The 144,179-nt window shown below is 40.5% G+C and overlaps 4 protein-coding genes, 1 non-coding gene and 1 pseudogene across 15 annotated transcripts; 3 read left to right on the plus strand and 3 right to left on the minus strand.

Annotated features, from left to right (window-relative positions):
• Positions 1 to 999: 999 nt before the first annotated feature.
• SLC25A28 (solute carrier family 25 member 28) lies at positions 1,000 to 11,677 on the minus strand. Of its 2 annotated transcripts, none has more exons than NM_001205552.1 (4): positions 11,290 to 11,677; positions 4,188 to 4,416; positions 3,016 to 3,072; positions 1,000 to 1,844 (listed from the first exon to the last, which is right to left on the minus strand). In NM_001205552.1, exons 1-4 carry the CDS (start codon positions 11,578 to 11,580, stop codon positions 1,327 to 1,329), a joined length of 1,095 nt encoding a protein of 364 aa, NP_001192481.1. In that variant the 5' UTR covers positions 11,581 to 11,677; the 3' UTR covers positions 1,000 to 1,326. The 2 variants fall into 2 exon arrangements, with proteins under 2 accessions (NP_001192481.1, XP_059737905.1); XM_059881922.1 differs by lacking the exon at positions 11,290 to 11,677 and adding an exon at positions 10,979 to 11,280.
• A 16,184-nt stretch (positions 11,678 to 27,861) lies between these two features.
• ENTPD7 (ectonucleoside triphosphate diphosphohydrolase 7) lies at positions 27,862 to 67,007 on the plus strand. 4 transcript variants are annotated; one of them, XR_009492980.1, is made up of 13 exons: positions 27,862 to 27,953; positions 29,285 to 29,467; positions 41,719 to 41,924; positions 42,163 to 42,313; positions 46,723 to 46,826; positions 48,682 to 48,738; positions 48,949 to 49,082; positions 50,600 to 50,766; positions 54,461 to 54,785; positions 56,478 to 56,563; positions 57,377 to 57,538; positions 59,320 to 61,109; positions 62,618 to 67,007. XR_009492980.1 is itself a non-coding variant. In XM_024985883.2 (12 exons), the coding sequence occupies exons 1-12, from the start codon at positions 27,946 to 27,948 to the stop codon at positions 59,549 to 59,551; spliced, it is 1,815 nt and encodes a 604-aa protein (XP_024841651.1). In that variant the 5' UTR covers positions 27,862 to 27,945; the 3' UTR covers positions 59,552 to 67,007. The 4 variants fall into 4 exon arrangements, 2 of the variants coding, with proteins under 2 accessions (XP_024841651.1, XP_024841652.1); XR_009492981.1 differs by having other exon boundaries at positions 59,320 to 60,185; XM_024985883.2 differs by having other exon boundaries at positions 59,320 to 67,007.
• On the plus strand, positions 35,855 to 35,925 carry TRNAS-GCU (transfer RNA serine (anticodon GCU)). Its single transcript has one exon. It is a non-coding gene; the product is annotated as a tRNA-Ser (tRNA).
• Positions 50,762 to 54,463, minus strand: LOC112444464 (receptor-binding cancer antigen expressed on SiSo cells-like; annotated as a pseudogene).
• Positions 56,774 to 86,102, minus strand: COX15 (cytochrome c oxidase assembly homolog COX15). 3 transcript variants are annotated; one of them, XM_024985622.2, is made up of 9 exons: positions 85,929 to 86,102; positions 84,614 to 84,804; positions 82,072 to 82,194; positions 81,603 to 81,789; positions 76,409 to 76,576; positions 74,102 to 74,183; positions 72,237 to 72,391; positions 70,494 to 70,607; positions 56,774 to 57,253 (listed from the first exon to the last, which is right to left on the minus strand). In XM_024985622.2, the coding sequence occupies exons 1-9, from the start codon at positions 86,016 to 86,018 to the stop codon at positions 57,083 to 57,085; spliced, it is 1,281 nt and encodes a 426-aa protein (XP_024841390.1). In that variant the 5' UTR covers positions 86,019 to 86,102; the 3' UTR covers positions 56,774 to 57,082. The 3 variants fall into 3 exon arrangements, with proteins under 3 accessions (XP_024841390.1, XP_024841391.1, NP_001070329.1); XM_024985623.2 differs by lacking the exon at positions 56,774 to 57,253 and adding an exon at positions 60,539 to 68,595; NM_001076861.1 differs by lacking the exon at positions 56,774 to 57,253 and adding an exon at positions 69,044 to 69,442 and having other exon boundaries at positions 85,929 to 86,096.
• An 82-nt stretch (positions 86,103 to 86,184) lies between these two features.
• Positions 86,185 to 119,312, plus strand: CUTC (cutC copper transporter). Of its 5 annotated transcripts, none has more exons than NM_001206896.1 (9): positions 86,185 to 86,381; positions 90,078 to 90,149; positions 96,517 to 96,576; positions 100,207 to 100,416; positions 101,072 to 101,107; positions 103,988 to 104,121; positions 113,993 to 114,020; positions 117,456 to 117,561; positions 118,792 to 119,312. In NM_001206896.1, the coding sequence occupies exons 1-9, from the start codon at positions 86,321 to 86,323 to the stop codon at positions 118,904 to 118,906; spliced, it is 822 nt and encodes a 273-aa protein (NP_001193825.1). In that variant the 5' UTR covers positions 86,185 to 86,320; the 3' UTR covers positions 118,907 to 119,312. The 5 variants fall into 5 exon arrangements, with proteins under 5 accessions (NP_001193825.1, XP_005225635.1, XP_024841490.1 ...); XM_005225578.5 differs by having other exon boundaries at positions 86,198 to 86,381; positions 100,207 to 100,272; positions 118,792 to 119,290; XM_059881914.1 differs by lacking the exon at positions 86,185 to 86,381 and adding an exon at positions 86,460 to 86,616 and having other exon boundaries at positions 118,792 to 119,290.
• The last annotated feature ends 24,867 nt before the right edge of the window (positions 119,313 to 144,179 follow it).

A 144,179-nucleotide genomic window follows, 5' to 3' on the forward strand; every position in this document is an offset into this window, starting at 1 on the left:
GGGATAATTTTTTAATCTTTTTGGGGGGGGTGGGAGGGGTAGTTTTATTTATCATGTCCCCAACACCAGTGCCCAACACAGATGCTCAATAGTTAATGAATGAATGACAGATGACACAGCAAAGATGACAGATGGAAGTTTTAGGGGGTTAAATTTCCACTTTGTGTACTGAACAACTTGCTAACAACTGGTTCAGGTTCCAAAAAAAAAAAAAAAAAGGTACAGACTGGCCCACCAAACCCACCAGTGAAAACCCTGTCCCTCAAGTCTCCCAGAGCCCAAGTGGTCCTGGGCAGGGAGCTCCTTCAGATGGCAGGTGGAAGACATACCCTCTGCTCTTTCCCTATCTGTAGGAGGGCACAATTAGATTCACTTCTAGGAATAAATGATCTGAGTTGGGATCCCAGTTCTGCAGTTAATGTGAGACCTTGAGCAAGTCACCCCCTCTCTGAGCTTTCCTTACCTGTAAAACATTGATGATACCTGCACTGCCTACGTCAGATTTTAGGAGAACCAAATGAGATCACCTATGTTAAAGTACTTTGTAAAAGCCTTAACATCAAATGAAAAGTATTATTATTTATCATGTAATCTTCAGGACTTGAAGCTGCACCGACTAATTTTAGCTTTGCAACTACATAAGAAAGCCAGTGCCACGTGGAAAGGCGTCCACTGCAGGCGGAGCTGAGAATCAGAGCAGAGAGATCTCCCTGCCTGAGCCACGCCACTGCCCTAGGGGAAAGGCAACAGTGGGGATCAAGAGCACCTTCTAAGTTAGGGTCTGTCAAAGACCCATTGTTCCTGCCATCGGAGACATTCCTTGGAGCCTATTACTAACCAAGGCGGAGTATGACCCCAGTCTTAAATCACCACGAAAACAGCAGAAACAAAAACTAAACGCAGTGGACCTTCCCTAGGGGCCCCTTGATTTACGCTTCAAGTCAAGAACCGTTGACAGCATTTCACTTCCCCTTTGGCAATACAAACCCCATGAAACCATTTCATTTAAAGGCTTTTTATTAGGAACCAGGGGAATGAGCTGCTTATCCCTCTGTAACAGTCTAGAGCAGGTCATCAGGCCCAGGAAGGAGAGTGTCAGAGATGCTATGGTGTGACTCGCTGCACTTGCTTAGGGCCCGGAAGGAAAGGCGGTGGCGGCAGAGGGCGGCAGGAACTGGTGTCAGCCAGACACCCAGAGCCTGGGGAGAGCAAGCCCTCTGCCTTCCTTCCTCCACCCGAGGCTGGGGTGCGTCCCAAGACGGAGAACATGGCTGGAGCGGGCAGGGCATCAGTGCTGGCTGAACGCTGGTTCCATTTGGTGCTGCTTCACTTGCCTGCCCTCCACTCTTCTTGCCTTTTAGTGATCAGGTATTTGAAGAACTCATACACAGACCAAGCGATGGCTGTGGAGGGGATCTGGTAAATGACTCTAGCCTGCACCCCTCGGAAGTAGGCAGTCACCCCGCCTACTTGATACACCGTCCTGAAGGCACTAGCCATGCCTGTGATATGTCCTGTAAGGTTTGAGTTCAAAGCCAGGGATTCCTGGGTGTTGAGCAGTGTTTTGCAAACGTCCAGTGGGGTTGTGGCAGCGGCAGCTACAGCTCCTGCACAGGCTCCGGAGAGGACGTGGGAGCTGGGGTTGTACCGTCTCTGGGGGTTAAAGTGCTCCTGCAGGAATTCGTAGGTCATGAAGTGAATGGCTTGGAAGGGAACGTTCATGGTGAGCTGGGTGGTGTAGCTGCGGTAAAAGGCCCCAGCCCCTTCGTTCTGCCACACTGCCCGGACACAGTCTGTCACCCGGTGGTACGGTGAGTTGTACATCTGCATCCTCTGCTTGACCACTGGCGGCGCCATCAGTGAGAAGGGAATGGTGACAGCATTCAGCCGGTGAGCAGCAATGTCCAGGAGCAGAGTCCCAAGTCAGTAGATCAGCCAATGGATTGGAGAGAGAAAAAAGTATGTGAGTTGTCAGTTGGCCTGCTAAGTGAAAGTTTCCCCTTTCTGAGAGGAGGGGATAGCAGAGGGTTGATAAAGGACTAAAAAATAATGGAACTACTACCAGTACGATTTCTTTAAGACCAACCAATTAATATACAAGATATATCTACCGTTGAGACTCCATAGGGTCTCCTTGAAATAAGTACCTATTATTACAACCATCTTACTCTTTCATTAAGTCCCAAGACAAGAAAGGATTCAGTGGCAGTGAACATAATAACAAACACGCAGCCCTAGCAATCCCAATGTTGGTACACAGAATGCCAACGCTTACAATATGAGGACGCCATCCTTCCGCAGGAGGAAGAGCTGGAGAAGGGCTACCAAAAACAAAAGTCTTAGCCAAGAAGAGTGTGGCTTTAGTTTCCAAACATCTCCCACCCCCTCAAGTAGATTCATGGTATGAGTTCGAGATCTTCAGCTTAGCTTTGGCCCTTTCCTTGCCATGGTCTTGCCCAGACAGGTAAACAACTGTAACTTTAAGGAACACGGCAACTGTGCTATCCTTTCATATTTGTTTGGGGACCTCATTCTCCAACTGAAAAGCCAAGATCCAAGCAGCACTGCGGGGACTAAGCTCTGCTAACGTTACCCTTTCATTTCTATCTCAACCATTATTCATTCCAACAAGAAAGGCAGTATTTTCAAATGTCAAAATCATTTTCATCTCTTTGAAGAGAAGTGAAATAATCTGCTAAATTTTTTAGATCAAATCCACTACAAACTGGACTTTCAGGAAGGCCCAGGAACAGGCCACAGACAGTCTCATGTGTTTCTAGGGAACCCTCAGATGAATTAAATCTCAGTGAATATGCTTCCTGCCTAAGGGAATCTTCCTAAGCACTGACAGCATGGAGGGAGCGCCCTCTACTGGTAAGACAATGTAACACAGTAGGGTTTCCCACCAAAATTGACGGGGTGCTCCCTGGCTTTCTTCTGCAAACCCAAAATAAAGGAAGAGCCTAGAGATGTAGATGAAGCTGCCCACAGAGGGAAAGGGTGAGGAATCATTACCTTCCACTGGATTCATGGCAGCATCATGAAGTAATGTTGCCACACACCCAGCCGCACCTGCAAAGGAAAAAACAACTGCCACATGTAAGGCCAGGAGGGGGTGAATGACTCAGGGAGACCCCAGAGTGAAGGGGAGTGGCTGTGATAAACCACAGCAGGGAGGGGGATACTAGTAGCCAGTTTAAAAGACGGGAACCCACTGCTTCTAGATGCCTGTTGAGAGAAACCAGGCTATTTGCTCCCCCTAACTTACTAGGGCCATCAGTCTACCTTCCACAGCTACCATATGAAGGCCAGGAAGAGTCTGAGAGAACAGCCCAGATTTCATCAACCAAGATGGCTCTGAGGACAGATGCAGCTCATGCCCCAGATAGGAAGCTGGTCCACTGTGGCCAGGGGATGCCAGCACACCAGCCCACTAGGGGGAGCACATGAGGGGCAGGCGACTAGGTCTCCACCACAGAGCCTCAACCTTCTGCCCTGCTGCCCCGTGCTGCCCAGCCTGTCTCCAGAGCCTAACAGCTGTCCACCTAGACTTTTCTCTCAGGGCCTGAACTACCCTATCCCTCACCCTCTCCTCTGCCCTTTCACTTTGGTTCTCTCCAGGCTGCTATCCCTTCCCTCACTCCCACACAACCTTCAACCTCTGGTTTCTTTGGACAAAAGACCCAGGCCCCACCCCCATTCACGTGTTAAGCTCCTGTTTTGTCCTCTGTGACACAAACTGCCTCCAGGCAATTGGGATCCTGAAAATCTGAGGTGCAGAATTGAGGCTCCATTAATGTCTTCCATGGGTAACTGGATTACCTCCGATCCTACCCAGAGGAGCAGGATTAACACCTGACTACCAAGAAATACACAGAGTGGGCAGCTCAGTGTGTGTCTCTACATTGTCAGGGTATTAGAAGTTGATGCCAGGGAGAAGATAAAGCGAGTCAAGCAGGTACATAAGGAAGGATAGTGTAACCATTTGTTGAGGTGCCCAGAAGAAGGCGTGGGGTGGAAGCAGCTCATTGTCTTAGAACATCAGGTTTGGAAGTCCCTCCTCTATAATCTGGCCTACCCCAGCCCAAAGCTGCAGCTTCAAACCATGCTGAGACTGGAAAGCACTGACACCAGCAAAGCCCAAAGAGTTGGGAAAGTGGGAGAACCAGCACAGGAAGGCTCAATACCATTGGCAATATGGCTATTGCCCCCAGGGTGGATTACATCACTCAATGTCTTTTTTAACTTTTCATAGCAGGCAAAATAGAGGGCGTGGGCAGGCCCTGCGCCTGTTGCTGTGACGTTCAGGCCTCGCATGGGCCTCCACAGGCCCTCCGTTCTTATAATCCTCCAGAGGGCCTCCAACACATTGCGATAGCGGGCGGCTGGATCCGGCTGTAGGCTCTGCATCCGGGTCTGAAAGTACAGAAGGGAGAAGTGCAGTGTCAGCGATCTGACGGTTCACCCAGTCTCAGCACTCAGGCCTGAGCTGTGGGCAGACCTTCTATGTGAAATGGCGTCAATATGTAGAAGTGGTATCTGGCATCCAGTTTTACTGCCTTCCAAATCTATATCCAATCTTTCCAAGCCTTGGATGTTTTTTTTTTTCTGGTCATCTATGACTCTACAGGCTCCCTTGGTGGCTCAGCAGTAAAGAACCCACCTGCCAATGCAAGAGAGGTGGGTTCAATCCTTAGGTTGGAAAAGATCCCCTGGAGAAGGAAATGGCAACCCACTCCAGTATTTTTGCCTGGGAAATCCCATGGACAGAAGGAACCTTCCAGGCAACAGTCCACAAGGTCTCAAAAGAGCTGAACACAACTTAATGACTAAACAATAACACATGACTCTATGAGTAGAACACCATTATTTTCCCTCAAAAAATTACTCCTTGGTAAGTGTTCTTGAACTCCAAAGTGATTCATAGCCTCAGCAACAAATATTAAGCTTGTGTTTCAGGAGAAGTTGCTTTTGTAGCTTAATAAACTCAGGCTAAGAGCTCTTTACAAGTGGATTCTAAAGTTAGCTATTTACAATATACTTTATTACTACTGAAAACTGATCCTGGGCCTGCTTCCTGATCACATCCTAATGAGATGAGGACTCAACCTCTGGCATAAGCTTGATGATAATCTGACTTCTTCAGAATGTCTGGCATTGGCAGCTGGGCCTGTACATTACAGTTTTGGCAGAAATAACATTCCTAACAGATGCTGCTCTAGTTGCCTGGGAAAGAAAGTTTGCCCTCAAGCTATGAAGGTGGAAACCCATCTAGTCTCTAAAACTGAGGGAGATTCCAGATTTCTAATCTAAACTGACTAAATCCCAAAACTGGCATCAAGGAATAAAGATCAGTCTCAGTGAAACATAACCCTTGGAATCTCCAGAGGATTCAATGACTGGAATGAATGTATACAGTAGATATTCTGTATGGCATTCCTGGACAAAGTTTTATTGAAATTTGGGAAATTAATCTTATAGTTCACAAATCACCGACCTCTGAAAGATGAGTCTACAGGGCAGATCTCTTGTTTACTGACCCATTTCAAGGCTAAGGTGGCTTGGAGACTATCAGATAGTATAAAATCAATATCCAGTGCCTGCAATACAGTAGGCACTCGAGATTTGTTTGTTGAATAAATGAATGGCAGAATGAAGAATCTTAGTTTTGTCTACACCAGTTCAAAAACACCATTACTGAACCAATAGGGGCAACTAATGCCCAAGTACAGTTTAAATTCCTACTTCATTCCTGTCACTGATTCAATCTGGACTGAATAGCTGGAACCTTCCTGTTGTCCATTTGGAATCCAAGACTAATGTCTCTTCTCAAAAGTATGGGAGAAAACAATCTAACCATATTAACAAGTCCTAGTTAGCTGCAAGCAATCCACATTCCTCTAGAGTTATTTTCTCCTTCCTGCTACCAACAAAGAACTAGATAAAAGGTTAATTATTTGAAGTTCAATCAGAAATACACAGGATCACTATCACAATGGGATACATTCTTTTTTACTTCTCAATAAAAAACACAAAACAAAACAACCAAAAAACATCAATTTCCAACAAAGAATGTGTTTACTGATCTTTCACATCACCTGGGAGGATAAAATTCACCAGAGGAGTTATTCAAGGAGACTACAGCCCTTTGCTGGGGAGGGACACTAATAGATAAACTGGCAGCTTAACAACTGTGTGTTTCCATAGGTTTGTTCAAAAACTAATCTTGTATTGAGGGAATGTTTAGAAATCACAGTGTTCTGCGGGAGTCAGTGTCGTATCTGGGTAACCAGACTTGAAGGTCTGGCCTCAGAGGCCTGGAACCGTTTACCCACAAGAGAAACCTGGATGGTGGTAAGTTACACTGAACAGTTTACACACATGTCTAAATCTAACTCACAATTCTAACTCAATGAAGATACGCCCTCATGGAGAGGACCCAGGCCTAAGCCACACCAAATATAAAAACAAATATGGCTTCCCAAATTTGTGAGTCAACAAATCTTTCAGAGAAAAGATGAAATCTCTAAGTAAGAATGAATAGTCTTCGATATTAAAAAAAACACTGCCTAGCTTTGAAGAAAAGTCAGACTAATAGGGAAGGAAGCAGTGTGGTAAAACAAGCCACACTTCAGTATGAAAGCCTGAGTAGGAGCCCCAGCTTTGCTGGCTGTGTATCTCGGGTGTCACTTGCCCTCTGAGCTTCAGGCCATCATCTGTAACATGGGACCAAGGATTGCTAGTGCACGGGGCTATTGTGGGGACTCAGAGTTAAAGCATGTAAAAGCCACTGCTGATTTATGAGGTGTCAGAGATACAAGGCTTTCTTATTGTATTCAATATGGTTCTCAGAAATATTAGTTCATACCTTAGAGTTTACAGATCCTGGCAGCATTGTCTCATGTTACCAGTTTTTGAAGATATGGATAGGCAACTAACTGCTCTTAAACCGCTAATAGATCAGGCTTGATTTTTTATGTTTTCACTCTAAAGTTCCTCTGTGGCTGCAGTGATCGATATGTCCAGCTGTTCATCTGCAGGTCATGTTTAGGAAGAAGCACTATTGTGAAATTCTGTGCCTTGCTTGGTTCTGGAAATCTGCTTTTGGGAGGCTGTATGGAAGGCTGGGGAGTCAGACTCGGTTTAAACCATGGCTCTGCCACTAACTGTGTGACCGTGGAAAGTTACTTAACTTGCCTCTTTTTCTTCATCTATAAAATAATGAAAATGGTGTTTACTTCATGAAGCTGTTCCAAGGATTAAATCAATAACTGCAAGGCACATCAAACAGGGCATGACAAACACGAGCAACTGCCATTTACTGAATACTTATTATTAGATACAAGAAAATCAAAGAAGCCAATGTTTCCATCTCCTAATCTTCCATTGGTTTGAAAAAGACCTATTTCCCTTTGTTCTTTTTCTTAACTTATAGATTTATTTGCTTCACCATTGCAAAGCCAAAAAGCAGCACCTTGGTTGCAGGTGCTTAACAAGATATTGAGACGAGTCCTGACTGCTTTAGGCTGCAGAACCTATCCTTTTAGATAAAGGCTGGTGCTTGCCTCTGAAGCACAGAAAAGGAAAACTGGAATTCACTTGCACTCCCAAACCTCCCTATTATGACCATGGAAATAGCTGGTTGAATAACTGTGGCCTAGCCAGGCTATGCTGACTTCCCATGGTCCTTCCCAAGGATATTTAACTCGACCAACTAAGATCATGGCATCCGGTCCCATCACTTCATGGGGAAACAGTGGAAACAGTGGTTGACTTTATTTTTCTGGGCTCCAAAATCACTGCAGATGGTGATTGCAGCCATGAAATTAAAAGACGCTTACTCCTTGGAAGGAAAGTTATGACCAACCTAGACAGCATATTAAAAAGCAAAAAAAAAAAAAAAAAAAGGCAGAGACATTACTTTGCCAATAAAGGTCTGTCTAGTCAAGGCTATGGTTTTTCTAGTGGTCATGTATGGATATGAGAGTTGGACTATAAAGAAAGCTGAGCGCTGAAGAACTGATGCTTTTGAGCATCAATTTGAATTGATGCTTTTAGAGAAGACTCTTGAGAGTCCCTTGGACTGCAAGGAGATCCAACCAGTCCATCCTAAAGGAGATCAGTCCTGGGTGTTCATTGGAAGGACTGATGTTGAAGCTGAAACTCCAATACTTTGGCCACCTGATGTGAAGAGCTGACTCATTTGAAAAGACCCTGATGCTGGGAAAGATTGAGGGCAGGAGGAGAAGGGGACAATAGAGGATGAGATGGTTGGATGGCATCACAGACTTGATGGATACGGGTTTGGGTGGACTCCGGGAGTTGGTGATGGACAGGGAGGCCTGGTGTGCTGCAGTTCATGGGGTCGCAAAGAGTCGGACACAACTGAGTGACTGAACTGAACTGACCCTGATAAGTGGCCTGGGGATGGACGGTCCTGCATGCCAGAGGCACTGTCAGCTTTCACTGGCAAACACTGTGATTGCCCTTTAGGCTCCAACACAGATACCTGCCTCTAGTCTTAGGGTACTTTGGGCTGCTCTTCCTCTCTGCCACCTATTTATGGTAAAAGAGGAAGAAGGGCTGCCTAAGGACAAGTAAACTGGGACGCCCCTTCTGAAGGAAGAGATCTGAATTTTACTTTCAAGTCTGCACAACAGTATCTACTGCTATAATCAGTATTAACTGACCCTGAGTCCTAATGGTCTCACCTAGTTTTTCCCTCTAGTCATTTAAATCCCAGCATCTATGGCAAATGAAAATGATTCTTCTAAAATATGCTTTTGTATTTTTGAAAACTCCTGAGCATTTTTTTTCCTCCAGATGAAATAATTATTTAATGGAGTGCTTTGAGGCATGACTGTAATGTTGTATTACTAATTAAAAAAAAAATTCCAACGCTTATCTAAATGAATAAGAACTGTTCTTCAAAACAGTTACCTTGGAAGGCTGCAAGTGACTTATTTCAGCAATGCTGCTGCATTTATGCAAAACATTTCTGGAACTTCTCTTTCCAAATGTTCCTTCAGTGGGTTTATCAGCTCAGGAGGAAATCAGTCTCCTTGCTTTCCCGTCCTACCTTATCTTTGACCCCCATCAGCATTACCCATTTTGATCTCCCACTTGAACTACCACAGTTGATTCTGAATGGCTTCAATGACTAAAACATCAACTCCATCTTGTCAGAGGACAAAGACTTGCCCCATGTAAGGATACGCAGCCAAGTATTCTAGAGCAGCAGTCCCCGGCCTTTTTGGCACCAGGGACCAGTTTCGTGGAAGGCAGTTTTTTTTTTCACGGACGGCACAGAGGAAGGGTGTTTTGGGATGATATGAGCACATTCCATTATTGTGTACTTTACTTCTAATCTAATGCCGCCGCTGATCCGACGGGATCAGCACCAGTCCATGGCCTGGAAGCTGGGACCCCTCTTCTAGAAGCATTTCTAACAGAGGAAGTTACAGATTGTTTACAACAAAAACAGTGTTTATGTAAATATATGGAGTAAGGAGGTAGCTGCCCAAGGTAGTGGGACAACACTTAAATTGAATAGCTGTGGTAATATTTCTAAGTCAGTCACATTATTACACTGTATTTTTCAAGCCATTACTCTCCTTGATCCGGTTTTCATTTGATACCCATCCTGAAAGATAGCACCCTAGACTTATCTACTCTTAGATTCTACTCATAGTTTAAGTATAGTGAGGTTACTTTGCAGTTAGATGTTAACTTTTGGATACACAGCATTAACAATTCAGTCATTCAATCTAGACCCTATATATATAAACGTCTGAATCTTTTTTACTTGTACTTATCTGTTTGACATTTCAATATTGTCAGAGCATTAGCCATCCTCTTATTCCTCTCTCATGGATTTTACTACTTATTTCTGTTCCTCACAATTGACATGGGTATTCAAAATTCTAATAACCATTTTAGTCAAGTGCATTTACCAGTTTTATGGTCTTTGGTAGGAGCTACCTTGCAGTGTGTGAGAAAACTCCTACCAGCTCAGTGTCATTCACAAAGCTTAACAAGCACATTCTCCACTTCCTCATCCACCTTACTAGTGAAAACATGAAACGGTACGGGAAACATGGAGAAGCAGAAGAGACAGATTTTGCATCTCCCAAGTTAATACTCTCCTCCCGAACATGTAACTTTTCCCTAGTTTGAGAAGAAGACATACATCCAAGAGCTGTGAGAATATTTTTCGACTCTTACTCTTAACATGTAAAGGAAGAACCAGTCTCTGTCAGTATATTTATTTCAACAGTCCCCTTGAGTTTACTTCTCACTCAGCTTATTTAGTGGTGGCTCCTTTGCTAATGCACAAGATAAGAACTGTAAAGAACAATGCATTCTCCCTCGTTACCCAGCTTTCTTCAGAAACACCTAGTCACCACCTAGTCTTGTACCCACTCAACAGCCTGCTTGGTGTGGATGAAATTACTTTCACTTTCCCAGGAATCATGCCCTCATGTTGGTCCCATTTCATTTTCTTCACACTAACATCTACTTTCTTCACACTAACATCTATTTTCCAATACTGTCATGCCTCCCTTATAGGCAACTTTTCCCTTTTTGTCAACTTCAAGTGGCTAAAGATGAGGTCCATCCTGATGTGCGTCCTGCACACACACAACCCCAATCCCAGCTACATTTTCATGTTCAGGAAATAGGTGGGGTATCAGGCCTGCTGCACAGGGAAACTGAAACTTTTCCCTGAACATGGTCTTTCCCGTATTATTTCCAGTCAGGAACTCTGAATTCTGACTGTACAATGATTTCCACTCCCTCATTAAGATTTAATAAGTAAATCTTTCATCTAGCTGAGAGATTCCAGACTCTGGTTCCCGCCCTGTCACTTGTAAACACACAAGATTAGTTTGTAAAAGCAATCGGAACATCCCTAACTTTTAAGATCCTATTCTGGGTCTTCAATAAGCGTTACCTTAATGAAGTTAGTAGCACTTACCTGTTCCTTTCCCATCCCACCCTATTCCTGTTAAGTCCCAGATGGGATCCAGGGTTTTGGCTGACAGATTTTCTTCCCAGAGTCCCGATTCAGATCTCACTGACGGTTAGAAATGGGTCCCGGTTCCTGACTGGGATCAATTCCCGGCTGGGACCTTGCTTGCATGGAGTATCGGTCGAATAGTGTGGTGGTGGTAGGAGCCAGAAAGGAACCCCTGTCGGCTCCGGCTCTCGGCTGGGATCCTGGCTCCAGGCGTGACCCAGGGGGTCGGGTCAGCCCCAGGTCGGGTTCGGAGCAGGTCCAGGTCTCACCTTGACGCAGTCGACGGGGTACATCACGCAGTGCTCCAGGATCCCTGCCACGGCGCCCGCCACCATGTGCGTGGTGACAGTAGCTCCAGCCGGCAGCGCCTCGTAGTCCGGGCTGGAGTCCGGATCCTGTCGTACAGGGGGCCTGCAGGCCCCGGCCTCCCCGCCGCTGGCCCCCCGGCCCACGCCCCGCTGCAGCCACCCGTCCAGCAGCGCCGACTCCCCGGGGCTCCGCCCCGGCCCAGCCGCCGGCCCCCCCGCCACACCGCCAGCACCCCGCCCCTCCAACTCCATCCACCCGGGCCAGCTGCGGCGCCCACCCTCGCCACCGCCGCCACTGCCGCCGCTGCCCCCCAACCCCGTCGCGTCTGCCTCAGGCGCGGCCCAGAGAGCCCGGGGCCTCCGGCTCCCGCTTGGCCCCGAGGACACGCCCCTCAGTCAGCCATTGGTGCAGCCAGCAAGTTAGCTCCGCCCCTTAGTTTACGTAAAAAAATATGTCTGTGGTATTAGTGAAGTTGCCTGTCATTCCTTCGCCCCGCGGCGTTGCTACCACTTAGATCCCACCCCTTCCCCTTTGATCTTGGAAGCTTCTTGTTTATTCGCCACTTGATTGGCTAACAGGTAAGATCAACCCGCCCTCCGACTTTTATGGAGGGCGGGAGAAACTTGAGGCTGAACTTTGATAGGCTCAACCACCCTTGATGCTTTGACCCCGGCCATTGGCTAGCATCACGTCGGGATCCGATTGGCTACAGGAAGAGGGCGAAGCGCCCAGGGGCTATCGAGGCGGAATTTGGGCCCCAGACTGGCGCCGGTGGAGCTGTGTTGCGCTGCAGGCTGCATCGCTTTGGGGGGTGGGGAGAGGGAGGGGGAGGGGTAAGGCGGTACTCGGCCTTCAAAGTCAAACTGCTGCCTGGTGCCGTTAAGATCCGCGCTCAAGCGCCTGCCCCGAATCCCTAGACTCGCAGGTCGCATGCGGGATGGTGGCCCTGGCGCGAGAGCTCTATTCCCGCGGGATGTCGGGCTGGCGTGGGGCGGAGCCGGCCTGGGCTTGGCATCCCCTGGCGTGGCCCACCGGCCTGTCAGGAAAGCTATTGCGACATGCAGGCGGCGGCCGGTTAAACTCTTGTCAGGTCGGGAGTGTTCCCTGTGGGCCATGCGCGGGCACACTCCTGAGGGCTCGGTGCTCCTCAGGCCCCAGAGTCACCCAATAAACCCCGCAGTTCTTGAGTGAATGAGTTCGGAGACCTGCTGACGTTAGACCCTGAGCCTGGCCGAGAACTGAGGCCGGGAAGAGAGCTGTCGACGTGGGGCAGGATGATTCAGAGACAATGACAGGTGGGGAGGCTGGGCAGGAGGCAGCTGCTGCCCAAACACAGCAGGAAAGTGCGTCAAATTGCTTGTCCCTAAGCTGACTCACTGATGAGCCCACCTTCCCGGTGACTATTCCTTTTGTTTTAAGACGGCTCTCCCTCGCAGACAGGTGGGCTGGAGTCTCAAAGGGGCGCTTATGGTTAAAGAACAATGTGAGCAGTCCCCAGCCTTAAGCATCACCTGGGCCGTGAGGTTACACAGGTGGTGCTTTGCTATGGCTTCAGGCTGGGTTGATGAACACAGGCTTTCCGCACGCGGTCTGCCCGGCTTCAGTAACCCTTCACTGGATCGTGTTTGCACAAGTTTCTCCAGCGTTTCCAGATAGGTCTCTACTCCCACGTTTACTGAAATGATGATGTAATTGTGAACTTTAAAAAATCTGTTTCTAGCTTTTGCTTAGATAAGCGGTTTTTCTTTTTCTTTTTAAAGCTTAGCCCTTTTCTGGGCCTCCGAGTTTTTTATTTTTTATATGACAAACTCACTTATTTTCTTCCTATTCAGCAATAGCTGTTTACCCTTTGGGTCTTGACCTTTTGAAAAATAATGAAATTACAAATCCTCATCCCTGCATCTCTGACCCTGTGCACACAGAAAATTTTGCCTATAATTTCTGAGTTTGCAGAGTCCCTAAAAATGACTTGTGGGCCCCCTAGGGGTCCATTAACTTCAAGTTAAGAAGCCTGGGTTTCATAAAAAAGAAACCCACTCAATCCTGCTAGAGTACTAATTCCCTTAACTGCCAAACTGCGCTACTAATGAGCTATACCTGCCAAGTCCTTTCTCTTCTTAAGCCCTACATTTTTGCTCTTTTAATCTATGGTCACAAATGACCTTTCCAAATCCAATGGTCTTTTTCTTATTCCCATTCTTCTTCACTAAGAGGTAACACTTGCCCATCATTGACCCATCACTCACTGAAACCTTGTCCTTGCTTCAGGAGACACTGCTCTACCCTTTAGACTTCTGAATCTCCTACACTTCTCTACCCACTAAGGGGGAACATTCCTAAAGGTTTAAATAATTCCTATTCATCTAATAGTTTAGAGAACTTCACTATCCCAAATCTGTTTTCCTCATTGGAGTCCTGTCTATAGTTCCCTTATTGCATATCTTGTAAGTGAAATTTCCATGTGAACATTCAGTAAATATATATTGAGTACCAACTCTGCCTGGCACTGTATTTGAAACTGGTGATACAAGATAGTGTCCATGCCTTCATGGAGCTTACTTTTTAATGGAGAGGGAGGGATAAGTCGTTAAAAATATTGGTTAGCCCTAGATACTATGCTGATAACTAAAGTAGCAAGGTGTGATAAATGTGTGACTGGGTGGCTACATTTGTATGACTAGGAAAGGCCTTTCTGAAGAGGTAACACTATGGTATTCCCTGATGGCTCAATGGTAAAGAATCTGCCTGCAATGCAGGAGACCCAGGTCCTATCCTTGGGTCAGGAAGATTCCCTGGAGAAGGGAATGGCAACCCACTCCAGTATTCTTGCCTAGAGAATCCCATGGACAGAAGAGCCTGGCAGGGTACAGTCCATAGGGTCGCAAAGAGTCGGACATGACTGAGTGACTAACACTATGGTAAGTTCTGAATGACAGGCAGGAGCTCATGATGGGCTCAGAGAAGGGCATTCCAGAAGAAACTATAAGTACAACAATCCTAAGGTGAGAACAAGGTTGGTATACAAAGGAACAGAAAGGTCAGTGTGGCTGGAGCATGGTTGGGGATGGGAGGGAGTGATAGAAGATGAGGTTGGAAAGATAGGTGGAGGACGAATATCCACTTTAATTTCTGATTTAGCATATCCAAAGAATTGATGCTTTTGAACTGTGGTGTTGGAGAAGACTCTTGAGAGTCCCTTGGACTGCAAGGAGATCCAACCAGTCCATCCTAAAGGAAATCAGTCCTGAATATTCATTGGAAGGACTGATGCTGAAGCTGAAACTCCAATACTTTGGCCACCTGATGCGAAGAACTGACTCTTTGGAAAAGACCCTGATACTGGGAAAGATTGAAGGTGGGAGGAGAAGGGGATGACAGAGGATGAGATGGTTGAATGGCATCACTGACTCGATGGACATGAATTTGAGTAGGCCCCAGGCTTTGGTGATGGACAGGGAAGACTGGCGTGCTGCAGTCCATGGGGTCACAAAAAATCGGACACGACTGAGCGATTGAACTGACTGACTGATTCCAAACTCAGCCTTTCCACTCCCCACAACAACCAATTCCTCTGCAGTTTTTCACTTCTACCCTGTCAGACTCTAAAGCTGGGAGTCCTTCTTGATTGCTTCAGAATAATTATTCTGAAATGTCTTTGTTGGTGTTCATACTCTCCTTTTCCTTCCAAATGATACTATATTTTCCTAGTGTCTGATCACTTTACATTCACATTGTGATAACCTTTAAAGACCTCCCTACCTCTGGGGTCTCCTGGCTTCACAAGTATTTTGATTCCTCTCCTCCTAGAGATGCGGTAAAATTGTTTTTCCTACCTCCTTGAAGACAGGCATTGCTATGGGGTTTGCTTGACAAAGGAAATGTGAGAGAAGTATAAGAACCACACATTACCTCCCCTTGCCACCTGACTGGTGATGTTCAGATGGTAGAGGCACCATCAGGCTGGGGTCCAGGTGAGGATGATGAAGCAGTCACTTACTTGCCACCCTCTTCCTTCCAGATGAACTTTCAGCATGAACAAGAAAGAAATATCTGTGATTTTAAAGTATAGATTTTAGGACTATTACATACCACAGCATAAGCTAGCCCAGTGCTTCTCAGACTTTAATATTATGCACTCAAGAATTTGTAGAAATGCCACATTATAATTCTGTAGGTCTGGGTGGGACCTAAGATTCTGCATTTCTGACAAGCTTCCAGGTGATTCTGATGCTGTTTGAGATCCTGGGCCACACTTCAAATAACAAGGACCTTATCTATCCTAACTGTCTGATATACCCTCTCATCACATCTCTACATACTGTAGCCTACATCTCACCGCACTAAACTCTCCTAGAAAACAAATTAGCAAACAGACAACTTTCTTGGTGATATTCTTTATAAACCCTCAGTAACTTCCCACACCTGCAACTCTTCAGTCGAGCACTGTAGAATCTTATATTCTTAGGACAGTTGTTTTCCCTATGCTCTCTTCTACCTCCTGTCATTTTCTGTGTTAATCTGTGAGACCACTTGTTTTCTTTAGTAATAAATATTTCAAGTTTTAGCTTGGGCACGTGGCTTCTCAGCAGCTTTTCCCCAATTTCTCTTGCAGCTAGCTTTGTATGTGTGACTAATTTCTGGCGAGTGGGATGTGAGTGTAATTGATTTGAAACATCTGGGTTCTGCCTTTAAAAGGAAAGAGTATGTCCCCTTTGAATATTTTCCTCATTTTCTCCCTTCCAGTCACAGAATACAGACCCAGAAGATGTCAACCAGTTTTGGTCATGAGGACAAGGCCTACCTTAGCAGGTGGCAGAGCAAGAGGTAGAGAAAACCTGCTGCCTTATGGATTACAGTAACGCTCTGGACGACACGCTCTGTTACAGGAGAGAGCTTGTTCATGAAGTTGCTGTTAGCCTGAGTCTTCATTACAACTGATTTATATCCTAAGTCAACACATGTTCTTCCCTAGAATGCATTTTGCTCTTTGTTCTGATAAAAATCTCGTCTTGAAGGTCTAAAACAGGTCCTACTACTACTTACATTACTCTCTTTCCTTGAACTTCTGTTGTTCATGACCAGACATGAAGTATGAGTATAATATAGAATGGGATTGATTCTGGCAGCCAGAGTGGAAAACAAGACTGATTTCTTTACAGTTACTGAAAGGGAAATTGATTCCTAAATTATCAAGAATAGACCATAAGAGCTATAGGAATTCAGAGAGGGGGCAATCAGTAAGGACTGAAAGGATGAGAAGATACAGTTATATATTTTATCAGTTTCCAACTGGGGAATGTGTACAGGAAGACTTTCCAATGGGTATGTGGGGAATAGTATAAGGGAATCGATTTGTTGTTCCTCATCTTCCGTATCTCTCCTAAAATTAATCTTCCTGAGAAAGCAGAGCCTGGCCTTCCACCATATGAAAGACAAGAGTGCCTTTGCCCACCATCCTTCATCTCGTTAGAATTCATTGCCCTGGTGCATAAAAACCTCCATGTAGCCAACAACTGAAAGAGTATCTTCTTTTGGAACTTTAGTTACATCATCCTTTAAGCAATAAACTGTCTCTCTTTGCACATTTTTTTTTTTCAGATGGTGGTAGTTACTATCACAACATTTTTTTAAAATATTTTCTCCTAAATGATCTTATTTATAAAAGAAAAAAAAAGCAAAACAAAATCACTTATTTTTATCAGTCTAAGAAAAAAACCTAATATCATGCCTAATATCAGGCAAAGCCCCCCCAGATTACTTTAGCTTCACTGGTTCTTATCCAGTAGGAAGTTTTAGTTCATTTTGTACTGAACATGAAATAGACACTAGAAAAAATTTTATTTGATACAGTAAATCCATATTATTATTTGGGCACAAACCTTCTCACTGCCACTCATTTTTTGCCTTCATTTATGCATTTCTATCATATCCTTGTTATTTTGACAGAAACATGTTGTAAATTGTGTAAATAATTCCCCTAAACAATTATTTTTACACCATTTTGTAAACCGTACCTACTAGTCATATAATACCTTCTCTACTTTTTGCTGTTTATTTTCACAAAGTAGATAAAACTGCATTCTTAAAAGCATCTACTTATGTACTTGGTAAAACAAAAGTGTTCTCCAAATAATATAATCTAAGATATAATACCCTGAACTTTTGGAAACCATTTCATTTAATTACAAGTAATATCTCCATCTCAGACGGTGACATGTTCTTTTAATTCTGTCAAATGTATAATTTTAAACTTGTTTAAATCTTGAAATAACAAACCTGTATATAATATTTTTATTATACCTACTTCTGCCTATCTGAAATGTCTTCTTATAGCCCTTTAACATGACCTAAATAATAGAAGTAGGTCTTTATTCACAACAAGAAAAATCATGAAACACATTTTTGAGGGGTTTTCAGCTCCAACACCAAAATGCCTCGAAGTAAAAGAGAAACAGTTAGTAGTCACTTGATAAAACTTTTTGAGTTTATTTCCAGAAATTGAAAAAGTGATTACTCAAATGAGTAACACATCCTTTTTCAAATGAGATGGTTTCTAATCCTTTAACAAATTTTAAGGATATGGAAAAATGTGACAAGTATTTGGCAAAATCCCACTTATTTATTTGTATAAAAATGTTCTTTGGTACTACCTATAATAACAAAATATAGGAATAGAATTGGTGATGACCTCTATCTCACTTTACCAAAAAAATAATAGCCATCTAGTGATCCAGGATGTAGTTTAAAATATTTTTAAACCCCCATTCATCTATTATTAAGAGGTACAGGCCAATAAACTTTTACTTTTTATGTAGTTATTTATCAGTAGATGGGAAGCCCCATCAGGAGGAGTATCTTTCTTTTTTCTGCTGTAACATAATATTTTCAGAATAGCTTAGTACCTGAAACAGTGTAAGAATTTGGCAGAATTTATTTAAAATAATAATGAATGAGACACTCACAGATCTTGGGCCTCAGCTGCTATTTCTCCCCTTAGGTGTTAGCAATGACGCATCCAGTAAGTTCCAGTTCCTTTACCCCTCAGCCTTACTAGGTGTCCTGCAGGTGTAGCCTGAGACACCACACAACAGGGTGCTAGCAAAGCTCATTCTTTCCCTAATCATGGCCTTAATTCTGGGAAGATGCCTTGTAAGCAACAAGTTCAAAAGAGAGTACAGAAATCAGGGCTGGAAAAGGAGCCCTGCCATTACTTTGTAGGAGTTTACTAAAAGATAGTGAGTTCTTCCTCCCTTTCCATTCCTTTCCTTCCTCTCTTACCAGTGGTCACCCTGAGGACTTATCAGACATGCAAATTTCTAGACCCTATCCTGGACCTATCAACTCACATCTCTGGGAATGAAGCGTGGACATCTGCATTTTCCCTGCAGGTTATTCACACTGAGAAATAGTCCTTTGTTATCACCAGGGTGCAAAGAGTCACACATGACTGAAGCGACTAAGCATATCACCCTACTAGTTCTAAACATCCAGATGATGCTTGTTCTGTAGACTAACGTTATAGTCTCAGCAGGGTCAGTAAAGCTTAATAGTGCTAGCCAGTTCACGTATTCTTTCAAATGGTACATGCCAGGCCCTGAACAGGTGTTTAGGGAACAAAGATGAATAACCCTAGACATGGTCTCTTTTCTGGTGGAGCTTAGGGTCTAGTGAAGAACACAGGCATTAACCAGAGGCTCACAAATGTAAAATTACAACTGGGTTGTATGCTGTGAAGGGAAAACATATGATGCCCTGAAAGTCTATGTTAGAGGGACTCGAATAGAGTTATGTTACACAGGGAAAGTGGCATTTAAAATGAGATCTTAAAAAAAATAAAAAATAAAAAAAATAAAATGAGATCTTAAAAATAAGAGTTAGTTAAGCCGAATCAGATGGGGAGCAGTAGAAGAGGTAAGGGAGGCAGAACTTTCTGGACAAAAAGACTGTTGTATTGCAGAAGTCATGTAACTGAGAGGTTTAGGCCAGTATTTGAGGAAGCATAAACTGAGATGCAGCCTGGGAGGTAAATTAGGGGCCAGATCATGAGAGGCTTTGAAAGTCATGTTAAAGGTATCAGTTTATATCTTTAGAACTGTAGGATCTCATTTTGAGTTTAAATTAGATAACATCAAATTTTGCATTTTGAAAAGGTCATTTTGGCTGCTGTGGAGAAAGACTGAGGGCAGCAACCCTAGAAGGGTTGTTATTGTTATTTTATGGATAAGAAAATGAGCTTTAACGAACATAACTTCCTCAGGGTCACACAGCTAGGAAAGTTGTGTGAAACCAGCTTTCAAACGCTTACCTGCCTGACATCAGAGTGTAAACTTAGGCACACAGTGCTGCCTCTCTAGATCAAGGTAATAAATCCCGAAATAATTAATTACAATCATTTAAAAAAGGAAGAAACAAAGAGACTTCTCTCTGACTCATCCTGACATTGCCTTGGTCATGAATGTCAGAGATGAAGGAGGGATCATAGGGTAGCTGAAGTTCCATGACTTAATCCAAACTTCAGTTACCTCATCTGTAAAATGGTAATAGTAATAATACATACTTGTTTCAGGATTCAATCAAAAAAGAATGTTAAATTCTTACTATACTATCAACTAGTTAGAACCCAACAAATATTGATTATTATTATTATAATTATTATTACTTCCTTTTCTTTATGACTGCCCATTTACCCACTGCAGAAATCGATGGCATCATGTTACCTAACTGCCAATCAAGAAACCAAGATGCCCACAACTAGTTACTGTCCTTTGCTTCTTTGCACAATCAACTTGTTTCTAGACTAGAGCACCAAATTTGGGATATCTCACAAATAAGCCTGACAATAATATGCTGACTTCAGGTCTGTGACATGTGTGACCTCAACTAATATATGAAATTTGTATCGTAAAGACTAGATTTAAATATTTTTAATTTCTTAAGTAAAATGGCTAAAATTGCAAAACTTTCCTTGAATATTATCAGATAATGTAAACTGTCTGTTGTCCTTGACATACAAAGAAGATAAACTATCAGCAGGGAATGACACTTGGGTTATTTATCTAAGTAGATGTGATATATTTTTAATGCTCTGTGGTGCTGAATCCTTTATAAAGATATATGGGATATCTTTTCAAAGCAAGCAACTAGCCACAGTTATGACGGCAACAAACATTATCAACAATATAAATATCATCATTAGCGGAAAACAGCAGATGTGGGCCTCAACCCGTGAACCTTAAAGCCCTGAATTATGTGTCATTTTCCCAGCTGTTTTCCAGGTTCTGTTTTCCCTTTTCACTCTTTTCCCCAAAGGTACATCCCTGACCTTGTCACCTGGTCCATGTTTGCCTTATGCAATGTGCATTTCCTCGTTGCCTTAGTGGTTTAGACCAGGGTGGTAACAATGAGGTTAGTGAGAAATGGCTGCTTCTGAATACATTCTTAAGGTAGCACCAACGGGCTTTTCTTATGGACTGGGGGGGGGGTGGGTATGAAAGTAAGAAAAGGATTAAGGATAACTCCAAAATTTGGGGCCTGAGTGTATGGAAGAATGGAGTGGTTTTTACACCTTTACTAACATAGTATATCATCAAACATTAATCTTTCCCAGATTGGTAGCTGAGAAAATGGTATTTAATGTAATTTTTCCCTACATTTTAATTGTGAAAATTGTCAAACATACAACACATTGAAAGAAGAGTAACCCCTTTCATACTGATTTAAACAATTAAGGATATTTTTTTAGCTCAAATAATTGGCTATCCAGAGATAGAATGGAATTCAGGTTTCACTGGACTCAGTAACTTAACCATGTCATCAAGAATTTGGAGGGGGGCTCCCTCAAACACTCCCTAAGAAAAGCAAATAAACTTTTTATTTGCTCCAGCAAATATGTCTCTTTGCCTGGAATTAGGCTGTGTGACCACTCCTGAAAACAACAGCTGTGGCCAAAGGATGGGACTTTGCCCATTACCTTAGGCCTGGCTTGCATGTCCCACTCCTAGAGCCAGGATGGAGTCAGAATCCTCAAATTCACATGGCCTATTGAAGGTGGCCACACTTAAAAAAATCAGAACGGGAACCAAGAGAAGGAGATTACTATCCTTCTCCCCATGCCTTCACCCCAAGTACTGTGGGCATTTTCAACTGCATCCCACCTCCCCAGCTGATATTTCTGAAGAGCCTTTCATTTCTGTGAATGACTTGTGGCACTGATTTCCTGTGTTTGTTAAATTTTCAATCATCCTACTTGTTAATTCACTTCCTACAGTTGCTGTCCTTATTTTGCACTGCTAGGCCATCATTTTTCAAGGTACTCCAACACATGGCTATAGTGTTATTAGACTTTTACTGAAGGTTCAGGGTTGTGGAGAGGATTATAATGTATCACAGAACTCAAAGATGAGTTCTAGATGTCAGTGCTATTATTTGAAATTTCCCTGACCACCTTGTCTTGAAGACTAGTGATTTTAAGATATGTCTGCAAATTGTTTGATACTTCTCCCTTCAAAAAGTGAAGCCTAACTGCCCCACCTGTGAATGTGGACTGAGAGTTAGTGACTGGCTTTTAACAAATAACATGTGGCATAAGTGAAGATATGTGATTTCTGAGGCTAAGTCATAAAAAGAAAAAGCTTCTACCTGGCACTCACATTATCCTTCTCTCTCAGATCACTCTGGGAGAAGCCAGCTGCCACATCATGAAGACACCCAAGGATCCCAGGAAAGAGTCCATGTGAGAAGGCACAGAGGCCTCCCACCAACAGACAGCATCAACTTGCCAGCCACGTAAGTATGCCATTTTAGTGGCATATATGTCAGTACCAGTTAAGATGTCAGATGACTAGAACCCCAGATGACATCTTGATTGCAGCCTCTGAGACCCTGAGCCAAACTGCTTGTAAATCCCTGATTCACAGAAACTGGGAGAGATAATTTATTATACAACCATAGACAGACAATCGGAGAAGGTGATGGCACCCCACTCCAGTACTCTTGCCTGGAAAATCCCATGGACAGAGGAGCCTGGTGGGCTGCAGTCCATGGGGTTTCAAAGAGTCAGACACGACTGAGCGACTTCACTTTCACTTTTCACTTTCATGCATTGGAGAAGGGAAATGGCAACCCACTCCAGTGTTCTTGCCTGGAGAATCCCAGGGACAGGGGAACCTGATGGGCTGCCGTCTATGGGGTTGCACAGAGTTGGACACGACTGAAGTGACTTAGCAGCAGCAGCAGCAGCAGCATAGACAGACAATATAGGGACTCTCTTGGGCTGCTCTCTCCTGTCTTGTCTGCCACCACCTTGCACAGGTCCCTCATCTTTCTTTTATTTCATTTTTTTTTCTTTACCAGAGCTCCCCAAACCCAGTCTCTAGAGGGAATTCTCAAAATTTCTGTGTTTTATTTAGAGAATAATTGAAGTCTTCTTGGTCTAAACCTCTCCCATCTAGAGTAGCCCAGGGGATCCCACTTTCCCTGACCAAACATACCCATTATCATCCAAAACCTAAATATTCTGGCTTCCTACCAGGCCAGCTGATACCAGGCCCACTCAAACAGCTGCCAGCTTTTAAAACAATTATTCTTGCCCTAATAGAAGTATGCATGAGCATAGTGCTACATGAGCAGACAAGAAGTGCATGAGCTGACTGGGGGAGCTCACAGAGAGAAGGTGACACTTGAGCTGAGCTTTGAGGAAGTTCATTTGGTAGAGAAGTGAAAGAAAGTCATTTACACAGAAGTAATAACAAGTGCAAAGGCTCAGAGGTAAGAAAAGGCATAATTCTGAGAACTGTAAATATGTCAGGGTTATATGTGAGAATACCTATTGAGTAGCTTGGATGATATTGGCGGTTAGATCATATAAGGCATTTTAAGCCAAGACAAGAGGAGCCTGGCAGCCTACAGTTCATGGGGTCACAAAGAATCGGACACGACTTAAGCACACATCAGTCAGGAGACCACAGCTGACAGAATCCCCTGATTCAACTGATTTAAAATAAGAACAATAATGAATTTAGTACCTTAAATAATAAGTCCGTAAATAGGGCTTCTCTCATGTTTTTTCTATATTTCTATTCTGTTATTCCCAGGATTGCCCCCTACCCCAATGGTTGTAGTCATTTTATGATGACTACAGCGGCTCCAGGTATCCTTAAGATTACTTCTGGAGGTAGAAAAGGGTCCTTTTCTTCTCTCTCTCTCATTATGTAAACTTTTAATTTCTTTTAAGATGGAGGAAATCTTTCCCCAAAATGTCTTTCCTCCTCCTCCCATTCCTCCCAACAGCTGACTTCCCTTTAGCTAGAACTGCACCATATGCCCAGGCTCAATACTTGGTAAAGGAATAGGCCACTATGATTGATACAGACCAGTCACAGTTTACTCTCTAGGGCTGAGGTGGGAGCTAGCACTCTTGAAACACATAGCCAAGCATAGCAGTGTGGTTTCTACAATAAAATTGGGATTCTGTTAACAAGGTGGAAGAGAGGTCATTGGTGTTTTGGGTAGGGAGTCAGCAGAATCTGCCATACTATGCCAAGGAATTTGGACGGGAAACCACAGAAGGATTTTAAAACAGGAAATAGCATGATTATATTTCATTATGCCAGAATAGAAGGGTACACAAGAGGGGAATGGGTCTTTGGAGGTAGGGTGACCAGTTGGAAGATTTCAGCAGATGATATTAGAGAGAATTTTAGGTCTTTGAATTAGGAACACCCAGTGACTAACCCAGAGAAGGAAATGGCAACCCACTCCAGTGTTCTTGCCTGGAGAATCCCAGGGACGGGGGAGCCTGGTGGGCTGCCGTCTATGGGGCCGCACAGAGTCGGACATGACTGAAGCGACTTAGCAGCAGCAGCAGCAGCAGCAGTGACTAACCGGATGGAATGGGAAAAGGAAGTAGAAGGAATAGATTCAAGAATGACTTGCAGATTTCTGCTTGGGTGAATCACAGGGTATTTCATCAAAGTTGGGAATACGCATGGAGGAAGTTTGGGCGGATAAGGTAATGAGTGGAGCAACAGTGAATTTGGTCTTGGACAATAAAGTACCTACAAGACACATCAGGAGAGATGAGTAAACTTGGAGGGGAGAGCGAAGACCACCTTAAACTCCATTGGAGGTTAGGGCAGGATGAAGTGTGGAATGAAGGACAATTGATGAGAAATTAAGCTAAGCATACAACTAACACATAGTGTGGGGCTGGTTTGACTGATTTTGCTCAGGGCTGGGTAGAGTCAAGAACATCTTGAGAAAATTGCAAATTTAACTGTAGACAAGCCTTTAAAAAGCAGTTAAAAACCTGTTTTGAAATGCATATTTCTGTAATTTGTTTCAACATGTTGAATTACAGCAAATGAGATGGAGAAATGATCTCAACCCATTTTTTTTGGCCTCCTGACTGGAAACCTCAGAACTCAGCCCTGTAAGCTGTTAATCAAATAAGCACTGCAGGCTTTTGTAAAGAATCATGCTTTACAAATGCTTGAAGGCAGTATTGGGATTAAAAGGTAGGTTTCTTTTCTGTTTTTTAAATTGTATTTATTTATTTTGGGGTGCACTGGGTCTTCGTTGCTGTGCATAGCCTTTTTCTAGTTGTGGTGAGCAGGGGTTAATCTCTAGTTATGGTAAGCAGGCTTCTCACTGAGATGGCTTCTGTTGTTGCAGAGCACGGGCTCTAGAGCCCGAGGGCTCAGTAACTGTGGCACGCAGGCTCCGTTGTCTTGCGGCGTATGGAAACTTCCCAGACCAGGGATCAAAGCCCTGTCCCCTGCACTGGTAGGCAGATTCTTAACCACTGGACCACCAGGGAAGTCCTCTTTTCTGTTTTGTAACAATAGTTATGAAATGTAAATTTAGAAGATGTTTGAATGCACCATCAAGTTCTAATAGTTCATCAACCATATACATTAAGTACAATTTAAAACATAAATAGGCATTTTATTTCTGCTCAAAAACACTCATTTAGTGGAATGCTGGAATTTAAAATATACATAGATTAGATTTATAACTGCATAGTTAGTAGGCAACTTCAAGAATTAAAAAAAAAAAAGAAAGCCAAAACATTTGTTGAATTTTTCCCACATCTATCTTTTTCTAGGCACCAAACTGGGCTCTAGAACAAAAAAAAACCACTTGACATTTGTATATTTTTGTGATTAATCCTAACTTTACACAACTATTCTACTCAATGTAGTTTCTGGGGGCCTGGATAAAATATAACACTTGAAGCAGAGTAAGGATTGAGGGACAAAGAAGAAAGGTGAGAATTGAAGCAAGCTAGGAAACTCAACCAGGTTGGGAGGGTAATGGAGGAAAAAAGAAACAGTCACGAGAGACTGAATATACAAACTCAATATGGTCAGACCACATATGACAATTAAAACTCTGACCCACAATCAGCAATCAGCTCAGCAATCAATCTGCAGCAATCAGCCAAGAATTCTTATGACTGGTCAGTGACTGTCAGCTTCCCCAATTTTTGCCCTGCTTTTCCAACTCAGGACCAACTGGAGAAAGTCAAGTATGCTCTACCAAAACAATCATTAAGATGCCATACTTCTAGTAGCCTGCCTCCAGCTTCCCCATGCCAGTACTCTCAAATCAGTGCATACATGAAATCTTCCCGTTTTGTTTTTCTACCTTAAACTTTCCCACTCCCCTGACAGTCTTTGGTTCTCTGCCAGATGCCAAGTGATAGTGAATGACTGCCTTGTTTCATTAGGTATAGAATAGCCTCTTTGTTCTCATTTGGGTGGTCTTCATTTATTCCCACAGTCATTCATTCACTTATTGTCATATATGAATCTATTTTGTGTGCCAGGGAGTGTCCAGCATTGCTGTGGAAGCGGATAGTCCTTGCCCTCAAGGATATCCTGTCTATTGGGATAGATACATACATAAATATAACTAACTCAACGTGGTAAGTGAAACAGTAGGCATCTATAAAGGAGGTGTAGATCAAGTACACGACTGAGCGACTTCACTTTCACTTCTCACTTTCATGCATTGGAGAGGGAAATGGCAACCCACTCCAGTGTTCTTGCCTGGAGAATCCCAGGGACGGGGGAGCCTGGTGGTTGCCGTCTATGGGGTCACACAGAGTCGGACACGACTGAAGTGACTTAGCAGCAGCAGCAGCAGATCAAGTAAGGCTTTTAGGGAAAGTGACCCTGAAATCGAAGGTAAGGGACGAGGCTGAGTTCATCTGGCAAAGAGGACCAAGGCAGGTGGAGGCGAGAGGTAGAGGAGGCGGAAACCAGAGGTGTGCGACTGGAGCATAAAAAGGGAGCTGAGCAGTGGAAGAGGCTGCATGGGCAAGTCGTGGACGGCCATGTGTGTGCCACGTTTGTAAGGACTTGGACTTCATCCTGTCCTAGCGGTTCCCTCCTGGAAATGAGAGGAACCCCTGATAAACCAAGCAGAAAAGCAACATTCAAGAAACATCCTTGTGTGTATCACCGTAAGGTCCGGGACGGCAGGGACACCGCCGCTCGTAATGTCTGGCTCACAGTAGACATTCACTGAATGTTGGATGAATGGATATAAGTGCTTCGGTGTAGTCGTCATTGTCCCCAGTTTATGTTTTTTTTCTCACGGGACAAGACAGGGAATCCGGGGCATGTTTGAGAGACTGTAGGGAGAACTGCCGTTCTGGAGGGCAGGGTTTGTGGACACAAAACCTCCGATTGGCTGTAGGCAAGGAATGCACCTTTGTCGCGAACCCCCAGCTCCTAATCTCTCACCCACCCCCACTCCCCCAAAAGGCCAGCGGCTCTGTCCCGAAAACAGCCTCAGAGAAAGAGGCCAGTGGAGAACTCGCGCCACCGACAGGGCTGCAGCCGCTGGGTACCTGGGCGCAGTTTGCTACCTCTCCCCCTGTGAGCCCCCGCCGGCCCATCCAGGCGGAGCCACATACGACACCCTTCCGGATTGGACGCGCCGGAAATCCCGGGGCGGGCAGTAAGGCCGAGCGCTCTATGGGATTGGCCACCCTGGCGGACCGACGTGCGGCCGACAGAGCTGGTTTGCCCGTCGCTCAGGCTGGAGGAGGGCGGATCCCTCTCCTCGGGTCCCCTGTCAGTCATTGGCTCTCTGCGGTTTCCTTGGGGACGTGGCGCCGCCGGCTGCCCGGGCCTCCTTCCGGCTTGTTTAGAAGCTGCTGGGAGCACTACTGGACCTAGAAGAACGGTGCTGAGGGAGCCGGCTGGCCGTTCGACCGGTGAGTGTGAGCATGGGAAGGCTGTGGGGCCGGAAGGGGAGGCGAGGGAAAGAGGAACTCCCATCCCGGCCACCTGGGGACGGCGGGTTCCTCGAGGACGTTGCCGGCCCTCTAGAACACCCGGCTCCCAGGGAACCGGGGTAGGGTCCATTGAGCCCCAGGAACGAGAACAAACGCATCTGGAGTGGGAGCCCTGGGGAGTGGGTGGGCGCCATGGCTTCTCGTGAGGGGGAGTGGGGGTATAGTCTCGTGGGCACTGCTGGAGATGAACCTGAAACCCAACCAACTCTTTCCAGGCTGTAGACTTAGGAGATGCCGAGGACGAGGAGACTACCTTTCCAAGGCAAAAGGAAAAGGAGGTGACAGGCATTGAGACCACTGACGGGAACCCATGGCTAGGTAAGATTGCACACTTTATCCTCTGCTGGAAGCTCAGCTGGGGGCTGGCAGGCAGGTTGAGAGGCCTTGGGAGGTTGTTACAAGTGAGGTTTGCTTTAGGGCTGCATGTGGACTTTGCAGCCTGGTCAGATGGATGCAAAGAAGATCAGAGTTGCATTCTTTTGAAGGCGGATACAGCAGTACTTTTCAGCAGTGTCCCGGCGTGATTGAGTGAGTGCTTGCTCTGTTCTAATAAGTGCTACTAGGTTGTAATGTTCTTTCAGATTTCCACTTGAGTGAGGCTAGGTGCCCCTTGAGGAGGTGAAACAAAAACACAAACAAAAAAATTTTTTTTGTTTTGTAATGAACTTTGAAAACAGACTGAGGTGCTTTTGAACTAGTATGAAAAGTGAACTTCACAGTTGAATACACTTATTCATACATTATAATACTCTGAAGGTTTCAGAAAAGATTTATGTGGATATGTGGGTCAACTTGTAGCAAATGAGACAGTTGTCAAATAGAATAAATGGAGAAAGATGCAGGACAGTATACCTACTGGTGTAAAACCAAAGGAGTGGAGATACACACAAACACACATACACAGATATATTACCTTGATGGTATGTATTTATTCTTGTGTATGCATAAAGTCCATGATATTGCAAAGAGTCAGACACGACTGAGTGAGTGACACACATATACATAGAATGTCCCTGGGGAACAGTGAGATTGCAAAGAGTCAGACACGACTGAGCGAGAGACACACATACACACAAACATTGAGCGACACACACACACACACACACACACACACACACAGAATATCCCTGGGTGGGTAATAGTGGTTGCCTCTGAGAGGGAAATGAGGGGTTAAGGCATAAGACTCACTCTCCACTATATATCCTTTAAACTGATTTTTTTTTTTTTTTTACTGTGTGTATATGTTACCCATTAAAATAGTTTTAAAAATCAGTTAATAAATTTTGTCTCTTCTGTATTTTTTTGACAGTATTCTTGGTGCGACTGTTGCAAGTGCTCTGATTCTTCAATGTTATATGAGTTTGCACAGGGAGACTGGTGATCTTTTCATTAACATGAAGTTAGTTCTTTGAATTTCACCCCAAAGTGCAGGCTCTGGAAAGAGAGCAGAGAAGGCTTTTTTAGTTTATATAGTAAAAGCTCCATGAACCATATAGGTCCTTTTCTAAACTTTGAGACTAAATGAACATTTAGACTTCTGGTGGCATACATTTTTTTGTCTTTATTAGGAAGGGCTTTAACCTAGCTTTAAAACCATTTTTAGCACTCAATTGTAGAGACTTTTCTTACTAATGTTTGTCTTATTTCAGGATCAGTTTTTCCTTCCTCTGCCCAGCCTCCTGGTACTTCACTGTGCCCACAGTGAGCCCATTTTCCCGGCAGCGGGTGGCATTCCTAGGACTCTTCTTCATATCCTGTCTCCTTTTACTTATGTTAATCATGGACTTTCGACATTGGGGTGCTTCATCACCACGAGATAGGCAATATGAAAGGTGAGTCAGCTTTACATTGCTTTGACCAGCTTTGGCAGTGAAGTCATAAATATTTTGATAAGCTGTTTAACATACTGCTACCTTAGGATGAGATGGTTAGATAGCATTACTGACTCAATGAACGCGAATTTGAGTGAACTCCAGGAGACAGTGAAAGACAGAGAAACCTGGGGTGCTGCAGTCCATGGGGTCACAAAGAGTTGGACACAATTTGGCGACTGAACAACAACCACCTTTGACTCTTTTGGGGAATACTGGGAAATACTGCACTTTTAGTTAAAACTGCATGCCACTTACTACATTAAAAAGATCTTAATCCCTATTTTGGCAGTGTTCAGTTCTGATTGAGAAATGCTAATGCTACCTTTTAACCATGAAAGGCATGTTTCTCTTTCCGTGTTTTGGTGGGCTGACTTAACTGGGTGCATAAATGTTTACAATTGTTACCTACTCTTGATGAATTGACCCTTTTATGGTTATTAAATGACTTTTTATCTTTGATTATATTCTTTGCTCTGAAATCTACTAGCCTGGTATTTCTATGGCAGTTTCAGCTTTCTTGTGATTAGTGTTAGCATGATAGATGTTTTTTCATTCTTTTAGTTTTAGCCTTTTAGTTTCTTTGTGTTTCAAGTGTGCTTCTGGTAGACAGAGTTCAGTTGAGTCTTTTTACCCAGTCTGACAATGTGTGCCTTTTATGTGGGCTGTTCAGGTTTTTCCATTAATCAGTTATCTTCAGGGTTTGATCTATCTTGCTATTTGTTTTCTGCTTGGCACATCTGTTCTTTGTTTGTCTTTCCTCTTTAGCCCCCCTTTTCTTGAATACATTTTTTTATGATTCCATTTTATCTCCTTTGTTGTTTTGTTAGATATAATTCTGTTTTTTATTTTTTCAGTAGTTGCTTTATGGTTTAAGGCTTAGAGTATACATTTTTAACTTACTACTTCAAGTAATATACCTCTTCACACAGTGTAAAAACTTAACAACAGTGCACTTTCATTCTTCTCTTCTCCTTGACCTTGGTGCTCTTGTTGTCATACTTCTTACTTCTTCTACATATGTTATAAGCTCTACCATACATTATTATTTTTGCCTTAAGCATTCCATTATTTTTTAAAGAGGTTTTTAAAAATAAGAAAAAAGGGCTTGTATATTTACCATTTCTGGGTCTCTTCATGCCTTTGTATAGATTTCGTATTTCCATTTGGTATCATTTTCCTTTTGCCTGATAGTCTTCCTTTAACATTTATAGTAGTATGAATCTGTGGTTGGTGAATTCTTTCAACTTTTATATGACTGGAAAAGTCTTTATTTTGCTTTCCATTTAAAAGAAATGTCCACTGAGTACAGAACTCTAGGTTGATCTTTTTTTTTTCTTTCTTTACTTTACAGATGATGGTACGTCACTGTCTTCTGGCTTGTCTTCGGAGAGCTCTGTTGTCATTTTTCTCTTTGTTCTCTCTGTACATAATGTGTCTTCCTCTGGCTGCTTTTAAGGTTTTCTCTTTATCACTGGTTTTAAACAATTTGATTGTAATGGGCTTTGGTGTAGTTTTCTTCATGATTCTTATGTTTGTGATTTGTTTATTCTTGGGATTATGGATTTATAAGTTTTAGTCAAATTTGGGAAAATGTTAATATTATTTCTTCAAATATTTTTCTATACTCTCCCACTTTTCCTTTGGTGTCTCCAGTGACATATGTTGAGTCATATGAAATTTTCTCACAGCCCACTTATGTTCTGCTCACTGTTTTTTTCCCTAGTCTTTTTTTCTGTCTCTGTTTTTCTGGATATTTTATACTGCTGTGCCTTCCAATTCATTAGTATTTTCTTCTGTGAGTCTAACCTATTGTTAGTTCCATGACAGCTGAATACCTTTTTTCACAGAAAATACATTCGGAATTATTTAATATAGCTTTTATTTGATATAGCCTACCAGTGCATAGAAGATCTGTATTCCTTTAAAACAGTTATTTTGCTATTTTTTATTTTTTTTATTTATTTTATTCTATTCAGCTACACTGGGTCTTAGTTGCAGCATGTGGGATTCAGTTCCGTGACCAGGGATCGAACCCTGCTCCCCTGTATTGGGGTGCAGGATCTAAGCCACTGGACTATCAGGAAAATCCCAATTTTGCTATTTTTTAGCTTAGCTAAAAAATAGCTAAAAAATATAGATTAGCTTCTGGTTAGGTTACAGAATGAAATGGTAATATGTTGTGTTCATCATCTGCAACATGATTTTCTCCTTACTGCTTCCCAGAAAGTATCAGTTAGGAGGCTTTGGGCTACAAGTAATAGTCAGACTGACTTAAATAATAAGAATGTTTATTGGCTCCCAGAATGAGAAGTTCAGGGGTAGAAGGACCACAAGTTCAACATTGGCTCTCAGGATGGGAGTCTCTGTCTCAGTTGCCCATTTTGTCCGCATACTAAGTGGTTGTATCATAGCAGCCAGGGCTACCTCCATTCTCACTCGTGTCCTGTAGGAGAGAAACAGGTCTTCCATGCCCTCTTAAAAGAATGAAGACCCTTCCTGGAAACCTCCAGCAACTTTTTCCTTGAGTCTTTTTTTGGTCAGAATTGGGACACATGCATCCTCCCCTTAATATTTCTGGGTTGTTCTGTCCCCAGAATTTCTCATTTCCTATTCACTTTGGTCATTCATTCATTAAAACATTCAACAAACATTTATTGACTGGCCACTATGTGCTGAGGGATAGTAACCACGGCATGGAGACCTTGGTGCTTTTTTTCAAGAAGTTTGTTTTCAACTTTCCTCCTCCAGTAACAGTATTGTTTTGTATTTTTCTTTCTTCCTTGCCAAAGAGGAAACACTTCTTTAGATCAGTGAAGAGTTATTAACAATTGGTCTTGAGAAACCTGTTCACTTTAGAAAACTCAATCCATAATTTGAGTGTTTTAAATGCTTATTGAGATTTTCTCGACATACTTGAGCAGAGTTTCTCATTGGAACATAGCATGGTCTAATTATGGATTTATTTGTAGGATAATATGGCTAGAGTAAGGACTACTAGGCAGTGAGTGGTGATCTGTACAGCTAGAGGGGCAGATCAGACTGGGCCTGTTAAGCCATTTTAGGGGGTTTAGACATTATCTTAAGGGAAGAGGGAAGGCTTTGAAAAACTTTGAAGAGTGATGTGATCAGAACTGCTTTTTAAGAAAAGGTCACTTTGGTGGCATTATGGAGAATAAATTGGAATACTCCAGTAGAGAGACGATGATGGCCTAGACGTGGGTGGCAGCAGTGATGATGGAGAGAAGAAAATGCATCTGAGGGACTCATTGGAGGTAGAGTGATCTGATAGTCTCATCCACTACTAAACTCAGGTGGCCAGATTCAATAAATACTTACGCTGAATTAACTGAAACAAGTCAGCCCCAGAGCTAAGGAACACTCAGACTGTGCCTGTATAGTGACAACAAAATCCTCACACCCCTGACAAAATCTTTACACCCTGTAATGCTCTGGCTAAGCAGCCAGCAGCCGTATAGCCTTAGAGCTCCTTGTTCTTTACTGAAGGGTTGTTTGCATATGGCCACAAATTACCACGTGTCCTTAAACTTCACTCATGGCTGCCTATATGAGGCATTTAGGAAACAAACATCTGTTGAGAGCTTGCAGCATGTGAGACACTGAGCTAGACGCTAGAGTACAAAGGTGAATAAAACGTGGCCCCTGAACTCAAGGAATTTGTAATCTAGGTAGGAAGGCATATGTGAAGGAATAATTGTTTCCCAATGAGATAATAGTTTAACTGTGTAGAATCAGGAACAAAGAATCAGGGACTGTACATAGTCAAGAATCAGGAATAAAATTAAAAAGCAGAAATTAACCAGAAGAGGCTTATGAGTAACCATATCTGACGTCACTAAGTTCATGTATTAGGAGCTTGTGTACTGTAGTGATGTTAGACTCAAATAGAGCCTCTTTGCTTTTGTTTTACAAACTATATTTTTGTTTTTTTAACTTTTTATTTTTAGAGTGTAGTTGATTAACAATGTTGTGTTAGTTTCAGGTGTACAGTAAAGTGATTCAGTTATACATATACATGTATCCATTCTTTTCAAATTATTTTTCCATTTAGGTTGTTACATATTATGGAGCAGAGTTTTCTGTCCTATACAGTGGGTCCTTTTTGGTTATCCATTTAAAATATACTACTGTGTACATATAGTGATCTTCCCTGGTAGCTCAGACGGTGGCCCTCCTGCTCTCCTACAATGCAGGAGACCTGGGTTCAATCCCTGGGTCAGGAAGATCTCCTGGAGAAGGAAATGGCAACCCACTCCAGTATTCTTGCCTGGAAAATCCCATGGACGGAGGAACTGGTTAGGCTACAGTCCATGGGGTCGCAAAGAGTCGGACACAACTGAGCGACTTCACTCACTCACTCACTGTGTACATGTACATACTGTTTTAATTAGCGTGGTTCTCTCTTGTCTCAGACATAGCAGGTGATGGTAGTAGAATGGTAGTAGTGGGAAGGGTATGGTGGTCATTAGATGTAGACACACTGATGATAGTGGTTAATAATATGCTGACATCTTGACAGTAGGTGGGAGAGAGGAAATTTATTAAAAGTAGACTCAATAATTCAGATTTTCTACAGACCATGTCTATAGTGGTATTCAATTCTATGAGAAAAGTGTATTAGTCACTCAGCCATGTCCCACTCTTTTTGACCCCATGCACTGTAGCCCGCCAGGCTCCTCTGTCCATGGAATTCTCCAGGCAAGAATACTGGAGTGGGTAGCCATTTCCTTCTCCAGGGGATCTTCCCGACCTAGGGATTGAACCCAGTCTCCTGCATTGCTGGTGGATTCTTTACTATCTGAGCCAACAGGGAAGCTCCTGAATCATTTGGGGACCTTTAAAAAATACAAACAACTGGACCTTTTCTCAAGGAGATTCTAATATGCAGCCTAAGTTGGGAAGCACTGTTCTACAGTTCAGTTATATTTATCTGGGAACATGGCATTGTGGTATAGGGACAGAGGGTTGATTTTAGAGTTAATCAGCCCATCATTTTCTAGTTGAGTGATCTTAGACAGATGTTGTACTCTGGTATCTCATTTCTTTAAGTATAAAGTAGAGGTAAAAAATGCCTGCCTTGTCATTTGGATTAAAAAAGAAAAGCATCTGGGACTGCCTGGTGTGCACTGCGGATGTTAGGCTTGTTAGTATTATTTGAAATAATCTTGATTTTTTCTGTTCTGCTTTCTGCCCTGCAAATATACAGTGAAGGTAAATGAAGGTAAGGGGCAGCACTAACTCCATTTAAAATTTTTCGTCCAGAATTTGTTTTTTGTGGTGGCTGTTACTGTTAGGCACCAGTGAGCATTAGCTGATGATAAAATGATTAAGCAAATAACTAGGAATTGAGGGAAATACCCATCACTTAAGTTCAATACCTTATAAACAATTAGGACAAGGACTTGTAGTTGTGATTTTTATATCACATACATTTAATAGTCATTTTTTTTTCCAATTTAAATTGTGGAAAATATTTTAATTTGAATTTTTTCAAATTGTATTGAAAACTGTATTTTAATTTGAATTTTTTCAGTCATTGGTGGAACCTGCCATATCACTTTGGTGGTGATATGGCCCCAAATTTTAGAAGCACGAATGGGGGTTTTCCCTCAATATCAAAACCAAAGAATTATTGTTATATAAACATGTATTCACACTGTTGCTGAAGGAGAAAGCAGGAGGTTTACCTGAGAACTAGAGTTTAGAAAAAGGTAAATTTAGAGATTGGTGAGTGTCAGTAAGGTTTGAATCCAGAACTATTTTTTGATTTATGCTTCTAAAATAAACTTTATTTTTTAGACCAGTTTTAGGTTCATAGCTAAATTGAGCAGAATTGCAGAGATTTCTCATATACCCTTTGTCCTCCCCCAACATGCACAGCAAAGCTATCTTTAAGAATATTTTTTGTTAGATGTGTTTTAGTCAACTGTTTATCTAGTATGTGCCATATAATATGTGCTCCAACAACTTCATCAGACTTACTTTGTATTGTTCACCCATTTATTCATTCATTTATTCACTTAACAAATACTGTCTGCACAGTTCCTTCTTTGCGCTTGTCACATTTCAGGTTTCATTGACCATGTGTGACTAGTAGCTATCCTATCAGACAGTTCAGATGGAAATATTTCCTCCAGGTCAGAAAGTTCTGGAATGTGCTAGCCCTGGATGCTGGTAAATTGTTAAAATATATTAATAATTTTTAGTTTAAGGGATTCTTTTTAGCATGTGTACATGTATATTGTGCAAGACAAACAGTGAACAGTTGTATTCAGTACATTTCTTTTTCACCTTAATGTTTAATGATGTTCACTTTTTGTTAGGGCTTCCCAGGTGGCTCAGAGGTAAAGAATCTGCCTGCTGAGCAGGAGACCCAGGTTCAATCCCTGGGTTGGGAAGATTCCTGGTAAAAGGAAATGGCAATCCTCTCCAGTATTCTTGCCAGGAGAACCCCATGGACAGAGGAGCCTGGCAGGCTACAGTCTATAGAGTCATAAAAGAGTTGGACATGACTTAACAACTAAGCATCACCAACAACAAAACCTTTTTGGTACCCCTACTGCTGTCTTTATTAGTGGGGAAATTTTTGTCTGGCTTATTGTTCTGAAGAATGTCTTTGGTAGCTATTGAAGGTGCCTTCATGTTCCTTTGCTACCTGGGAATAACTGAGTGAGAGCTTCTGTGTCAGTGATTGGCTCAATAGTGGCCTTCCTTAGGAGTTTTAATTCTGCTTAAAGCAAGTGAAAAGGAGCCATTACTTATGGTTAGAATAAAAATGATAAACAAATATACAGATGAAGTTAAGGGTTCTAATGTATAGTGGAGCAATTCAGAGATTTTGCTAGTGAAATGGAAGACATTTTTTTGCATTTATTCATTTGCTTGTCCTTAATGGTGTTCATAGTGTTTATAAGCAGAGCTTTAAATTATAAATGTTTCTGACTGCTCTGATTAATCTTGTTAGGAAATAAGTAGTAACTTTACAAGATGCTTTTCTGGGCATGTAGTACCATCATCAGTCATGCACAGCTGCTTTGGCTATAATGTCATTATATTTGGTTTTGAGCCTTGAACAGAGTTGGGATGATGACAATTCATCAAAGAGGTGGTAGCTCCATGCTAATGGAGGCCACTTTAGTGGACTTTTGGCATGTTACTGAGATCTTTTTGAACTCTAGAAGTGGTATAATTTGTGTTGATTTTGTAAGCTAATGGCTTGGTCAGTTATTGCTCTAATGCTGTTAATGTTTTGAGGATAATGGCAGCGAAAAGCCAGTTGTCTTCCAGTTCTACCTTGGGTGATATATATGTGGGTATCTTTCTTTTCACTGACTCAGCAGTGACTGGAGGGAAATCATGCTTCTCATATAGAAAGGATTGGTGGGTTTGAGGCGGGGGTAAATGCATGTGATGGTAAATTGGATGTCTTCTGGGACAGTGGGTGTGAGGGATTCCAAAGCTTTTGGAGTTTTTCTCTTGGGCTTTAAGTCCTCTTTAGGGATTGACTTAGTGCAGTGTCAGCAAAGCAGGAGGATCCAGCAATGCAAGTAATTAATCATGATGGCTAAGTCTAGGATTGCAAATCAGAAATGAAAATATCCAAGAAAGGACCAGTGATGCATCTTAGTTAGGAGCCTAGACGAGGAAGGGCTTCTAAGAAGCCTGAATAGGTCATAAGAGGTCAGAATTCCAGGAAAAGATGATACTACTACTTCAAGCCAAAGGGAAGAATTTTTCTTCAGTTACTCATCTGTACGGAAGATGAGAAACATAGATACTTCTGCAGCCTGCAGCTACTGATGAGAGATTCAGGTGGAAAGTATAGCATAAATGCCCTCTGGTCCTATCTTTCTTTCTTGTATTGTAGTGTCAGCTGACTTTTTTCTGCCAGTGCACACAAGGCGACTTTAAGAGAAAAGAAAGCAAAGTTGAGTTTTACCCAGATTAGAGTTTTAAGGTTTCTTATTGTGACAGGAACCAAAGAGTATGACAGGATGCTTTGGAAAGCCATTGAAATTTTCTAAGAAAGAGACCAACTGATTTTGAGTATAGCTATACAAAGACTTAGGTGAATTGTTAACAGACCAGCAGCTTCATATTGTGAGCTCTAGGCCCAAGCCAGTCAGTATTGATTGATACATATTGGAGAAATGTGAGGAACATTTTGACTGTATTGGGGCATGCAGTTAATGTACTCACTATTGAGAAACTGAGAATCTAAATGGAGAGGTGGAGCAAACACGAAAGAAATTTTAGGGCTCAGCCTGAAATATAAGCAAACTGCTTAAAGAGAATAATGACACTCCAAGTCATTGTGAATATTACAAGCATCGGCATTGTTCAGTGGAGGCTTCTTAAGAGCTGGAAAACCATGTCAAAGAAGGGAAAGGGGAAGGAATAGGAAGACAAACAGACAGATGTTTGTTAGAAAGAAGATTGTGTTCAAGTAGCGGCTCTCAAAGTAACCCTTGGAAGTCTCTGAGACCCTTTTAGGGGGTCTGTAAGGCCAAAACTATTTCAATAAAAATACTAACACATTTTGTGTTTAAAAAATTCATAACACAATTTATCATCTTAATTGTTTTTAAGTGTTAAGTATCTTCACATTGTTATGCAGCCAATCTCTAGAACTTTTTCATCTTGCAAATCTGAAACTCTATACTCATTAGACAACAACCCTAATTTTTTCCCTACCCCCAGCCCCTGGTAACCACTATTCTGTTTTCTGATTCTGTGAATTTGCTTATTTTTCATATTTCTTATAAGTGGAATTATATAATGTTTGTCTTTTGTGACTGACATATTTCCCTTAGCATGATGTCCTCAAGGTTCACCCATGTTGTAGCATGTGACAGGATATCCTTCTTTTTTAAGGCTGAATCGTATTCCATTGTATGTATATAACACATGTTTATTTATCTATCATGGACGTCTAAGTTGCTTCTACCTTTTGGCTGTGGTGATAGTATTTATTTTTTTCACTGAGCTGACATTTACACTGATGATACAAAAGCAGTGTTGGGTAGAACTGCTAGTGCTTTAGCACAAATCAAGCTGGAGCACCAAATTAAACCAGTAATATGGTGTCTTCACACAGTTGCAATGGGAAGAAACGTCAAGTTCCACTTAAGAATATCATTTTAATGTTCTGTATGACAAAATGGGAAATATGCATTAAGCACGTTGCTATGTACGCAGGTTGTCTCAAGGAAAGGCACTTAGGCGGTGTTGGAGTTGTGAGCTGAACACAGCCCTGCTTTTATCACACTGTTTTTCACTTGAATAACTGTCAGAACAACTATGAATTTCAGACGTGGGTATTTCGTTAAGACATTTTCTTCAAAATGAATGAAGTAAAAACCTATCACCTCACAGAAAATTACTATCAGTATTTATTGCCAATGATAAAATTTGAATTTTTAAGTGAAAAGTAGAAGTTTGGGATATTTGTTTCTGCCACTGTGGGTGTGCTTCCCAGTAGTTCAGAAGTTTTGCTTCCCAATACTTCAAAGACTTTTTTGATAAAATTGGTAGTGATATTAATGAAAGTATGTGGGTTTTGGTAGAATGAAATATGTCGATGTTAAGAAGATATGCATAGCTCAATGAACCAGTAGTTTTCAGTATATGATGTGACAACATCATGTGTGAGTAAAGGCAATTTAAAGTGAAAGATAGACCAGTGCATTTTAATGTAACAGTATGAAAAGTTCTTAGAGTTTAGATTCCACATTGCCACCAACCTGTAAGAAACTCCACTTGTCAACTTTCAGTGTAGTGTCGAAGGAGAATATCCACAGTAATCTAAAAAGGCTATTGAAGTACTATTCCCTTTTCCAGCAACATTATATGAAGCTTGATTTTCTTCATATCAGTCAGCTCAGTTCAGTTGCTCAGTCATGTCCGACTCTTTGCAACCCCATGGACCGCAGCATGCCAGCCTTCTCTGTTCATCACCAACTCCTGGAGCTTGCTCAAACTCATGTCCATCAAGTTGGTGATGCCATCCAACCATCTCATCCTCTGTCGTTCTTCACATGCTTCAGTCGAAACAACTTATTATAACAGGCTGAATACAGAAGTAAATATGAGAATCTAGCTGTCTTCTATTAATTCAGACACTGAAGAGATTTGCAAAACTCTAAAACACCACCACACTTCTAATTTTTCTGTTTTAGAAAATAGTTATTTTTCATAAAATTTGTTAATATGTATTGAATTTACTATTGTCTCTAAATTAATAAATATTTTAAATGTTCTGTTTTATTTTCTAATATGGTAAATGTAGATGGATGTAACCCATGTATGCAAAAGCTCTTTGGAGTTCACTAATTTTAAGACTGTAAAAAGGGGTTCTGAGCCCACAAATTTTGAGAACCAATGTACTGGGGAAAGTTATTCATTAAGTAGGAGGGGACAGGATACAGAATCTTGTCAAAGAGAAGTAGAAAGAGTGGTTTTCAGAGAAGGAAAGCAGATAAAGATCTGTGAAGTAGAATTGCTGATGAGAAATGAAAAGACATTTGGGGCATGGATTATCTTGCCTGTTTCTTTTCTGTCTGTGGCACCCAGATGTCTGCCCAACCTTCCTGTGATAGAAGTGACTTGTTAAGAGTTGTTGGGTGGATTGTGAGCCCATTGCAGCCCAGTAATTTAATTAGAATGGGGAAGTTTGTGGTGGAACGGAATCTTTAGGACTGTAAACTTTCTAGTGTGAGACAGATTTTTACCATCTGCTTCACTTCCCACAACTCACTCTCATATCCTATCCTATCCTATCTCATCTCCCTGACCCTATCCGATGCAGTAATTTACAGGATTATGTGCGTTCGTGCTAAGTTGCTTCAGTCATGTCCGACTCTTTGTAACCCTATGGAGTCAGACACAGCTGAAGCAACTTAGCACACAAGCTCAAATGTATGTTCCTCTCTTTTTTAAAAAATGCATTTTGTGTTTTAGAATAGGAAAGGTACTCAGCCCTACTCTTTTGATTTTAGAACTGTTTCTACATGGTCTTCTTTTCATCAAGTTTGCTTTCTGTCCAAAATAAGGAACTTTGTATAGCAATGTGAAATCACCAGTAAACACAAACAAGATTGTTCTGGGGGAGGGGGCAGTATTACTCGGAAAAATTCACAGTATTCCTTTCAAGGTATTCATTCAATTATTAGCTCAATCTATAGTAATATTTATTCAAATTTCAAAGAATCTAGAAGACAAAATTTTAGTCTGCCTACCATGCATTGTATATTAGCACCAAGAAAGAGCTCTCCTTTTTTGAGTAATAAGCTAAAAGCCATTCTCGCTGGTCTCCTCTTCAGATGAAACCTTTGAAAGAAGTCATCAGTGATGTTTGTACTTTTTAGACCCTCACACTCTGAGGAAACTTTAATATTTACTTAATTTTTTAACTTTAATATTTATTGAAGCCTCACCACTCAGAAGAAGGATTTTACCAGCTTTTAGCCTTCTTTTCTTTCTGAACTTTTCAGCCCTTTCCCCCAGAGCATCTTCTGCTAGTTCTCCCTATGCTCATCATGTAACAGTAAGAGCAGGGATGGGGGCACAGCACCTATCTGTTGGCACAGCAGCTGCTAGCTGCTTAATACCCATTGCGTCTCTGAGGGTAGAGACTCCCAACTACACTGATTTCCCAGATGAGGAAACTACCCGAGAGAAGTTAAGTAATTTCCTGACGGTCTCAAAGCACAGAAAGTGCTAGAGCTGAGACTCAAACCTTGGGGTTTTGATGGTAGCATCTTTACTTGTTCCATCTTCCTGCTGTCAATCAGGTATCATTCTGCCATATTCTTCACGTATATATAAAGAAAGGATAGATAAATAAAAATGAAATTAGGATTGCCTTAGTTATCTAGTGTGCATAGCAAACCACCCTCCAATTTAGTGGCTCAGTATTTATTCAGGCCTAGAAACCCTTTAATGCTTAGTAAAAGATTTGCTACCCTGGCCAGTTTCAGAAGTACTCCCAAACTTCTAGTTATGTAATTTCAGTGTAAACCAGCTGTTGCATCATGTACAGCAGTAAATATGGTCAGTGTCATTTCATTCCTTTGTTAGGATGTAGTCCCATGTGCTTGGCACATGTAGCCACTTAGTGAAGACTCATGAACAGAAGAATTAAGTGGTGGTGCTATTCGCTTAACACTAGCTCCTCTTTCTGCCCGGCTTAGGTATTTGGCTCGAGTAGGAGATCTTGAAGCTACTGACACTGAAGACCCAGATCTGAATTATGGACTTGTTGTGGACTGTGGCAGCAGTGGCTCTCGGATTTTTGTTTATTTCTGGCCAAGACATAATGGGAATCCTCATGACTTATTGGACATCAAACAGATGAGAGACCGAAACAGCCAACCAGTGGTTAAAAAAATCAAGCCAGGTACTAAATGGAATTTATATCATTGTTGATCTCTTTTATCTGCTGCAGAAATGAGAGAAGAGAAGAGGGAGAAAGAAAGCTACCCTTTTCTTCTGGAGATTCTGGATAATAGGAGGGATTCATTGTTGTCCTACTGTTATGAAATAAATAAATGATTAGGACCTAGACAGACCCTTATGGGATATCAGTCTTCTGAGTCTCTGTGATCTGCTCTTTAATGAAAGTATTTTATCTTAAGGAATCTCTGCAATGGCAGACACTCCAGAACATGCCAGCGATTACCTTCGTCCTCTGCTGAGCTTTGCTGCTGCTCATGTGCCTGTGAGGAAGCATAAGGAGACCCCCCTTTACATCCTCTGCACGGCAGGCATGAGGCTTCTTCCTGAGAGGTGAGACACAGGAGGGTGGGTGGCATGAGAGTTGAAAGTGCAGTTTCATGCATTATTCTCTGTGGTTCCCTGATCTGAAGGCGGGGTGCGGGTACATCACACAGAGTTGACAGGTGGTACGAAAAGACTTCTTGCTCAAAATAGAGCAGAGCCAATCCTGCAGCCCATTATTTCACAATCAGTTATCACACATCCATGGCATTTGCTCCTTTGGGATCAATATCTATTTGAGATGGCTGTAATGATTTTTAGTTTTGATTAAGGGTTAGGAGCAGCAGTGATGGTGATAAATTTGGATCATTATCTAGCACCTAGAAAGTGAAAGTGTTAGTCACTCAGTCATGTCCAACTCTTTGTGACCCCAGGCTCCTCTGTCCATGGGAGTTCCTAGGCAAGAATACTGGAGTGGGTTGCCATTTCCTTTTCCAGGGGATTTTCCTGACCTGGGGTTCGAACATGGGTCTCCTGCACTGCAGGCAGATTCTTCACTAGGCAGATTCTTCACCGTCTGAGGCACCAGGGAAGCCCAGAGGGGGAGCATAATTTCACAAGGGTGGTAGGAAGGTCACCTGAGGGACTGGGTACCTGGGGGCTAGTAGGAGGGCTCTGGTAAGATTTGAGTTTTCTCTGTAACTTTGCCTGGCTCCCTGGTGACAGCTGGTGCTGCCTGCAAACTCGGTCTCCATGGCTTGAGACCAGGTTTTTAATCACTTGTCAGGTAAGTTTTTTCCATATGACCTTGGCAGTTTAGCCTGGCATTTTTGTCACCTAATCCTAGAGGAGGAGGAAAAGGAAGAGGCAGTGGCTATACTTAGGTCCGATCCCTCCTTGTTTGTGATTTCTCCCCTTTGACACCTCCCTGACCCCTCTACACTTACTGTGGTCTTGGGGGTAGGAATGAGCTCCCTTAATTGGAACATCCATCCTTCTGGAATGTCCACAGTCTCATAGTCATCAGTATTTTTTATTAGCTTAAATATTTCCCCTTGATAATTAGCAGTTCCCTTTGCACAGAACTTTATTCTGTATATTTGGCCAACAGCAATGCAAACCTCTGTCATGTGTACAGGGCTCCATTCAGCCTGTGCCAGACATGCCACACAATACAGTGTGTGCCACTGCTTCTTTGAGTGCCTGCTTTCCTGCTGCTCAGACACAGGCTTACTGGCTTACTCTCTGGTTTACTGTTGAGAAGCCATTTGTCATCCTTAAAGGCCTTCTAGCTGCTTATTTTCTCAAACATTTTGGTTTTAATCTTTTTGTTGTTTTTACTTATTTTTAAAACTGAAATTTATGATGTTATTGCTAGAACCTTACATCATTAAATTTTAAAAGCAAAACAAAAAAGTTATTATTCTACTGTCTTACAAAACGGTTTCATTTTGTTCTATTCCTTTCTATCTGTACATCTATGTGTAACTTCTACAAAATCGTTATCATACTACACATGCAATTTAGAATTTTTGTTTTTGACAAAAGTAATACATCATTCTTCCCAGGTGATTTTCCAGGTGGCTCAGTGGTAAAGAACCCACCTGCCAATGCAGGAGATGTTTGTTTCAATCCCTGGGTTGGGAAAATCCCCTGGAGGAGGAAATGGCAACCCATTCCAGTATTCTTGCCTGGGAATTCCCGTAAACAGAGGAGCCTGGCAGTCCATGGGCTTGCAAAAGAATCAGATACAGCTGAGTGATTAAACACCACCACCACCACCATCATTCAGAATTTTACAAACCCTTGGGAGAGTGTGGATGACACAGGTGGTGCCACATCATAGGTTCTATGAATGGACTGAGGTCTCACAAACCAGGACGGAGGTTGGAGGGCCAGAGAAAAAGCTGACTCAGAGGTCAGAAAGGCAGAGCCAACCAACAGGGCAAAGATTTGGCCACATTTTGTGAGCAAAGTGAAGCAAAGGAGAGGATTGCCCCATCTCCTGGCACTGCCCATCCTTTCCTTTGTCAGAGAAGTTTCTATTTAAACAAACCACCCTATTAGCTCCACCCCATTTGTCTAAGATGTTCTCTGTCATCATGGAGCTCTGAATATTAATATTTATTTTATCTTAAGAATTTTTAAAGAACTTGCCTTTAACTTGTTTTTTGATCACCTCTTTTAATAATGCCTAGATCTGTCCTGTGGAGAAGGCATTGGCACCCCACTCCAGTACTCTTGCCTGGAAAATCCCATGGATGGAGGAGCCTGGTAGGCTGTAGTCCATGGGGTCGCTAAGAGTCGGACACGACTGAGCGACTTCCTTTTCACTTCACTTTCATGCATTGGAGAAGGAAATGGCAACCCATTCCAGTGTTCTTGCCTGGAGAATCCCAGGGGTAGAGGAGCCTGGTGGGCTTCCGTCTATGGGGTCGCACAGAGTCGGACACGACTGAAGCGACTTAGCAGCAGCAGCAGCAGCAGATCTATCCTGGGCTTATGAAACCTCTAAGGTAGCTATAGTTGCTGACATAAGTGTAACAGTCACTGCAAGAACCTGTTTTATATAATTAATGCTTTGTTACTTATTAGTATTTGTGAGAAATACTCAAAATAGGGGTGGATCACCTGGACTGTATTTTGGATTTATTAGCAGTATGTTTTATTTCTTTGCCAAAGGCCTAGACTAATAGAATTTATTCTACTGCCTTTTCATTTTGTAATAGAAATAACTTTAAAGAATTACAAAGTGATATTGTAAGAAAACTATAAAGTAACAAGGAAAAAAAACTTTATTATGGGAAATTTCAAATATATATAGAAGTAGAGGGAACAGTGTTAGTGAGTCCCCATTTACTTACCACCCAGCTTCAGCAGTTGTCAGCATTTTGCCATAGATTTTTTTTTTTAAATAAAGCAGTATTGAATTTTAGAAAACCAATGTTCCATCCTGTCCTGTGAAATACATGGAGTGTTTTGTTTATTAATATAAATTGGGATAATATTATATATACTGTTTTCTAACCTGTTGGAATTCGAAATCTTTTCATGTCAATACAGGTAGATGGAAATTGACCTCATTTCTTTCAACATCTGTGTGCTATAACATTGTATGAATATACCATAAATTATTTAGCCAGTCACTACTGATGTACATACAGTTAGATTCTTTCCAGTTTTTCACTGTTATAAGAAATGCTGCAGTATTTTTCTTCTTTGTATTCCTTGTCTGATGACTTTATTGCAATAGCTGTCTTACAATACAGTTACTAGGTCAAAGGTTTAAACACATTAAAAACTTTGATACATAGTCCCAGATCACCCTTTAGAAAGATTGTACCAGTAATGTACATTTCAAACAGCAGAGTGTGTTGGTGCCCATTCTGGAACATCATCACCAGACCAGCAAGCCCTCTTCTTTGGTGTATTTGGGTATTCTTTGGTATCATCTTTGGGTATGCTTACTGAAGCATATTCAGTAGGAATGGCAAAAATAGCACTTCTTGTTCCCCCTATGAAGTTTTTATCTTAAAAATTTATTGTATATAACAATGAGCTTTTTTAGAAACTACACTTGACATTATCTTGGAAGATTATTACTTTAAATGTAATTTTCACTTTCAAGGGCTAACATTCTTTATCAAGTCATGTTGACAACCAGTATAACCAGCAGAATATTTTTGTAATGAGTAATTTTTAAAATCCAAGATAATTACTCTTATTTTCAACCAGCATTGTCTCTAGATGCATATTATTACTTCTAGCTTTGTTTCTTTGCTTGTCCTTACCTGATCGTACTAATAACATAAAACTTTAGAGGACAGAATGGCCCTGTAGATTAAAGCTTCAAGCATCATCCCCAAATTATGACCTTTGGATTTTGATCCTGCTCTGGCTTTTCCAGATGATAAGATTTTTATGAAGACAAAGAAAATCAACCCTTGAAATATGGAAAGGGAAATTTAAGAGTTTATGTAAAGGATCATATAAAAACTTGTGGGCCAAAGTCTTCTTCCTGTGCGGTGATGTGTTTCTGTATTGTGTAAGGTCTGAGGATGAGAGTGTGTTCTTCAATTTAGCAGCCTCCTTTCATGGTGGTTAGGAATAGCGTAATTACATTTATTTTATAGATTATGACACTGTGCTTCAGTTTTCTGCAGCTTATCCATTCTTAGTCTTTGAGAGGCATAGAATCATAGTCTCATCTTTTAATACTATTTGAATTGTAGCATTATATAAAAGATAAGTATTATTGTTACCATATTGCCTTTTAAGAGGGAGGCTATGCTTTTGAGTAATTTTAAGACTTTGAAATTGAAGGGGGTACCAAACAGAAGCAGGGATCAAGTGGCTTGGGTCGGTGAAAGTGGGGTCTAATAAGGCTAAGTAGAAGGTCAAATTGAGGCTGTTTATGAGAAGAGGGTTTAACCATTAACTCTTAGGGCTTTTTTTTTTTTTTTGGTTCTTTCTTGCAGGAAGCAGTTGGCTATCTTGGCTGATCTAGTGAAAGATTTACCTCTGGAGTTTGACTTCCTCTTTTCTCAGTCTCAGGCAGAAGTGATCTCTGGAAAGCAAGAAGGTACTGGGCCTTGAGCAGTAAAAGCTTGCACTTGGGGTTTGTAGCTTTGGGGTGGAATTGCATGCGTGGTCTTATGTTGCCCAAATGTGCCCTCTGTGATGAATTATATTTCCGTTTCTTGAAAAACAGAAAATTGTTTGTCTTCTAGTTGCAGTTCACATTGAGGAACAGATTCACCTTTTTCAATCTCAGTTTTACATTTTTCAGTCCTAAAATTCCCATTAGGTTTTACTCTGTTTTTTTGCTGAGACTCTTTCTATTCATTGGAAGAATGCTCTTATGTCCTGGCTGTATAGCTGCCTTGGGGCTTCCCTGGTGGCTCAGACAGTAAAGAGTCCGCCTACAGTGCAGGAAACTCAGGTTCAATCCCTGGGTCAGGAAGATCCCCTGGAGAAGGAAATGCCAACCCGCTCTAGTATTCATGCCTGGAGAATCGCGTGGACGGAGAGGAACCTGGTAGGCTACAGTCCAAAGGGTCACAAAAACTCAGACACAATAGAGTGACTGAACATTTTTCATAGCTGCCTTATTTGATAATTCCAACACCTGTGTCATCTCAGGGTTGGCATTTTTTCCCTTATGGGTTGAGATTTTCCTAGTTCTTTGTCAAGTCGTTTTATATTGTATCCTAGATATTTTGAATGTTACATTGTTAGACCATGGGTCTTGTTTCAGTCATGAAGGGAATGTTAATTTTTTTGTCTTAGCAGACTGATTAGGTTCAGGCCTTAAGTTCTGACCTACCTTCTGTGGACTGTGATTCTTTTGATTCTGGCACTGAAATTAGGATTTGTCCGGTGTGTGTGCCAGCCAGTGACCAATCTGAACCTGGGCACAGCCCATACAAATGGATTGACTAGCCAGTAGGTCAGTTCTCAGAACCTTTGATATGTTGTTTAGAATCAGATCATATATGTGAGCCCAGGAGTTCCTACACCACCTCATTCCCAACTCTCCACTATCTCCCCAAGACTTTCTGGTTCCCTGCAGCTCACTTTTCATGGTCCTTCAGTAGGAAGTCAGGGGTTTAATTTGCCCAGTGTGCCATGCATTTCCCACGACTGCATCTGTATCCAGGGCTAAGTGGTAGAGGACAGAGGGAGAAAAGTGAGCAATAGGACTTGGCCTCAACTCTTGAGGCCATAGCTCCTCTGGTCAGAAAGGATTCATACTTCTCAGAGAGATAGGCATCTACCCAGTCTCTCCCTGTGCTGATGCAGGATTGCCTGGGGTAGCAGAGAACCAAATTTTTTAGAAAGGAACTCCCCTTGCCCCTCCCTTCTGAACCTTTGGAGTCCCCTTTTATGGTCCTTGGACCACAAAACAGGGCCTTGTAGTTCTTTCTGTGCGTATCTGGTTTTGTATTTCAAGCTGGTTTTCAGTCCAGGCCAGACAGTATCTGAGGGGGGGAAATGGGAAACTTGCTGCAATTTTGGTGGTACTTTAAAGTCTGATGTCTACCCCAGTGTGCCTTCTGTTATTTACTTTCAAACTCCTCAGACAGCTGTTCTGTACATTCTATCCAGAGTTTATACTTTATTTAGTGGGGAGACAGGGCGAGTGTGCTTCATTAATTCTGTCTTGCCCAGAGCTAGAACTCCAAGAGTTACATCTTTTAACATTTATTTTTACACATTAATTCCTATTCATTGTAGGAAATTTAGAAAATGCAAATAATTTTAAAAGGGAAAAACATCACCAGATAAAAAAATTTTAAATTCATACATTAAGAGTGTGGAATAAAATACTATGATCACTTTTTTTCCCAGGAAAAGGGGGAAAGAGCAGCTGTAGGAGGTGTACACATGCTATCACAGTAGAGAATTAAGCAGGGGCTTTTATGTTTCTTACTTAGGGGTTTATGCATGGATTGGAATCAACTTTGTTTTGGGAAGATTTGACCATGAAGATGGTGAGTGATACTGTCTTCTTAAGACAGTTCTAAGGGCTGAAGGTCTGTGTCATAACCAATCACTAGCATGTAAGTGCTAATTTTGATTTGTTTTTTTCCTTCTTTTTTCAAAACTTAACATGCTTCTTTTATTGCTTTTTAACTTTCCTCATTTATTTCATCCCAATTTGCTTTCTTTTATTGCTTTTTAACTTACCTCATTTATTTCAGAAGCTGATGCCGAGGCTCCCCAGGAATTGGTGACAGGACGCAGAAGGACAGTAGGGATACTGGATATGGGAGGAGCCTCTCTCCAAATTGCTTATGAAGTTCCTACCTCAACTTCTGTCCTTTCTCCACAAGAGGTATTTTACCTTTTGGGGAAATTCAGTTGCTAGGAATGCCCGTCTTTGAGAAGGAAGGGCCTATGTTTTGACTTAGACCAACTGTCCTGGGTCCATATATTGCTTCAGATCATTGCTGGCTTATGCTATCTTGGGTCAGTTACATCTCTGAGTCTCAGTTTCCTCATGTGTAAAAAGAGAATAATAACAGTATCTATTTCATAAAGTTGTGAGTATGAAATAACCACTTGTATAAAGTACTTAACAAGCTGCCCAACGTGTAATAAAAGCTTAGTACATTTTTAGCTATTATTATTATACTACTTATCTGGAAGAGTTGCCTGAGGATTAAACATGATAATGTAAATCTCAGTGTACAGTGTTTGATAAATACTTATTAGATGTTATTCCCTTTCTTTTACTGATGATTCCATTCTTGTGCTTCTGTTATTCCTTGCCTTACTAGAATGTAAAGAATGCATTTTGAGGGAGAGGTTTTATCATGTGAAAGAAAAAGAAATAAAACATTTTTCAGCACCTAGTATGTGCAAGACATAAGACATGTTACACTGCCCCAAAAGCTTGTGATCTATCAGTGGAGACAGCCTGTGATAACAGGCAGACCATGAAAGTTCTGTAATTTGATCTAAACTAGGGTTTCTCATCATTGGCACAATTAGCATTTTGGGCTGAATAAGTCTTTGTTGTAGAAGGTTGTCTGGTGCATTGTATGATGTTTCACAGCATCCTTGGCCTCCATCAGATGTCATAATGCCCCTATATCCCCCAAACTCCCAGTTTTGACAATTAAAAGTGTCTTCAGACACTGCCAGTTGCCCCTGGCGGTGCAAAATCACCTCTGGTTGAGCATCTTGGGTCTAAACAGAGAGCCACGGCAGTGTGGGCACTGGCAGGGTGAACCACATTCACAAAGGCTTGAATAGGCGCCTTCCATGCTGTTTCATGGAAAGTAAGGTATTTACCTGGTCCTTGGATGATAGCAGCCTTTTGCATAGTGGAGGTTAAGGGAAGGCCATCTGTATGGAGGTGACAGTACGCACAAAAGCACAGAAAAAACAGCAAAGAGCCCAGAATGTCCAGGGAATGATGAATAGCCTGTTGTAGTATAGGGTTTTTAAGTGTGGTAATAGGGAATGCTAGGAAGTGATAAGATAAAGAAAGTTAGATCATGAGGAGTTTTGGGAGCCATGCTAGGGGATTTGGCATTTTTATCTGTAGATAGTAAGGAACAAGCAAACTTTTTTGAGTAGGGCGGTCATACAGGCTTAAGTTTCATCATCTTTGAAATAATTAAACTCTGAAAGTCACCAGCTCTGAATTTTGTGACTATGTTAATCATGTGACAAGGTTAGGGTCATTTTATGTCTTTGTTTAAAATAGCTCTATGAAGATGAAAGAATGCTATTAATACAAAATGTCTTAAAGAGTAGTCATAGCAAATGAAACCTGGTGTATTAGCAGTGTCATACCTTGCTAAAATCAACCAAAACTAGAATTTCTTTTACATCATATTGCAGGAAGAAGCTGCCAAGATCTTGCTGGCTGAGTTCAACCTGGGCTGTGACGTGCAACACACTGAACACGTGTATAGGGTTTACGTCACGACCTTTCTGGGTTTTGGGGGCAACTTTGCCCGGCAGCGCTATGAAGATCTTGTATTGAATGAAACTCTTAACAAGAACAGGTATGCTTGACATGGGATCTGTGATTCTGAAATAGAATGTTGTCAGGCTGCAGATATTTGGGAGAAATGGTTACATCCTACCAAGATATTAATAGACATGTCCTTGCTTCCTCCTTCCTCACCAGCCCTGCCAGTGGGGTAGCTTTGTGTTGTTCAGTCACTCAGTTGTGCCCAACTCTTTGTGACCCCATGGACTGCATGCAGCACACCAGGCTTCCCTGTCCATCACTGTCTCTTGGAGCATGTCTATTAGCAGTCCCACTTGATCTTCATCGGAGTGCCTTCTAATCTTTGTTATTAGGACTTAGAAAAGCACAGTGTCTTATTGAAGTGCCCATCTTCAGACATGGCATCACAGGATAATTGAGCTCAATTAAGTCATTAATTTAAATTGTGTAGTATAACATAGCTTCTAGAAGTTTCTTCCACGTGGAAGTGCTCAGAACCTGTTTGCCGAATTACAGTGAGTTGCATTTGACATCGGACTTAAAGATTCCATAGCGTGCATAAAATATTCTCTTTAAGTTCAGAGTAGACACTTTTTCCTCCAGCACTGCATGGATCACTGATTCTTCATTTGTGTGCCAGATAAAGTATTTAAACCATACAAAAAAGATCTTCACGACCCAGATAATCACGATGGTGTGATCACTGACCTAGAGCCAGACATCCTGGAATGTGAAGTCAAGTGGGCCTTAGAAAGCATCACTACGAACAAAGCTAGTGGAAGTGATGGGATTCTAGTTGAGCTATTCCAAATCTTGAAAGATGATGCTGTGAAAGTGCTGCACTCAATATGCCAGCAAATTTGGAAAACTCAGCAGTGGCCACAGGACTGGAAAAGATCAGTTTTCATTCCAATCCCAAAGAAAGGCAATGCCAAAGAATGCTCAAACTACTGCACAATTGCAGTCATCTCACACGCTAGTAAAGGAAAGCTCAAAATTCTCCAAGCCAGGCTTCAGCAGTATGTGAACCGTGAACTTCCTGATGTTCAAGCTGGTTTTAGAAAAGGAAGAGGAACCAGAGATCAAATTGCCAACATCCGCTGGATCATATAAAAAGCAAGAGAGTTCCAGAAAAACATCTATTTCTGCTTTATTGACTATGCCAAAGGCTTTGACTGTGTGGATCACAATAAACTGTGGAAAATTCTTCAAGAGATGGGAATACCAGACCACCTGATCTGCCTCTTGAGAAATTTGTATGCAGGTCAGGAAGCAACAGTTAGAACTGGACATGGAACAACAGACTGGTTCCAAATAGGAAAAGGAGTTCGTCAAGGCTGTATATTGTCACCCTGTTTATTTAACTTCTATGCAGAGCACATCATGAGAAACGCTGGACTGGAAGAAACACAAGCTGGAATCAAGATTGCCAGGAGAAATATCAATAACCTCAGATATGCAGATGGCACCACCCTTAGGGCAGAAAGTGAAGAGGAACTCAAAAGCCTCTTGATGAAAGTGAAAGAGGAGAGTGAAAAAGTTGGCTTAAAGCTCAACATTCAGAAAACTAAGATCATGACATCCGGTCCCACCACTTAATGGGAAATAGATGGGGAAACAGTGGAAACAGTGTCAGACTTTATTTTTCTGGGGCTCCAAAATCACTACAGATGGTGACTGCAGCCATGAAATTAAAAGATGCTTGCTCCTTGGAAGAAAAGTTATGACCAACCTAGATGGTATATTCAAAAGCAGAGACATTACTTTGCCAACAAAGGTTCGTCTAGTCAAGGCTATGGTTTTTCCTGTGGTCATGTATGGATGTGAGAGTTGGACTGTGAAGAAGGCTGAGCGCCGAAGAATTGATGCTTTTGAACTGTGGTGTTGGAGAAGACTCTTGAGAGTCCCTTGGACTGCAAGGAGATCCAACCAGTCCATTCTGAAGGAGATCAGCCCTGGGATTTCTTTGGAAGGAATGATGCTCAAGCTGAAACTCCAGTACTTTGGCCACCTCATGCTAAGAGTCGACTCATTGGAAAAGACTGATGCTGGGAGGGATTGGGGGCAGGAGGAGAAGGGGACGACAGAGGATGAGATGGCTGGATGGCATCACTGACTCGATGGACGTGAGTCTGAGTGAACTCCGGGAGTTGGTGAGGGACAGGGAGGCCTGGCATGCTGTGATTCATGGGGTCGCAAAGAGTCGGACACGACTGAGTGACTGATCTGTTCTGATCTGATCTGATACATATAGTTGTGGGGTTTTTAGTATTTATAATTCTTTGTATCATCATGCACATTAAAGGACAGCATAATAGAGAACAGAGTTCTTTTCCACCATGAAACTATTCACCCCCATTTGTTTAGCTGGAAACAATAGCTTGAAAGGTACTGGTGTATCCCATTTATAATAATTTCTCTACAGCAGTCAATTGTCTTATACAGGGAGCGTGTTAGACAAAATATTGTCTCCAGTCTTTTTCGTTTTTCTAAGTCTCAGCTCCTAAGAGTTCAAGGTGCTTTGGGAGAAGTCTGTTATTCGGATGATTGATGAATGCATTAAAATCCAGCAGTGTGTGTTCTGAAGATACTCTTACATATCCAGGCCTCCGTACAAATGTTGCTTGGCCTAGAGCTCAGATGGCTCCCATTAGCACTGTGGTATCTGAAGAACAATTACTATGAAAGTTTCACGCCAATTTTGTTTTGGTCCTTCTTCATTAGCTTCTGTGCTTCCTTTTCCATTTTCTTCCTGTGTTGTTTTGCTCCTCCTTTATATCTGCCTGCTGTTTTCTGCTGCTTCAGAACAGGCTTGCATCATCTTCTCACGTGTAAGTTTTTTCTCATTATGTATCTAAGTTACCTAATCCAGAAGACTGATTACTCATCTTGTGAAGCTGCTCATGTATAGAGGAATGTGTGCTTCCTGCGATGTTAAAACTCGATGTTTCTTTCTCTTTGTGATAATTCCCTGAGCTTTCCTTATAGGTGGTGTCACATCCTCAAAACAGGCTCCACTTGTTCCAAAGCATTTTGTTGTGTTGCCACATTCCCATTCCGTCTTTTGGCCTTTACACGTGTGTGTGCATCTTCACCCACAGTTGTCTTAGGAATTGATGAGTAGTTCACTGTATTTGGCAAACTACAGTTGTATTTGGTCTGCACTTAATTTCCACCTTTGGCCAGATCTGCATATTAATCTCTTATTGCTAGACAAGTAGAGACTTGAAATAACCAGAGCTGTGTGATGGCCATGGTGGGCATCAAAACTTGGCCTTCTCTCCCCCGCAGAGCTGGGCATGCCCTCGGTCACTGTTGCCATCCATCGCCACTGCACCACTGCCATGGACTGTCCTCAGGACAGTCCTCAGCCCTTCCCACTTCACCTCCTCCCAGTTGTCTCTCAAAACATTAGAACTGTGATCAGCACGGTGAAATCTTTTCACTTTTAAGAGGCGAGTGGTAATGAACACCAGATGGAGAATAGCAGATTCACATCTCCAGTTTCACTATATATTGGGAAATATGTGTGTTGACTGAAAAAGTGAACAAAATCACTGCCATATTTCTCTTTCTTTTTCTAAATTGAATTTGCATAATTTAAAAGTTCATGTGATGCAACTAAGTGGTAATGCTCATCCTTGTGTTTAGGGCTGTCATGTAGAATAACAAGACGTCTGGGAAGCATCTTCAAGGAAGCTGGGTGCAGTTGTGATGTGTTTTGTTTGTTTTTGTCATTGTGACAGGTTGCTAGGCCACAAGACAGGTCTGAGTCCTGACAATCCTTTTCTGGATCCCTGCCTGCCTGTGGGACTCACAGATGTGGTGGAAAGGAACAGTCAGGTCCTGCATGTCCGAGGACGAGGGGACTGGGCGGCTTGTGGGGCCATGCTGAGCCCCCTGCTGGCTCGCTCCAACACCAGCCAGGCCTCACTGAACGGCATCTACCAGTCGCCCATTGACTTCAACAACAGCGAGTTCTATGGTTTCTCCGAGTTCTTTTACTGTACAGAGGATGTGTTGCGCATCGGTGGCCGCTACCATGGGCCAACATTTGCCAAGGCTGCTCAGGTACATTATTAATAATAAAAATGACTCATGCTGGCAGCAGCCATTTATTGGATGCCTAACTTTGTACCAGACACTGTGCAAACGGCTTTGCATGTGTGATCTCACTGGCTTCTTGGCAGGAGCCCTGTGAGCACTTATTTTACAGATGAGGAGGTGAACTTAGAGAAGTAACTTGCTATGCTCTACTGCCTGCTAATTAATTAATCTTAGGTCTCCATGGATGTCCAGTTACCAAAATTATCACCCAGATCTAATATTGTCATGGTGGCTAATGGTTTTTCCTCCAGCTTGCCAATAGTCTTGTCTAATCTTTGTGGACAAAGTGTGGTCTCCAGATATTTTCCCCTTACTGGGTGTTCCCAGGTGTAAATGCTTTTGGAGATGATGTCACACAGGTGGGCAAGTCCACTTTCGTTTTCTTACCTTGAGCTTTTAAGAGGCCAGTATGGACAGGTAAAAGTTTAGCTAGCATTCCACAATTCCTGTTCAATTTGGACTCGTCTCTTTTTCATTTTTGTATATTTTTCTCTTTTAGCAGAAAAACTTATGGGGAGATCTGTCCTCCCATATTTTTTATTATCTCCCTCTGTCTTCTTCAATTTCTGTTAGTATAAGGGCTTAGTATAAGAAATAATATATGTAGTATATGTACTGTTCTGTTCCCTAAAGGCAGTCCCTAAGACATATTGAGGAAAGCCTGGTTTGTATTTGCCTTTTCCTCTCCAGCCTCCAGGAATACCGTCATATTTACTTGCCTTTCCAACATTCCCTAACTGTCCATGGCCTGAGTCTTTCTCTCATTTTAAAATTTCTTCAAATCCTTTTCCCTTGAACACCATAGTAGGACTCAAGTTATTACTTGCCCAAACTGCTAGTGGCTTAATATGTTCTCTTTCTCAGGGTAAAGACAATTTTCTTTTTTTTTTTAACCTTGACTCAACTGTTATCTTCCCAGTGACATCTTCCTTGGCCATCCTATGCAGAATTGTGGCCCTCCCCAATATTACCCTTTTCCCTTTCCTGCTTATTATCTTTCCCATGAGCACTTATGTTATCTAACACACTCTTTGTATGTATGTGTGTATATGTATGTATGCATGCATATATATTTGGTTATTGTCTGCCCCCCACCACTAGAAGGTAAGCTTCATAAAAATAGAAATTTTTGTTTTATTCACTGCTAGAGCCACCTGGCACAAAGTAGACATTCAGGAAGTACTAGTTTATTAAACAAACCAAAAGGAATGATTCCTTTGGTGAGAATTACAAGGAGACAGGCCAGTGATAGATTTTTGACCATTCTGTTCCATCTGTTTGACTTGTTCATGTCAGTCCTATATAGGGTAGAATGAAGCTGTCTTTGGCTTTTGATGTTGCTACTCCCGGTCCTAACCTTACCCATCTCTAAAGCCTAAGAGGCTCAGGAGCCATGTCAGGCTGGCTTTGTATGGACATGGGGGCAATAGGAATAAAAAGGAGTATTCCTAGGCCACTCAAGTCACCTAGTGGCCTGAGTTCAAGGACTAGCCTTGCCCAGGACCTGGCACAGTGTTAAATGACTGAATATACCATTTCTGTTTTCCTGTTAACTAATAACCCACAAGTAACTTTGGAAATGGAAAACTGACTGTAGGGGAATTACAGAGTTTACCTCCCATTTCGTGTTGCATCATTTCTCTGTGTTTGTTCCAGGATTACTGTGGCATGGCTTGGTCAGTACTCACTCAGAGATTCAAGAATGGCCTCTTTTCATCACATGCAGATGAGCATCGACTCAAGTAAGTAACTTCCTTTTCTCCTTTAGGTGTGGCCTTAAAATGTATGAACAATGAATGAGAGTGAGTGAGTAATAGTACAGATTGGATTTACATTGGAAGAGAATTTGGTTATTTTAGATTTTGATTTTCTGAAGGGTAGAGGCCAAAACAGTGAACTTCCTTTCAAGGAAAACAAACTGGTGGTTACCAAAAAGTGTTCTTTCCAAGTGGTTTGAAATCAAAAGCGGTGGTCTTTTTATTTTTACATTTTGATTAAAATGTCAAACATGCAGAAAAGTAGAACAGTAACAAAACACATATATAGCTGTCACCTAGCTACAATAAATATCAATATTTTGCCAGTTTGGCTCCTCAGTCCTCCCATTTGGTAAATGTTTTAGTTAAAAATTTTAAACATAAACGAAAATAGAACAGTATAATGAGCTCCTGAGTACCTATCACCCAGCTTCTCTCCTATCAGCTGTCAACTCCTCAGCCCTATTTTCCTACCCCACAGATTGGCTCTTTTGAAGCCAAACGTCATATAATTACATTTGTAGATGTTTCAGCATGCTCTCTGAAGGTAAAGGTTGTTAGGGAAAAAAAGAAAGCAAAAGAAAAACAGTCACAGTAGCGTTGTGGCCTTGCTTGAAGGTGTGCCTCCCTTTTGTGGTCAACTTGAAGATAAGGTAGGCTCAGATTTGGCTCCACCTGGAGGTGAGGAAGGTGAAATGGGGAGAGAAGGGTCTTTTTGACATTTTAGTGAGAATATGCATAAAGCATTAGGTTTTTTTTTTTCTTTTTCTTTCTTTAAAAAATTATTTTTTCACACAGATATCAGTGTTTTAAGTCAGCTTGGATGTACCAAGTTCTTCATGAAGGGTTCCATTTTCCCTATGACTATCCAAATCTGCAGACAGCACAGCTGGTCTATGACCGAGAGGTTCAGTGGACGCTGGGAGCCATTCTGTATAAAACACGCTTCTTACCACTCAGGTAAGTGGACTGACCAAGCATCTTGAGCTTAGAGGATGGTAGTTGGTGCCTCAAAATAGGTTTCTTAAGTGACTGCTTCCTCAAAAAGAGAAACAAAAAACATCCAAATTCCCCTTATTACTGCCATGTGAAACTGCTGTTACTTACCACATATGTTGAAACAGAAGGAAGTCTTGAGAATTATTGGTCTGGAGTCTGTTCTTCTTTGTAATGTCAGGAATTCAGTAATTTTTTTACTTTTTCCCCTGCCGTGCTGCATGACTTGTGGGATCTTAGTAACCAGGGATCCAACCCACGCCCTGTCCTTGGCAGTGAAAGCGTCAAGTCCTAACCACTGGACTGCCAGGGAATTCCCAGGAATTCAATTTTATTTATCTACAACAAATCAGTCTTTATAATTGAGTTCTTACAAACAACTTCTAAGATACTGACTGATGAACTAAAGTTACTCTGAAACTGTATCTGACTCGTTGTTCATTCAGTTGTGTCCGACTGTTTGTGACCCCATGGACTGCAGTATGCCAGACTTCTCTTTCACCATCTCCCAGAACTTGCTCAAACTCATGTCCATTGAGTCAGCGATGGCATCCAACCGTCTTGTCCTGTGTCATCCTCTTCTCCTCCTGCCTTATTTCCCAGCATCAGGGTCTTTTCCAATGAGTTGGCTTTTTGCATCAAAGTACTGGAGCTTCAGCATCAGCATCAGTCCTTCCAATGAATATTCAGGACTGATTTCCTTTAGGGTTGACTGATTTGATCTCACATTTGACTAAAGAACCAGTGTGTGCTATTCCTATACAGCAGTCTTTCTTGGTGGCCAAAGTCACTCTCGAGATCATGTCATTGACTTGGATGGCTTTTGGGTGGGCCAGAACAAAGGACATGAGATGCATTTCGGGGATGTCTTGCTCTTATGTACCATAAGATATTTGGGATCATTTTTAGGTGCTCTCTCTTCTGGACTATTTCAGATGAACTCTTAATCTTTGGTGCCTGTTTCTTTAAACTCAATACTGTCACAAGCCAGGTGAGTGAGAGAAGTGGGAAACTGGAGAGCATGTGCCCCAAATAAAAGGCTGATAACTGTCATGCAGAAGTGCTGTCCCAGTATCTCCCAGCTCTCTTTGATCAACAGAAGCCAGAAGTCCACATTTTATATGTAGTCTTTCTGTTTGGAGATTCACATTTTTAAAAAAACACTGCAGGTCAAACAGAATGAAAATGGATTGGGTGTTTGGACTACAAGAGAAGAGCTTCTCTTTTAGACAGACGGACCATTGCATTTAGGTTTACATGTCCCTCTTTTTTCTTCAGATTACAATTTGTGAAGTGACATCTTTCTCTAGATATATCCTAAACTCTCAGGAAGCATAGCAACTTTTTTTAAATACTTAGATATACTCTGATTTCTTGAATAGGTTCAGGGGCCACCCTATTCTCATTAGGACCGTATTTACCAACTGTGTAGGCTGAGGTGGTATGGGGTCACTGTTAAGACATTTTACAGATGACCAGTCTTGTCTTCCTATTCACTTTTTTGGCTTCTCATTTTGTCTCCTGATTTTAGAAGGGGTAGAGGCTTCCTCTAGGCCAGGGAAAGGAAGATACAGGAGGAATCTGGGCTTGGGGACATGTTTCAGCTTTGCTTGCTCTGTGGAGCTGGTATTATAGCATGTTTGCATGGATGGAATAAATGGGATAAAACCAATGGACCTTTTAAATTGGCATAAATATTTCTCTCTGAAACTAACAATTCTTTCCACCTTCAATTTCTTATTTAGGGATCTACGGCAGGAAGGTGTCCGACAGGCCCATGGTAACTGGTTCCGTCTCTCCTTCGTCTACAACCACTATCTCTTCTTCGCCTGTATCCTGGTGGTGCTACTGGCCATCATCCTGTACCTTCTGCGGCTACGTCGGATTCACCACAGACAAACTCGAGCCTCAGCCCCATTGAACTTGCTGTGGATCGAGGAGGTGGTACCCATGATTGGGGTACAGGTCGGGCCATGAGGCTGGGCAGGTTCAAGGAAAGTTCGAATACCCCAGAATTGCTGCCCATTGAATTCCACCACTTTCTGGTACTGGCCTCAGATGCTGCTTTGCCTGACTTTGTGGATATTTGGCCTTGGAATTTCTACTTCAATATCTACTTTAATTCCTTCTCAATATCCAGGTCCTCTTCTCTGAAGAGAAGCTGTAATTTAACCTGTGAAGAACTAAATGAGAGACTGGTGCTAACAAAGGGGACCAACTTTAGTCCAATTGAAGCATGCTTCTACTTCTTTATCTGAGAGATCTGGTGTGCTCCTGGGATCGAGACTTTTCTCCCCTTGCTTTAAGCATGAAGTTCAGCATTGGGCATGCTGAAAGCCTAGCTGAAACCAAACTTGGAGCATCTGATTCAAAGCTGAAGACATTCTACCAAGTGCAGCAGCCCCTTCTTTCTCTGTAACAGAGATATCATTTATGTGGAGATCCACAGCCTTTAATAGGGATCCAAGATTTTTGCAGATCAGCAGAACGGATAAGAATTTCCAGGCAACCAAAATAACACAACTTCTTTGCTTACTCGACAAAGAAGCCACTGTGAATGTGGCTCAAGATCCCTGACATCCTGTTGCTGATATTAGTTAGATTTTAAAAGGTTAGAACCCTTTCTAAATGAATGGTCCAGTGAAGATTTTACCAACATATTTTCTGATGCCTCATATGACCCGAATTGAAAATTTTTCCATGTCTCTGTGGCTCCGAAGCTGTTTGGGCATTAATTTTTCTTTTGAGCCTTAAGGGTGCTTGTAGGGATGGAGAAACTGGGATGGGGATTGGGGACCTGGATTTGTCTGGTCACTGTCCTCTTGGCTTGTTTTTACAAGTCCTTACATGGGAAGATTCAAGAGTTCTTTTATTTCACTGCTAAGATCAATATGTAGTTTGGGAAGGGATGCATTTGGGTTGTTTTTAAAGAAAGAACAGTATCAGGAGAGCGGGCCAAGGCAATAAAATCCAAGCTCTTATTTATTAATGTTTTTCTGAGAAATAGTAGTTTTCTCAGTTGGGCTCTTGGAATATTTGAAAAGAAGCAAATCACAAACTTTGGAATAGACAGATAAATCTGTTAATAATCCACCTGGCAACTTTCAGAATATTTCCTAAGAGATTTCTCAGTCATAAACAGCATTTCCATTAATGGGGACAGGGGAAAAGCCATAGTAATTACATTTTTATCCACTGCCCTTCAGGATCTTTGCTTCCTCTCTGCATTTAGCCTTTAAATTGCACAAGGATTTTTTTTTCATCCCCCATGGAACCTTCTTTATACTTTAATCTTTACTCTGTGTAGCCTTAAATGTCCTGCTTAAGAATATGCTCCCACAGTTAAAATAGTTTTCTTTCTTTGTCAGCTTTGAGTTCTAGGATTACAAGAGTAAGGGAAAAGTCCTTGACTTTAAAGGAAAAAAAGTGGAATTCTTAAAAAATAAATTTCATACTGAGAGTAGAAAGGAGTTAAGTGCTTCATAAAACCAAGAAAAATAAATCCAGATCCTCCTGGAAATAAACTGAGATGAAAGTAAGTATACTTAAAGTAGGTGAAAAGATGATGAGTCTTGAATAGTTTTCAAATTAGATAAAAATGGATCCAGCAGAGTCTTACAGGTTCCTTTGGAAGAACTTTTAATTTTTCATTAGGGCTTATGTTTCAGCAGTTTAATTTTTAAGAGTTCTAAGTTGCCTTGATTTTCTTTGACTTCTTATCTTTGTGTCTGTACTGTGAGCGAGCCCTTGCTTTATGAATGCTGCTTATAAATAACATCATAGTATGTTTTTGCTAGCCATTGCCTACTCAGGTAACTCTTTTCCCTCACCTTTGTTTCCAAATGCCATTTTTGGTTTTCTTACTTTCTTGTGGGATCTACTCAATGATCTTCTCCAAAGCTACCTAGCTAGCTGGCTAACAGTGATCACATTTGTGTGCTCAGAATGAAATTGAAGCATGGAGGAGGCAGTGATCAGTCCAATTTGAAAGCTCTTATTAAGTTATTCTTCATCCTGGTTATGATGATAATAACTACCATTTGCAAAGCACTGATTGTGTACCAGACACTCCATTAATAATTTTATGTATGTTATTTTAATCATCATGACAACCTTTCAGATTGGTATTGTTCTTTTTATAATTGAGAAACTCAGGATACCTGTTTTATCATTTTTTCCATATAAATGTATTTCTTATTCTTAATTTAGTCTGATTTTTTTAGTGTATTTTATCATGTTTATTATTTTAATATTATCTAGGTTTTATTATAATGAATAAGGCATCTGAGTTCCATGGTATAAAAATGAGGACAAGTTTTTGTCATACCCCTCAGAAAAAGAGTATTTGCTCTTGGTTCTGGCTCCTGTGCTTCTTCCATTGCTCCCAATTAAAAATTTTAAAGGAAATCTTATTCACTAGAAACAGAAGCAATTTATCCCTCGCTGAGGATAAATGGTGAGGGCCAATAACTTCTATATATTGCTTTCTCAAAATGAAATATTCTTGCATAGAGTCACACAGCCTTATCTTTTAACCCTCTTTTTGCCCTCAGTTTTTCAAGGTATCTATTTGCATTTCTGCATTCTGAGTGGTTTTCATGTGAAAATGATTATGATTCTATAAAATTCACATTCCACTAGTTTCTTTGAGTCTTGCCAAGCAATCTTCCTTACAACAGTAACAGCAAACCTGAACTATTTTAGTGTTTTAATAGGTCAGAAGTATCAAAATTTAGTCAGTGGTTTATAGGAGTAAGGCTTATGATTCTTTATGCAGGCACAACCCATCACTTTTCTGAATTCTTATCATGAATTATTCTTATCACCTAATTATTTGACATTACATTCACTTAAGTTGCAGTTAATTCTAATCCAAATTTTATTGGGTTGGTGCAAAAGTAATTGCGGTTTTGCATTTTTGAAATTTGCTGTTTGATATTGAAATACATTCTTAAATATGGTTATGTTATTTTAATGCACATTTTTTGCTTTGTTTTTTTGATAATGACTTATTACTTGCTGTTTATATTTATTTTAAACTAGGGAAATGATGTTAGACAAAAAAGCAAATTGGAGCAATTCTTTTATTCAAGTTGAAAATGAGTTGTAAAACAGCAGAGACAACTTGCACCATCAGCAATGCATTTGGCCCAGGAACTGCTAACGAATGTAGAGTGGAGTGGTGGTTCAAGAAATTGTGCAAAGGAAACCAGAGACTTAAAGATGAGGAGCACAGTGGCTGGCCACTGGAAGACAGCGACCAGTTGAGAGGATCGTCGAAGCTGATCCTCTTACAACTACACGAGAAGTTACTGAAGAACTCAACGTCAGCCATTGTATGGTTTGGCATTTGGCACTGGCAGCAAATTGGAAAGGTGAAAAAGCTCAATAAGTGGGTGCCTCATGAGCTGACCACAAATCAAAAATTGTCATTTTAAAGTGTTGTCTTCTCTTATTCTGTGCAACAACAACGAACCATTTCTCAATTGTACTGTGATGTGCGACAAAAAGTGGATTTTATATGACAACCAGCGATGACCAGCTAAGTGGCTGGACTGAGAAGCTTCAAAGCATTTCCCAAAGCCAAACTTGCACCAAAAAAAGGTGGTCTGCTGCCAGTCTGATCCACTACAGCTTTCTGAATCCCAGAGAAACCATTTCATCTGGAAAGTATGCTCAGCAAATCAGTGAGACGCATCAAAAACTGCAACACCTGCAGCAGGCACTGCTCAACAGAAAGGGCCCAATTCTTCTGCATAACAATGCCTGACTGCACATGGCACAACCAACACTTCAGAAGTGGAACGAATTGGGCTACAAAGTTTTGCCTCATCTCACCATATTCACCTGACCTCTCACTAACCACTTCTTCAAGCATCTCAACAACTGTTTGCAGGGAAAACGCTTCCACAACCAGCAGGAGGCAGAAAATGCTTTCCAAGAGTTTGTCAAATCCTGAAGCATGGGTTTTTATGCTACAGGAATAAACAAATTATTTCTCATTGGCACAATGTGTTGATTATAATGGTTCCTATTTTGATTAATAAAGAGCTGTTTGAGCTTATAATGATTTAAAACTCATGGTCCAAAGCCGCAATTAAGTTTGCACCAACTTAATACCATCTCTACTTCAGCTCCTTGAATTGATTTTCCTTGGTCTAGGAAATTTTAATCACTTTCCACCAACATTCTATTTATTCTTGCAATATTATCCAAAGTATTCTGCCTCTGTCCTCCTTAGCCCAAGTGCTTTCTTTGACTTCAAAGGCCTTGTTGTTCAGTCGCTAAGTCATATCTGACTCTTTGCGACCCCACGGACTGTGGCACACTACGCTCCTCTGTCCTCCACTATCTCCCCAGTTTGCTCAAATTCATGACCAAAGGCTTTAGGCAATGATTATCAAAATGTGGTTGACTGAGTCTGCCATGCACTTGCTAAGCTAGTCATTTTAGGCATTAACATTTATTATCATGTCCATATTTATATTTTTGAGGTACAGTAACTTCTCACTGCTTATGGATTATAGCCCTGGCTTTGTCATTATGTAGCTCAGGAACCCCAGGCAAGCCACCTGCCCTCTCTGGTTCGTTTTTCATCTATGACTATGATTGGAGGCCAGTTCCAAAGGGAGAACAGTTGGCATAAGGAACTAAAGGCAGAGAAGTGATAGAGTACTTTCAGGACGAGGGCTGTGGCCCTTGGTTTAGAAGACCAGGCTGCCCAGAAGAATCAGTGGTCAGGTCATCTCTTACTTTACTCATAACCCATGAAATAAAGGTTGGTGGGAATGGAGTTTCCAAAAGCAATCACAGTCAGAGAATGAGCTTTTTTAAATTGAAACTTAAGATTTGTTAACCCCAGTGGTTTTATGGATGATGAAACTGACACTCAGAATGTAGTAATACGTGCAAATGAAATGCTCATTGATAGAATCTTCTTGCAAGACTGTGTTTCAACAGAATATATATAATATAGCTGACTGCAGCTAATCATGCTCAGTCTTTATAATTGTTTCTGATATTCATTTGTGGTTGCTCACATTTAGGAATAAAATATGAAATACTTTGTCAGAAATAGTATCAGGTTTTCAGTACATCCATTCTGGCTTCTTTAGTTAATATATCCAAGCAACTCGTGTTATGGTTTTACCATCTGTTATTTAAGGTATAAATGTTTATTAGAACTACTTTAAGGAACTTGGTTGTATTTATGGGGCAGTTCCTAGACTCCCTTACCCAGTGTGCCATTTCTTTTTGCTGTTTTTAAACTTCTTTCAAACCAATTCAGAACTAGTGTCTAATTTTCCTTTTTCTGTGGTATGCAATGAAACTTCAATTGGAATTAAGAATTAAGGTAGAAGTAGTAGCAGATGTTTCAAATTCTCCCAAACTAGTCTCTGCTGCTGCTGCTGCTAAGTCGCTTCAGTCGTGTCCGACTCTGTGCGACCCCAGAGACGGCAGCCCACCAGGCTCCCCCGTCCCCAGGATTCTCCAGGCAAGAACATTGGAGTGAGTTGCCATTTCCTTCTCCAAAGCATGAAGGTTATGCTAATTTCATAGTCCTGCACTAGAGCCATATGGTCAATCAAACTTGCAAGGATTTGTTGGTATTACAAAAAATATTTGTTAAAAAGACTTAAAATATCTGCATAGACTTCATTTATATTAGTCCATTAGTATATATTACTAATGTAATACTAGTATATATATACTAATATTTATGTTTCATTCCCCCTCTAATATTTCACTATTTCTCATTATTATTATTAGAGGGACAAAGGAGGAATACATTTGTTGACTTTCTCTGCAAGTCTGAGCAATAATATCGTTTAATTGGAAAACTGAATCATTATTAGAGGGACAGAGGAGGAATACATTTGTTGACTTTCTCTGCAAGTCTGAGCAATAATATTGTTTAATTTGGAAAACTGAATCATTACCCATACTACAAGGGCTTTCTACATTTAAAATGTATTCAATCATTGCTTGCCATTTTTATGACGACCAAAGTTGAAAAAAAAATTTGAGAGTCCCAGGATGAGTATAGCCATGCATGCACGATGACTTCAGGCAAGCCAAGGCTCTCCTTTTTAAGTAGTGCAGCCACTCATAGGTCTTCTGGCAGCTGATCACTCCTCTCCACTTCTTCAGGTAAGGCAGCCCCGAGACTTTCTGAAGCAGCCCCTCCTACAGAGCACCTGCCAGTTGAGCCTGTTAGAACTGCTGGTGGTGAAGGCTCTGCCCCCTAATTAGCTTCGTAAAAGTCTTTCTCTGCAGGCAAGAATCGCAACCACTTTGATTTCTGGAATTTGTTGTTGTGTTTGAAATTTTTATTCTATAATCCCCCTTTAGCTGAAGCCTTTAAGTATACACCTTGTCTCCTCCATGAAATCTGCCTTGAGCATGAGATCCTGCAGTGCTGAAAGGCATCTTTTTATTACGACCTCAATGAAAAACTCCCTTCTTGCTTTCAAAAACCAAAGGCTGCCTGTATGGCATTACTTTGGGTGGGTGGGGGGTTGCTTAGTTTGTATGTTTTTCTAACACTTAACATTAAATAATAGTTTTGCTGAACAGTTATTGAAACTCTGATACTGTTAAGTCAGTGTTGAACAGAATACACAATACATATTAGAGAGGGGTGCATTGTCCCTTATGCAAGGACATGGGTATATATGTTATATATACCAGTATACAACCCACCATCATGCCAGGACCATAAGAACTGCTGCAGATAAACTGGTTATCCTACTATTGTGATCATCAGTGTTGGTCTTTGCAGCAAGCATCACTTTTTGTTGTTGTAAGTTGTTGTTGGACTCTTGCAAACCTCATGGCCTGTAGCCTGCCAGACTCTCCTGTCCATGGGATTTCCCAGGCAAGAATCCTGGAGCGAGTTACCATTTCCTTCTCCAGGGGAGCTTCCTGACCCAGGGATTGAACCCAAGTCTCCTGCATTGGCAGGCAGATTCTTTACCACTAAGCCATCAGGGAAGCCCAGCATCACTTTAGGCAGTGGCTAATAATAACCCTTGCCACAATGGACAGCATTTGTCTAAGTTAAACAAAAGATATTCTGCATTAATTAAGAAAGCGAGGGATTTTAATTTCCTTTGGTATTTTAAAACCAACTGACAGAATTGTTGGCTTTTGAAAATATTAAAGGAAATGCATTTCATCTTCTGGGTATGATGACTTAATTTGAAAGCAGTGTCTGGGACATCAGTCTGTAATCATCCATTTTCCATTTATTCATACAATATTTGGTGGTATGTGTCTGGTGCTGGGAATAATGCAAACAAAATAATTCAGATAATATCCACTCACCAGGAGCTTAGAGATGGGCATTAACAAAGTTATATCACTAAATGCAATCAGATCTGTTTTTCCAAACTTACTCATCTTTAATAAAAAAAAAATGAAGTAAAACATCTGCAACTTGAAATTATTTAATTCATTTCATGCTTTTTTTTTGGCGGGGGGGGGGGGGAAGGAACAATAGCATCATTAGCATATGGTTGAGCTGGATCAGACTGCCCTCTCCAGACTCAATTATTAACTAAGAACAACCTTAATTTGGGGATCAGGAGATGATAGTTTGGGAACCTGCCCAGTGACTGCAGCTGTCTTTCTTTAGAGAATTCTATCTGGAAGAGGTGATACCCCGCTGGCGCACTAACCAGTATCAACACAGTGGATAAATGAGATAGGGTGAGGTGGAAATTTGGAGGGAATGGGAATAAGCTGCTCAGAACTTCTAACGTAAGTAGGCTACTAGGGCTACTAGTGGTTCCCAAACTTGTCAGCACATCAGAATCACCCAAGGAATTTGCTAATTATGGCTTTCAGAGATTGTGAATTAACTGATCATTGCTAAGGCTAGGGTCAGGATTCTGAAAGATTCTAATGTGAGAGAAGCTGGGAACCACTTCTGGGAACAGCAAAAGCTGTTTCCTGGCCAGGATTTTTATTAACAAAAAAATCAAAGACAAACTGCTACTTCTATTTTGTTAAGAACCACTTGAGGATGATACACTGTTGGTCACACTGAAACCCAGAGGATACTGGAGTTGAAAGGGAACTGTGATCATTAGTCTAGCAGCTGTACAGGGGCACATCTTAACGTCATTTATGGCTCCCAGATCTGTTTAGCCTGCATAATGTTCTAAAAAACTTGAGACCATTCACATAAAAATCTGGATGTTTGGTTTGTCTGAAAAGTCAGATCTCACAACTGGACCCGCAGAGCAGCAACAGGTTAGCACTCAGCAGAGGTTTAGCCCCTTGACGGGCACCTGCTCTCTGGTTCACCTGTTTGCACCAGCCTGCCCTAGCAGGCATCTGATTTGGTCCAGGTGGCTCCTACCTTCTACAAAACTAAAAACTAACTTTCTGCAACTTTTACCCACTGCTCCCAGCTCTGCAGCACAAAGAAAGCTCATTCCTTCTGCAAGAAGGGGCTTCAACTTGTCAAGGGCAGGATTCTTGCTGTCTCTCTAAATGTTCTCCAGCCGAATACTCCTAGTTCTTTCAAGTATTCCTGGTATGAAACGGGTTCTGGACTCCTTGCTGTCCTGGTTCCTGCCTCTTGATACATACATGCTGGTGAGTGTCCTTAAAACATGCAGTACCCAGAATACAATGCAGCACTTGCAGTGTGGTGTTCTGACTATGGCTGTGACACTTCTATTCATAGAATCTTAAACAACACTAGTTTTTACCAGTGTCATCTCATGGTTGGTTCATACTGAGCCTGTGTCCAACTGAAGTCCCTCAGTATTTTTTTAGATGAAGACGATAAGAAGCTAGTTTTCTCTATCCTAAACTTATGTAACCTATTTAAATGAAGATGTTACACTTATGACTGGTTTAATTTCATCTTGATGATGTCACTCTGGAGCTGTTTTGTGATTGTCATCTATTGTATCAGCAATGTTGGGTTGCTCCATCCTCAAATATGGTCTTTGTGATGCCTTCATCCAAACTGCTGATTTTAAAATGTTGAATAATAAGACAGAGCCCTGTGAAATATCAACAGAGGCCAAAATCACACCAATTCATTAGTCAGTACTTTGTTTAAATAACCAAAGAGATGTCCAGGTACTATACCATCAAGACTGTATTTTTCTTATCCATAAGGCTCTCAGGAAACCCTTTCAGGAATTGATTTATACTATTCTCCATTTGTCTCATGTAGTGATGATTAACAGCCCTATCACAAGAGAAACTAGTTAGTGCTTTCCCCTGTTTTGAAAATCAAGACACTGGAAGAAAACAGCTATTTCTTGCTGAAGGCTATCTGACGTTAGGGTATGCCAATCCATCCATTTGAATCTCTACCTGATGGAAGTACAGTTGAGATTGTAAGAATTTCTACTCAGGCAGAATCCAGAACTCAGGTCAAGGAAACAGATTATGCATGTAGAACCAACAGCTTGTCAACATTTGAGAAAACTGACACACAACCTGTTAAGAAGCAAATGACAGAAAATTCTTTCTCTACATTAAATCTGATTTTCAACAGATTTAAAAAGGAACCTTAAGCATAACCACACTTAATGACTTGCTTGATCCAGTAGATTGTCCCCAAAACAGGCAAAGAATTTAAATAACTTGACCAACTTGGAAACCACCCAGTATACCAAGGTCCTCCTCTTAGAAAAGCTCAAATTCTTGTGCTTTCTGATGATCTCTCAAAAGCACAGTTTCAGTCCTAGGAAGCTGATCCTCTGAGAATTATTTTGGGACTCTTCGGAGTTCATTCATGAGCCAAAGGGCAACACTGAGCAGAGCCAGGGAGCCCGACTGGTGAGTGGCAGCCAAAGGAGTTGGGACATACATCAGCAGAGTACTAATGCCCAAGCCCACCTGTCACAAAGAAAAGCAAGGAGGAAACACACACTCAGAACTGAAGTGACTGGCATGGATAACCAGACACAAACCCTCCACACTTTCCCCTCAGAAATTCAAAGAATATATTTTAAAATTTCACAAGGAAATAGACTTACAACAAAAGAAATTCAAATTAGATAAAACTAAAATTCCCCTAATTATCCTTCATCTAGCCCTGTTCTCTTCCCCAAAGGTAGCCACTGTTACCAGTTTCCCACACTTGTATTTTTATATACATGTTTAAAGAAAAACCTAACAGCTTTTAAAAAGTAGATTGCTCTGTCATTTGCTTTTTTTTTTCATGTAACAGTGTATGTCTTGAGATCTTATTATTTTAAACTGTACAGTATTCCACAGTATGGCTATATCATAGATGTTTATTTAGGTACTTTCTAATTTTTCACTTATCACAGTAATTCCATAATGAATTTCCTGGGAACAGCTCTTTGTGCATTAGAGTATCTCCAGGGCAGGCAAAAATAAGCCAATGTGGTTGATCAAAGGACTAAACATTTTAACACTTCAAAAAATATTGCCAGATGCCCTCAAAAAAAAGCTATAACAAAGCATGCTCTCACCAAGAACATACAAATGTATGTTTTCCTATACCCATGCCAATATCTGATTTTTTTTTCATTTTTTTCCAATCTGACAGGTACAAAATGGCACACAGTGCTTTAATTTGTTCCTCTCTGATCATGAGTGATGCTAAAGAGTTTTTCATATTTACTGGCCATTCATCATTTCTCTTTTGAGAATTGTGTCTTAATATCCTTTATTTATTTTCTGGTTGTTCATCTTTTTGTCTATTATAAATATTTTCTCCTAGCCTGTCACCTTTCTTTTTTTTTTTTTAATATTTTTTAAATTTTATTTTATTTTTAAACTTTACATAATTGTATTAGTTTTGCCAAATATCAAAATGAATCTGCCACAGGTATACATGTGTTCCCCATCCTGAACTGTCACCTTTCTTTTTAAATTTTGTTCTGGGGATACCTTCAGAATCAAAAGAAGTGGTTTATACCTGTGTATATGCCAAAGCCAGCAGAGTGGTGGCTGCTATCTTGGTCCTTCGAGGAAGGGGAATTCTTCGGGAGAGGAAGTAGAGTACTGTAACGGCAGTAACTGAAGCGATGCCCTGTAGGGTAGAAAGAGTCTCATCAGGTGCCAAAAAGAATGTCCTACCCCCTGGTTTCTGCTCACCTTACAGCTAATTCCCCCAGATCCACTGAGTAACTACTAAACACTTTCCCCTCCCAGGCAGAGAACCACCTAGTGACTCAAGCTCTTCCCTGCTCCTCTTCTGCTCGCCACTTCAGTACAATGGAGGCGTGGCTCCACTTAAAGTTTCTGCACTTTATACACACTGACTGTCTCTCAGCAATCTTACCCACCTTCCAATGCAGGTGTCTGCCCGGTGTGGCCCTCAGGTTTTAAATTACTCTTTGCATCAATTCAGTTCAGTTGCTCAGTCGTGTCGGAATCTCTGCGACCCCATGAACCACAGCACACCAGGCCTCCCTGTCCATCACCAATTCCCGGAGTTTACCCAAACTCATGTCCATTGAGTCGGTGATGCCATCCAACCATCTCATCCTCTTATTTATCCCTAATTTTATCTCTATTCTAATCCTGTATTGTTAAAACAAGGCTGACCCCAGCACATGAGAGTTACTATTTTCCTGGGCTATGAGTAGAGGAGGTGGTGATTCTTCCAGCTAGTGTTAAAAAGATCTGAAGTTTCCTTTTCATTTCCACTTTAGAAAGAGAGTCTGGAGCTGGCAGTAGGATTTCCGACCTTCCATGATATTGAGGAAAATGTTTTCTATCATTTTCGATACCAATTTCACATCTTTTTCTCTTCACAGCCATCCAATTTCAACCAGACTTTACTTATTCCAAAATGCTGTGTGGCAGTGGGGACTGACCCCGCACAAGGTAACCTGCCTTAGCCCCAGCGTTCCCTCTGGATATGAGGCCCCTGGGCCCCTCTCTCTGGGTGCCCTACTGTTATCTCACGCTCAACGTACCTCAGTCTGATGACATCCTCTGTCCCTAGCTCAACACTCATTTCAATAGTCCCATTCCTGCTGGTGTGCTTTAAACATGCCACAGAAGAAACTCTAGGATCGCCTTTGATCTTTCTTCACTTCTGTTCCTGCAGCCAGTCTTCTAATCACAACAACCTCTTTCGGATTCATCTTCTCAAGTCTGGGTCCTACCATGAAGCCCTGACTGAGCCTTGTCACTCTCACAGCCTCACTACAGTAGCACCACCGCTTCTCCCAGGTCTCCCTGCCACTAACCTTTCCCTGGGCTCTGATTTACCATGCTCAGGCCACCAAGCAATCTTAACATGACTCACAGTAGGTCCTTAATAAATATTAGCTTAAATAAGATGAGCATTTATGATGCTCTTAGCTCCTTGGGGTCTTGGTGCAGTCCTGATGGCTATGTGTTCAGCAACCACTGTCTTTACACTCTCTTCTCTACTTAGCCTCATTTCTGCTAAAATGACTCTTCTCTGCATGTGCAGGATTGAGGAGAATTAACTTTAAAAAGCTGGCAGTATCCTGCAAAAAAGAATTTGGCTAGAGGCATGTGGATAGTTAAGACAAAAACATCACATCAGAAAACTGGTACTAAAATTCTTCTAAAAAGAATTCTAGTACCCACTCTACCATCTCAATGTTGCTAGCAGTGCTTCAGACACCCAGAGCCTGTGAGAGGCTCCTTATGTGTAGTAGCCAGTAACCGCCAGACTTACCAGAACCCGGTGATCAAACTGCACCATGGTGGGATTCTCGAAAACATTCCTCAGGAGAGGGGAGAAGGTAAAGAGATCCTCTGGGATCCAAGATTCTCCCATCTTGGGGAAGGAGTTGTAAACAAGTCCAGCATCCAGCCCTGCCACAAAAGCCCCTGGGTTCCAATAAATAATATTTATTAAAATGAGAGAAAGAAGAGATCAAATACTAGTTCTGACATGAAAGTGAAAGTTCCCTTTGTGACCCCATGGACTGTAGCCCACCAGGCTCCTCTGTCCATGGAATTCTGCAGGCAAGAATACTGGAATGGGTAACCATTCCCTTCTCCACGGGATCTTCCTAACCTAGGGACTAAACCCGGGTTTCAATCTGCACTGTAGGCAGATTCTTTACCCTCTGAGCCACCAGGGAAGTTCCGACATAGAAAATGTTTATTATCTCAGAGTTAGACAAAAGGAATAGTCAGAGAATAGAAAGATCTACAGCAGGGGTTCTCAAACCCTGCTGTATTCACCATGGAATACACCATGGAAACTTAAAAAAAAAAACTTGCATCCTCACCTACTTCCACCCCAAGATTCTGGCATGCCTCCCCTAGAGGGTGGATGAGAAGCTCTAGAGAGAGGAATATTTGGAAAAGTTCTTTTACTGACTGTGATATGCATTCTCCTTACTGCCTCGCTTCCCTACCGCCAACTGATCTATTCTGGAACAGTTAATTTATTCTTTCACGTCAAGTTTCCACTTAAATGTCACTTTATCAAAGAGATCTCTCCAATAATCCTCTATAAGATAGCACTCCCCAACCCTACGTCTATCCCCTTATCTTGCTTTATTTTCTTTGCAGCACTCAACATCATCTGGCATGTTATGGGTTTTATTTATCTGTCTTCCCCAAGTGCTCAAAAAAATCTTATAAACTAAACCCTGGATAAACACACAAAGAATTTAATGGATAACTGATCCATTATTTATGATCACAGAAGATTCAGGTATGTTAAATCATATTCCTTATTTTTCTAAATTGCATTTATAAAGTCAAAATTCATGTTCTTCCATCAAAAAAAGGGGGAGGGAGATTTGGGTGAGATCACTGGTTTGATGGTTTTATTTAGAGCTGTGCTGTCCAATCAAACTTTCTGCAATGATGGAAATGTTCTGTATCTGTCATCCATCCAGTCAACAGCTGCAAGCCACCCATTGTGGTTACTGAGCACTTGAAATGTGGCTACTGTGACTGAGAAACTAAATTTTATTTGCTTTTAATTAACTTAAGCTTCAATAGTCACATGAAGCTAGTGATTATTGTACAGGGCAGGTCTAGAGTAAGAAAGGTAGAGCTGTGATTTAAAGAATGAAAGAAATCTGTTTTAGTCTCTTTGCCCCAATAAACTCTTCACCTAAAGGCCGTCTTTGAGGGCAGGCTTTTGTCTGACCTATCTTGGTATAATGTAATAACAATAATGTTTATATGATAACAACAGCTAACACTTACATAGCCTTTGCTACATGTGAGGTGCTAAATACTTCACATATATTACTTAAACTATTATCATCTTCCCCATTTTATAGATGAGGTCACTGAGGCCCAGACAGGTTACACAGCTTGTCCAAGGTCATATAGTTTATAGAGGGTAAAGCCAGGATTTGAACCTAGAGTTTGGATCCAAGTACATGTTCAATATTTTTGTTCAACTAACTGAAAAGCAGGATTTGGGGAAGGAAGGATTAGAAGACAAGAGGGTAAAGATGGTGGGTATGAGAGAGGCAGGTGTGAGAAGGAGATATAAAGATGCAGGAGGAAAGCATTAAGCAAGAGATCCCACCTGAAGATAAGTTAGGCCACCTTTGCTAAGAGTCCTACCTGAGAGAGCCGTAAGGAACACCAGGCCTGCAGTTCCGTGAGCAAACCGTCTCAACCGCAGGAGCTGACGCGTCTCAGTCAACTAAATGAGAAAATTGCCAGAGACACTGACTGCAGGAATTAGGAAAGGCAGCAAGATCTCCAAGAACCAACTCCAGGGACAATCTGAGGCCAGATCTTCTCTGACTCCTAGACTAGGTTAAGCACTCCCAGAAGACATTCTACTTTATCTAAATTTTATTAAATGTATACATTTACTATTTGTCTTCCCTGCTACCTTGTAAGTTTTGTGAAGACAGGAACTGCCATTTCACTTGCTTACTACAGTAATCCTAGCCCAGTAGACGGCATATAGGTATTCAATATACATCTGTTCAGGAATGGAATGATTTGCATTGTTCAGGGAAAGCCATTTCACCATGGTTAAAATGCTGTGGCTTAAGGTAAAGAACTGGATTTTCATGTCATGTGTAATATTTAGTGTTTAGCAAATATAATCAGAATCAAAACTGTAGAGAGAGTAGAGTAGAGTAGAGATTCTTGCAGTTAGTGTTTTGGGTAAATTGTTTTTATTCTACTGTAGCCAGCTTGTGATAATAATCAGTAAATCAACAAATATTTAGCAAGAACTTTATATACAGGCAAAATGAGCACACATAAGCATAAAGGAAAGATACAAAGGAAAGCCAGAGTGCTGCCCTCAAACAATTTACAATCTAGTATGTGAGGAGTTAGGTACCATGACTAAGATTTCATAGGACAGTGTATCAGCACTGGCCATTAGAATTTTCTGTGATAATAGAAAAGTTCTATTATCTGTGCTGCCATTATGTGGCTATGGAGGATCTAAAAAGCGGCTAGAGCAAGTGAAAAAAATTTTTAAGTTAATTTTATTTAAAGTTTAAGTAGATAACAAGTTTGTTTATACAAAGTTATATTTACTTAATTTTAATTAGAATTTAAATAGCAATAGTGGCTAGGAACTATTGTGTTGGACAGCACAGTTCTATATGGTTGACTATCATCTCAAATCCTTTCTGTAATTAGTGGAATATAAACAAACAAAAAGAGAAGAACAATTAATAATTAAAAAGTCATTGGTAACCTTTCAGAGTACCATTCAGTTAGGAGTACTTAGGAGACTATACTAAGTACTGTACACTTGATATGTGCAAGTGTAGGAGTCAATGTGTAGACGGATATGGATGGGGAAGCCGGATGACAAGAAGTGGAAAAAAAGAATGGGTTGTTAGGATGTACAGCTATAGATGTAGATTAGTTTTATAAGTCTGGCTTTGAAAGTAAGAATAGGAACTAGTCAGATGTCAATCACCTACTATACCAATGTTTCAACCCCATCTGGCTTCCCTGTGGGATGAGTGCCTAGTCAACAACTCCTATTCTTACTGGGATCCAGATCACTGGCTCCAGGTACCTACGAGATGATTCTACTTAAAAGTCCTACTATCAACCTAAACCTCACTCCATGAACAGGTTATTCAGGCCAACCATGACTTTGACACCTAAAATAATATGCATTTTAAAATGTATTTCCTTTTAATCAGCATACAGAGAAAATACTTTTAGGTGAGATCACTATGGTTCACTATATTGTCAGATCTGCTGAATGGTAGGGTCCCCATGGAAAGAATAAACAACTTAACATGGCCTTTGTACGCCACTAAGGTCCACAAGCAACTCTCATTCTGGCCTTCCTCACCTCTCCACCATCATCCCACTGGGAATCACAGTCAAGTGGTCAACTTCCAGTCCCCTATAATGAAAAGGACATCTTTTTTGGATGTTAGTTCTAGAAGGTCTTATAGGCCTTCACAGAACTGTTCAACTTCAGCTTCTTCAACATGACTGGTGGGGACACAGACTTGGATTACTGTGATAGTGAATGGTTTGCCTTGGAAATGCACAGAGATCATTCTGTCATTGCTGGTATTCATTCCTTCTTATTGCTGGTATTCATTCCTTCTTTTACTAAAACTCATGTTTTCATCTTTTTCTTGATTGGCAATGCTGACAAAATATTTGGCTCCTATACTAATTATCCTTTGAATAAGCCACTCCTGCCCCAAAGCATAAGTGCAGGTTTTACTTTGCCATCCTGAAGCTATCCAGAGTCTCAGATCTCAGAGTTCATTGTTTCTCTAAACTTTGGTTATATCCAGCTTCTAGTAAACTGATTGATGTTGCTAAGGGAATGTATGCGTTTTGACATGGAACTTCCATGTAGGACCAGAATTTCCATCTCTGACCCTGTCCACATGTGTGGTAAACAATACAGACTGACTTTACCTTGTGCTGAGGAAGCAGCAAGGAGAGCGAGGTCCATAAGCTGGCACAGTAGAGCACAAGGGCTGATCCCAGATGGGCAGCAAGGCGGTACTGACTGACTCGAGGGATGTCATGGGAATCTGGTTTTTCTTCTAATCCACTTTTTACCATATACCATCCCAATAGGCCCTACAATCACAAAGAAAAAGGGTAAACAAAACAAGATTGAAGCTGTCTATACAACTTGACTCCCTGAGAAAATGAGTATCCTCTGACCCCTCCTTTCCATATGCTCCCACATCCCTAGGAACCCAGGAATTGAGACCTACCCAATTTCCACATACAGCACCATAAATACTTAACCACTGTTTAGATTAACATTTTATTGGAATAGAAGCCTGTAGTCAAAGCTGTGGTTTTTCCAGTAGTCAGGTATGGATGTGAGAGTTGGACCATAAAGAAGCTGACAGCTGAAGAATTGATGCTTTTGAACTGTGGTGTTGGAGAAGACTCTAGAGAGTCCCTTGGACTCAAGAAGACCAAACCAGTCAATCCTAAATGAAATCAGTCCTGAATATTCATTGGAAGGACTGATGCTGAAGCTGAACCTCCAATACTTTGGACACCTGACATGAAGAATTCACTGGTAAAGATCCTGATGCTGGGAAAGACTGAAGGCAGGAGGAGAAGGGACGACAGAAGATGAGATGGTTGGATGGCATCACCAACTCAGTGGACACGAGTTAGATCAAGTTCTGGGAGTTGGTGATGGACAGGAAAGCTTGGCGTGCTGTAGTCCATGGGGTCACAAAGAGTCAGATACAACTGAGTGAATTTAACTGAACTGAAGTACAGCCAAATATGATGGCTACTCCATTTCTTCTAAGGAATTGTTGCCCACAGTAGTAGATACAATGGTCATCTGAGTTAAATTCACCTATTCCAGTCCATTTTGGTTCATTGATGCCTAAAAAGTTGACATTCACTCTTGCCATCATAGTCAACAAGAGTCTGAAATGCAGTACTTGGATGCAATCTCAAAAACAACAGAATGATCTGTTCATTTCCAAGGCAAACCATTCAATATCACAGTAATCCAAGTCTATGTTCCCACCAGTAATGTTGAAGAAGCTGAAGCTGAAGGGTTCTATGAAGACCTACAAGACCTTCTAGAACTAACACCCCAAAAAGATGTCCTTTTCATTATAGGGGACTGCAATGCAAAAGTAGGAAGTCAAGAAACACCTGGAATGACAGGCAAATTTGGCCTTGGAGAACAGAATGAAGCCGGGCAAAGGCTAATAGAGTTTTGCCAAGAGACAGCACTGGTCATAGCAAACACCCTCGTCCAACAACACAAAAGAAGACGCTACACATGGACATTACCAGATGGTCAATACCGAATCAGACTGATTATATTCTTTGCAGCCAAAGATGGAGAAGCTCTATACAGTCAGCAAAAACAAGACCGGAACCTGACTGTGGCTCAGTTCACAAACTCCTTACTACCAAATTCAGACTGAAAATGAAGAAAGGAGGGAAAACCACTAGACCATTCAGGTATGACCTAAATTAAATCCCTTACGATTATACAGTGGAAGTGACAAATAGATTCAAGGGATTACATCTGATAGAATGTCTGAAGAACTATGGACAGAAGTTCGTGACACTGTACAGGAGGCAGGGCTCAAGACCATCCCCAAAAAAAAGAAATGCAAAAAGGCAAAATGGCTGTCTGAGGAGGCCTTACAAATAGCTGTGAAAAGAAGACAAATGAAAGGCAAAGGAGAAAAGGAAAGATATAAGCATCTGAATGCAAAGTTCCAAAGAACAGCAAGGAGAGATAAGAAAGCCTTCCTCAGGGATCAATGCAAAGAAATAGAGAAAAACAATAGAATAGGAAAGACTAGAGATCTCTTCAAGAAAATCAGAGATAGCAAGGGAACATTTCATGCAAAGATGGGCACAATAAAGGACAGAAATGGTATGGACCTAACAGAGACAGAAGATATTAAGATGAGGTGCAAGAATACACAGAAGAGCTATACAAGAAAGATCTTCACGACCCAGATAATGACGATGGTATGATCACTCACCTAGAGCCAGACATTCTGGAGTGCGAAATCAAGTGGGCCTCAGGAAGCATCACTATGAACAAAGCTAGTGGAGGTGATGGAATTCCAGTTGAGCTATTTCAAATCCTAAAAGATGATGCTGTGAAAGTGCTGCACTCAATATGCCAGCAAATTTGGAAAACTCAGCAGTGGCCACAGGACTGGAAAAGGTCAGTTTTCATTCCAATCCCAAAGAAAGGCAATGCCAAAGAATGCTCAAACTACCACACAATTGCACTCATCTCACATGCTAGTAAAGTAATGCTCAAAATTCTCCAAGCCTGGCTGCAACAGTACATGAACCATGAACTTCCAGATGTTTAAGCTGGATTTAGAAAAGGCAGAGGAACCAGAGATCAAATTGCCAAAATCCGCTGGATCACTGAAAGAGCAAGAGAGCTCCAGAAAAACATCTACTTCTGCTTTATTGACTATGCCAAAGCCTTTGACTGTGTGGATCACAACAAACTGTGGAAAATTCTGAAAGAAATGGGAATACCAGACCACCTGACCTGCCTCTTGAGAAATCTGTATGTTGGTCAGCAAGCATCAGTTAGAACTGGACATGGAACAACAGACTGGTTCCAAATCAAGGCTATATACTGTCACCCTGCTTATTTAACTTATATGCAGAGTACATCATAAGAAATGCTGGGCTGGATGAAGCACAAGCTGGAATCAAGATTGCTGGGAGAAATATCAATAACCTCAGATATGAAGATGACACCACCCTTATGGCAGAAAGTGAAAAAGAACTAAAGAGCCTCTTCGTGCAAGTGAAAGAGGAGAGTGAAAAAGTTGGCTTAAAACAGAAAATCCAGAAAACTAAGATCATGGCATCCAGTCCCATCACTTCATGGCAAATAGATGGGGAAACAGTGGAAATAGTGACAGACTTTACTTTTTGGGCTCCAAAATCACTGCAGATGGTGACTACAGCCATGAAATTAAAAAACGCTTGCTCTTTGGAAGAGAAGTTATGACCAATGTAGACAGCATATTAAAAAGCAGAGACATTACTTTGTCAACAAAGATCTGTCTAGTCAAAGCTATGATTTTTCCAGTAGTCATATATGGATGTGAGAGTTGGACTATAAAGAAAGCTGAGTGATGAAGAATTGATGCTTTGAACTGTGGTGCTGGAGTAGACTCTTGAGAGTCCTGTGGACTGCAAGGAGATCCAACTGGTCCATCCTAAAGGAAATCAGTCCTGAATATTCATTGGAAGGACTGATGTTGAAGCTGAAACTCCAGTACTTTGGCCACCTGATGGGAAGAACTAACTCATCTGAAAAGACCCTGATGCTGGGAAAGATTGAAGGCAGGAGGAGAAGGGGACGACAGAAGATGAGATGGTTGCATGGCATCACGGACTCGATGGACATGAGTTTGAGTGAACTCCGGGAGTTGGTGATGGACAGGGAGGCCTGACGTGCTGCATGCAGTCCATGGGGTCGCAAGGAGTCGGACACGACTGAGTAATTGAACTGACCTGAAGAGCCAAATATAGAAAAGGACACAAACGTGTATTTTGGACAAAACCTTTTGGACAAATTCTTGACATAATTTAACATTATGTAAATAGTGAAATATGAAAGTAAAAAGACAGGTGATTTGATAAAAACTTAAACTAGACTGTGAAAGCTTTGGAGAAGCTTGACAAAGATAACTGCTTAAAAACAATTATTCTCATGTTAGGTGGGAACAGACAATTATTAAGTTTGTGGGAGGGCAAGTCATAAAAATCTGTAAAGTTTTTCAGGCAAATTGGTTTGCCAGTGTCTAAATTTCTACTCTTTTTTTAAAAAAATTATAATGAAAGTACATGCTTAAGTGCAAAAGTTTAAGGTATGTATTATTATTCTACGATTCCCTGTTTAACTGACTCTTCATTTAACCAAACTGTCAGTTCTAGTCATATCAGATAAGGTACAGCCCTTTCACGCCAACCCTCCCCAGCTAACAGAATCATGTCAACATAAACATATGCTCCTCAAGGTCTTTTTGGCTATTTCTTTCCCCCTTCACTATTACCCTGGATGTTCTAATTACTTTGATTTCACCTGCCGAGCATGCTGGAAGATGAGGGCGTTCACAGTGTGATCTGCCAGCCCCCACTTTCTTCCTCCTAAAATCCTATCTGCCATCTTCAAATGTTTGCCTCCCTGAAAGTCTGACTTAAGTGTTTTTTTTTTTAATTTTAAAACAAACTTTGTTTCACCAACTATCCCTAGTTTGTATTAGATTTTTATTAATGTCTAACTCTATTATCTGTTTCTATCCCTTCTATTTTGTCTCTTCCATCTCCCTCATTTCTAATCGTGAGTTGTTTTTCTTACCACTTTGATTTAAATCAACCAATTAGCTTCCTGCTGACCAAATTTTGATATTTCTTCGATGCTCTGAGACTCTCCTTTAGAGCCTGTGTATCTTGACACACATACTCCCGTGTGTCCTCTCTAACATTCCTTTACTTGGCTCTCAGGCTTCCCTAACCCCAGAACTGCAGAAATCATTCTTCTCTTTAAGAGAAGTTCAACTTACATAACTTTAATCACCCTTTATACTTGAACATCTCTCAGTTACCTCTGTATTCAAAGATCCTTCATCCCACAAAATGTTTCTCTCTTGAAATTTCCCTATTTGTTTCTACAGCCGTTCTAGCATAGGCATCTCACTTCCCCATAGAGCAGGCAAGTTAGAAAAAGGGAGGAGACCAAGGACGCAGAAAGCACGCCATGATGGGAAAGAAACTGTAATTCCCTGTTTTTGAGTTTGTGACACAAAAACATATTTACTGAGCGCTTACTGATTCCAGACACTAAGTACTTTACATCACGATCTTTTTTCATTTTCATAAAACCTAAGCGTTAGGGTCTATTATTTTCCCCATTTACAGGTAAGGAAAGCACAGCCTACAGAGGTTAGACAACATGCCCTATTAGGTGACAGAGCTGGGCCTTGAAGCCAGGCCTATGACACCAAAATCCACGTTCTTACCTCCTTTGTTATACTGTTTCAAAGATTACTTTACTAAAAACTATGCCCACTAGGAAGCTCCTGAGAACATTTCTGCTTTCCCAAACTCGCGTAAATCTCACCTGGAAGCAAACTAAACCACAGAGGGCAAGAACACGTCCTTTCAGGCCACGGGTGAGCCAGCCCTTTTTCCAAAAGTAGGCAGCAGGCAGGATGTATGCGAGGCCTACAAGGCGACCCCACATTCGGTGTGAGTACTCCATGTACCAGATGAACTTGAATTCCGCCAGCGTCATATCGTGATTCAAGCTGGGTGAAAAGGGAAGTCAAAAATAAGAAAGATCCATCTGATTTTTATTTTCTGATAGAATGCAGGAACATTCTTGATTTTGAAACTTGACCAGTCTGACATCTTCCTCATCAGCCACCTCAGAATCACTTTGGAAATGGAGGTTTAGAGTAGGAAGCTTGCTAAACATACCTAAATCAAATATCAAAGAAGAATAGAACCTACTGTTCTGAAATGTTTTAAATAAGAAAAAGATTGAGTGGATCTATTGGGATGTTTACCCAATTTTCTATAATACTTACATTTTAAATTCTGGAAATTGCTGATATTTTTGGAATTCTGCTTCCCATTCCTCTTTGCTTGTGGGTGGCTTCATCTCCTTTATTAAATGCCAATCTACCATTGAGAGGCCAGACTCTGTCAACCTTAAGATAGGGAAGAAATTTGAGTGTATGTGTTAAATTTCAGTGTGTATATGTGTGTGCACCACACTCAATTACTCATAAATGGTTTACAGTAGCAAGCAGATCTGAACTTGACCCCTATAAAAGTAAACGTATCATTTCATTGTTTCCTCTTTTGACAACTTGCTCTCTTCTTACTGCTTAGAATTTTGTCAGAAAGAGCTGCTATCAGGTACAAATTTCTTTACTCCTTGTTTTATGTCATTAAACTCTCCTTACTTCTTTCACTAGCATTCCCTGACAGATAAAATCAACCCTTAGACCAAAGAAATGTGCCCGAAGTGCATAGCCAATATTATTTACACAAGGGGAAGAGATTAATACAGAAATAAATCAGTTGAGGTTACTGAGTGCATTTAAAGACAAAAAAAAAACTTATTGATTACAGCCTACATAACACATAAGGTAAGGGCACAGGGAATGCAGAGAGAATTTGAGGAAGACATACTTTAATAACACTAGGAAGTATTTTCACCAAAAGGGGTCAGGGTTCCAAAAGTAAAAAAGCCAACTTCAGGCTTGAGGCAGGATGTGTACAAGACACGCCTGGGACATCTTACCCAGAAAGCAAGGGGTCAGAGTTTACCAGGTTCCTGTCAGAAAGACTGGAGTCAATCTGAAGAGGTTCCCACTGACTAAAGATAGGACAACTGGAGCAAATCATCACCACTGCAATGGACTGAAACAAATCTAATATATTTAAACCTATGAGCTCATTAATACTTAAAAACTCACTTTATTGGTCACTTTTGGAAAATGCTTGGAACCAACTTATTACTTTGAAGATTGATAAATAAAGGGAAAGGAATTAAGTGTTTATCCTGCCTTTCCTAACATGTTGTACCTCAGCATAACCAAATCACTGATGAGAGAAAGTTTTTCTTTATAGTTGAGCTAATAAAATACCTATTACAATTTTGCAACTCTAATGAAGTAATAGATTTAGGCAATGATCATCAAGGGCTGTTGACATCTTTAACAGACACCAGATATTTATGAATGATCCAGTCACCTATGAAGTATTTTGCTCCCTGTCCCCAACCTGAACCCAACCAAGCAACAAGTGTGTCTACAGGAAATACGGGGGACAATGCTGTTGTTGTTCAGGTGCTCAGTCATGTCTACTCTTTGCGACCCCACGGACTGCAGCACGCCAGGCTTCCCTGTCCTTCACTACCTCCCAGAGTTTGCTCAAACTCATGTCCATTCAGTCGATGATCCATCCAACCATCTCATCCTCTGTCGTCCCCTTCTCCTCCTGCCTTCAATCTTTCCCAGCATCAGGGTCTTTTCCAGTGAGTCAGCTCTTTGCATCAGGTGGCCAGAATATTAGAGTTTCAGCTTTAGCATCAGTCCTTCCAATGAATATTCAGGGCTGATTTCCTTTAGGTTTGACTGGTTTGATTTCCTTGTTGTCCAAGGGACTCTCAAGAGTCTTCTTCAGCACCACAGTTTGAAAGCATCGATGCTTCGGTGCTCAGCCTTCATTATGGCCCCACTCTCATATCCATATATGACTACTGGAAAAACCATAGCTTTGTGTATATGGGACTTTGTCGGCAAAGTGATGTCTCTGCTTTTTAATATGCTGTCTAGGTTTGTCATAGCTTTTGGAACATGTTAAATATCATAAATGCTATTAGCAAAATCCAGACCGTGAGAAACTACAAAGTACAAATGACCTAGGTTTCTTCAACAATAGCAAAAAACTGCAAAGGGTGTAGGGGAGGTGAAGGGAGTAGAATCCAAATCTATAACATCTCTCTATAGATTTAAAGAGACCTAAGAAACATGCATGGGCTTCCCAGATGGCGCTAGTGATAAAGAACCCGCCTGCCAATAGAGGAGATGTAAGAGACACAGGTTCGATCCCTGGGTCGGGAAGATCCCCTGGAGGAGGGCATAGCAACCCACTGCAATATTCTTGCCTGGAGAATCCCATAGACAGAGGAGCCTCGTAGGCTACAGTCCAAGGGTGGCGAAGCATTGGACATGACTGAAGCAACCAAGCATGAAGTATGCACAGGAACCAACAGTGAGATGTGGAACTTATTTGCATGTAATCCAAACAAACTGTACACAAATTTTTGTGACAAATCTGAACTCTGATTGTAGGGGGAAATATACACAAACAATGCACAGCTAACAGTTAAGACCTGAACCAGTCTTTATGAAGGGCTTCTACAGCATGCATGCATTAATAAAATTCTAAACTGTTCTATGGTGGGGCAAGCCATCAGACATGTTCCTTCTATAGGCCTCAATTTCTGTATGCTAAAATGTGGGAGCTAGATTAGATGATTTCTAAGATCCCTTCCCCCTCCGTCATCCTGCATGTCTACTGATGATCCAAACAGCTGACTACGAACAAATTACTCACCTTGTTACTCCACCAAGAATAACTGCTCCAGCCACTGTCCCGCTGCAGACCAGGAGCCATCGGCCCACCACCCGCTCAGCAGCCTTTGAAGGGAGGGACACTGTACTCCTTCCAGGTTGCAAAGCTACATCGGAGATAGTGCTGTATTGCCCTGGCCTCAAGGGGCGCCTGATCCCACAACTGCAACCACACTAAGGATCAAGACAGACAAATTACAACTGGAGAAAGAGGAAAAGGCTTCACTCCACTGCTACTCACACAGTCTCATTGTGTCTGGTATAAAGTACCCTGGTCATATTTCCACTGCTACTGTCCAGGTAAAACATCATCTCTTATCTGGGCTGCATCTACCCCCAAACTGGTTTGCCTGCCTCCAATCCATCCCCACACTACATGAACCTTCTGTCTCTCATATTTCTCCCAGACTTGACTCTACACCTAAATATGGATTAAATAAGGATTATTTTCTTTCTTTTGTATGATTTTTCTCTAACTGGGGTTCTACTTGTCCCCTGACTGACCTATCACAGATCTCAGCTTGGATATCACCTCCTCTAGGAAGTATTCCCAGACCCCCCTACACATGTGCTGGGTCACTCTCCCAGCACACTATACCTCTCCATCTAACAGCAATGTATCATTTAGCACACAGAGGTTGTCTCTATCTCCCACTAAGCTAGAGGACAGCAGTGTCTGGTCAGTCTGGCTTCTACAAACTTCGTTTCATACACAGTTCCTTTACATAACAAGACCTTAAGATTTGACCAATGAGTTACAAACAAATGAACTGTGACTTTCTCTAGGGCAGGAGACTTGATATTTTATCTTGCTTCCATGACCCAGGGATCAAACCCGAGTCTCCTGAGTCTTCTGCATTGGCAGGTGTATTCTTTACCACTGAGCCACCTGCGAAGCCCAGTTAACTAAGTAACTTTAGACAAATTCAGCCTCAATTTACTTCTCTGTAGAATGGAGTTACAGTCCCTAACCTGACTACCCAGTAGCTTTGAGCAGAAATCAAACATATGGGTAAAAATCACTGAGCTTTTACTATGTGCTAAACCTCTGAGTATATTAACACAACACTTATGAAGTGCTATTATCCCCATTTTGCAAAAAAGTAAATTGAGGCACAAAAAGGTTACCCAACTTGGCTAACAGCACACAGCTAGTAAGTGGTAGGTCCGGATCCGGACTCAGGAGCCCTAGACACAATGAAATGCCTTGTCAACTTCAAGGAGCGATGTGTGAGGATATCTCTTGGCCCTTTCACCCCATGCCCGCTTCCGCGACTCAGTGATCTGCAGTGCAGTACCTGTGTTCTAGGCGCCACCCTAGGAACCAGGAGCCGGAGACACGGGCTCCCCAGAAAGGCCGTCAAGGGCGTAAAGAGTAATCGCTGCATACTATAAACAGTGCCCAACCGCCACCTTCAACCTCCTGTGCTCTCTGGTCTCCTTTCTCCGCCACCAGCGGAAGAAGCACCTCCGGGTCACACAAACTAGCTCCTCCTTTTGGGAAGGCCGGAGCGAGCAGTGACTGCGCCTGCGCCAGTTTATGGGCTTTCGCGGGGGCTGCTGGGGCGTGGACGTCGGGGACGCGCAGGGATGCGCGCATCTGGGAGGACGCGCCTGTCTGGTTGCGCGCGTTGGAATCCGGACTCTTTGAGTGGAAACCGAAGAAGCACGAGGGACGAACGCGTGGAGCATGAAGAGGCAGGGGGCCTCCTCCGAGCGGAAGCGGGCGCGGATACCATCCGGGAAGGCGGGTGCGGAAGGTGGCGGGATGGGGGCGGTGGCCGACTTTGCTGCGGGGTGCGGGCCGGGCCGGGTCGGGCGGGGGTTCTGGCCAATGGATTAATCGCTATTTCCCTGAAAGTACTTTCTCCTGCTCCTCACAAACACCCCACTGTGAGGCGTAATCTGTTATTCGGCTTTAAACGTGTGGAATCTGAGGGGCTGATGGCGAAAGTGGCCCTGCTCTGGAGCCAGATATGTGTGTAGGTTCGAATCCCGGCGCCCCCCCCGTCTCGTCGTGCGACCGTGTTCAAGTTTGGCTAACTTCTCTCAGCCTCGCGTTTCCCATAGCCACACGAGGATACTGGTACCCGCTTACGGCAGCGCTGGATCAGTGTCTGACCTGGAGGGACCGCTTAATAACCTCCTGCGGCGGGGATAGGGGTTGTCCCTAAAAGCCACACCGCTCCGAAGTGGTAAAGCTTGGCTGCCCCAAGTCAAGAGTTCTTCCTGCTGCAACCGGATCGGCTGGCATGGCAGGTGCTAGGGAATTTTTGCCAGGTCCTTCCTCCGGAAACTTGGTTCCTCCAAACTAGCGGTTCTGAAACTTGGATCGCAGGACGCCTTGACCCTCCTAAAATTATTGAGAACCTCAAAGACTTTTTATAGGTTAAATTTATTGATATTGGACATGTTAGAAATTAAAACAGGACTTTTAAAAAGAAAGGGCTTCCCTTGTAGCTCATCAAGTAAAGAATCCGCCTGCAATGCGAGAAGCCTGGGTTCGATACCTGGGTTGGGAAGATCCCCTGGCGAAGGGAACGGCTACCCACTCCGGTATTCTGGCCTGGATAAGTCCATGGGGGTCTCAAAGAGTCCGATAACGACTGAGCGACTTTCTTTCACAAACAGAAGCCCATTACATGTTGACACTTTTTATGGGGAAAAAAAAAAATCACTATTTTCCTAAGCAAACAAAAAATAGAATAGGACCAAATGTTTTATATTTTTGCAGATCTCTAATGTCTGGCGTAATGGAATTCTCATTACGATTGGAGTGCTTTTGCATTCAGTATGACAGGTAGCCTCTCGAAAACTCCACTCTGCCTGTGAAAGAATGAGAGTGAAAAAGGCAACTAAAATCTTGGTATTGTTACGAAAATAAATTTCACTGTACAGACTCTGAAAGTGTCTTAGAGGCCCTTAGTCCAGACTTAACTGGACAGCTACACTGAGAACTGCTGCTCCAAACAAATCTCTGATCCCTTCAAATAACTTCTTATTTTAGGACAACTGCCTTACTCTTTTCGTCATAGCCTTTTATGTGCATCCTTACTCTCTTCTGGCCAAGATCTTTTTTTTTTCCTTTTTTTTGGCCACAGCCTGCAGCTTATGGGATTTTAGTCTCCTAACCAGGGATCCAACTTGAGGCCCTGGCATTGAAAGCACCAGAGTCTCAACCACTGGTACATGCTCAGTTGCTCAATGGTGTCTGACCCTTTCGACTCCATGGGCTGTGGCCCACCAGGCTCCTCTGTCCATGGGATTTCCTGGCAAGAATACTGGTGTGGGTTGCCATTTCCTATTGCAGGGGATCTTCCCTACCTGGGGATTGAACCCACATCTTCTGCATTGGCAGGCGAATTCTGTACCACTGAGCCTCCTGGGAAGCCCCTTAATTACTGGACTGCTGGGGAATTCCTGCCAAGATCTTGTCTTGTGTGAGGGAAATGGTACCCCTACAGCACTGTTCAGTTAGATTGATCTAATAGCTGATGTGGATGAACTGTCAGGAAACCCATGGAATTAATGCAGTGCTGTTGGCTAAGAGCCTAGAGTGTCACTTGGCCCTTTCAGAGTTTGAGGCTGATAGTCTCTTAAATAAATGAGGCATTTGCAGTTTGATTTTAGCGAATGATAGATTTTTGTTTTTCAAATTGAAAGTTGATTTTAAAAAACTATAAAAGCAGCATTAGGTAGAAAAAAAACCAAGCAGTACAGTAAAAAGAAAGTAAAAGTAATTTTAAATACTACCACTTAGAAGTAATAATTACCAGCATATGCTGAACATTCCTCTAGATATTATTGCATGAAGTATGCATTCATTATTTTTAATTTTTTTAAGAAAAGTATGTGCTTACAGAAAAAATTCAAAACTGTTTTCATCACACTCTTTAGTGTAAATACATGAATGTTTATGAATTTATAATCATTCAGTTCAGTTCACTGGCTCAGTTGTGTCCAACTCTTTGCAACCACATGGACTACAGCACTCTAGGCTTCCCTGTCCAGCACCAACTTCCGGAGCTTGCTCAAACTCATGTCCATCGAGTCAATGATGCCATCCAACCATCTCATCCTCTGTCGTCCCCTTCTCCTGCCTTCAATCTTTCACCATCAGGGTCTTTTCAAATGAGTCAGTTCTTTGCATCAGGTGGCCAAAGTATTGGAGCTTCAGCTTCAGCATCAGTCCTTCCAATGAATATTCAGTACTGCTTTCCTTTAGGATTGACTGGTTGGATCTCCTTGCAGTCCAAGGGACTCTCAAGAGTCTTCTCCAACACCACAGTTCAAAAGCATCAATTTTTGGCACTTAGCTTTCTTTATGGTCCAACTCTCACATCCATGTAATCATTCAGCCTTTAGTAAATCTTTGTGTGTCTATTCTGTACTATGAGCTATGTACTATAAGCACACTAGACAGTGTGCTTTCTGTGAGTAATAAAGATTTCTCTCATAAAGACCTTACTTAGGAACTTTAGTTCAAGTAAGAATGATCAGGCACCTATCTACATAAATAATAATAAGAGAAAACAATCTTTTAAAGAGGAACATTTGGATTATAAAGAGATCTGAGTTCAAAAAAGGGAGACACAGTTTTCTACCTGGGGAGAGAGAAGTATCATGGAAATGTGATATGACTTGAACCTTGGAAGATTTTAGTGTTCAGAGATAGAGCTGGAAGCACTGTGGATTGAAGAGATAATTAGGAGCAGGAATGGGGATCAGGGAGAACTGGAGACATGTAGAGGAAATAACGTATAGTTAATTAATGACAACTAATAATACTTCCTGTACAATTAGTAGGTACTATTCACTTTACATGAATTATCTCATCCTCTTTACTCTGATGTAAGTATTAAAACCTACTCTGGGGCTTCCCTGTTAGTTCAGTTGGTAAAGAATCTGCCTGGAAGGCAGGAGACCCTGGTTCGATTCTTGGGTAAGGAAGATCCACTGGAGAAGGTATAGGCTACCCACTCTGGTATTCTTGGGCTTCCCTTGTGGCTCAGCTGGTAAAGAATCTGCCTGCAATGCAGGAGACCTGGGTTCAATCCCTGGGTTGAGAAGATCCCCTGAAGAAGGGAAAGGCTACCCACTCCAGTATTCTGGCCTGGAGAATTCCATGGACTGTATAGTCCATGGGGCCACAAAGAGTCGGACATGACTGAGCAACTTTCAACAAAAAAAACTCAGTTTTGGGGAAAACTTAGGCTAAGTAACTGGTCTAGAATTACATATTAACAAATATGTTAATATCCCTGCTCTTAAGCATATATACCTTATAAAGAAGTTTAAATGGATTCTGCAGGCATTGATATATTTCATTGCATGCATGGACCCTAGTGTACTTACCTAGTTACCTGTTAAATGTAAAATATTTGTGTTTAGCTTCATCTGGATGGAAAGTACCCTCATGCAGTTTCATCGTTCTCCATGTATTTTAGGAGCAGCAAATGGGTTTCTCATGGAAGTGTGTGTTGATTCAGTGGAATCAGCTGTAAATGCAGAAAGAGGAGGTAAGAGAAATTATGGAATGAATGGCAGTTGGCAGCCCGTTAAGAATTTGGAAAAGACTCTGATGCTGGGAGGGATTGGGAGCAAGAGGAGAAGGGGACGACAGAGGGTGAGATGGCTGGATGGCATCACTGACTGGATGGACGTGAGTCTGAGTGAACTCCGGGAGTTGGTGATGGACAGGGAGGCCTGGCGTGCTGCGATTCATGGGGTCGCAAAGAGTCGGACATGACTGAGCGACTGATCTGATCTGATCTGATCTAAGAGTTTAAAAATGAATCCTGTGAACTGAACTTGAGAACCTTTGTGATCTCTAAAGAAAACAACCAACCAACTAGAAAACCTACTCATCTTCTAGTCTTATTTCCCCAGTAGATTACATTTTGACTCAAGTGTCCATGATAGTGATTACGAACCTACTTTTTAAAAAAATTGAATCTAGCAAAGATATAATTTTTTCTAAGCCATTAATTTTAGAGATTTGATGTTTTCTTCATTGTCAAGACTTATCATTATCTCTTTTTTTTTTTTTTTTGAATGCTATATATTTTATCTCAAGGTTTCTTTGGCACCCTAACTTGCTTTAATAAGAAGCATAGAAATTCCCATCATTTCAGCATCAGAAAAATTTTTAGACTTCATTATGGAAAATTTCAAATATATACAAAAATAGAATACTATAATGAATCACCATGTACCCATCAGCTTTAATTATTTTCAGTACATGGCCAATCTTTCAGTTGTATCAGGGGTGAGTAGACTTTTTCGTAAAGAGCAAGACAGTATATATTTCAACCTTGCTGTCTACATTTGGTCTCTGTCGTATGTACTTTTTTTTGGTCATGCTACAGGGCTTACAGAGTCTTAGTTTTCCTCTCAAGGGACAGAACCTGTGCCCTCAGCAGTAAAAGAGTGGGAGTCCTAACCAAAGGACCACCAGAGAATTCCCACTTATTCATTTTTTTAAATAATCCTTTGAAAGGGTAAAAATCATTCTTAATTTGGCAATTAAAAAGAATGAAGTACTGGTCAGTCTGCAACACAGATAAATCTTGAAACACTATTCTAAATGGAAAAAAGTGAAAAAATACCACATATTATATGATTCAACTTATATGAAATGTCCAGAATAGGCTAATTTTTTATAGACTGAAAGATTTGTGGTTGCCAAGGATTGAGGAGCCCTGGGGAGAAGAGGAAATGACTGCTTAAAGGCTGTGAGGTTTCTTTTGGGTGTGATGAAAATGTTCTAAAATTGCATAGTGGTGATAGTTGCCAAATTTTGTGAGCATGATAAAAACCGTTGAATTATACACTTTAAATGGGCAAACTATATGATATGTGTGTTTTTCTTAAATACATAAAAATTTTTAAACTTGTATGCTGTAACAAAAATAAGCTTGTAAGCCTTTGGCCTCCAGACCATCTGATCTATATTTCTACCTTTCTTCACCTCATCCTCAAATTATTTTGAAGCAAATCCCAGACATTATGTCATTTCAAAATCAAGCATTTCAGTATCCCTAAAAGATAAAGTATCCCTGAAAACCACAGTCACAGAAAACTAACCAATCTGATCACATGGACCACAGCCTTGTCTAACTCAATGAAACTATGAGCCATGCCATGTAGGGCCACCCAAGAAGGACAGGTCATAGTGGAGAGTTCTGACAAAACGTGGTCCACTGAAGAAGGGAATGGCAAACCACTTCAGTATTCTTGTCTTGAGAACCCCATGAACAGTATGAAGAGGCGAAAAGATAGGACACTGAAAGATGGACTCCCCAGGTCAGTAGGTGCCCAATATAATACTGGAGATCCGTGGAAATTACTCCAGAAAGAATGAAGAGATGTAGCCAAAGCAACACCACCACCCAGTTGTGGATGTGACTGGTGATGGAAGTAAAGTCTGATGCTGTAAAGAGCAATATTGCATAGGAACCTAGAATGCTAGGTCCATGAATCAAGGCCAATTGGAAGTGGTCAAACAGGAGATGGAAAGAGTGAAAATCGACGTTTTAGGAATGAGAAAACTAAAATGGACTGGAATGAGTGAATTTAACTCAGATAACCATTATACCTACTACTGTGGACAAGAATCTCTTAGAAGAAATGGAGTAGCCATCATAGTCAACCTAAGAGTCCGAAATGAGTACTTGGATGCAGTCTCAAAAACAAGAGAATTATCTCTGTTCATTTCCAAGACAAACCATTTAGTATCACAGGAATCCACGTCTATGTCCCAACCAGTAATGCTGAAGAAGATGAAGCTGAACAGTTCAATGAAGACCTACAAGACCTTCTAGAACTAACACCCCAGAAAAATGTCCTTTTCATTATAGGGATCTGGAATGCAAGAGTAGGAAGTCAAGAAACGCCTGGAATAACAAGCAGATTTGGCCTTGGAGTACAGATTGAGCAGGGCAAAGGCTAATAACAGTTTTGCCAAGAGAACGCACTGGTCATAGCAAACACCCTCTTCCAACAACACAAGAGAAGACTCTACCCATGGACATCACCAGATGGTCAATACTGAAATCAGATTGATTATATTCTTTGCAGCCAAAGATGAAGAAGCTCCATACAGTCAGCAAAAACACGACCGGGACCTGACTGTGGCTCAGATCACGAACTCCTGATTGCCAAATTCAGACGTAAAATGAAGAAAGGAGGGGAAACCACTAGACCATTCAGGTATGACCCTTACAATTATACAGTGGAAGTGACAAATAGATTCAAGGGATTAGATCTGATAGAGTGCCTGAAGAACTACGGATGGAGATTCGTGACACTATACAGGAGGCAGGGATCAAGACCATCCCCAAGATAAATGCAAAAAGGCAAAATGATTATTTGAGGAGGCCTTACAAATAGCTGTGAAAAGAAGAGAAGTGAAAGGCAAAGGAGAAAAGGAAAGATACACCCATTTGAATGCAGAGTTCCAAAGAACAGCAAGGAGAGAGAAGAAAGCCTTCCTCAGGGATCAATGCAAAGAAATAGAAGAAAACAGTAGAATAGGAAAGACTAGCGATCTCTTCAAGAAAATTAGAGATACCAAGGGAACATTTCATGCAAAGATGGGCACAATAAAGAACAGAAATGGTATGGACCTAACAGAAGCAGAAGATATTAAAAAGAGGTGGCAAGAATACAGAGAAGAGCTATACAAGAAAGATCTTCACGACCCAGATAATGACGATGGTATGATCACTCACCTAGAGCCAGACATTCTGGAGTGCGAAGTCAAGTGGGCCTCAGGAAGCATCACTACGAAGAAAGCTAGTGGAGGTGATGGAATTCCAGTTGAGCTATTTCAAATCCTAAAAGATGATGCTGTGAAAGTGCTGCACTCAATATGCCAGCAAATTTGGAAAACTCAGCAGTGGCCACAGGACTGGAAAAGGTCAGTTTTCATTCCAATCCCAAAGAAAGGCAATGCCAAAGAATGCTCAAACTACCACACAATTGCACTCATCTCACATGCTAGTAAAGTGATGCTCAAAATTCTCCAAGCCAGGCTGCAACAGTACGTGAACTATGAACTTCCAGATGTTCAAGCTGTATTTAGAAAAGACAGAGGAACCAGAGATCAAATTGCCAACATCTGTTGGATCATCAAAAAAGCAAGAGAGTTCCAGAAAAACATCTGCTTTATTGACTATGCCAAAGCCTTTGACTGTGTGGATCACAACAAACTGTGGAAAATTCTGAAAGAGATGGGAATATCAGACCACCTGACCTGCCTCCTGAGAAATCAGTATCCAGGTCAGGAAGCAACAGTTAGAACTGGACATGGAAGAACAGACTGGTTGCAAATCAGGAAAGGAGTACATCAAGGCTGTATATTGCTTATTTAACAATAAGCAATTTAACTTACATGCAGAGTACATCATGAGAAATGCTGGGCTGGATGAAGCACAAGCTGGAATCAGGATTGCTGGGAGAAATATCAATAACCTCAGATATGCAGATGACATCACCCTTATGGCAGAAAGCAAAGAACTAAAGAGCCTCTTGATGAAAGTGAAGGAGGAGAGTTTTAAAAAGTTGGCTTAAAACTCAACGTTCAGAAAACTAAGATCATGGCATCTGGTCCCATCACTTCAGGGCAAATAGATGGAGAAGCAATGGAAACAGTGAGAGAGTTTATTTTTGGGGGCTCCAGAATCACTGCAGATGGTGACTGCAGCAATGAAATTAAAAGATGCTTGTTCCTTGGAAGAAAAGTTATGACCAGCCTATTCAAAAGCAGAGGCATTACTTTGCCAACAAAGGTCCGTCTAGTCATATCTATGATTTTTCCAGTAGTCATGTATGGATGTGAGAATTGGACTATAAAGAAAGCTGAGCACTGAAGAATTGATGCTTTTGAACTGTGGTGTTGGAGAAGACTCTTGAGAGTCCCTTGGACTGCAAGGAGATCCAACCAGTCCATCCTAAAGGAAATCAGTCTTGAATATTCTTTGGAAGGACTGATGCTGAAGCTGAAACTCCAGTACTTTGGCCACCTCATGCGAAGAACTGCCTCACTGGAAAATACCCTGATGCTGGGAAAGATTGAAGATGGGAGGAGAAGGGGACAACAGAGGATGAGATGGTTAGATGGCATCACCAACTCGATGGACAGGAGTTTGAGTAAACTCTGGGAGTTGGTGATAGACAAGGAGGGCTGGGGTGCTATAGTTCATGGGGTTGCAAAGAGCTGGACCCGACTGACTGACTGAACTGAACTGAAAAGGTAAAGGCCTTTAAAAAAAATAGAATAATAACCACAATATCAGTAACATATCTCTAAAAATAATATTTCTTAATAGCATCAAAAATACCCAGTTAGTTTTCAGATTTCCCCAACTGGCTCACACAGTTTTGTTTTGTTTTATTTTACAGTTCTTGGAATCAAGATAGAAACGTCATTTTTTATGTCTGTTTCAATCTATTTCCCTTTTTTCTTTTTTTAATTCTTTCTCTTCTTTCTACAGTTTGTTAAACTGATTTTCATCTTTTTTTTCCCATCTTATAAAGTATTCCATATTCTACATTTTGCTGACTGTATATGTAGTGTTATTTATTATATTCCTCTGACCCCTGCATTTCCTGTAAAATTTTAGTTAACCTAAAGGCTTAATTAGATTCAGACTTGAGTTTTTTATAACACTACTTTATGGATGGGGTTTTCTGTTGACTCATTGGTAAAGAACTCACCTGCCAATGGAAAAGACCCTGGTTCAATCCCTGGATCAGGAAGATCCCTTGGAGAACAAAGTGGCAGCGCACTCCAGTATTGTTGCCTGGAGAATTCCATGGACAGAGAAGCCTGGAGAGCTACAGTCCATGGGGTCTCAAAAGAGTGGAACACAATGTAGTGACTAAAAGTAACAGACTTAATAGATAATGGCATATTCCCTGGGATATAACATCCTAGTTTTTTCGGTTTTTATGATACTAAGGTTGATCAGTGGATTCAGATATTATCAGCCTGATCCACCTGGTTTTCCTACCAGCTTTCACCTAATAATTTTAGCAATGCTTATTTTAGTAGGGTTTGTAAAATGGTGTTATGTTATGTCTAACATTTATTTTTCATTTATTAGCAGTATGCTTCTATAAAGAACTTTCCCTCACCAACTGCTTTGTTATACTGAGGTTCAGTTTGTATAAGAAAGGCAGGATAAGTGCTTGCTGCTTTTTCCTTGTTTACTGATATTGGGGATTATGTGTTCTCTATTCTCCAGTGTATTCTTGTTTTATCTTTACGAGCCTAGATGTAGGCATATTTGATGTGTTTGAATCCAGTGTAGTTGTTCTTCTTGTTGATGCTCAAATGTCTTTGTGATTATGCTTATTAGCCAGTAGGAGCCTCTTCAAGCTGGCTTCTGAGACCTTTTGACGTGATGCTGTAGTCTGATTGTTCTTTGGCTTTCAGCATTTTCTTAAGCTACTTAAAAGTAACGTGCTTTTTTAAAGCTTAGAATAATAAAGACTCTCTTGGAAAAGATCACTGTTTTTTATAATCAATGAATTAGCATTCCACTGTAGTCAGTCCAGAAATTTCTTTATTCTAAGTCACTTTCTTATATATAGAGAGGCCACCCTATAATAAAAAATTTTAGGAAACCTAGCTTAACTTGAATTAACTGTTAAATTTGACTTTATCAGTAACATAATGTGGGTTGGAGAATATAGTTGGGTTTAAAAGTAGAATTTTAGTCTAGTTCTATAATTTGATTTCTTTCACTTTCTAAGACTCTTTGTTCCTCTATTTAGAAAAAAATGTTTCTGTTTAATACTTTTGAGCAATGCTTTTCACATTTTTTCTTAATTTTTTAATTAAAAAAAATTATTGTGCTGAGCAGTGCTTTTTTATTACAGGTGCTGGTCGCATAGAGTTATGTTCTGGCTTGTTGGAAGGAGGAACCACACCCAGCATGGGTAAGCATCCATTTTTTTGGATTTCCTCATAGGAGTTCACAGAGCCTAGAGACAATTGATAATCTGTTATTGGGATCTTTTACTCAAGTTACTAACATGTTAACTGTGCCATGAATATTGTATCAGAAATGTTTCTAGTTGCAGATAAACCTGTCAGTTGTAGATGTGATCAAATAGATATTTTTTTCCCTTTAGGTATCAAAAAGTTGAGATTAAATTACTATTAATATTGGTTCATATACCCTGCAGGCTGTCAGGGACCCTGGTTTCCTTGCCTCTTCCATTCTGGCATCCTTGGCATCCTGGCTTTTGTCTTCGTTTCTCCCCTCCTGCTCGTTGTGCTGTTGTCATTTTGCTTTTGCATAAGTTAAAAACTCCACACTTCATTGTTATTATTTTTGTTTAAAGAGTCAGTTATACTATAAAGAGTAAAAAAATAACACAGTCATATTTAGTCATGTGTAGTTACCATTTCTGGTGCTCTTCCTTTGTATAGATCTGGTATTTCCGTCTGGTTTCCTTTTCTTTCTGCCTGAAGTAATTCTTTTAACATTTTTTGTAGTATAAGTGTGCTAGTAATGAATTCTTTCGGCTTTTGTATATCTGAAAACATCTTTCCCCATTTTTTGAAAGATATTTTTGCTGAGTGTAGAATTCTAGGTTGACAGTTTTATTCTTTCAGGACTTTAGAGATGCTTCTCCAGCTGTCTTCTTGCCTATTGTTTCTGACAGGAAATCTGTCATCCAAACCGTTGTTCTTTTCTGTGTGATTTGTCTCTTTTCTCTGATTGCTTTTAAGGTTTTTTTCCTTTATTCTTGGTTTTGAACATTTGATTATGATGTCCCTGAGTGTAGTTTTCTTCATGTTTCTTGAACATGTGCGTTTATACTTTTCATCACACTTGGAAATTTTTCAACATTTAATGTCCTCCACTTCCTTCTTCAAAGACTTCAACTAACTTAAATAAGGCTGCTTAAAGTTGTTCCACAACTACCCTTAAAAAATTTTTTTTTGTTTCATTTTCTATAAATCTTCCTTTGTTTTCAAGTGTACTAATCTTTTCTCTGCAGTGTTTAATTGCTGTTAATCCTAGCTACTATATTTTTCATCTCACATATCATAGTTCTTATCACTAGATATTTGAATTTATTGTTATATCTCTTGTCCCTTTTAAACTTTTTTGAACATATAGAATAAGGTTGCTGCTGCTGCTGCTGCTGCTGCTAAGTCGCATCAGTCGTGTCCGACTCTGTGCGACCCCATAGATGGCAGCCTGTCAGGCTCTACCGTTCCTGGGATTTTCCAGGCAAGAACACTGGAGTGGGTTGCCATTTCCTTCTCCAGTGCATGAAAGTGAAAAGTGAAAGTGAAGTTGCTCAGTTGTGTCCGACTCAGCGACCCCATGGAAAAGGCAATGGCAACCCACTCCAGTACTCTTGCCTGGAAAATTCCATGGATGGAGGAGCCTGGTAGGCTACAATCCATGGGGTCGAGAAGAGTCGGACACGAGTGAGTGACTTCACTTTCACTTTTCACTTTCATGCATTGGAGAAGGAAATGGCAACCCACTCCAGTGTTCTTGCCTGGAGAATCCCAGGGATGGCGGAGCCTGGTGGGCTGCCATCTGTGGGGTCGCACAGAGTCGGACACGACTGATGCGACTTAGCAGCAGCAGCAGCAGCGACCCCATGGACTGCAGCCTACCAGGCTCCTCCATCCATGGGATTTTCCAGGCAAGAGTACTAGAATATAGACTAAGGTTACAATAGCTATTTTAATGCCTTGGCTACTAATTCTAACACATGTATCAGTTTTGATTGGTTTTGTTTGATTGATTTCTTACCTCATGATCCATCTTGTTTTCCTACCTGATATTTTTCATTGTGTGTAAGACATTATGAATTTTACTTTGTTGGCTACTGGATATTTTTGTATTCCTATGAATATTCTTGAGCAGTTAGGTTACTTGGAAACAGTTTGTTCCTTTTGGATAATGTTTTTAAAATTTGTTATGTGGGTCTGGAACAGTGGTCAGTCTAGAGTTCATTATTCCCCACTACTGAAGCAAGACCCTTTCTGCACTCTACCCAGTGCTCCATGAATCTTGAAATTTTCCTGTCTGTCTGGTGGGAGCAGGCATTATTCCTGGCCTGGTATGAACAACAGGCAGTATTGCTTCTGATTTTTTTCAGTGGATCTTTCCCTGGCTTTGTGTAGTTGCCTTGCATGCATACATCAGTTGGTACTCAGTTGAGTATTAGAGATAAGTAGGGAGGGTCTCTCCTGACTTCCCTAAGCTGTGACCTGGAAAAATCTCAAGGTAGTAATCTGGGTAATAGGAGAGCTTACCGCATTTGTTTTCCATCTTTAAGGGATCATTATCCTTTGTTGCAAACCATTGTTTGATATGTTTTGTCTCTTTTTTTTTTAATAAGTGGAAGGGTAAATCCAGTTCCTGTTGCTCTGTCTTGGTCAAAAGCAGAAGTCCCTATATGAATTTTTGACTCCTTTATTTTATTCTGAGATGGATGATAGCATTATTTATTATAAAAGGTTTATGTATGCAATGGCCTTTTAGTGACTCTCCTCACTAAAATAAAAGAGGGCAGTCCCTGGCCATTCTATGAAATACCTAGAACATATCTGTAATTTGAGGGCAGTCTGTTTTTTGCAACAGCAGTCATGCATGATGGACTTGGTGAATGGGCCAAGCCAGCTATAATATGCCCATCACCAGTCATTGCTTGGTGTCCCATACAGAACTGGGGTTCTTGTAGCAAGGAAAAAGAAGTAAATTCATATTAGGTAAACAGTGATGGTGCCTGCCACAGATCTTATACCATTGAGAGTTTCTGAACTAGTCACAAATTGTGTCAGATTTGGTTATTTTTGTTCATGAATTTCCCAGGCAAGAATACTGGAGTGGATTGCCATTTCCTACTCCAGCGGATCTTCCTGACCCAGGGATTGAAGCTTCATCTCCTGTGTCTCCTGCATTGCAGGTGGATTCTTTACCCACTGAGCCAACAGGGAAGCCCTCATTTTTGTTCATAGATCGCCTGTTAGCATCACAAATAAGTGCAACATTGCTCCCTTTTACACATCTCTTATTAAAAAAGGCTTTACTAAATATCTTCATCTAGTAGGAATCATAAACTTTAAAACTATGTAACCATCTGTATAGCAGGTTTTAAATAGAGATGTAATCATTAGGAAGGAGAAACCAGATCTTAGGGAATACATTGGCAGAACATAGAGCCTGGTAGTTGTTACACTTTTAAATGTCACATTCCAGTAAAAGAATTTTTGTTAAGCACAACAAAAAAATTTTTAAAAGCATAACTGAACAGTGCTTTTAAAATGCAGTAACTTCTGTTTTCTAAATTGCTGTTTTTACCCTTGACTTTTTTATTATGTAAATTTCTACTTATAGGTACGTTTTTCTTCTCAGTGTCTCCTTTTTCCTTTAGATCATCTTTCTATGGTTTTTACTCCATCAGCTCTTCTGTTCCTTGTAGAAGTGATAACACCAGAGCAAATGTAAAAGACCAATACAGTAATATTTTATTGACTTCCTTAAGCTTTTAGCTTACATTTGAATTTTAATTAGTCTGTTCCCTTTCTTACAGGTGTCCTTCAAGTAGTGAAGCAGTATGTCCAGATCCCAGTTTTTGTGATGATTCGGCCACGTGGAGGTGATTTTTTATATTCAGATCGTGAAGTTGAGGTGATGAAGGCTGACATTCGTCTTGCCAAGCTTTATGGTGCTGATGGTTTGGTATTTGGGGCATTGACTGAAGATGGACACATTGACAAAGAACTGTGCATGTCCCTTGTGGGTAAGAATTTGTATCAGAGACCAGAAAGCCCCTAAAGATGATTGCATTGAATAGTCCCTATACAGAAAAATGCAATCACAAAACTGGCTTTTCATTCACACCTGCAGGCACTTATATTCACCTGTTTTAAACACTATTATTTAGATGTTTTAGGTAGACAGTATGTGCTACAGAATCCCCCTGACTCAGCTGCAATAGATTGGATTATGCTGCTTGTTCCTATAGGGTTTAAGGGGAATTTACCTTGATCTCTTTAATCACAGCAGCAAAAACTTTAAAAGCTGTTCCAGTTGGTAAGGATGGGGAGACACAGAGAACACAGAGGCAAAGTATTTATATTACTAGGCCAGAGTATTTCTTAAAGATTTTCAGAAGAGTGATAGATGTAGTGCTATCCTTATAGTTGCCAGATTGTGTAATTTTCATTTCAAGGGGTGGATGACAGTTTTTTAAAATATGAAAGTTGGAGATTAATGGAAACACAGGACTATTAAATTTGGAAGACTACCATTTTTTAAATTATTATTATTTTAGCTCACTGTCTTCACTTAGGAAAAGAAAATATAAAAAAGTCCTGTCTAACATGGAGAGTTCTGTAAATAGTAATCAGTGATTATCTCTTCATTCATGTTGTTATGTGATTTTCTTTTTATAGCTCTTTGCCGTCCCCTGCCAGTCACTTTCCACCGAGGTGAGTCATTTCCATTTTAGAAGTTCTGTTGAACGGTGTCAGTTTTCTCATTTCACCAAACGCCACAACCTTTTCATGAAACACAATTCTATACTGTTACCAATTGGTTTTTTTTTATACCTGTCATGGGACTAACAGTTGTAAATTTAGAAATGCACAATTTCTAGAAAACATGAAGCCTTAGTTATGAAAAGTTGTTAAAGGCAGAAGGTGCTGGTGGTGGAATATAATAGAGGGAAAGAGTAAGCATTGCCTGCAAGTGTGTGTACTTGTCACAGAATTCCAAGCAAGAATCTTGAGATTTATTTTTGTTGCATTGCCTCAGGTCATGTGCAGTCTCAAAAAGAATAAATCACTGTGGCCAATGGAGATAAAATGTACTGCTTGACTTAAACCAGATAAGACCATTCTGGAGGTCGGAGTGAGGTCAACTTTCCCAAATTCGTGGGCAGAAAGGGGCTGGATTTCCAGTGAAGAATTGGATAATATTAGGAAGAGGAGAGAAAAAATACGTGCTAGATAGTCAGTGACCAGATGTTCACTATAGTGCGCAAAACTATTTTACATTATTGATAGCTTGTCTACTTGAGAATGATTTCTAAAAAGTGTCTAATAATTTTATGTAAAAATGCTTCCTATCTCTGAATCAGGCAGTTACAGTTCCCATGCATTTTTGCCTAGCATTGGTAAAATGGAGGAACGAGTGCGAATTTTGCCTTTAAGGCACTGCTATTGCACATGAAAAGAAAAAAAATCTTCAGTTTTTTTTTGATTTGATGATATGCATGAGAAATTACTGAATGTCTTTTTGTCCTTTTGAGTAATTGTCCAAAGATTAAGATGAGAGTGGACACCACCATTTACATCCATTTATAGAACTTCGATATGAAACATGTTATCCTTGTTAATTTGTGAAATGAATAACACCAGAAAACTGTTTTCTTGACTTAGTGTTTAGCAATGTTTCTTATAAACTAGCAATAACTAAAAAATGTTAGATTGCATAAAAGTCAAAACTTTGAAGCTAGCCAAAAACAAAAAGTTTTAAAATATGAAATCATTTAAATAAGTAAATATTTATCTGAAAAATATATAGTTTAAAATTTGATATAAGTAATTCAAAATAAACCCACCTTATAGAATATATTTTTCTTTTCTTAAACTAAGAAAATCATTTTAGAGTTCTGTTCTTTTCCTCCTTCAATAAATTGAAAATACTTCCATATTTTTTAATTGTTATATTGTCCTGGATTCCACATTTTTCTCACTTGTGTATTTAATACAGTAAGTCTCCTACATATGAACCTTCAAGTTGTGAACTTTCAAAGATGGGAACATGCATTTTGCATGTCTAATCATGTACGTTAATTCACATGTCTAGCTTCACCTGTGTGCACCCTCTATAGGTGATTATGCCTTTGTGTACTTTACTGTACAGTACTGTATAGAATACAGTAGTACAGTATCTTTATTTCAAGCCCAGGAAGCCTGGAAGTACGTGTAAAGGCAGCAGTGATAGGTATTATAAACCTGTTACAGTACAGTTCAATATAGCTGATTATGTTAGTTGGATACTGAGACTAACTTTGTTGGATATAGGAACAAATTGGACTTACTTACACTCTTGGAATGGAACTCATTCATATGTAGGGGCTTACTATAATATGATAGTATAATCACTGTGAGAAGGTACTGCCACCAAAAAACTAAAATCCTCTGTAGTAGATTTAGGTGCCTACATAAATTAAAGGGCGAAAGGAAGGGGTTTATCACCTAATCCACCATAGATCAGTATTTAGTATCATGTAGCAGCACAGAGGGAGAAGGCAATGGCACCCTCTTCCAGTCCTCTTGCCTGGAAAATCCCACGGACGGAGGAGTCTGGTAGGCTGCAGTCCATGGGGTTGCTAAGAGTCGGGCACGACAGAGTGACTTAGCAGCAGCAGCAGCACAGAGTCAAAGCAGAAGTCGTTTTGTTTGGGGTTTCTAGTGCCAGTTTCCTTAATGAAGAGGAGAGAAGTCTCTTAGAAAATAGGATGGAATTGAAACTTGATAGAGTCTGTCGTAAACAACTATCTTTATACTATGAATCTTGAAAACATGGGGTAAAACGGATTAGAATAAAATATTAGTCAATAAAGAGAATATGAACCAAGGCCTTTTCTAGAACTGATGAGTGTAAAGTTTTCATTCTGCTTGTGCAGTTTGTTTGAGCCCTTAGAACAGACTTTCCCAAATGTGAGTCACTTGTCTGTCACATTTACAATTTGACCATATCCAAGGGCTACTTGTGCAAATTTACTTTTAAAATCTTAAGTAAATTTATTTTAAAGAGAAACTAATGAAAAAAATGGAAGCTTTTCACTTCTAATCTGCATTTAAGTAAATGCATCTGTTCATATGTATTCCATCTAAAATGATCCTGCAGGGACTTCACTGGTGGTCCAGTGGCTAAAAGTCCACGCTCCCGATGCAGGGGACCTGGGTTCTATCCCTGGTCAGGGAACTAGATCCAATATACTGCAGCTAAGACCCAGCGCAGCCAAATAAGTAAATTAAACAAATATTTTTTAAAATAAAATGATCCTGGTACCACTAGTGGCACTGACTATGGTGTACTGGTAAACTGTTTCTCAGGAAAAAAAGAGCCTTGATTTATAACATTTGTTGACTTCTGTGGTTTAAATACTTCCACCTTGATTGATTTCAAGCTGGTAATGGGTTAATAATCATGCTTGCAAAATTCATGAATATTTAGCAATTGACTCTTGTAAGCCAGGACAAGCTAGGTCTAGCATACCACTGTGGGTGTACTACATTTTGGAAAGCACTGTATTAGAGAGATCTGTTCAAAATTCAAGTCAGTTTTATTTATTTCAGCCTTTGACATGGTTCATGATCCAGTGGCAGCTCTAGAGACCCTCTTAACTTTGGGATTTGAACGAGTATTAACCAGTGGATGTGACAGTTCAGCCCTAGAAGGACTACCCCTAATAAAGCGACTCATAGATCAGGTACACATGATTTCTTTCCTTTCTTCCTAAGAGTCTGTTGTGGTTACTTCTGATATTCTGTTGTTCAGAGAGGTTGTGAAACTACATATTAACTAACTTTGTGGGGTACTCTGTAGCAAGCAGGCAGTAACATATAACTTTTATTTCTTTCACATAGCATTTTTAGTAACCAAGGCTCTTAACATCAAATTATAGACAGTGATTAAACAGCTGATCTACTTTGGATAACTGCAGAAAATTTTACCTTTTTTCTGCCATCATCATTACATAGCTTGATGCATAGCTTCTTACCGTCGATCTGTGTATACTCAGGGGTTCCTGCATGAAATTTGACAAAATTATCATTTGGAGGTGAATTCTAAAACTAAAACTAGGACTTCCTTGGTAGTCCAGTGGTTAAGACTCCACACTAATACTGCAGGGAGCATGGGTTCCATCCCTGGTCAGGGAACTAAGATCCTCTGTGCCACAGAGTGCAGCCAAAAAGAAAAATTCTAAAACTATTCTTCTCTCATCCTTCCCCAACTATCAAGATAGGAAATATGTTTATCTCTTATGTGATTTCCTCTTGTGAGTTCACATCATTTGTAGAATAGTTAGAAGATGGCTTTGTAATTATATTAATAGTATGTCTGTTTTCTCACACCAGTCCAGAGATATCTAAATGAGTGAACATGGACTTGAGATGAGAATGTTCTGGATTTGAGAGAGGTTTGACGTTTGCTGTTTAATGTTGAGTAGATTACTAGCACTTAAGCCACTGTTGCCTCGTGTGAAATTGAGATAATTTTAATATCTTCTTTATAGGGTTGCTCTTCGGATTTATAGAGATAAGGTAGAATTGCTGCTGCTAAGTCGCTTCAGTCGTGTCCGACTCTGTGTGACCCCATAGACGGCAGCCCATGAGGCTCCCCCATCCCTGAGATTCTCCAGGCAAGAACACTGGAGTGGGTTGCCATTGCCTTCTCCAATGCAGGAAAGTGAAAAGTGAAAGCGAAGTCGCTGGGTCTTGTCCAACTATTGGTAGAGTTAAAACATAATATGAAAGATAAGAAATGCTCTTGGTAAGAGCCTTGGTTTCCATGGTGGCTCAGTTGGTAGAGTCTGTCTGCAGTGTAAGAGACCCAGATTCGATCCCTGGGTGGGGACGATTCTTTGGAGAAGGAAATGGCAACCAACTCCAGTATTCTTGCCTGGATAATTCCATGGACAGAGAAGCCTGGTGGGCTACAGTCTATGTGGTCACAAAGAGTCAGACATGACTCAGTGACTAACACTTTCACTTTTACTTTCAAGAAATAATGTGAAAGATAAGAAATGCTTTTGGTAAGAGCCTTAGCAGAGTGCTTGATTTATGATACATGCTAGTGTTTGTAATTATTATTTGTGGTGGTTGTTCAGTTGCGAAGTCACGTCCAACTCTTTGTGATCCCAGGGACAGCAGTACACCAGGCTCCCCTGTCCTTCACTATCTCCTGGAGTTTGCTCAAATTCATGTCCATTGAATCGGTAATTCTGTCTAACTATCTCGTCTTCTGACCCCTTCTCCTTTTGTCTTTTCCCAGTATCAGGGTCTTTTCCAGTGAGTTGGCTCTTCGCATCAGGTAGCCAAAATATTGGAAATTCCCAGCTTTCAGTGAATATTCAGAGTTGATTTCCTTTAGTACTGACTTCCTTGTAGTCCAAGGGACTATTATTGTTACTGCTATTATTAATAATATTTAGTCTTTTTGTGTAGACATCTGCTAATGTTTACTTTTCTATAGTCATGAAAATAATTTTCAGAAATTTCACATGAGAATTAGATTAACTTTTCTAATCAGCTTACTGGCTTTAGAAATATTTATTTCTATTTATTATTTATTAAGTGTATATTAAGGTGCAAGGGGTCTTCCCAGGTGGCACTAGTGGTAAAGAACCTGCTTGCCAATGCTGGAGACAAGAGATGAGGGTTTGGTTTGATCTTCCTGGCTTGGGAAGATCCTCTGGAGGAGGGCATGGCAGTCCACTCCAGTATTCTTGCCTGGAAAATCCTCTGGACAGAAGGGCCTGGCAGATTACAGTCCATAGGGTCGCAAAGAGTTGGACATGACTGAAGCAACTTAGCACACATGCAAGGTACAAGGCATTTGCAGCCAACTCATTGGAAAAGACTCTGATGCTGGGAAAGATTGAAGGCAAAAGGAGAAAGGGACCATAGAGGATAGATAGATAGCTTCACCAACTCAATGGACATGAATCTGAGCAAACTCTGGGAGTTAGTGGTAGACAGAGGAGCCTGGCCTGCTGCAGTCCAAGGGGTCGAAAACACTCAGACCCAACTTATGAACTGAACAGCAGGGCGTTTGTACTATGCTGGTGACCAGGGGGCATGTGTGTGTGTGTAGTCACTAGCCTTGCAAACTAGTGCACAACAGGCACTTCCAATAGAGTGCTATATTTAAAAAAAAGTACTGTAGGAGCACATTGAAGAGGAATTAACCCCAGATTTGAGGGGTTGGGATTCACAGCAGTTAGCTTCCCAGAAGAAAAGACATCCACACTGTAGTGTCTTTTTTTATGGAACATGCTGGATCTATGTTGCTTCAAAGACTGCTCTAGATGATGTGAAGAAAGGGAGCTATTCTCTTGTTCCTGTGCTCGGGCTTCTCACTGCAGTGGCATTTCTTGTTATGGAACACAGGCTCTAGGTGCTTGGGCTTCAGTGGTTGCAGCCCCTGGGCTCCATTGAGCATAGGCTCTATATTTGTGGCACATGGACTTAGTTGCTCTGCAGCATATGGGATCTTCCCAGATCAGGGATCGAACCCATGTCTCCTGCATTGACTGGATTCTGTACCACTGAGCCACCAGGAAGGCCCCACACTGCAATGCCTTACTCATTTAAAGGATGATTAGTAGCCATCAGTCTAAACTGGAATGGAGAGAGGGAAAGTCAGGGGGATGCTCCTTGTAGACAAAATAGTATATGCAAAGGCCTGGAAACAAAAGTGAGCATAACTTATTAAGATATTAAAGAATGACTATAAAATTGAATGTGAAGAGAAGAATACTGTCCAGAGCCTTTTAAACTATTTAAGAGTTTGCATTTTATCCTTGGTTCACTGGGGAAGCCTGAAGGGTTTTGAAATAGAAGAACTGATGAATCAGGTTTCCATTTTTTAATGGTTACTCAGTATGGAATAGAGAATAATTGTCATAGTCATATGTTGCATTTCAAAATGTTGTGTGTGAGAAAGAGACAGATTTGTAGTTTAGTCATTTGGTAGGAAGAGCTAAGTTAAATATTCTTATACACTAAATTTACTTTTTTTAAGTAAAAATTGTATGTATTTAAGATGTACAATGTGATATTTTGATTTTCATTCTGTATATGTACAGAATAATATTCTATATATGTAAATCAAAACATCACATTGTACACCTTAAATATATACAATTTTTACTTTAAAAAGTAAATTTATTTATAATAAGTGTATAAGAATATTTAACACAGCTATGTACAACATGATACTTTGATTTATATATACAGAATGAAGGGGCTTCCCTAGTGGCTTAGTGGTAAAGAATCCACCAACCAATGCAAGAGATTATAGTTCAATCCCTGAGTCGGGAAGATCCCCTGGAGGAGGAAATGGCAACCCACTCCAGTATTCTTGCCTGAGAAATTCCATGGACAGAAGACCCTAGTGGACTACAATCCATGGAGTCACAAAGAGCTGGACACTGCTCAGCATGCACGCATACAGAATGAAATGGTTCCAGTCAAGCTTGTACTCAGCTGCTCGTTTAGTGCACTTGTGTGGTATGCATGTGTGCGTTCGTGTCTGGTGAAAGTACCTGACATCTACTCTCTTAGCAAATTATTAGTATTCGGTACAGCTATATTGACTATAGTCATCATGCTATTCATTTGATCTCTAGACTCAATTTATCCTGTGTAGCAACTTTGTACCCTCTTACCAACATCTTCCCATTTCCATCACCTCACCACCCCTGGTAATCACCATTCTGTTCTCTGCTTCTTGTGTTTTACTTTTCTAGATCGCACATAGAAGTAAGAGTATACTAATTTTGCTTTTTTATTTTTCAGTTTTCACTCTGCTGGGTCTTTGGTGCTGAGCAGGATTTTGTCTAGTTGGGGCAAGCAGAGGCTACTCTGTAGTTGTGGGGTGTGGGCTTCTCATTGCAGTGGTTTCTTCTGTTGCAGAACAGGGACTTTAGGGTGCACAGGCTTCAGTGGTTGCAGTGTATGGCTTCAGTTGTTGAGGTTCCTGGGCTCTAAGCACACGCTCAGTTGTTGTGACTCACAGGCTTAGTTGCTCTGCAGCATATCGGATCTTCCTGGACCAAGGATCTAACCTGTGTCTCCTACATAGGCAGGCACATTCTTCACTACTAAGCCACCAGGGAAGCCCAGCTTTATTTCTTGAAGCCATTTTGTAGCTGTGTAATATACTGGTGAAAGCAAGAATTTGGGATTAGAAAGGTTTATTTTTAAATACTAGTTCTGCTGTTTATTGAGCAAAAAACAATAGACTTGGGCAGTTTACTTAACCATCAAACTTGCTGTTTATTAACAGTGACCTTGGGGAGTTTACCTAACCATCCTAAACTTGTTTCTTTACCTACAAAGTTGCATAATGAGTGCCAGTTAGCATAGTAAAAGTGCCTACCTCCTAGAGTAGTTGTGGATTGCTTCAGCATACATCTGACATTTAGTAAGTGCTCTATATTGGCAAGTCATTTTGATAGCCCAAGATGAGCATATAGTTCTAAATAACGTTTTTTGAAAGGCCCCCCAAAAAGCGATAGGATTCATCTCTTCAAACATTTGTCCATATTTTACAAAGCTTTCAGTTGGAAGAAACAGTTACAGTAAATATGATTTTTTTTACTCCTAAACTCATTTCAGCTTTCTACGTAGTAAATATTTAGTTTTGTGGGTATTTTGCTTTAGTATGTTTGAGGATACTAAACAGCCTTGTTTTACTTATTTCTCTAACAATTAATAAATTTTATGAAACAGCCTCCTCTCCTTTTTATTCTCTATTTCTTTGCTTAATTTTTTTTCATTGTATGTTTAAGTATTTCAGTTCAGTTCAGTCACTCAGTCGTGTCCGACTCTTTGCGACCCCATGAATCGCAGCACACCAGGCCTCCCTGTCCATCACCAACCCCTGGAGTTCACTCAAACTCATGTCCATCAAGTCAGTGATGACATCCAGCCGTCTCATCCTCTCTTGTCCCCTTCTCCTCCTGTCCCCAATCCCTCCCAGCATCAGGGTCTTTTCCAATGAGTCAACTCTTCACATGAGGTGGCCAAAGTATTAGTTTCAGCTTCAACACCATTGGGTGTTCCAATGAACACCCAGGACTGATCTCCTTGAGGATGGACTAGTTAGATCTCCTTGCAGTTCAAGGGACTCTCAAGAGTCTTCACCAACACCACAGTTCAAAAGCATCAATTCTTCAGCACTCAGCCTTCCTCACAGTCCAACTCTCACATCCATACATGACCACTGGAAAAACCATAGCCTTGACTAGACGGACCTTTGTTGGCAAAGTAATGTCTCTGCTCTTTAATATGCTATCTAGGTTGGTCATAACTTTCCTTCCAAGGAGTAAGTGTCTTTTAATTTCATGGCTGCAGTCACCATCTGCAGTGATTTTGGAGCCCAAAAAAATAAATTCAGACACTGTTTCCCCATCTATTTTCCATGAAGTGATGGGACCAGATGTCATGATCTTAGTTTTCTGAATGTTGAGCTTTAAGCCAACTTTTTCACTCTCCACTTTCACTTTCAACAAAAGGCTTTTTAGTTCCTCTTCACTTTCTGCCATAAGGATGATGTCATCTGCATATTTGAGGTTATTGATATTTCTCCCGGCAATCTTGATTCTAGCTTGTGCTTCTTCCAGCCCAGCGTTTCTCATGATGTACTATGCATATAAGTTAAATAAGCAGGGTGACAATATACAGCCTTGATGTACTCCTTTTCCTATTTGGAACCAGTCTGTTGTTCCATGTCCAGTTCTAATTGTTGCTTCCTGACCTGCATATAGGTTCCTCAAGAGGCAGGTCAGGTGGTCTGGCATTTCCATCTCTTTCAGAATTTTCCACAGTTTATTGTGATCCACACAGTCAAAGCCTTTGGCATAGTCAATAAAGCAGAAATAAATGTTTATCTGGAACTCTCTTGCTTTTTCTATGATCCAGCAGATGTCGGCAATTTGATCTCTGGTTCCTCTACCTTTTCTAAATACAGCTTGAACATCTGGAAGTTCACAGTTCACATATTGCTGAAGCCTGGCTTGGAGAATTTTGAGCATCACTTTACTAGCATGTGAGATGAATGCAATTGTGCGGTAGTTTGAGCACTCTTTGGCATTGCCTTTCTTTGGGATTGGAATGAAAACTGACCTTTTCCAGTCCTGTGACCACTGCTGAGTTTTCCAAATTTGCTGGCATATTGAGTGCAGCACTTTCACAGCATCATCTTTTAGGATTTGAAATAGCTCAACTGGAATTCCATCACCTCCACTAGCTTTGTTCGTAGTGATGCTTTCTAAGGCTCACTTGACTTCACATTCCAGGAATCTGGCTCTAGGTGAGTGATCAGACCATCGTGATTATCTGGGTTGTGAAGATCTTTTTTGTGTAGTTCTTCGGTATATTCTTCCCACCTCTTCTTAATATCTTCTGCTTTTGTTAGGTCCATACCATTTCTGTCCTTTATTGTGCCCATCTTTGCATGAAATGTTCCCTTGGTATCTCTAATGTTCTTGAAGAGATCTCTAGTCTTTCCCATTCTGTTGTTTTCCTCTGTTTCTTTGCATTGATTGCTAAGGAAGGCTTTTTTATCTCTCCTTGCTATTCTTTGGAACTCTGCATTCAGATGCTTATGTCTTTCCTTTTCTCCTTTGCTTTTCACTTCTCTTCTTTTCACAGCTATTTGTAAGGCCTCCTCAGACAGCCATTTTGGTTTTTTGAATTTCTTTTCCATGGGGATGGGCTTGATCCCTGTCTCCTGTACAGTGTCACGAACCTCCATCCATAGTTCATCAGGCACTCTGTCTATCAGATCTAGTCCCTTAAATCTATATGTCACTTCCACTGTATAATCATAAGGGATTTGATTTAGGTCATACCTGAAGGGTCTAGTGGTTTTCCCTACTTTCTTCAATTTAAGTCTGAATTTGGCAATAAGGAGTTCATGATCTGAGCCACAGTCAGGTTCCAGTCTTGTTTTTGCTGACTGTATACAGCATCTCCATCTTTGGCTGCAAAGAATACAGTCAGTCTGATTTCACTGTTGACCATCTGGTGATGTCCATGTGTTGAGTCTTCTCTTATGTTGTTGGAAGAGGGTGTTTGCTATGACCAGTGCTTTCTCTTGGCAAACTCTATTAATCTTTGCCCTGCTTCGTTCCATACTCCAAGGCCAAATTTGCCTGTTACTCCAGGTGTTTCTTGTCTTCCTACTTTTGCATTCCAGTTCCCTATAATGACAAGGACATCTTTTTTGGGTGTTAGTTCTAAAAGGCCTTGTAGGTCTTCATAAAACCGTTCAACTTCAGCTTCTTCAGTGTTACAGGTTGGGGCATAGACTTGGATTACCATGATATTGAACAGTTTGCCTTGGAAATGAACAGAGATCATTATGTTGTTTTTGAGATTGCATCCAAGTACTGCATTTCGGACTCTTTGTTGACCATGATGGCTACTTTAGGTATTTATATTTTATAAATATAAAATATTTATATTTTATCTGTTATCTGTTATCTGTTTTTGTTGAACATGAATGCCCCACGAGAGTAGGAACTTACTCTTGCTCATCATGTCAGGGAGGAAAAACTTTTTCTTTACCCTCTTTTTTTTAAAAAGTGAACATTCTTAGGTTCAGTTTTTGAGGTTCAAAAATAAACTAAAAAAAGATAAGCAAGAAAAAAAGATTGTGATCACATGTGTATGTATATTTGGGCATTCACAAAGAAATGTGACTCAAAGAGGTGCTTAGAATTTGGGGCATATAAACCATCTTAATAGATGAAGAGGAGGGGATAGAGTACACTTAGGGACTCAGAAGTGAAAGGAGAAAGTGCATTTATGGAAAAACAAATGACTCTTTGGAAGGATAATTGGATCGTTAGAAGAACAAATGGGAGACAGGATGGTTTTTCCATAGTGTCTGTTTGGCTGTGGTGCTGATGAGTTTCTCCCAGCGGGGGGATTTATGACAGTGGAGGGTTTTTTGGTTTGTTTGTTTTTTTTTAGTTCTTTTGGGAGTCTGCTTTTAGGCAAGTAAGGAATTTGAGCCTTCAGCTCAAAATCATTTTTATAGCACACAGCCATGTTTTGGACCCCTTCGATCACAGTGGTCCCCATGCCTACAACAGTGTCTGGTACATGGTAGGCACTTAAATGTATTTGTTGGATGGATGGAGGAGTGAATCAAGTGACATTTAATAAAACCTTTCATAATAGAGCAGTGTGATCAGGGTTTTATTCTGCAAATTAGTGAGCTTGCTGTAGCATGTTATTTTTATCTGTCATTATTACCTACCTGCTACTAGTGTTTCCACTGAGTATACATTTGTAAAAAGGGTGATTTCCGTTTTGATTTTGAGTGATACTGAGTATATATCACCTAAGTTTATTTAGGAAATATAATAAAAATTAGAATGAAAGTGAGGAGATTTTAATACCTATCTTCTGGAATTATCAGAAATTAAATTAATTCCTATAGTTCATTTTATTCTTTAGTAGCCAACAAAATGGACCTCTGGTGTTTTTTAATTGGTATAATATGGTAGGGAATTTATAGGCTATAAATTCCTGTATTTAGGATTTGAGGATATAGGATTTGAACAGATTCCTCTCCCCTCTCCCCACCCCCCACCCCCACCCCCAGTAATTTACAGTTATGCTATACTCTTTCTTTTATACTAAAATCTTATTTAAATTCAACTACTTTCATTCCATGAAATTAAAAGACGCTTACTCCTTGGAAGGAAAGTTATGACCAACGTAGATAGCATATTAAAAAGCAGAGACATTACTTTGCCAATAAAGGTCCGTCTAGTCAAGGCTATGGTTTTTCCAATGGTCATGTATGGATGTGAGAGTTGGACTGTGAAGAAAGCTGAGCACCAGAGAATTGATGCTTTTGAACTGTGGTGTTGGAGAAGACTATTGAGAGTCCCCTGGACTGCAAGGAGACCCAACCAGTCCAACCTAAAGGAGATCAGTCCTGGGTGTTATTTGGAAGGACTGGTGCTAAAGCTGAAATTCCAATACTTTGGCCACCTCATGTGAAGAGTTGACTCATTGGAAAAGACCCTGATGCTGGGAGGGATTTGGGGCAGGAGGAGAAGGGGACAACAGAGGATGAGATGGTTGGATGGCATCACCAACTCGATGGACATGAGTTTGAGTGAACTCCGGGAGTTGATGATGGACAGGGAGGCCTGGTGTGCTGTGATTCATGGGGTTGCAAAGAGTTGGACACGACTGAGCGACTGAACTGAACTTTGATTCCATTGCATACCAAGAATTCAAAATGAGTGTTATTTTTCAGTAATAGCTTTTCTTAAGGTGATGTGATTATTTAGTATTTATATTTAGTTCTCCTATTCTTATGTTCATAACAGTACAAGTCTTTAAAGCAATACAATAACCTTTCTGGATAGAAGGAATTAGTATGCTGAGCATTTTACTTATGCATGATTCCAAAGAATTAGAAAAGATCTATTGAAATTAGATATTAGTAGTAATTTAGTATAGTTATTTTTCTGTTTCGCTGCCTTACTATCCTGTGCAAGAGAAAGATATTAAAATTAACTTGTTTAATTTTTTTTATTTTTTCAGGCCAAAGGCAGGATTGTGGTAATGCCAGGTAAGTAATGCCATTTACTAGTATAACACTGAAAATGGGAAGGAAGAGCAAAAGAGGCAGAACAGTATGGGGAGACGTATTAGCACATAGTGTTTAATTTTATTAAAATGTTTAAGATTGGGAGATCCTGAGTGCAATTTAGAACTTTGTGTGAGGTTTAGCTCAGAGAAGAGCAGATAAGGATTGGGATTTTTCTACATTTGCTTTCCCATAGTATACAGTCTTGTGAGTGTAGATGTTCATTTCTGGTGATGCTTACTTACCAGGTTTGATGCTGCTACACTGGATTAGGGCCACATGTCCTAGTTGGTGACAAAGTATAAGTAAACGTTTAGGTAATATCCCTGAATAATCTAATACTCAATTTTTAAAAAATCTCTAATGAGCAAATTCTTGTAGTCAGAACAGGTGGATCACATACTCCTAATGATAACTGTAAGGTCAATTAAGTACATAATGGCTCATTAGAAGTCAGTAGTTTTTAAAGAATTATATAAGCAGGCCTAGATCCAGAATGAGATGAATATAAAGACAGTCTTAATTTTTTCTTAACTAAATTTCTCAAACAGATAAAAAAAGTAGAAAATAGCATATAAATACTCATGTACTTAATTTCTGTATTTAACATCTTGTCATATTTGTCTCATCTTTTTTTATCCTGAGGCATCTTAAATTAAATTAAAGGCATTGTGACACTTTATACTTCTCTTAAAAGGTGCGGGGGGCGGGGCGCATTTTAACCACATTGTGGGCATCTAACCACAAGATCATTATCACATCTATCAAAATAAACACTAATTCCCTAAAATACCATTTAATAGTCGGCCAATACTTTTATAGCGTAAGTTTAAACAACTTACGCTATAAAATGTCCTAATTTCTGGTTTTACTGGATTGTTTCCTTTCAATATTGTTTAGCATGTATTTCCTAGTCTCTGTATTTCCTGTAAACTGGTAGTTAGATCATAAGGCTTGGTTAGATTCTGGTTAAATATTTTTGGTAGAAATAGTTCACAATAATTCTGTATACTTCACGTTTCATCACATCAGAAGGCATATAATGTCTGGTTGTCTTAATACCAGTAATGCCAAGACTGACCAGGAGTCAAATGGTGATAGATATAAGAAAACTTTTTAAAAGAGGCCAAATAGAGGTATAGTGTCAGAATTTTAGGAAAGCTTTGACTTGTAGCAAGTTCCTGAAACATAAGCAGACAGAAAGCATACATTATCTGTTAAATTGAGACCCTTAAGAGATTTATTAGGGAATCTTAAAGAGACTTAATTGTATCTGATGCATTTCCATTAAGACTAAATGTATTTAGTCTTGACGACTAATACCCACACTTAGACAGTTGTTAACTTAAGATTGCTTTTGCATTACATGTAATTATTAAGTTATGTGCTGTGTGCAAGGCACTACTTGGGATACAGAGTTACACAAGAAACTACTTCCTCAAGAGGCTTATAGTCTTAAGTGAGATGATGTTATATCCAAAGTATTTGTGATTATTTAACAAACCTTACCAAGAAAATGCTGATTATATGCCAGGTTCTGTGGTAGATATAAAAACACAGAAATGTATATGAAGTAATCCTTCTACTTGAGGAGCTTACTGAGTAGATCTATAAATAAATTATGATAATTTCATGTAAATAAATACCAGCAAGTAAAAATTCCTGGGTAAATCAGCCTAATATGTGTCCATCACTGGGAAATATAAAGATAAAATATAGCAGTTTCCCTCCAGAGGATTTTCATAATGAAGCTTATAATTTAGGCTCCAGTTCCCTTATCTTTATAAAGAAAAGTATTGAAGTAGTTGTTCTTTCAAGTCCCAACTGTTAATCTGTGTTTGGGAAATGTATTACTTATGTTCTGATAACTGAGTAACATGTATTTCAGTGACCAGATATTCTGTTATTTGTTAGAAAGAAATAACAAATATTTGTCTTTTAATCCTTACAACAAGTTTGTGAAGTAAGCAATACTATCCCTCTTTGATGAAAAAAATTGAGGCTTAGTGGACTTGAGTAATTTATCCAAGGCCACATAGCTGTGAAGGGCCACTGTGGTAAAGCCAGGATTCTAATAAATCTGACCTCTCAGTCTGTGTTCTTTCTTAGGGCTCAGTGGTATTTGTTGTTGTTGTACTATATGACTAAAAAAAAAAAGTTAATGAGTCTGAAAGAGTGTGTAAGTCAAGTTATTTCAGCAACTTTAATCAGTCAGTTCAATTCAGTTGCTCAGTCATGTCCGACTCTTTGCAACCCCATGGACTGTGGCACACTAGGCTTCCCTGCCCATCACCAACTACCAGAGCTTACTCAAACTCATGTCCATTGAGTTGGTGATGCCATCCAACCATCTCATTCTCTGCCGTCCCCTACTCCTCCTGCCCTCAGTCTTTCCCAGCATCAGGGTCTTTTCTAGTGAGTCAGTTCTTTGCATCAGGTAGCCAAAGTATTGGAGTTTCAACTTCAACATCAGTCCTTCCAATGAATATTCAGGTCTGATTTCCTTTAGGATTGACTGGTTGGATCCCCTTGCAGTCCAAGGGACTCTCAAGAGTCTTGTCCAACACCACAGTTCAAAAGCATCAGTTCTTTGGTGCTCAGCTTTTTTATTGTCCAACTCTCACATCCATACATGACTACTGGAAAAACCATAGCCTTGACTAGACGGACCTTTGTTGGCAAAGTAATGTCTCTGCTTTCTAATATGCTGTCTAGGTTGGTCATAATAAAGTTGATCTCAAGCAACTTTAATAGCTTGAGGTAAAAAATACATATTTTAACAGTCATCTAATCTGATATCAGTTAAGAATATAATTCTTTATATACAGACATTTAAAAGATTGTTCCTCAAAACAAATGAGTCATAAAATCCTTGATTATGCAATTTTAATAAGCTAGAATCAAATTCTTCTGTAAAATGAAATTTAAAAATGGGCATTATAATAAAGAAACTGTGTAACACCTTGCATTGTTCCCATTTCCAGTGAAGTCCGTGTGTTATGGGCCAGAGAAGAACCTTGGAGATGTTCTGTTTTTGTTTTTGATTTTGTTTTGAGGTTTTCTCTTTGAGATACGTTTCTGAGTCTTTGCTTTTAATTTGATTTTGCTTTAATTAGGGGAAGCAGGGCTTGAGTACTCAATTATTTTCCTGGCCCCAGAGTAGTCTTTTAGATCATTGTTATACAAACCAGTGGGCATGTACAGTTCTGTCATAAAGGTTCTTTGATCTTTTGTTCTCCAGAGTCTGCATTCTTATCTTTCATCATTTGTTTCTAAATTCATTTTAGCTGAGTAAGGAGAGAATATCAAAGAGGAATTTCAGTATGAAGATTCCAGGTAGAGCTAGCAGTCATATTAGTCACTAAATTTTATGTGAAAATCTATTCTATTTACTATATTACTTATTCTTTCCAACAGGGGGTGGCATAACAGATAGAAATCTACAGAGGATCCTTGAGGGTTCAGGTGCCACAGAATTCCACTGTTCTGCTCGGTCGGCTAGAGATTCAGGAATGAAGTTTCGGTAAAAATGACTCCTTTGACTCCTACAAAAAGGAATGGGATTAATTTTTACTTCTCCAAATAGGAAAACCTTAGTTGATGGCATGATTAATGAATAGAATGTTGTGATTAGCATGTAAGTATTAGTCATTTTTAAAGTTTTTTAACTGCAGAGTGGCTCTTATCCTGCCTTAAATAAGCAGGCTCTTCTGAACATAGGCTAACCTCCAAATCTTTAAGGCTTTACTGAACTTAGACGAGTTAATGGTCTAAGTTCACGACTGACGTGACTTAGCTGCTGCTGCTAAGTCACGTCAGTTGTGTCCGACTCTGTGCGACCCCATAGACAGCAGCCCACTGGGCTCCGCCGTCCCTGGGATTCTCCAGGCAAGAACACTGGAGTGGGTTGCCATTTCCTTCTCCAGTGAATGAAAGTGAAAAGTGAAAGTGAAGTCGCTCAGTTGTGTCCGACTCTTCGGGACCCCATGGACTGTAGCCTACCAGGCTCCTCCATCCATGGGATTTCCCAGGCAAGAGTACTGGAGTGGGGTGCCTTTGCCTTCTCCGAGACCAGTTAATAGTAAACTCTAATTCAGCAACTAAGCTTCAGGTGAAGTAGATATGTATGTGTGCCCATTCACCTGTGGTCTCCTTTAGCAAAGTTAATAACTAAGGTAATAAGGATGGAAGAGCTGTAGTCCTTTTTGTCTTTCCTACTGTTAATACTTAAATATTTCCTCACTTTTACCCTCTCTCTCTTTTTTTTTAATTTTATTGTTTTTGACCATGTCTCACAGCTTGTGGAATCTTAGTTCCCTGACCAAGGAGTCAACCCACACCCTTGGTGATGAAAGCAGAGTCCTAACCACTGGACCACCAAGGAATTCCCCACTTTTAGTCATTTTGAAATTTTATCACTTTTAAGGAATTTAAACTATTATGTGTTTTCTATCATACTTGAGAGGATTCCTATAATTTAATAGTTAATTGATTATTTTCTGTTTATAAGTTGGGGAAAATGAGATATAAAAGAAGCAAGAGCCTTAGATTTACAATTCCAGATATAAAATCAAATATACTATCTGGTATATTTAGACACTAGGTGTTTCAAGTAACTAATAAAAATTATGAAATATGTTAGTGCAGGGTCCTTGTTCTTGAGCCATGAAATCTACCCTAAAATGAAGTGCCAGTAGGAGGGTTCATTTAACAACTTATGTAATTTTCTGTTTCTTTATTATTTCCATTGCAGAAATTCCTCTGTTGCTATGGGAGCCTCTCTTTCTAACTCAGAATATTCTCTAAAGGTTACAGATGTGACCCAAGTAAGGACTTTGAATGCTATTGCAAAGAATATTCTCGTTTAGCCAGACCTCTCTGAGAGACATGGATATCACCAGACAAAGACAGAAGAAAAGTCTACAGTTCTCTATGACAGCTTTAACCTTCTCTGGCCAGGACAGTCTGTCTTTATTTTGAGTCTTATAGTACCATGGAGAATGTTTCCAAGAAGAAAAAGAACTTGAAACAGAGTACAGTCATTTTCTTTGCTTAATCTTGTCAGCCATATCCATCATTGTGGTTAAATCTGGCCTACACTTCTTCTGCAGACAGAGGTTAAAGTCTGTTTTCAGTGGAATTAATTGAACTGGGAAAGTTCAGTTGCAAGGTATGAACTCAAATGTGACTTCATGGTCAACTCAATAGCGGTTATTTTGCCTTGTCATTGTAAAATAAAAATTGCCATTCTATTGTGGTAGCATCTCTTATTCATACCCTGAATACAATCTGTAGCCAACTATTAGAGGGAAGATTTTTTGTTGTTTTTTAATTTTATTTTCTCTTTTTATTATGTACTTTTGGATGTGTTACCCTGGGCAAGATGCAAAGGATATAAAGTAAATGGTATAGCATAAAAATTTTCAGCCTTGGGAAGTAGGATGTAAAAGTTCCTAGACTTATAAAGGCCAGAAGCGATCTTTTTGTTCATCAGGTTACTTCTGTCTCTGTCACCAGAAAGAGAAATGGCTTAACCATAAGGTTCATCTGACAATTTAGAAAGACCTGTAGTGAGAACTGGGGAGGTTAGCGAGGTTATCAGAATAATAGTTTCTTTCAGCTGAGGCCATAGATATGGAGACTGGATTCTAGTGATGAAAGATGTTTTTCCTATGTTCAGTTCAGTTCAGTTGTTCAGTTGTGTCCGACTCTTTGCAACCCCGTGAATCGCAGCACCCCAGGCCTCCCTGTCCATCACCAACTCCTGGAGTTCACTCAAATTCATGTCCATCGAGTCGGTGATGCCATCCAGCCATCTCATCCTCTGTCATCCCCTTCTTGTCCTGCCCCCAATCCCTCCCAGCATCAGGGTCTTTTCCAATGAGTCAACTCTTCGCACAAGGTGGCCAAAGTATTGGAGTTTCAGCTTTAGCATCAGTCCTTCCAATGAATACCCAGGACTGATCTCCTTTAGGATGGACTGGTTGGACCTCCTTGCAGTCCAAGGGACTCTTCAAGAGTCTTCTTCAGCACCACAGTTCAAAAGCATCAATTCTTTGGTGCCCAGCTTTCTTCACAGTCCAACTCTCACAAGCAGGTCCCAAATGGTGAAATTCAATACTAGCTTTTTTCTGTGACTTTCATGTTATAATCTCATTCTACACACACAACACCCCTCTGGTAATAGAACTGATGTTTCTGTATTAGGAGATTAACCGAATCATAATGTAGAGAACTTGGCCTTGGTCATGAAACTAGTTAATGGAGCCTCTATAAATAGCATGCACAGATTTGGGTACTAATGACTATATACGGAAAACCTTGCCTTTTTATTAATGTGTCGTTTCCCTCACTTTTAAATCTTCTTTCCTCACTTTTCCAGATACCATTTCAACATATAGTATTTGCCAAGGAATTTTTGAGAAATGAAAGACAAACTATTTAAAAACTAACAGTAACTTCAGTGTTTTCCATTAGTAGTTATTTCTGTTAACAGTTTTAATATTGGCTTTGAGGTATAGATACAGATATGTAAGTATCACATACACATGCACACACAGTCATGTTTAGTATTTTGGCCTAACCCTCTCCCATGCTTGGATTTTACTCTATGATCCTTCAGAGATAAGAGCAGGGTATGTAATCATCTCTATTTTATTTAAACAGAGTAACTAGTCATATGAGAGGTGGTATGAATTGCTCAAAATTTAATAACAAATTAATGTTATTTATGAGACTTAAATGCTAGACTATTAACCTCCAAGTCTTCTGCTTTACGATGCTTCTGGAATGTGGATGTACCACAGAGAGCTGTACTCCTGGACAAATCAGACATACTTGAAATCATATCCTGGCTTCCAGTTTAAGTTAACTTATTTTGAACTGTAATTCCTTTATTTGTAAATCAGGAATAATACGGTTTCTAGTTTAAGAATATATTAAAACACCAAGAACATAGTATGTGCCCATTAAATGTTTTTTTCTTCTAGGTTGCTATTGCTATCACTAAGTCACTTCAGTCGTGTCCGACTCTGTGTGACCCCATAGATGGCAGCCTACCAGGCTTCCCCGTCCCTGGGATTCTCCAGGCAAGAACACTGGAGTGGGTTGCCATTTCCTTCTCCAATGCATGAAAGTGAAAAGTGAAAGTGAAGTCGCTCAGTCTTGTCCGACCCTCAGCGACCCCATGGACTGCAGCCTTCCAGGCTCCTCCATCCATGGGATTTTCCAGGCAAGAGTACTGGAGTGGGGTACCATTGCCTTCTCCTTCTTCTAGGTTAGCTTTCTAGTATCAATCTTTGATAGTTTAAAAGCTTTTCCCAGGAAGCTAGGCATTGAGTACTGAAGCCAATATTTTGTGCCCTCCACTGCTGCTGCTGCTGCTAAGTCGCATCAGTCATGTCCGACTCTGTGCAACCCCATGGACGGCAGCCCACCAGGCTCCCCCGTCCCTGGGATTCTCCAGGCAAGAACACTGGAGTGGGTTGCCATTTCCTTCTCCAATGCATGAAAGTGAAAAGTGAAAGTGAAGTCACCCAGTCGTGTCCCACTCTTAGCGACTTCATGGACTGCAGCCTACCAGGCTCCTCCTCCTATGGGATTTTCCAGGCAAGAGTACTGGAGTGGGGTGCCATTGCCTTCTCCGGTGCCCTCCACTACGTGAATATAAATGAAACACAAGGTAACCACTTGTGAAAATGAAAGTGTTAGTCGCTCAGTTGTGTCCCACTCCTTGCGACCTCATGGACTATAGCCCGCCAGTCTCCTCTGTCCATGGAATTCTCGAGGCAAGAATACTGGAGTAGGTTGCCATTCCCCTCTCCAGGGAGTCTTCCCAACTCAGGGATTGAACCCAGGTCTCCTGCATTGCAGGCGGATTCTTTACTGTATGAACCACCAGGGAAACCCAAGGTAACCTCTCACCTTGATTTTATTTTCTACACCTAGTCCTATTTTAAAATATTTTCTCATTATTTTATGTGTATATATCCTCTCATCAGTATTACAAGTAATTTGTGACTAGGGAACCATGCCTTCATATTTTTATGCATTTTTCATTTAAACCATCAAATTGCATATCCATATTGATTTACTTTCTAGTGGAAAAAATGCACTGGCTTCAGAGTCAGGACTTCCTGACTTCAGTTACTATGCTGCTTACCTTCAGTTGGCCCCATCAAGATCTACTTTGTACTCTTTCTGTAAACTGAGTCCAGCAACATAAAAAAGATTATACATTGTGACCTGAGAGGATTTATACCAGGAATGCAAGGCTAGTATAACACTCAAGAATCAATCAGTGTAATATGCCATATTGATAGAATAAAGCACAAAAATCACATGGTCATCTCATTGTGGAAAAAGCATTTGACAAAATCTAACACCCTTTCATAATAAAACATTCAGCTAACTTGGGATAGAAAGGAACTTCCTCAACCTGATAAAGAGCAACTATACAAAACAAAACAAAAACAACATATAGCTAACATCAAACTTAATACTTTCTCCCTAAGATCAGGAACAAGACAGGATGTCCACTCTCACCACTTCTACTCAACGTTGTACTGCAGGTCCATAGCGGGGGCAGTTAGGCAAGAAAAAGAAATAAGAAGCATCCAGATTAAAAAGAAAGAAAACGTCTTCTATATAGTTGCATACAGGTTTCTTAGGAGACAGATAAGGTGGTCTGGTATTCCTATCCAAGAATTTTCCACAGCTTGTTGTGATCTGCACAGTCAGAGGCTTTAGTATAGTCAGTGAAGCCATAAATGTTTTTGGAATTCAGGTCAAGAAGCAACAGAACTGAACATGGAACAACAGACTGGTTCAAAATTGGGAAAGGAGTACATCAAGGCTATATTTTGTCACCCTGCTTATTTAACTTGTATGCAGAGTACATCATGGGACATGCTGGGGTGAATGACTCACAACCTGGAATCAAGATTGTTGAGAGAAATATCAACAACCTCAGACATGTGAATGATACCACTCTAAGGCATAAAGCAAAGAGGAACTAAAGAGCCTCTTGATGAGAGTGAAAGAGGAGAGTGAAAAAATGGGCTTAAAACTCTACATTCAAAAAACTAAGATCATGGTATCCAGTCCCATCACTTCATGGCAAATAGGGCAAAAGTGGAAACTGACAGATTTTATTTCATTGGGCTCCAGAATCACTGTGGATGGTGGCTGCAGCCACAAAATTAAAACTCTTGCTCCTTGGAAGAAGAGCCATGACAAACCTAGACAGCATATTAGAAAGGAGAGATATCATTTTGCTAACAAAGGTCCATATAGTCAAACTATGGTTTTTCCAGTAGTTGTGTATGAATGTGTGAGTTGGACCATCAAGAAGGCTGAGCATCGAAGAATTGATACTTTCAAATTGTGGTGCTGGAGAAGACTCTTGAAAGAGCAAGGAGATCAAACCAGTCAATCCTAATATTCCTAAGTAAATCAGTCCTGAATATTCATTGGAAGGACTGATGCTAAAGCTGAAACTCCAATACTTTGGCCACCTGATGCAAAGAGCCAACTCATTGGAAAAGTCCCTATTGCTGGGAAGATTGAGGGCAAGAGGAGAAGGGAGAAACAGAGGATGAGATGGTTGGATGGCATCACCGACTTGATGGACATGAATTTGAGCAAACTCTGGGAGACAGTGAAGGACAGGGAAGCCTGGTGTGCTGCAGTCCATGGGATTGCAGTCTCCAGGCATGACTTAACAACTGAACAACATTTACAGGTGACATGATCTTGTATACAGAAAATTCTAGAGAATCCACACAAAATTTTTTAAGTTGAGCAATATACAGAATCAACTGTGCTGCCACACTAACAATAACAATTCTAAAGGGAAATTCCATTTATGACAGCATCAAAATGATAAAATGCTTAGGAATTTAATCAAAGAAGTGCAAGACTGTATGTTGAAAGCTGCAAAGCATTTTTTAAAGGAATTTTTTAAGACCTGAGAATAAGGAAATAGATGGAAAGACATCCCATGTTCATAGATTGGAAGATTTAATATTGTTAAGTTAGCAATATTCTTCATGGGTCTACAAATTCAAGACAATCACTAGTGACATCCCAGCTGCCTTTTGGGCAGAAATTAACAAGCTGATCTTAAAATTCATCTGGAAATTCAAGGAACCCAAAATAGCCAAACAAAAAGGAACAAATTTGGAGGACTTATATTTCCTGATTTCAAAACTTACTACAAAGCTACAATAATTGAGACAATGTATAACTGGAATAAAGATAAATATATAGCTCAATGCAATAGAATTGAGGGTCCAGAAATAAACCCTTTTACAATAGGCAATTGATTCTTGACAAGGGTGGCAAGATAATTCCCTGGGGAAGAAGTCTTTACCAAAAGTGCTGGACAACTGGATATACACTTGTAAAAGAGTGAAGTTAGACCTTACATCATGTACAAAAATTAATGCAATTGCCTCATAGACATGAATAAAAGAGCTAAAACAAAATTCTTAGAAGAAAACAACAGTAAATCTTTGTCAACTTGGGCTAGGCAAAGTGTTAGATACAACAGGAAAAGCACAAGTCACAAAAGAAAAAATAATGCTTCAAAGGGTAACATCAAAAAAGTGAAAAGACAACCTATAGAATGGAGAAAATATTTGCAAATGTGTGTCTATGATTAGGGGTTTGTATCTAGAATGTATATTAAACAAAACACACACACACACACACACACAAAACACAACCCAGTTTTAAAATGAATGAGGATTTGAGTAGACATTTCTCCAAAGAAGGTGGACAATTGACCAACAAGCACACGAAAAATGCTCAAAAATAATTTATCATTCAGTTCAGTTGCTCAGTTGTGTCCGACTCTTTGCGACCCCATGAATTGCAGCATACCAGGCCTCCCTGTCCATCACCAACTCCCGGAGTTCACTCAGACTCACGTCCATCGAGTCAGTGATGCCAACCAGCCATCTTATCATTAGGGAAATACAAATCAGAACCCCACCAAGCTGCCACTTCACACCCACTGGAATGACTGTGTCCCCCACAAGACTGACCATATCAAGTGTTGGCAAGAGTGTGGAGCAAGTACAACCTTCAGTGCTACTGGCAGGATTGTAAAATGGTGGAGCTGCTTTGTAAAATAGTCTGGGAACTTCTCAAGTGTTAAACATAGAGTTGCTATGGCCCAGCAATTCCATTCTTAGGTTTATATATATATATACCCAAGAAAATTGAAAACATGTCCACATGGGCATTTGTACATGAATATTCCTAGCAACATGACTCATCTTTCTGAATTAGAGAATAAATCATTTTGCAACCCCTAATGAAATAAATCAGCCAAAGACTGTTAATGCTGAAACCATTAGGTAAAAGGTTGATAGGGGGCTGAATATCTAAATGGTGTTGAAATATCACCCGGTGGATAATTTGCTAGTCATGAAAGTAGAAACTTGACATTATAATGGTCAAGCTTTCTGGTTGTTACCATTTTAACCCAATCAAATTTAACATTACCAGCAATGGAAGACAGGATTTGAAAGGGGAAGAGGTCAGCCAGTGTGTATACGCTGTTAGGAAACTGCAGTTTGGCAGTCACCCAAAGAAGAGCTAAGAGTTGGAACACCAGGAAAGTGGCTGTGACGGTGTGATGACTAGCTATTGATCAAATGAGTGAATTATTAATGCAAACAGCACCAAGTCAATATGGTAACTAACCATCCCAGATGGTAAATAACCATCCCAGTTTGCTTGGAACTTTTCTGAGTTTGCCCGTGAAAGTCCTGAGTCCTACAAAACCTCATCAGTGTCAGGCAAACTGGGAAAGTTTGGTCATCCAACTACCTTTGCCTCTTTTCCCCGCTCCTCACCTTCCCTGCCCCAATTCTGGAATTTGTAGGGGAGAAATTGAGTAACAGAGGAAAATGATAAAAGGAGTGACATTTCTCTCTCCAGCAATACCTGGTCCCTGAGCCAAAAAAGGAGATGGGCTTTAAACCAAGTGTGAGTTTCTTTTGTGGGTGGTGAAAAATGTTCTAAAATTGATTGTAGTGATGGTCGCACAACTCTGAATATGCTAAAAACCACTGAATTGTACATTTCAACACTGAATTATATATAATTTATATCTTAATAAAGCTGTTTTTAAAAAGTGAATGTGAGAGAGTTTTAAATTAGATTAAATTAGCTTGGGCTATTTAAACCTGAAAGAGGCTGAAAAGCTATAGGAGCTGCCCAAGATGTCAAGGGCAAGGAAAGAGGCATGATGGTTTAAGACAATGGTGGAAACAAAATACCGTTTCTTGTTTGTTTTGCATTTAGTTTATATCTCTCAGGAAGATGGCTACACCGCTTTATTCCCTGCAACTAAGGGTTGTGACTAAGACACCTGAAGAATATTCATTCCATCTTGTCCTGTTTAGATGCTAAATTTTATCCTTGGAAAAAAATCACAAACAGCTGTGAGTTTGAATTGCATTGCTCTAGTCTCTCATAGAATAAAAAAAAAAAAACCACTAGGTCCCCGGCGCACTAAGCGCGGGCGGCTGTGACCGGCGCACTAAGCGCGGCCAAGAGGAGCTACCCCACGTCCGAGGTCAGGGGCAGACTCCAGGAGGACCCCATGCCCGAAGGGCGGCGGCCAAGAGGAGTTACCACACGTTCGAGGTCAGGGGCAATGGCTGAGAGTGCCAGGCTTCGACGGTGCAGGAACGGCCAAGAGGTGCTAACCCAAGTCCGAGGTTAGGGGCGGCGGCCAGGAGGAGCTACCCCACGTCCGAGGCCAGGGGCGGCGGCCAGGAGGAGCTAGCCCACGCCCAAGGCCAGGGGCGGCGGCCGGGAGGACCAACCCCACATCCAAGGAGCCATGGCTGCGCGGAGGCAGGAGAGCCTAGAAGAGCTATCCCACGTTGAAGGTCAGGAAGGGCAGCGGTGAGGAGATACCCCTCGTCCAAGGTAAGGAGCAGCGGCTGCGCTTTGCTAGAGCAGCCTTGAAGAGATACCCCACGCCCAAGGTAAGAGAATCCCAAGTAAGACGGTAGATGTTGCAAGAGGGCATCAGAGGGCAGACACACTGAAACCATACTCACAGAAAATTAGTCAATCTCATCACACTAGGACCACAGCCTTCTCTAACTCAATGAAACTAAGCCATGCCCGTGGGGCAACCCAAGACGGGCGGGTCATGGTGGAGAGATCTGACAGAATGTGGTCCACTGGAGAAGGGAATGGCAAACCACTTCAGTATTCTTTCCTTGAGAACCCCATGAACAGTATGAAAAGGCAAAATGTTAGGATACTGTAAGAGGAACTCCCCAGGTCAGTAGGTGTCCAATATGCTACTGGAGATCAGTGGAGAAATAACTCCAGAAAGAATGAAGGGATGGAGCCAAAGCAAAAAGAATACCCAGCTGTGGATGTGACTGGTGATAGAAGCAAGGTCCAATGCTGTAAAGAGCAATATTGCATAGGAACCTGGAATGTCAGGTCTATGAATCAAGGCAAATTGGAAGTGGTCAAACAAGAGATGGCAAGAGTGAATGTCGACATTCTAGGAATCAGCAAACTAAAATGGACTGGAAAGGGTGAATTTAACTCAGATGACCATTATATCTACTACTGCAGGCAGGAACCCCTCAGAAGAAATGGAGTAGCCTTCATGGTCAACAAGAGTCTGAAATGCAGTACTTGGATGCAATCTCAAAAATGAGAGAATGATCTCTGTTCGTTTCCAAGGCAAACCATTCAACATCACAGTAATCCAAGTCTATGCCCCAACCAGTAATGCTGAAGAAGCTGAAGTGGAACGGTTCTATAAAGACCTAAAGACCTTTTAGAACTAACACCCAAAAAAGATGTCCTTTTCATTATAGGGGACTGGAATGCAAAAGTAGGAAGTCAAGAAACACCTGGAGTAACGGGCAAATTTGGCCTTGGAATACAGAATGAAGCAGGATAAATACTAATAGAGTTTTACCAAGAAAATGCACTGGTCATAGCAAACACCCACTTCCAACAACACAAGAGAAGACTCTACACATGGACATCACCAGATGGTCAACACCAAAATCAGATTTATTATATTCTTTGCAGCCAAAGATGGAGAAGCTCTATACAGTCAACAAAAACAAGACCAGGAGCTGACTGTGGCTCAGTTCATGAACTCCTTATTGCCAAATTCAGACTCAAAGAAAGTAGGGAAAACCACTAGACCATTCAGGTATGACCTAAATCAAATCCCTTATGATTATACAGTGGAAGTGAGAAATAGATTTAAGGGCCTAGATCTGATAGATAGAGTGCCTGATGAACTATGGACTGAGGTTCATGAAATTGTGCAGGAGACAGGGATCAAGACCATCCCCATGGAAAAGAAATGCAAAAAAGCAAAATGGCTGTCTAGGGAGGCCTTACAAGTAGCTGTGAAAAGAAAAGAAGTGAAAAGCAAAGGAGAAAAGAAAAGATATAAGCATCTGAATGCAGAGTTCCAAAGAATAGCAAGAAGAGATAAGAAAGCCTTCCTCAGCGATCAATGCAAAGAAATAGAGGAAAACAACAGAATGGGAAAGACTAGAGATCTTTTCAAGAAAATTAGGGATACCAAGGGAACATTTCATGCAAAGATGGGCTCGATAAAGGACAGAAATGGTATGGACCTAACAGAAGCAGAAGAGATGGCAAGAATAAACAGAAGAACTGTACAAAAAAAGATCTTCACGACCCAGATAATCACAATGGTGTGATCACTCATCTAGAGCCAGACATCCTGGAATGTGAAGTCAAGCGGGCCTTAGAAAGCATCACTACGAACAAAGCTAGTGGAGGTGATGGAATTCCAGTTGAGCTATTTCAGATCCTGAAAGATGATGCTGTGACAGTGCTGCACTCAATATGCCAGCAAATTTGGAAAACTCAGCAGTGGCCACAGGACTGGAAAAGATCAGTTTTCATTCCAATCCCAAAGAAAGGCAATGCCAAGGAATGCTCAAACTACCGCACAATTGCACACATCTCACATACTGGTAAAGTAATGCTCAAAAATTCTCCAAGCCAGGCTTCAGCAATACATGAACTGTGAACTTCCTGATGTTCAAGCTGGTTTTAGAAAAGGCACAGAAACCAGAGATCAAATTGCCAACATCCACTGGATCATGGAAAAAGCAAGAGAGTTCCAGAAAAACATCTATTTCTGCTTTATTGACTATGCCAAAGCCTTTGACTGTGTGGATCACAATAAACTGTGGAAAGTTCTGAAAGGGATGGGAATACCAGACCACCTGACCTGCCTCTTGAGAAATCTGTATGCAGGTCAGGAAGCAACAGTTAGACCTGGACATGGAGCAACAGCTTGGTTCCAAATAGGAAAAGGAGTACATCAAGGCTGTATATTGTCACCCTGCTTATTTAACTTCTATGCAGAGTACATCATGAGAAATGCTGGACTGGAAGAAACACAAGCCGGAATCAAGATTGCTGGGAGAAATATCAATAACCTCAGATATGCAGATGACACCACCCTTATGGCAGAAAGTGAAGAGGAACTCAAAAGCCTCTTGATGAAAGTGAAAGTGGAGAGTGAAAAAGTTGGCTTAAAGCTCAACATTCAGAAAACTAAGATCATGGCATCCAGTCCCATCACTTCATGGGAAATAGTTGGGGAAACAGTGGAAACTGTCAGACTGTATTTTTCTGGGTTCCAAAATCACTGCAGATGGTGACTGCAGCCATGAAATTAAAAGACGCTTACTCCTTGGAAGGAAAGTTATGACCAACCTAGATAGTATATTCAAAAGCAGAGACATTACTTTGCCAACAAAGGTCTGTCTAGTCAAGGCTATGGTTTTTCCTGTGGTCATGTGTGGATGTGAGAGTTGGACTGTGAAGAAGGCTGAGCACTGAAGAATTGATGCTTTTGAACTGTGATGTTGGAGAAGACTCTTGAGAGTCCCTTGGACTGCAAGGAGGTGCAACCAGTCCATTCTGAAGGAGATCAGCCCTAGGATTTCTTTGGAAGGAATGATGCTAAAGCTGAAACTCCAGTACTTTGGCCACCTCATGCGAAGAGTTGACTCATTGGAAAAGACTCTGATGCTGGGAGGGATTGGGGGCAGGAGGAGAAGGGGACAACAGAGAATGAGATGACTGGATGGCATCACTGACTCGATGGACGTGAGTCTGAGTGAACTCCAGGATTTGGTGATGGACGGGGAGGCCTGGCGTGCTGCAATTCATGGGGTCGCAGAGTCGGACACAACTGAGCGACTGAACTGAACTGATCAGTGTGTTATTGAGGTCCTAGAGGAGACATTGTTTCTTAAGTATTAGTCTGGGGAGTAACTGGGCTTCAGAACAGTTGATTTGTTTATATCTTATGTATATGGAATTATGTTGTTATCAAGATATTTTGTTTGCTTAACCCTTTTCTTTACTGAAGCTGCCACTGAAAGATAATGATTTCCTAATGGGATTATAAATCATGTAGCACCCCCTGGGGCACATTGACCCAGGCTAAGCAGTTAGTATGCCTCATTCCTTTGTCCACATTGTCTAGTCCAGAGTTGGGACTAACCACAAAGAGGGCCAAACAGAATCCAACCAAGGACTTTTTTCTGGCGCTCTCAGAAAGAGATGCTCTCTTTTTACTAGAATCACTAGCTGTAAGAACTATGTAAGCACAGAGTTTTTGAGGCCATATTTGCCAGCAGGTGAAAAGAGGCTCCTTAAAAATGAAACCAACAGAAAAGTAAATGTCCAGATAACCTTGTTTGAGTCTGTGAACCTAATCTGTGCCTACAGCTAGTTCTATTCACAGACTGTTCTATTAAATAAGCCAATAAATTTCCTTTTTTGTATTTATGCCTGTTTGATTTGGATCTTTGACACTTGCAACCAAAAGAGGTTTGACTGATAAGAGTTCCTGATTCAGTTTTCCTCTTTAAACTGACAGAAACTGAGTCAAATATGTATCCCACAAGCAAAAAGGATCATACTGAATAAATTTTGTGTAGTGGGCTTGTCTCTTCTTTTTACTTTTTCTGTCCTTTCTCTTTACTCATTTTATCTTGCTATATTTTATATATTTTTTAAAGTCACTTAAAATCCTTTTTATAATAAGGCACTAAATAGTCGAGGCACTAAATAGTTTCCCATGTTATCTTTAATCTGGATTGGAAATAAGCTAAGAATTGATTCCTAGTAGACAGAATCAGTTTCTTCCCCAGACTTTACCCCTCATTTTTTCTCCCAATTCTGATCTTGTTGTAGCAGTCACTCTGTTTGTGTCCCATGCGATTGAGGAAAGGCCAGCCTCACCCACAACTTCAGGGATGGTCTGAGTTATCTGTAAGAGTGACTTAATTTTCCTTGTCAGGAATTGATTCAGAAATGTGGGCCATTGAAATGCCAGGAGACGTTTGCTAGTAGCTTCTATTTCTAGGACACTTGCTGAAAATGACTCTTCTGCTATTTGTTATGTGTGAATATGAGTCTTGAAACAGTTGCAGCTGTCTATGACCTGTTTGAGAATGAAACTGATGCCAAAAGAGAGCAAAGTCAAAAGAATGTGAGGGAAAGGGAGCACAACCACTGGAATAAATCAGTCTTGAGAACTGCATTATCTCTGGGCTTTCGGTTATGTGAACCAATAAATATTTTCATTCAAGCCACTCTAAGTTGGGTGTACTCTTTATGAGGATCCTAATGTAATTGGGCTTCCAGGTAATGCAGTGGTAAAGAATCCATGTGCCAATGCTGGAGACTTGAGAGACTCAGGTTTGATCCCTGGGTTGGGAAGATCCCCTGGAGCAGGAAATGGCAACCCACTCCAGTACTCTTGCCTGGAAAAATACGTGAACAGAGGAGCCTGGCAAGCCATAGTCCCTGGGGTCACAAACTGAGCCCATGACCAAGGACACTGAGCATAATATAATTGGAAAATATAGTTTCGGCAATGATTTTTTTAGATTTGACCAAAAGCAAAAATGGGACTACAAGTGGGACTACATCAAACTAAAATCTCTGTACAGCAAAGAAATACATCAGTGAAATGAAAAGACAACCTATAGCATGGAAGGAAATATTGGCAAGTCATATCTGATGAGGGTTAAAATCTAAAATATATGAAGAGCCCATACAACTCAATAGAAAAAAAAAAAACTGATTTAAAATGGGCAGAAGAATTGATCCAAATAGACATTTTTCGAAAGAAGACAAAGAAATGGTCAACGGGTACCTGAAAAGATGCTCAACATCACTGGTCATCAGCAAAATGCAAATCAAAACCATAGTGAGATATCACCTCATGTTTGTTAGAATGACTATTACCAAAACAACAAATAATTGTTGGTAGGGATGTGGAGAAAAGGAAACCGTTGTGCTGTGTTGGTAGGAATGTTAATTGGCGCAGTCACTATGGAAAACAGTATAGAGGTGCAGAATTAACATGAGCCAGCAATTCCACTTCTGGGTATTTATCTGAAGGAAATGAAGCTACTGTCAAAAAAGATAACCATGTTCACTGCAGTATTATTTACAATAGCCAATACAGGGAAAAAAGTGTCCATCAGTGAATGAATGGATAAAGAAATTGTAAGATGCTGTACACCTGAGACTAACACAGCTTTGTAAATTGACTATATTCCAATAAAAATTTCTAAAGAATAATAAGTTGTAAGATACACACACACATATATATATATATACACAATGAAATATTCAGTCAAAAGAGACGGAAAGAAATCCCGCCATTTGCAACAACATGAATGGATGGACCTTGAGGGAATTATGCTAAGTGAAATAAATCAGACACAGAAAGACAAATACTGTATCATTTCACTTATACGTGGAATCTAAAACAATAAAGGGAACTCATAGAGAATAGATTGGTGGTTGCTAGAGGTAGGGGTGGGAAAAAGTGGATAAAGGTGGTAAGAAGGAAAAAATTGGAGAGTGAGTTTCCCCTCCAGCCTTTGTTGTGAAGGTTTCATAGCAACCTTCTTTAGCAGAATTAAGAGCTTTCCAAATCTCTACAGTCTGACAATTGCAAAGGAAATATCTTTAGAAAAAGTCTTACTGGTAACTCACTGGCTTGACTAAGTTCAAAGTCCTCTAAACCTCCTTACAGCTTAAGCCAGTCAGAGTTCAATGAAGTTCAGACACCTATCTTAAAGAATGCACTTTATACTTAGAAATTGCTCAGAAGTCAATTACAGTTCATGTGTTTGAAAATAGGAGACCCATAAACAAGTCATCCTGTTTTTTCAACCCATTCACAACTGTCTGGTCCCAAGATGCCAAAAAGATGGTCCTTCCCTTTATAGGTCAAAGATGAACCCAAGTCGAAAGTAAAGATTATGAAAATAGCAATTTTATTTATATGGCTCATATCCATATGCCTAGCACTGTACTTTTGCTCTGTGGATACAACTCCCATAGTCAAAGAATTTTAAGTTGAAATTATATGATTGAAAGTTCAGATTTTTTTTCCTTTAAATAAAATATGGACCTCTTCAAACTCCTTTTGCAAATAGTACTTGGTAATCTGTCTCAAATATGTCCCCAAATATCAGGTGAAAAAGCTAAGTGCTAGTGAAAGCACTCCCCAAATTTCTCCATATGTGTGTGAACAAACATGAACATACAGAGAAATGCATTTTTAAGTCTTGACAGTACACTTAAAGATACTGTCCAGCAAATTTTCACTGATTTGGCCATTTTCATGTTCTCAGTTCACAAAACTGTCTATAATAATAATAGCAGGAGTCCAACCATAAGTTATAAGAATGCATTTGGTATTATGAATTTAAATAAATTCCTAGTAAAAGGCCACCATATGTTAAGGTAGTGCTATCCACTGTGATAAGAATAAACTCAGCTTTATCTTAACAGGTTGTTTTGGTGCTGTTTTGCTAGAACTTGTATTCCACAGAATTCAACATCTTACACATAATTTCTTTTAGCTTATTTTCTTCATTCCTCCAGTTCCTCTGAAAGCAGCCACTATCAACAGTTTCTTTTGTATCTTTCTAGAAATTTTCGTAATTACTTGTATTTAATTGCTGGTAAAGCTATGTGGTTTTCTATGTGATAATTACAATACTTAGATTGCCCCTCCCATGTTATTTTTGTCAGATGTCTTCCCTGTTTGGTTACTTTCATATTGTATAGGTGTCCCTCAGGATCGAGGGGAGATTGATTCCAAGATCCCCCTGGATACCAAAATCTGCAGCTGCTTAAGTCCCATGTAGAAAGTGGTGTAGTTTTTTCCTGTAACTTACACACATCCTCCTGAATACTTTAAATCATCTCTAGTTTACCTATAATGCCTAATACAATGTAAATACAAATAGTTGTAAATATCAATATAATGTAAATACTATGTAAATAGCTGCTACTGAATGGCAAATTCAAGTTTTGCTTTCTGGAACTTTCTGGAACTTTATTTTTCTCAAATACTTTTGGTCTGTGATTGGTTGAATCTGTGAACGTGGAACCCAGGGATACAGAGGGCTGACTGACTTTTATAAAAGTCTCTTGAAAATTAATAAAACAAAAAATATTGTGTAGACATTATTCTATTTTCTGATATCACCTTTTTTTTTTTCCAGGACTCAGAAGAGTATTATTCTCTCCAGTGCATATCTCTTTATGCTAGCCCATTTTCTTCTCCTGTTTTATGACCTATCAAAATATATTTTATGGTATGATGTGAAGCAAAGACCTAAATTAATTGTTGTTATTATTTTTGGCTGCCCCACTCAGCTTGCAGGATCTTATTTCCCCAACTGTGGACTGAATGTGGGACATGGCGGTGCAAGTGCCGAGTCCTAGCCACAGGACCACCAGGGAGTTCCCAGTTACTTCTTTTTTATACTAAAATGCTTCTGTCTAAAAAACATTGAACTGCTCATCCAATTCTCTCTAGTTTGTCCACTGTTAAAATTTTATTCTTTGACTTTACTAAGGACATTATTCTGTACCATCAATAACTAACTTTTACTATTTTTTAAAGTATATGTTTTTAAATTTTTTAATTAATTATTTTAATTGGAGGATAATTACTTTACAATATTTTGATGGTTTTTGCCTTATATCAACCAACATGAATCAGCCACAGTTATACATGTGTTCCACCATCTTCATTTTTTTTTTAAATCTACATAAATATTTTATTAGTTGACTATTTTGTTAGGCTTTAGGTCTAGTTCAATGAGTTCATTAATTATTTAAATTTGTTCTTTGAAATTTGCTTATTCAACCAGAAAAATTTCACTATATTTCAGGTTTTAATATTAAAAAATAAATTTATAATTAGTAAAAGTATTTTTAAGTTATTGTTAGTTTAATTACTTGTATGTCCTTTTTGGTCTGGTTATTCTAAATACTCCTGTTTGTTTTACAGCACAAAAATGTGCAGATTATCTTGGTGAAGAGTTTGGAAGTAATTATTTGATTAATTCATATTACTGTTTTTAGCTTATGCTATAGGAACATGAATATTAGACTCAATTAAAAAATACAAAGGGAAAAGCAATATTTTTACTGTTACCACTGGATATCTATTTTAAGATATTGCACAAGAAAGAAAACCTTTTTTAAGTTCATGTGTAATCAGTAACTAAAAGTATGCAATTCTTTGGTTATCTTGAACATTGAACTTTTGTAGATTCTTCAAAGTTACTTAAGTGCAACCACTTATTAATCAACATTTGCTTACTAAGTAGAAATGATCCAGCATATTTTTCCCCCAAGTCATTATGATCAAATATTTCCTTCTACTGGATTATCTCTATGCAATCAATTATTTACAGGACACACACATTGAGTCATTAAGAAGAGATTTTTGGAAGCCATTTAGAAGAGATCTGGGAGAAATTATTTTACTTAAGACCATCAGAGCTAACACCAGAATCCAGCCAGCTTTCCTGACACCTTTACATGTTTCAGTCTTTCTTAGTACCTACTTTAAATATCAATTATTACACTTTAAAAGAGAGAATTCACAGAACACCCTATCTGATAAAACAGAAGCATCCCTGAAAATGTGTATGTTTTTGAGATATTCAGAGTACATCTTCAGGGCAGTAGGAGAGTTTGTGATTTAGAGAAATCCTGTGGTATATCCTTTGGTAAAGGGAATCACCACACTATTTTTGTTTTTGTGTAAAATTTTATTTACATTAAATTGTAACATCTTGGAGGTCTTCTGGTCAGACTTTCTCCCCAGAGCATACTTTCTCCAGTCCTTTCTACACTGTAAGAAGTGGGATGACATCTGTTGATGTTTTCGCTAAACAGATACGGAACATTATTCTTTGTAAATTGTGGGATGTAGGACTGTTTTCTGAACCTCAGTTTCCTGATTGGTAAAACTGGAATAAAAATGCCTACCTCATAGGATTATTGTGAGGATTAAATTAGATAAAATTTTAGAGTGCCTACATAGAAATATATTTGTTACTTAAGAAACCCATGTGAGGTTGACATGTAAGATGTTCATTAAATGAGTGTTCTCTTAATGCTTGTAGATCATTGATAAAAATGTTGGAGGTGCTGAAGCCACCACAGACTCTTTTGCAATGCTAATAGAGATCTTCCTCAGGTTATATCATTAATATCATTTTGTTAATTTCTTTGACTATATAGTGTTTCAAGCAATTAAAGGTCCATGTAAATATACTCGCATTCTGTCCATAGAAAACATGATGTATCTTGTCAGGTGCCTTGCTGAGTTCAAGATATACTCTACCTACTGCCAATGTAATAATCACATCAAAAAAAGGAAATTAAATTACAAAGAGTGTCCTGCCTATGTTTTCTTCTAGGAGTTTTACTCTATCCAGTGTTACACTTAGGTATTAGTCCATTTTTAGTTTATTTTTGTGCATGGTATTAGAGAATGTTCTAATTTCACTCTTTTCATGTAGCTGCCTGATTTTTCTAGCACCATTTATTGAAGAGACTGTCTTTTCTCCATTGTATACTCTTGCCTCCTTTGTTGCAGACTAATTGACCATAGGTGTGTGGGTTTATTTCTGGGCTTTCTATCTTGTTCCATTGATTTATGTTTCTGATTTGTGCCAATACCATACTGTTTTGATCACTGTAATTTTATGGTATAGTCTAAAGTCAAAGAGCCTGATTTCTCCAGCTGACAGTGTCTTTTACAGAGCAGAAATTTTAAATTTCAATAGAGTCCAGCTTGTTAATTTTTGTTTTCTTTCATGGGTCATGCCTTTGGTGTTGCATCTAAAATGTCATTTCCAAACCCAAAGTCATCTAGATTTTTCTCCTCTGTTGTCTTTTAGGGGTTTTATGGTTTTGCATTTTACATTTAGGTGTATGATCAATTTTGAGTTATATTTTGGGGAATGGTGTAAGGTATGTATCTAGATTTTTTTTTGCATTTGGATTTCTAGTTTTTCCAACATTATTGAAAATATTGTATTTTCTTCATTGTATTGCCTTTCTTCCTTTGTAAAAGATCAGTTAACTATATTTATAAGGCTCTGATACTGGGCCCTCTTTCTGTTTCATTGATCTATTTGTCAATTTTATCTGTCATACTCTTAAAGTCTGGTGGTGTTAGTCCTCCAACTTGGTTTTTCTCCTTCAATATTGTGTTGGATGTTCTGGGTCTTTTGCCTCTCCATATAAACTTTAGAATCAGTTTGTTGATATCCAGAAAATAACTTGTTGGGATTTTATCAAATTGCAAAGAATTGACATCTTGACAACAGTGAGTCTTCCTAACCATGAACATGGGATATTGCCCCTTCTTTGCATTTTTCATCAGGGTTTTGTAATTTTCCTCGTACATATTTTGTTAGATTTATTCCAAGGTATTTACTTTTTGAAGTGCTAATATAAATGGTGTTGTGGTTTTAATTTTGAATTAAATTTTGATTTGTTCATTGCTGGTATATAGGAAAGTGATTGATTTTAGTATGTTAGCTTTGTATTGTGCTACATTGCTGTAATCACTTATGAGTTCTAGAAAGATTTTTGGATTTTTACATAGACAGTCATGTTACCTGAGATCATCTTCCTTCCCAGTTAGTGTATCTTTTCTTTCCTTTTCTTGTTGTTGTTGTTTGTTTGCGTGCTTGTTTTTTGATTAGCTATGAATTCTAGTTTAATGTTGAAAAAATGAGGTGAGAGGGACATCCTTGCCTTGTTCCTGATCTTAGTTGGAAAGTTTCTAATTTCTCATCGTAGGTATGATGTTAACTATAGGTCTTTTATAGACCATCTTTATCAAGTAAGCAAATTCCCTTCCTCGTTGTTCCTAGTTTCTGAAAGTTTTTATCATGAGTGTGTGTTGGGTTTTATCAAATTATTTTTCTACATCTATCTATGGATATGATCATGTGATTTTTCTTCTTTAGTCTGACATAATGGATTACATTAATTGATTTTTGAATGTTGAACCAACCTTGCATACCTGGGATAAGTCTCACTTGTTTCTGATCTGTAACTCTTTTTATACATTGTTGGATTTGACTTGCTAATATTTTGTTGAACATTTCTACATCTATTGTTTTATGTTAAATCAATTAAGAATGCGAAAAAAGATTTTTATTTTACCTTCACTTATTCCTTCTCCAGGGGCTTCCCTGGGGGCTCAGTGGTAAAGAATCCGCCTGCAGGATTTGACCCCTGGGTCTCCCTGGAGAAGGAAGTGGCAACCCACTCCAGTATTCTTGCCTGGGAAATCCCATGGACAGAAGAGCCTGGAGAGCTATAGTCCATGAGGATGCAAAAGAGCCAGACATGACTTAGTGACCAAACAACTGCATAACATTCCTTCACCAATTCCTTCTCTTTCCTTCTTTATGTATATCCAGGTTTCCAGCCTGTATCATTTTCCTTTTCTCTAAAGAATCTTTTAAAAACAATTCTTGCATGGTAGGTCTATTGGCCTCAAAGTGAAAGTAGCTCAGTTATGTCCAACTCTTTGCGACCCCATGGACTGTAGCCTGCCAGGCTCCTCTGTCCACGGAATTCTCCAGGCACAAATACTGGAGCGGGTAGACATTCTCTTCTCCAGGGGATCTTCCCAACCCAGGGGCAAAACCCAGGTCTCCTGCATTGTAGGCAGATTCTTTACAATCTGAGCCCCCAGGGAAGACCATTGGCCTCAAATTCCCTCAATTTTTGTTTTTGTTTGTCTGAGAAAGTATTTCTCCTTCATTTTTTTAAAGATTTTTTTTTTTTAATGTGGACCATTTTAAAAGTCTTTATTGAATTTGTTACAATGTTACTTCTGTTGTATGTTTTGGGTTTTTGGCCCTGAGGCATGTGGGATCTTATTTCCCCAATCAGGGATCACACCTGCATCCTTGCATTGGAAGGTGAAGTCTTAACCACAGGACCACCAGGGAAGTCCCTCTCCTTCATTTTTTGAAGGATACCTTTGCAAGGTAGAGTATTCTGGGGTTTGGTTTTGTTTTTTTTTTCTCTCAAAACTTTACTTTCTACTTACTTGCATTATCTTAGAAAAGTCAGATGTAATTCTTTACTTCTCACTAGGTTAATGTTTTTTCCTCTGAATTATTAGGATTATATTATTATTATTAGGATTTCTTCTTTATCTTTTATTTTCTGCAATTTAAGTACATATGACTAGCTGTAGTTTTGTTTTTGTTTGTTTTGACATATATCTTGCTTGATGTTCTCTGAGGCTCCTGAATCTGTGCCTTGGTATCTGGTATTATTTGGGGGAAGTTCTCAGTCATTACTACTTCACATATTTATTTTGTTTCTTTCTCTTTTTTCTTCTGATAGTCCCATTATGTGTATGTTATACATTTTGCAGTTACCCCATAGTTCCTGAATAGTCTGTTGTTGTTGCTTTTTTCCAGTTTCATTTCTCTTTGCTTTTCAGTTTCAGCATTTTGTATTGAGATATTCTCAAATTGAGATTTTTTTTCCTAAGCTGTGTTCATTCTACTAATAAGCTGATCACATACATTCTTTATTTCTGTTCTTATTTCTATTAAGTGCTTTTGACTACCAGCATTTTATTTTGATTCTTTTTTAGAATTTCTGTCTCTTTGCTTACATGGTCCATCTACTCTTGCATGCTGTCTACTTTATCCACTAAAGTGAAGTGAAGTGAATTCGCTCAGTCGTGTCTGACCCCCTTTGTGACCCCATGGACTGTAGCCTACCAGGCTCCTCCATCCATGGGATTTTCCAGGCAAGAGTACTGGAGTGGGTTGCCATTTCCTTCTCCAGGGGATCTTCCTGACCCAGGGATTGAACCCAGGTCTCCCACATCTGAGCCACCAGGGAAGTTCCTAAGGCCCCTGACATATTAATCATAGTTGCTTAAAATTCCTAGTATGATAATCCCAACATTCCTGCCATATCTGAAGCCTGCTTCGTCTCTTCAAGCTGTGTTTTTTTGCCTTTAGGAATGTCCTGCAGTTTTTTCTTTCTTTCTGGCCACTCTGTGAGGCATGTGGAACTTCCCAGAAACCTGTGCCCTGCCCTCTGCAGTAGAAGCTCAGCATCTTAACCACTGGGCCACCAGGGAAGTCCCATACACTCTGTAATATTTTCTTGATAGCTGGGCATGGTGTACTGGGTAAAAGGGACTGCTGAAGATAAGCCTTTAGTAATGTGGAGTAGGAGTGAAGGGAGAGGAAGTGTTCTATGATTCAATGATTATGTCTCAGCCTTTTTGGTGAGACTGTGCCTTTGGACTGTGAACTTCACAAGTGTTTTTCAGCTTCCTCTCTTAGGTGAGACAAGAAGGCTAGAGTGGGCTGGAGTTGGGTATTTCTCTTGCCCCTAGGTTGGTTTGGCTTAACCCAGCAGGTTAAGCTCTGAAGGCACACTGTTAAGAAAGAATTCTCTGGTATATTTCAAATGATTACTTTTCCCTTCCCCTTGCCAAAAACATTAGGAGATTTTTCTCTGATATTCACTGTGAGAACCTCCTCAAGGTAAAACTCAAAGGTGTGTGGGGTTCCCCTATAACTTGAGGGCCTTGGATCTGTTTTTGTTTTTTGTTCTTTGGCCACTCCTCCCAGCATGTGGGAATTTTAGTGCCTAACCAAGGATTGAGACTATGTCCCCTATATTGGAAACATGTAGTCTTAACCCTGGGACTGCCAAGGAAATTCCAATCCTCTTGAATCCTTTTGATGTCTCAGACTTGACTGAGACTCAGTCATCCAGAGGAGATTTGTTAAGATCCAGAAGCAAATGAACGCTGTCTTGGAGGGATTCACAGAACTGCTTTTTACTGATTTGATTAAAAATTTTGATGGAAGTAAGCTGGAGTTGCTGATGTTCAACCTTAACAATGTGGACATGAATGACTGAAGATAGTATTTATTTACAAGATGGGCTACTCCCCAGACCCACCCTATCATTCAGTGGTTTTGGAAGGCTGTTCTGCTGATGGATGCTGAGAAGCATATCCAGTTACTGCAGTTTGTCACAGGAACATCCTGAGTACCTATGAATGGATTTGCCTAACTTTATGGTTCCAGTGGTCCTCAGGTATTCACAATAGAACCATGATGGAGTCCTGAAAAACTGCCCAGAGCGCACACATGCCTTGAATTACCTCCAAATGAACCCTTTGGAAATTTTCGAGAGAAATTTCTCAGGGCTGTGGAGGATCCTCCGGGATTCGAAGGTGGATTAAGCGCCCCCTGCCTTGGGATGGTTGGTTGTCTGTGGAGTGAGTCCTGCTCGCACGTTTGTATTTGCCTAACAGACTTAACAGTGGCGGTGGCAGAAGAGCAGTCTCAGGGAGTGAGTGACTCTTGGAGCAGAGCTTTCGCTTGTGCACTTGCCCAAGTTCAGATATGGGATCTCAGTCCCAGGTCACATTCTCGCATTTTCTACCACAAATTATCAACAGGGTAATATCCACTGAATACACTAATTATGTTTCAGGAGGATTTATTCTACTGATGTTATGCCGCTGTAGGCAAGGCCCTTAATATTTTATATACTTTAAAAAAAAAAAAACCCTCTCAGTGACCATGACTCTCAAAAACTGAACCTCTATCAATTAGTCAATTATAGTTCAGTTTTCTCTACCTTGGCACTGATTCTGCAGAAATTGTAGTTCATGGATTTTTGTTCTAGTAAATCATGACTCCCTGTACTCACCTGGCTCCCCAGTTTAGGGGACAGCAGTTTGCCCTGTGATCTCACTTCTCTTATCCTTCTTAGAAAAGTTGCTGACTTTTCAGTTTGTTTAGCTTGATATTTGTTAAAATGGAATGGTAACTTCAAGCCACTCACATGCCAGAACCACCCACTTCTTTTCTCATTTAATATTATATGTATATTCCATCTGCCTCAGTACATATTCTGTAACCTAAGCATTTGTTCTGATGAAATTTAGATCCTCTACTCTCTTCTTTTGGCTATGCAAAATATGTAAGTACAAACAAGTAAAAATCCTGCTTGTCTTGGTCAACCACAAATTGACACCTGCCATGGGTGCTTGCCATCTACCTCTATAAGAATTAAGTTACATGCTGCGGCAGCTGCTGACCTCCAACACCCCGAAGGAGTTTAGGGTGGAGAGCAAAAATGAGGCATTCTACTCCAGGAAACTGGCAGGACAGGTCTTTAGATAGATATTCTCAGGAGCTGATTTTATGAGCCCAATTCTTGTATCTCCTCATATCTAAAAAGCTCAAAAGTTCTTCACAGTGACGATAGTTTCTCATGACTAGCAGAAACTTCAGGAGACCAGCAGAAACTTTCTACAAAAAATATGTGCTTGAGTGTATGTACTCTCCTTTTGCCAGCATCGCATATATACTGTCTTTTCCCCTACCTCTTTGGAACAGTTTCTCAGAGCTATCTGAGGTGCTGTTCCCTGGGCTGCAGTTCTCACATTGCCCCAAATAAAACTTAACTTGTAACCCTCGCATTGTGCATTTTTTTAAGTCGACATTTTAAAGCATGATTATAATTTATGTTAGTCACCTTTGATTCCTCTTACTTGCAATAGACAGCATGAAAGTTTTCATTTTATTTTTAGAAAATGATCCTGTTCACACCATACCACTCATCCGGTCTTCTTTTAAAGCCTGATGAATATTACCAAGCATAGCTAATTTGCTGTCACAACTTACTTGCTAGCCAAACTCAGTGAATAAATCCTCCTCCATTCACTTGAGAAATAGAGGTCTAACATCATTATCAGAGAATAACTTAGGTCTTTTGTTAGATCTGCAACAATGGTGTTGCTTTTCAATCAAATGTTTAAAAGAATAAAACTTGCTTAGAGTTTGGCAACTTATAAATCTTGATTTATGTAATGGATCATTTAAATGTTTTAATTGTCTAACTTTTAATAACAGTTTTTTCTTTTGCCTTAGAGTTCTGAAGGGGTGCAAAGTGGAATTCTGTGTTAATTTAGAAGCTTTAGTATGCTAGCCAAGGAAAGCTGACCCCTGTATGCTGGAGGTTTTTGCTTTCCGTTTTAAAGCTCCTTGGATGTTGTCCTTCATTGTCATTTAGTCACTCAGTTGTGTCCCACTCTTTTGCAATCCCATGGACCCTAGCCCTCCAGATTCCTCTGTCCATGGGATTGCCCAGGCAAGCATTACTGGAGTGGGTTGCTATTTCCTTCTGCAGGTGGTCTTTCTGACCCAGGGATCAAAGCTGCATCTCCTTCATTCACAGGCAGATTCTTTACCACTGGACCACCAGGGAAGCAGATACTATCCTTTATTAAAGCCAGAATTTCCTACAGAGGTTTATGCATTTTTTTATCATCCCTGGTAAAGGAATTTGATTTTGCAAATGTTGACAACTAATGGGTAAACATGAAAAAAACTAATGGTTTAGAGGGAGGAAGAAGGCTCTGAGCCTTAGAATTGCACATTGGTATATGTGCAGTATACACAATGTACTATAACTCTGATCAGAAGCACATGATGATAACAACTTCTGAAACATACAGTTTTAAATGCCAGGAAATGTAACCCAGCAGGACCGTATAGGGCCTTTCTGGAACAGACCCCTCCCTCGTATCCTCTGCTGAAGTACCCAGATAATAGTATCTGATGCACGTTTCCTGAGTCGTTTCACAGATGCCAAGTTGGAGAAGACTCGAGAGTTCCTTGGACTGCAAGGAGATCAAACCAGTCAATCCTAAAGGAAATC

This window comes from Bos taurus, chromosome 26 (genome assembly GCF_002263795.3).
Source record: "Bos taurus isolate L1 Dominette 01449 registration number 42190680 breed Hereford chromosome 26, ARS-UCD2.0, whole genome shotgun sequence".
Lineage (NCBI taxonomy): Eukaryota > Metazoa > Chordata > Mammalia > Artiodactyla > Bovidae > Bos > Bos taurus.

Coding starts and splice junctions, on each gene's coding strand:
- SLC25A28 (NM_001205552.1), bottom strand. CDS start 11,580: ATGGAGTTGGAGGGGCGGGGTGCTGGCGGTGTGGCGGGGGGGCCGGCG. Junction 3,073..4,187: donor CAATAGCCATATTGCCAATG/GTATTGAGCCTT, acceptor TTTCCTTTGCAG/GTGCGGCTGGGTGTGTGGCA. Junction 1,845..3,015: donor TGCCATGAATCCAGTGGAAG/GTAATGATTCCT, acceptor TGGCGCCGCCAG/TGGTCAAGCAGAGGATGCAG.
- ENTPD7 (XM_024985883.2), top strand. Junction 46,827..48,681: donor GATCTCTGGAAAGCAAGAAG/GTACTGGGCCTT, acceptor TTTCTTACTTAG/GGGTTTATGCATGGATTGGA. Junction 48,739..48,948: donor AAGATTTGACCATGAAGATG/GTGAGTGATACT, acceptor CATTTATTTCAG/AAGCTGATGCCGAGGCTCCC.
- COX15 (XM_024985622.2), bottom strand. CDS start 86,018: ATGCAGCGATTACTCTTTACGCCCTTGACGGCCTTTCTGGGGAGCCCG. Junction 84,805..85,928: donor GGGTGGCGCCTAGAACACAG/GTACTGCACTGC, acceptor CTTGATCCTTAG/TGTGGTTGCAGTTGTGGGAT. Junction 74,184..76,408: donor TGCTGCTTCCTCAGCACAAG/GTAAAGTCAGTC, acceptor TTTCTCATTTAG/TTGACTGAGACGCGTCAGCT.
- CUTC (NM_001206896.1), top strand. CDS start 86,321: ATGAAGAGGCAGGGGGCCTCCTCCGAGCGGAAGCGGGCGCGGATACCA. Junction 104,122..113,992: donor TAAAGCGACTCATAGATCAG/GTACACATGATT, acceptor TTATTTTTTCAG/GCCAAAGGCAGGATTGTGGT. Junction 117,562..118,791: donor GATTCAGGAATGAAGTTTCG/GTAAAAATGACT, acceptor TTTCCATTGCAG/AAATTCCTCTGTTGCTATGG.